The sequence below is a fragment of the Arvicola amphibius genome, chromosome 10 (genome assembly GCF_903992535.2).
Source record: "Arvicola amphibius chromosome 10, mArvAmp1.2, whole genome shotgun sequence".
Taxonomy (NCBI): Eukaryota; Metazoa; Chordata; class Mammalia; order Rodentia; family Cricetidae; genus Arvicola; species Arvicola amphibius.
This window is the reverse complement of record NC_052056.1, coordinates 46,708,933-46,830,828: the sequence shown is the minus strand read 5'-3', so window position 1 is coordinate 46,830,828 and position 121,896 is coordinate 46,708,933. Positions and strand designations below refer to the sequence as shown.

Genomic DNA, 121,896 nt, shown 5'->3' with positions numbered 1-121,896 from the left:
GTGGGCCCTGAACTAGGAGAGAAGGAAGCTGGCTGAGTGAGATCCCACTCTGCTCTTCGCTGTAGACGCCCTTTGACGACCTGCACAAAAAGGGAGGGACTGGGGAGCCAGTGATGTGGCATTTTGATAGTAGTGGTCAGATAGAGAGAGGAAACCAGGAAGCTGGAAAGTCTTAGAGTATTAAAGTTACCGCCCCCCTCCCCGGTCTGACTCTAGAAACCCCAGCATTTGGAGAGTCGGTTGGCTAGTAGGAGGCTCTTTAATTCATACTGTCACATAAAGGGCACATGAACACTGGCTTGTCTCTGTCTCCAGAAATAGACATTTTCTGGTCATGTTGAGAAGCTTAGGCCGCTTGCTGAACCTCTTTGCAGGTTGTTTCTAGGAGACGTCTTAGATGCTAGCATTGTGCTCGAGCACTGCACCATTTTCTTGCTTCTAGAAATGGATATTGAAACAGAAGTCAAACTTCGAATCTTTTAACAAGTCATGGCTACTTTGTCAGCTTGATACTACCTAGAATCATCCGAGAAGACAGTCTCAACAGGGGATTACCTACAGCCGAGTGTCTCATGGCCATGTCTATGTGGCACTGCCTCAATTAAGGTGAGAAGGATTCAGCCTAGTGTGGGCGGTTCCATTCTTTTGGCAGGGGGTCCTGAGCTCGTCAGGAGTAGAGAAACTGAGCTGAGCACTGGCAAGAGAGTGCAAATGCATTTATTCCTGCTCTTAAGTGTGGGTATGGTGTCAAGTACCTGCCTTTACTCTCCCTCAAAGATAGATTATAATATAAAATTATAAGATGAAATAAATTCCTTTCTTCCCTAAGTTGCTTTTTGTCAGTAATCTATCACAGTCAAAAGGAAACTAGAACCCAGGGGTTTGCTGGACAGAGGAGGGCTGGTGTGGGATCTGATGTAGGGCAGAGGAGCCAGGATGGGGACTCTTGCCATGGTTACTGATATTTCATCTCATAGGACCAGAACAGGGCAATCTGGATGTTGTGACAGAGGTTTGAGGGGCCATCTCGCCTTGTCAGGGAAAACCATATTCTGGCAACGACAGTGGTGGGAATGAACAAGAGAGCCGGCCCAACATAGCCAAACATCTGATACTTGGGAATGAAACATCTCTTGACAGCACAACTTGATGGTTCTCTACATGGTCTACTGGCTGGTGTTTCTGTCTTCTAATGAACCTCGACCTTCCCAATGCTGTTGCTCAAAGCAGAAAATAAAAGAGAGAAAGGTCACACTGTAACTTCCTGTCTCTACTTCTCAATCACTAGAATTGCAAGTGTGTGACATTTTTAATTGCTGGATAAGCACCATCCTTTAAACAAGTACAAGAAGAACACTAGATTACCTGACTTCCTCTCTGTTGCCTAAACACCAAGAAAGAGGCTGAGTCCCATAGGCTTGGCTGGCTAACCATGTAGCTCACCACTGTGCTCCAGAATTTACCTTCTAATTTTACCTTAACTGGCTTCCTTACCTTGTTTTTTGGTTTTTTAAATCAAAGTTTCCTTTTGCTCCTCTGGGCCTAGAGAGACTGGTCTGGGACATTCTGAGAAATTCAGTTTTGTTCAGGACAGAGGCGATTAGAATGTGCACTGTGTTCATCCAAACTATGATGCTCTAGGGCAGTGGTTCTCAACCTCCCTAATGCTGCGACCCTTTACAGTTCTTTATGCCATGGTGACCCCAACAACAAAATTATTCCATTGCTACTTCATAGTTGTAATTTGGTACTGTTATGAACTTTAATGTAAGTATCTCTATTTTTCATCGGTCTTAGGTGACCGCAGTAAAAGGGATCGGTCAACCCTCAAAAGGATCATGTGTGATCCACAGGTTGAGAACCAGGGCTCTAGGGGCAGCCGGCTTTTAGACTGGAGAATCCTAGTCGTTGCAGAGGTCCTTGTGGCAGCCTTGAGATCTGACCAAATTCAGCACATGACAAAGTGAAGGGGCTCAGATTAAATTCAAGGACATCCTTGCTGATGCTTGCATGCGAATATGATTCAAGACAAACATTCTGCCATCTCTTGAACTTGCTAGTCATTTGCATATTGTTTACATGAAAGTATATTAACAATGGCTATTATACATCGGGCAAAGAGAGACTTTTCATACCAAAATCTATAAAGTGACTGTAAGGTAAAGTCCTCCGGGATAAGAGAAATGCATGGGTTCTTTTCATAAGTTGCAGACTCTCTTTTATCTTACTAAAACATGAAAAACTGCTCTCACGTTACCTCTGCCTTGGCATTCTCCTCATCTTCAGAGCTCTCCTCCAGGGATTCAAGTGATTCTTCTACGAAGGAAGACGGGGTTACTTTGTCACCGGGGCGAGTCACACTTTTATGTAGGTCAACTATCAAACTAGATCACATTTAAACTGCAGACACCCCGGATCTGTTATCTGACATGCCAGTGGGATGACAGGTCACTTTTCAAAGCATGTGTGACAGGCTTTAATTGTAAAGATATGCAGCAAATGCATGAGACCGTTGAAGAGCTGGGGGGGGAAACAGCCTTTATTTGAAAAATCCCTTCTATATTATAAATTATTATATAATAAAACTTTAATATTAATATGTATTAGGCATGTCCATGAAAGCAGAAAGGTCCCATATGAGAGCAAAAAAGCAGCCACGCTTTCTTGGAGTTTTTAGTTAGCAGAAAGTGCAGGCAAACAAACACAGAAGCAAGGTTAGTGTTGGAAACACAATGGGCTCCAGAGCACAGGGTTTGGTGGATTTGAAAAGGAGAGAGAGAGAAAGAGAGAGAGAGAGAGAGAGAGAGAGAGAGAGAGAGAGAGGGAGCAGGTAAGGTGTGGTAAATCCATGAATGGAGAGATGTGGGGTAGGCTTGAGGGAAGTAGGAACAAGGAAGAAGGAGCACTCTGTGAAAATGCCCAAGAATTAGAGATCACTTTCTTTCAGGGGAACTGTTGGTTAACGAATGTGTTTAGGGTTTGGGGATTTTGGAGAAGTGGTGGCAGTTGCAGAGAAAGCAGATGATAACAGCCTCAGGACCATAATCCACAGTCATTTATCCTATGGTTGGTAGGAACCCATGAGACGGCAGGACTTTATGTCTACAGCGATGCAAAGATTTGGGGACTGGAGAGAAGGCTTAGCAGTTAAGAGCATGTACTGTTCTCCCAGAGAGCGGAGTTTGCTGCCCTGCACTCAGGCTAGGCCGTTCACAGTGGCCTACAGCTCCAGCTCCAGGGAGATCCTCCATCTCTGCCTGCCTTGGGCAACTACACACACATGCACATAATCAGACAGGCACACACACACACATATGCTTAATTAAAATACATTTAAAAGCTTTGAGAGTACATCATTATAACACAATAAAGACAAAATGCACTTAGAATTAACAACATAGTATTAGTAGTTTTACTTGATATATACCACAGGTCTTTTTCACATTGTAACATGGAAATGTATTATTCTAGTGAATATGTAATATTCAATCTTGCTGATTAAATTGTTAAATAGTAATTTATTATTTAACTAATTTATATTACACATAAAATATTTTATTATTTAAGTTATTATTTAATAGCAATTTATTATATAAATTATTCTCTCTCTCTCTCTGTCTGCCCTTCTTCTGGAGAGGCAGCTTCTGCCTCTCTCTCTCTTCTCCCCCCTTCTCTCCTTCTCTTTCTCCTCCATAACCCACCAAATAAACTCTATACACAAACTCTCTCTGCATGGTGTATCTATCTGTCTATCTCCTACCAAGGCCTCAAGCCACCCGCCAGGGGACCCACCAAGTTCTCCATGGTCCCCATGGAACCGGTTCCCCATCACCTCTTCAGGCTCTCTCCATGTTCCCTCACACCCACTGGTGGCCTGCTGAGGACACGTGGGGACCCTGGACTCAGACCACTTTCCAACATCCTGTGCCTGCTCCATCACTACAAATGGTAAGGCCCCCTTCTCCAAGTCAGCTTTCACTGACATTCATCTCTGGGTTATTCCCCATGGCTAAGGACTGAGATTTGGCTCACTGCTCAGACTTTAGTCCTCTCTCGGGCACTCGGAGTGGTCCTATCTGCCTCCCCATTTATATTTATAAATGACAACACTTTCTACCAATACTATCCAGTGACTCATGTCTCTGCTATTCAGAATGTAAATCATATTTTTGCTTTTATTGATATAACTAACCTTTTCTTTTGAGAGAAGGGTTAACCATTCTGTCAATCATTTTTCATATAATTTTGATAATTATTCAGGATTATACTTATAGATAAAACATAAATATTTCTGGTGTAACTCTGATATTGGGTATTAGACACTGAGATGGTTGATTTTGATTTCCACCAGAAGGTGACTTGATTGGATAGAGGACACCTTTGGCTGTTAATAAAGCTCACTCTGTGTTTGTGAAACATTTCCAGATTGATTAGGTCTGTGGGGTTGTAAGTGTTCAAGTCTAAGAGACAGGACCTCAGGGCTTCTTTCACCGGGAGTATTCAGGTGTAGAAGCTACGGGCTTCTCTAAACATTGTCTCAGAGTCCAAGCCCAGGATGTAACAAAGCAGAGATTTTCATACACCTTTGGTTTCTCTGTCTCACATATATGGTAACTTACATTTTTACCGGGTGCTTTAAACTGCTGGACAATGAGAGTAAAAGAAGTTGGAGTGCTGAGGGAAGGGGAAAAGGGGTTGCAGGAGAGACAAGAAGTTGCAGGTACTTAAGGATACTGACCAGTGCTAATGTCTACTTCCTGTTTCCTTCCCTTGCCTGGGGGTGTGGGGGTACCACAGTGGGTCTTAATGTGTGCAATATATTGTGCTAGATGTTTTGGGTTTCTCTTTGCTTCCAAGAAGCCATAAAGTAAAAGAAATGTCTACTTTGCCTCAGGCTTCTGAATCCATGATGTTATAGCCCTACCAACCACCCATAAAAACCTATGGCATCAGAGGAGGTAAAGACCAGAGTGACTCTCTGAGACCATGAACTGAAATGGAGTTTTCTCCTCCTGTAGGTTACTGATTGCAGGTTTTTGTCATAGTGATGGGTAACTTAGCATATTAAACATGGCAGATAAAAGAAGTAACTCCAGGCAGAATGCATACACCTATTCCAAAATGCAGGCATCACTATTTTTATGAGAAGTAAGTTCTTATAATTATGCCAAAGAAATATAACTCACCTTTAAAATCTGGTTTCATTGAAATTCTCCGAGGTGGTATATACTTTTTTACATTCCATCTGAATTTTCTTGCAGCAACTGAGGTTTGAATAATCATTACTTTGGTGAATTCTTCAATGCCTTGTATCTGAAAGTTGACGGAAGATGCGTTGTTTCTGAGTGCATGTTATGCAATTACTCTGGCAAGCTCGTTTTCTAGTTCCTCAACCTCCTGACTGCTGGGATGACCAACATTAGGCACCATGCCTTGTTCTGCATGCACACACTTCTTTGATGCATTCAGGCATATTATTTCAGACAGACTTTATGATAACAACCCTAACAGGATGCTGTCTTTAGTAGATGAAGAGTAAACCACACTAAATACACTGCTGTTTATTCAGCAGAGCACTTGAGACATAGTTTCTTTACTAAACATCAAAAATTGCCAGGTTTTGCCTTTTATATGATTAATGATACATGGTCACTATTGATAACATATCTTTAGGATGAAGTACTGCTCAAAGTCATTTTTAAGGATATTTGGATACAGAGTAAACCCAGTAAGTATTGTCGAAGATGATCATTCCACAATGTGTTTATTGTAGGCACCATTTGGTGTCTATTCTGTTTTTGAGACATTAGGAGCTGGTAGGGCCATTCAGCATTTCGACTGACAGCTGACAGACTCTACCTTACATCCTGCAGTCTTGAGTTCTGAGTTGTCAGACCCACAGTTTCTGCTCTAGTGATCCTGTGATCACCCAGCAAACTCCCCTCTGGCTGCATGGACCACAGCATGCACAAGTGCTGTCCAAGCTTTAGGTCCTCTTCAGGCATTTGGCATGAGCTCTACAACATCCCACTCCAGGAAAAATTGATGTGGGAGAGTCTTCTGTTTGTGTTGATTTTATTGGTTAATAAAAAAACCTGCCTTGACCCATTTAGCCCTTAGGTGGGTGGAGTAGACAGAACAGGAAGTGAGGCAGATGACTCAGACAGTTGCCATGCCTCTCTTCTCTGAGACAGATGCCATGGAGCCAGCCACCAGGTCAGACATGGTGAATCTTTCCTGGTAAGACACCACTCGTGGTGTTACACAGATTATTAGATATGGGTTAGTCAAGATGTGAGTAAGAGGCTGAAACTAATGGGCCAGGCAGTGTTTAAAAGAATACAATTTGTGTGTTGTTATTTCGGGGCATAAGCTAGAAGCTGGGCGGGATGAAAAGCAGGCCTGCCCTGTAGTGAGAGCAGGCTCCTCACTACAAAAAATAAGCCTTCGTCAGCTGGAGGAGACCATGTTCATCCGGCAGCTATTCTCACAGGCAGCAAGAGATGCAACCCTCCCCAGTGCCAAAGCCATGACTGGTCAAAAAAGACGTGATTGGTGTGTACGAAAAGGCTGTGATTGGTGGAAATGGAAGCTGTGCAAGCACAGGCCTGTGATTAGTATACTACCAGTGTCCCCTAACCCCTTCTATGTATATAATAAATACATAGAATACATATTTATATATATACAATATATGTATATAAACAAGCTTTCGCTCAGTCTTCCTCAACAGTGGAGCACCGGATCCAAACATGCTCTCCTACTTGTGGTCTTACTGCAGATACAGTCAGCAGAGATAGTGGAGAAAAGAATAGAGCAGGACCCCGGGAGCAGGGGCAGCAGCCAAGAGGCCACTGAAGAGTTGCAGAGAATATCCAAGGCAGAAACCATACGAAGTTAAGAAGGTGACTGACATTGAAAATGATGTGAAGAGCTAAAGGCAGAAACTGGAAGGACAGAAGACAGCAGGCTGTGGTTGCTAGGTGACTGGTTGCTAGGAGGCCAAGGATTATGGAGCTAAGAGTCCTGACATGCAGATCTCACCAGAGTAACCCTCCAGCTTTGAATGGTTGGAGCTATAAACCTGGGTCATGGCATAGACCTGCAAGTCTCTGGATCAAAGCTGTCAGTCCTAAGGGAGCTGCCACGTGAGGATCCAGGATTTCCAGCGGGGTGGAGGAAGTAGTCACAGGCTGTATTTTGACAAGAAGGAATTGACTCAGTAGGTGAAAGGAATTAGCTGTGTCAGGGTCACAGTGAACAGAGAGAAAACAGGAGTTAGGGAATCAACAAGAAAACATACAATCACAAAGTCGCTGGCCCCACAATGTTTGGCTAAGTTCACCAAGCTCAGAGTATTTTTGTGTCTATCAGCTTTCCATTTGAAAGAAACTCACTCAAAATAAAACAAGACTTCTCAAAATTAGTGATAATAATACCACGTGCATGGCCAGGACTCCTGTTAAGGAATTCCACATAACAGTGTGCTCTCTAGGGTGAAAAGTTCATCTGACCTGACCTTCGACAACGGCCTGAAGACAGCCTAGCAGATCTTCATAGGGGGTTTCAGCTCTTGTCAATCAAGGAAGCTGATAAAATCATTTGAATGAGTTCTTTTGTGGTTGTCTGCCCGGCTCCCCCACTCCTCACCACCCCTGCCACCACATCTGACAGTGGTTGCACCATTCCCTGGTGACTAAAATGCAGTATAAAACTGCCCAGAAGCTTGCTTTCTATCCCTCGGTCCCAAGTATCTCCTGGAAGTACACTTATGTACCTGTTCCATGCCAGCTGTGCACTGTGACTACACATATGTACCTGTTCCATCCCTGCTGTGCACTGACTACACATGTATACCTCTTCCATCCCAGCTGTGCACTGTGACTACACATGTGTACCTCTTCCATCCCAGCTGTACACTGTGGCTACACATATGTACCTATTCCATCCCTGTTGTGCACTGAGACTACACATGTGTACCTCTTCCATCCCAGCTGTCCACTGTGGCTACACATATGTACCTATTCCATCCCTGCTGTGCACTGTGACTACACATGTGTACCTCTTCCATCCCTGCTGTGCACTGTGACTACACATGTGTACCTCTTCCATCCCAGCTGTGCACTGTGACTACACATATGTACCTGCTGATTTTCATGGGACTGACATCTTGTGGGCAGTCACATTGGTCTTGCTCACTGTGCTATTCTAGCACTGTTCCTGTGTATCACAGCTGCCTGGAATGTATCTGAATGCATCCGTGGCTAACGGAACTGATTTCTGTGTCTCTCTTTCTAATTCACTTCCTGTAGTTCTCTTTCACATGTCCCCAATTCCTCCCAGATTGTGCCTCTTGTACCCTCTGTCCGCTGTGTACAGATGCACACCCACACTCGCACACACACAAAGCTTCTCTCTGACTTTGCATATGGCTCGGAATGTCCTTTTGAACTCCTAACTGTTTATATGGGAAGTGCTCGCTTTTATTTTCATTTTTTGAGCCAGAGGAAGCCATCTGCCACTCTGGTTAGTGGGGTTTGTCAAAACCTTCCAGAGTACTGCTGGTACAGTCCTTCTGAAACGTATGAATGAAACTAGTCTCACAGAAGTAAAATGTAACCGTGGCCGAAATTCTGCACCTTGGTGTGTTTCATTGGCTTTGACAGTGGATGGACAAGACTCGCCTCTAGAGCACTGAATGCAAATGCAGTCAATGGACACTGTGCCTGTGAGTGCACACGGGTGTGGATGCAGTTGTGGGATGGAGGGAAGGAGGAGATGGGAAGGTGGGAAGCCTGGCTGTCACTACAGTTTTCCTGATTTTAAGCCACTGTCGGGAGTGTACCTGGTGGCATGTCACAGGAATTAGGAAAGGCGCCTTGTAAATTTTTCGCAACTGACAGTCTTCTGCAGATCCGTGGATTAGGACAACGTGGGTTACAGTCTCATCGTAGATGTCGGTTTTTGTGGTCTTGGGGATGTCCCGGATGAAGACATTGCAGAGTTTCAACTGCATCTTATAGTTCCAGTCCTGAAGGAGAAGCACAGCTTCATGTCTGTTACTTGCTCACAGTTTCTGCCACCATCTCTGTGCCGCTTTGTTTGGGGATGGGGGTGGGTAGGAAGACTTCAGAAAGACCTTCTTACCTCAAAAGGTAAGTGTTCCCGGATCTTTTGGGCAGTAATGGAAAGCCCGATTTTTTGCCACATTTTATATTTTAGGTTGGGATGTTTTTTTTCAAAAGCTTCATACAAGTGGCTGATGGGAATGAAATATGTCTGCAGAAAGGAAGGTAAAAAGTGAACAATTTGTGCATGCCCATGGCTGAAGAAATACCTATATCTCTGTACAGTGGCATTCAAGCTAAGAATCAAGATGCTGAGGAGTCCAGAAATCTCACAAAATACATTCATTAGCTCATACTTGTAATCTTGCCATAGCCACAATTCTAGAAAGTCACATGAACCAACAAGGACTCTTTCGTTTGTTTTTGTAAACTGTATGTCTTTCTGGGTGTAGTCTGATGTTAGAACGTCATGAAATTGTATCAAGCTAAACACCAGTTACCACCTTACATATTTAATTTTATCCTTTTCTTTGGCAAATAATAGCTATGTATGCTAATGAGACACACATCAAGCTAATTAATGTATCTTCATTTTATCAGCTTACGATGTTTTTGTGTCAAGGCTATTCTTTTAACGGTTTTGACATATACATTGTTATTACTGTGTTTACCATGCAGTGCTAAATACTAAAATACACTCTTCTGGTAAACTGAAGTGCACCCTTGACCACCGCCTATCCTTCCCCATCCATACACTTGTGGTCACCACCCCTCTGTGCTCTCCAAGACAAGTCTGCTGCTTTACATTCTACCTGGAGGTTAAAAAAAAATGCAGTATTTTCTTTCTGTTCCCAGTTTGTAACATTTGCACATTTTCCTTCAGGATCATTCACGCTGCTACAAAAACGGAATGTCATCCACTAAAAAGCTTTATTAGTTTGACTAACATTTATTCCATGAATTAATTAATCAACACACAAACCATGGCACACCTGTGAAAATCAGGGGGCAACCTGCAGTGAAAATTGCTGAGATTCGTTGTAGAGATTCATTTACTATTTGGTCACTGAGAGTCACTGCAGGCTGGCTGTTATAATTTAGATAGTTAGTTGAAAGCCTTAGGTATGTTCTGAAACAGTGTAAGATGGAGGCGAGTTAACTTTGAAACTGTCTCCTCCGTGAATCCCATCAGTGCTCACTCTCAGCACTGACACAGTAGACCAAGAGAGGGCGGGGCTCATCTCAGCATCAATGGGGCAGGTCCTGAGAAGGCTACTTGATGTGTACTCTCTACTTCCATGGTCTATTATTTCTGCTTCTTCAGCTGGATGCTGCTGGTTCAAAACAGTTTCTGCTTTTTCACAACTGAACCTTAAATGTTCTTAGTCTGTGGTGGTATTTCTTCTATTGCTTTTTATTTTTTGAAACAAGGTCTTGCTTAGCCTAGAACTTGTTATGTAGAGCAGGCTAGCCTTGAATTTGGGATGATAATCTTGTCATTTTCTGGGATTACAGGTGTATGCCCCTGAACCTAGTGGCACTTCTTTACCACTAATATCTCTAAGTCATTCTCAACAATCTATGAAGTGTGTTTTTGCCTCAGCCTGTTGGAATTTTTCAGCTGAGGACACAGAGAGAGCCTCTAAGGGATTCTGCTAGTGGGACATCAGTTAGATGCTGGGCTACAACCAGCCATTTAGTTGACTACAACTGCACAGTTCATTAAAACCACTGTCTTGCTGCACTGTGACTGGAGAACAGTTGAGGGAGGAGAGACATGGGTGAGGGGAAGGGCTGTCCTAGGGGAACAGTGTCACATACACGGGGTGAGGGAAAGGGCTGTCCTAGAGAAATGTGTCACACACTCGGGAGAGGGGAAGGGCTGTCCTAGGGGAACAGTGTCACACACACGGGGTGAGGGAAAGGGCTGTCCTAGTTTCTCGTGTTTCTGTGATAAAACACTCTGTCAGAAACTATCTAGAGTAAGAATTTATTTGGATTCCTACTGCAAGCTAGAGTCCAGCATTCTGGGTAAGCCAGGCAGGAACTCAAGCAGTTGCTCACCTCACATCCATGGACAAGAGCGGAGAGAATGAATGCTTTTTTCTCTGTCTGCTCTCAGTCAGCTCTGTCTTCTCTTTTGATGTTTGTAGCCTGGAGAATAGGGCCTCTGACAATGGGCCAGGCCTTCTCCATTGACTAAAAATCCACACGGTCCCCTACAGACACACTCGTGTGTCATTCTGCACTAGATCATTTCTCATTAAGAATCCACCCAGGTGATTCTAGACTGGTCAAACTGACAGTTAAAATTAATGAGCTTTTTTCATTAAAAATATAACTTCTCTTCCCAGGACTTCCAGACCTATCTTCATCCCTGCTTGTTTATTGTGATGAAAGACATTGCCCCGTGTACTTTGTGAGGTTTTGTGCTTGGTTGTTGTGGTGTGCTATGTTATACAGTGGCTTCATAATAGTTTGCTAGTGTTTTTTTATCCAAATCCTAATTACCCAGAATGTTACATGTATGTATTTTACTATGTCATTACTTAAAGATGTTTTTAAAAATGGAACATATGTGATTATCCCACTAAAACAAACAAACCAAAAAAAAAAAAAAAACCCAAGTAAATAGATCTAAAGGGCTGTGAGAAACTAGGTAGTCATATAAAATCCATACCTGAATCACTGGCCTCTGAGTGATAATGGTAATTTGTGTATATGTGAATTCACAGATATGCGCTCACATTTAAATCTATTGTGACTGACAGCTAGACTTTCTGTAACTCTTTCAAATGCCAAACTTTATACAACTTCTTTGAAATACCCCATCAACACCATGCTTGTTCCCCCGTGCTCTACTTATACTTAAGCTAAAGTGCAAAGAAAAATATTGGTTTTTCTGCATCAATCCGGAGATAGCAGATCTTCCCATCCTCTCACTGTGCACTTGCAGACTCGTTTTCACTTATAAAATATCCATTTTGCAGGAAACACAGACTCTGGTTAAAATTCTGCTTCTTCTTTTTACCACATCCTTCCCCATCGTTGCTACTTTGTACCTAAAATGTATGGGCAATGCTCTCTCTATTAGTTAAACATCTTCCCTTTTCTAATGAGATTTTAAGGCTCCGGAAGCCACTTGAACCCTTTAAAAATTCTCTCTTTACCTAAAACACATCATAAAAAGCATCCAATATTTTGTTCATATTAAAATGTCCCAAGTTGTCTCCATTATATCTCTTTATATTTGGTTTATTTAAATGAGAGCAATTGCACATGGGTGTTACACCTCTTGTGTCCATTTTCACTAATATTCCCTTGCCTCCACCGAATTTCCACTTAATGCCACTAACTTGCTAGAAAAGTTAGGGTACTTGTCCTTCAAACCCTCCATGTTCTAGATAAATCAAACAATTTGCTCTTGGATTCACTGACTTGTCTCCGTGCATGCCCTGGAAAAACTATTCCTAGAATGGTTTGGCCTGTTGGTTTAAAGAACCTCTGGTTTTGCTTCTTCCCTGTCCTTTTCTAGTTGCAAGTCATTGCTCTTTCTGTGGCAGTGGAAGCCCTGGCAACCTGGCGATTTTGCCCTCCATCATGTCTGAGGTGGGAGGAGGGCTTTTCATCTACCTGATCAGCTTTCTTACTAACACATCCTAGTGCTGACTTTCCCCCTTCTTTATCCTATAATTTATGGCACATTCTCTTCTTTTCCTTGTCCTTTTAATGAAAATTATTTTATTGTGGTGAACTCATAAACTTCACACAGCTAGATTAAAGCCTTCATTCAAGTAGGAATTTGCCTGGTCCTAAACTCTATACATGTTAGCGAAGTTCTAGCCAATCTGTATGTGCTATTAATAGTTAACATTCTACCCAGTTTTACCATGAATCAGCTCATCTGACTCAGATTTCCCTGTTAAAATTTTCTTTTACTGTGGTAGGCTCACTTTTGAAGCCGCTTTGCTAGGGCATTATGTAAAGTGTGTATATATTATATTATATAATATATAAATTATGTAAATGTGTTTATATCTGTAAACAATGCATGCTCCTTTACCATTCCTATACTTAGAGTACATGTTGACACTGGCCCCTGTGTCCGAAAAGTACCCTAGATTTGATACCAGGCATGGAATGAGCTACAACAGCAAGCCAGAAGCACGGTGCTCCCACCTCCACGACGGTCTTGCAGGTGGCAGAATACTGCATCCGCTCTTTCGTCAGGCAGTTCAGCTCTCCTATTATTTCCCCGCTGAGTAAATACTCTGTGTAATGCTGAGGGTAAGTTTTAATGTCTGACTCCGAGGGTACCCACTCCATCTCCAGCTGTGGCTTTGACCTTCTAAGCTGTTAAGAAAACAGAGGAAAACATGTACGCTGGTTAATTTACAACACCCAAACTTGTCACTTCAGTTTCAACCATTACATTGTAACCACAGGGGTCTAGAAATGGTTCTCTCTTTTAAAGTCAAGTTATTAAATTAAGCACTGTGGTAGTTTGAACATTAATTGGTCCCCATAGTCTCACAGAGAGTGGCACTCTTAGGAGGTGTGGCTTGGGCCTTATTGAGAAAGTGTGTCACTGTGGGGCAGGCTTTGAGGTTTCCTGTGCTCAGGATGCCACAAATGACTCCATTCACTTCCTGTCCCTGCATGATGTGGAACTCTTAGTTATTCCTCCGGCACCATGTCTGCCTGCACGCTACCATGCTCCCCACTGTGATGAGAATGGACTGGACCTCTGAACTGTCAGCTGCCACCTCCGTTAAATGCTTTCCTTTGTAAGAGTGGCCGTGGTCCTGGTGTCTCTTCACAATGATAAAAACACCAAGACAAGCAGTGACTTTCCCAGAGAGTTTTCTGGAGCAAGGTGAGGATTTCTGACTTCCCTCTGCAGGCCAATTTGTATAAATCTTAAAGGGCTCACTCAATCTCCCATTCATATAAACAAAAGATGAGCCATGGCTGGTAAGTTTGCATCTCCAGAGGTGGCCCTTTGAGTAGTTTCCTCTTACATATTGAGACACGTGGCTTGAAAAGTGGCAGGTTGCTGGCCAGTGTGTCCGTCCTGGAAATTATCATTTGCGTGCTAACTGCTCCCTCAAGGAAGGATCCCAGTTATGGTATAAAAAAATCAATAATTCTTCATTTTGCAAAGTTATTTTTTTAATAAACAATTTAAATGTTCTCAATTACATTCATAAACATCTCTGCTTTACCTTGACCATGCCTGAAATAATTACATAGATTCCTTCTGGCTCATCACCTTCTTCAAATATGTTATTTCCACAATCAAATGTTACAACTTTTGCTTTTTCCTAAAAAAAAAAAAAGTGATTTGGGATGTTGGTTTATCCTTTGATAGAACTTTTATACATTTAGAGTAAATATGCATTAAGATATACGAAGCTGTGTTGGTTGCAAATTTGTAAGGGAAAAAAGGAATTATGAACGGTACACAGAGAAATGTAGAGGGCCATGAGTATTATAAATTTAGTATGAAATGCTCATTTCATGAAGAAAAATAATCTAGGAATAAGAATGAAGTGGGAGATTGAAAATGTTTCATCTAGGCGAAAAGTTGCAGGAAGACGGAACTAATGTCATGTTCACGTCTTGGTAACTCTAAAACGCTAAGCATGTAACTATCCAGTCTTAATACTGAAGAGGAAGAAGTATAACTGGTCTTCTTGTACTGAACAAGCACTGAAAAGAATACTATGCAAACAAGTCAGTCCTATTCATTTTTATTCATTCCACAAACACTCAATGAGTGTGTTCTATGCATTATGCGGAATCATGGAGTAGGCATTCAGAAGATGCATGAAGCCAGACATCGTGGTTCATGTTTGCAGTCCTGACATCTGGGAAGCTGACATCTGGTGAGACTTTGAAGCCAGCTTGGGTTACATAGCAATATTCTTTCTCAGAATCAAGGATCAAAGGGAAAGAAAGGAAAATTAAAATATGAACGAGCTAAATAGTGGGGGCAGAGATGTAAAATTACTTGTTTTGTAATGTACTAATAGTACAGCAGAAATACTAGAAACAATGGTAGCACATTTCCTTACTTCAAACTAAGACAGCATGATGGTTGGTATTCTGGTGAGAAATTAGCCTAAGGGCCTACTTCTCTGACTACTTTTGGCAGTCTACAGAAGTACAAGTAAAGAAAGCTTGAAAAGGTCTAGGACCAGCAGACATTTTCAGGAAGTCACACAGAATATGCATTTTAGCGGAATTAGAAAGCAGTGTAGCATAAATGGCACCAGCAGCAGTTCAGCATAAGCAGAATAAAGGGTGTGTGACGTGGGGGAGACAGAAGCTGATGTGGAGAGGCAGGTGGGAGGCAGCTTGTGCTAGGACTTGGGGTTGTATTCAAAGAGATGCTGATTGTATCCTGTAGATAGCCAGGGGGAAATGACCCAGTTTTAACTTGTGGGCATCACAGCTAAATCCTTCTTGTTTAAATGATTACTTGCCAAAAATTAAAGGTATTATTAGGAAGTGAAATTTTTTTTACCTGAATAAACTGTATGGTTTCAGCATCTTTACTCAGCCAGGGGATATAGTATGGGGATTCTTCAATGTTGAGAGGCTGGACGATGGACTGCATCTCAAGTACCTCAATCTTTTTGGCCATGATTAACTAGAAGCACAAAATAGGAAACAAGGTGAGCCAAACTCATGTATACAGAATGAAGGTGAGGAAGAGGAGGAGAAAGGGGGGAGAACAACAGTGTTTTGTTTTGTTTGTTTTTTACTGTATTGTTTGTCTGCTGTCTGCTCTGGAGGACACTGCAGACCCAAGACACAGGATGCAAGGGTCTCCCATCCTCGATTGTGGTACTTTGGATGAGAAGTGTCCCCTATAGAGCTACATATCTGCACACTTGGTTGTCCCTTACAGGCTCATGTCTTTGAGCACTTGATCCTCCACTGGGAACCTATTTGGGGAGGGTGTAAGATGTATGGCCCTGCTGGAAGAGGCGTGTCACTAGTGGTGGGCTTTGGGAGTGTCTAGTCTTCTCCTGCATAAATTCTCTCTCTCTCTCTCTCTCTCTCTCTCTCTCTCTCTCTCTCTGCTTTCCCATTGAGGTTGAGGAAGTGATCTCTCAGCTCCTTCTTCCTGCTACCATCCCTACACCTATAACCATGCTTCTCCTCTATGATGGACTTTCATCCCATGGTACTGTAAGTGCCAATAATATGTACTCAACACTGGGTTAATTTCTGTTTGCATCTGGTTTAGTCACTACACATTTGTATTTCTAAAGTTTACCTGTGATTGTAACATGATGTATACAAGCTCAGACTGAAGCAATTCAGGTGTCAGTCAATAGTAGAGTGCTATAGTCATAGAATATCTATCTATCTATCCATCTATCTATCTATCTATCTATCTATCTATCTATCTATCTATCTATCTATCTATCTATCTATCTATCTATCCATCCATCCATCCATCCATCCATCCATCCATCCATCCATCCATCCATCCATCCATCTATCTATCTATCTATCTATCTATCTATCTATCTATCTATCTATCTATCTATAGATATAGATACACACACAGAAACACACCATCTTTGTTTATTTGAAAATATGAAGTGCTAGATCTAGGAAAAAATCTTGAAGAAGAAAACTGAAAGATGTAATCAGATATAAAGATGTATTAAACATCGGTCCATACTCAAGATAATGTGGCTTGGTACAATGGCAAATACAGCAAGAAGAAAGAATCCAGAAACCTACACACACACACACACGCACACACACATGCACACACGTGCTCGCACACACGCAGTCATTAAACCCAAGACAGAGTCTCCGACGGTGTAATGGGGAGTGAAGTGGCCTTTTTCATAAGTGGCGCTGGATCGAGTAATTATCCATGAGGGAAAACATTCCATTTACTGTGTAGGATTGTGATGCAAAGCTGTCTAAATGCCACTACTTCTGCCCTCTCCCCGCCTCCTTCCCTATTTCCTATAGGATAAACTTCCCCGCTGATTAACTTCAGCTTTTATTTCAAGATGCTTAAACATTATTATTAATTTTTTTGGCTTTTTACAGTATTGTGCATAGTGGCATGGGTTCTAGATTCAGAATGCCAGGATTAGAAGGCAAGACTTCTGGGGCTGCAGTGATGGTGCAGCCGTTAAAAGTGCATCCTGCTGCTCCGGAGGACCTGTTTGGTTCGCAGCACCTAAGTGACTCACAGCCGCCTGTAATCCCAGCTCTAGGGGACCTAATGCCCTCTTTGACATGCTGTGACCGTCTGCACTTTGCACTCACACACACTCTGCATGTATGCAATTTTTTGAGTATTTTATATGCAAGTTCCATATTTAAATCATTTCCACCCTTCCTTCTCCTGCCTCCAACTTTTCCAACTCCCTCTCAAATTCATGATTTCTTCTTTAACTATTGTTAGATACACATATACCTACCTACCTACATAATACATGTACATATATATCATGTATCATCCTGTCGAGTCCATTTGGTGTTATCAATATATGTGTGTGTTTAGGGTTGACCTCACTTGGCATAGGATAATGAACCAGGTTCAAAGCTGAGTTTTTTATTCACCATTTTGATATAAGTGCTGATTTGTATTTAGTCTATAACATTTAAATTTAGTTTATAATTTTTGCATTTGTATGTGTTGACAAGAAAATATATCATTACTAGTTTTCATTTTCATAGTTCTGCTCTTATGACAGTGCTTGTGTAGTTCAACTTAACCTCTAATGCATCTCTACGCCAAGATCATCTTGAACTCCTGGTCCTCCTGCCTCTGCTTCCATTATAGGCGTACCCTAGCGCTACCAGCTATTTTTCTTTTCATATATGTATTTAACCTATTTATAGTACTAAGTATTGAAATCAAGGCTTTGTTATGGTAGGCAAGCACTCAACCACTGAACTACATCCCTAGTTGCTTAGTTTCTATTTTTGTAAGATTCATTTAGTTGTAATTATGTACATATGTGGAGTATACTGGTTCCAGTGAGGGCTCCCAGATGCAAGAAGAGAATGTGAGGCCTCCTGGAGCTGCAGATACAGGCTGATTTGAGTTCACGACGTGGAGAGTAGAAACTGAGCTTGGGTCCCTACAAGAACAATATGCGCTCTTAAAGAGTTCAGTCATCTCTTAAACCGTCGCTCCAGTTGCTAGCTCATTTTTTTCCTTTGTTTTTCTTCCTTCCCTTTTTTCCTTTTCTTTTTCCTTCCTTCATTCTTTGTTTCTTCCTCCCCCCTTTCCTCCTTCCTTTTTTTAAAATTTTTTTTTCTTTATGTAGTCATTGCAGCCCTGGAAATTCTTTTGGACACAAGGCTGGCCAGGAACTCACGGAGATCTGTCTACTTCTGCCTCCTGAGTTAATTTCTATTTCTTTTTTCTTTTTTATTGATCTTATTGAGCTATACATTTTTTCTCTACTTCCTTCCCTGCCTCTGCTCTCCCCTTCAACTCTCTCCCATGGTCCCCAAGCTCCAAATTTACTCAGGAGGTCTTGTAGATTAGGTCCAGGTATGTCTCTCTTAGCGTCCTCATTGTTGCCTAGGTTCTCTGGGATTGTGATTCATAGGCTGGTTTTCTTTGCTTTAAGTTTAAAAATCACTTATAAGTGAGTACATATGATAATTGTCTTTCTGGGTTGGATTACCTCACTCAATATGATGTTTTCTAGCTCTATCTTTTGCCTGCAAATTTCAAGATGTCATTATGTCTCTCTGCTGTGCAGACTCCATTGTGTAAATGTACTACATTTTCCTTATCCATTCTTCATATGAGGGGCATTACGGTTGTTTCCAGGTTCTAGCTATGAAAAACAATGCTTCTATGAACATAGCTGAGCACATGTCCTTGTGGTACCATTGAGCATCCCTTGGATATATACCCCAAAGTGGTATTGTTAGGTCTTCAGGAAGGTTGTTTCTCAGTTTTCTGAGAAATTGCCATACTGATATCCAAAGGGGCTGTACCAGTTTGTACTCCCACCAGCAATGCAAGAGCGTTCCATTTATCCCACATTCTCTCCAACGTAAGCTGTCCCTGGCCTGGATCTGTTCCAGGTCTCATGGAGTTCACCCCTTCAGGCCTGCTCTGGTTGCTGGCTCCAATTTCTATTTCTTAAAGAATACAGAGATAATATGTATTCTTTGTTATTAGAGATGTTTTACTATCTCTTAAAAATAGCCATTGACAAATATTCTTTTCATATCTGCACCTGTTTCAGTTCCTATTCAGGCTTTCTGTAGGAGTTTCTGCCCTTTCTCATCATTTATGGGAACACTGTGTGGAAATAGCTTTTTCTGAAAATACCCCTCACTTTCAGAAACTGAACTTTGGCTGCACTTTGCATCCAAGTTAATAATATGCCTTGAGACCATTTAAACAATGTACTCAATCTGTCCTGAGTACTCAGTTGGTAGAAGTTTAATCAGCCTTTAAGAAACAACGTAACCAGCTTTATTATGCCTTAGATTTTACATGTAATCAGTTTTATAATCTAAGCTAAACATAAGCTTTATCCTTAAATTAGGTATTCTTTCATGCCCCTGATCCAAAATAATGTATGCCATGATAACCATTTGCTGAAAGCAGTCAATAAGTTGAAAATAACCTTAAAGTAAACAAAGCACCCACTGTAAAGGTTGTAAGCAACCCTTGACTATAGCTTGATAACATCTGTTTGTGGCTTTTAAATGCTATTTTTGTCATTAGGGGTCATAAGGTAAATTTTTCTCTTGCAAACTCTGACAAAAAATGATTAAGGGATTCCTCATTCCTTTCTCATGTTGTGTTTTTTGTGTAGTTCAATACATATGTGTAGTTCAATACATACTAAGAACATGTTAATGGAGGACATGGAAAGAAGTGGAGAATTCAAAATTGGGGTCCCTCTAAGCTATTCAATGACTCTTGTTTTCTTGGGTGTGGCACTGACATATCCAGGGATTCCTTCTTTCATTACTTGGTAATTTGGGTTACAAATGTTGTCTTCTGCACTGTGCTGTCTGCTACCTCACTTTCAGTACATTTAGCTTTTATTGTTTCTTTGTGGATTTCACACTTGTATCCCAGTCCACTTATTTCCCCATCCCCTCAAATTAGCCCTCTGCCCATGGAACCTTCCCCACAAGACAAAACAAAATTAAAAAAAAAATCAAAACCCCCAAACCAAAACCAACCAAACAACAACACCAAAGAGAAGACTTTTATCATGGAAGCTAGAGTGTGGCCCATTGACTTACACTTATTTACCCTTTAGCCCATTCATCTTTACTTGTAAGTATTCAATGCCATGAGTCATTGGTCTTGTTTAAGGCCTTTTGCTTCTGCTGCACTATCAATAATGGTCCCTTATTGGGGTTCCTCTTTGCTATCCTGTTGTTGCCCTGTGTCATGGATTTCCTGCTGTTTTGAATCTGTAGGTTTGTCCCCTTCAGAAGTTCCAATGGTTCATAAATGAAGTGGGTTCATAAATGAGGTAGGGCTAACTCAGCCCTGGTTGTGGACCTGGCTGGTAGCTGGGTTAGTCACTGGGCCAGCTTTCCCTTATTGTCTTTACCCAGGTGAGTAGTACATTTCAGTGTACAATATTTTACATTTCATATGGTGTTATCTACTTAACTTTTTACTTAGAAGATATGGGCTTTACAATAAGTGGTTTAGCAAGATTTTTCCACATAAAGAATTAGAAATCAATATGTAGCACTATAGTGATTTGTAGGCAGAGGCTGTTTATTCATTTCAGGTTGCCCATACTATTAATTAAAACACTGCTTGGCCAATCACTTTGGTGTATTGCTAGCTAGCTCTTATATTTTAAATTAACCCATCTCTATTATTCTGTGCATTACCATGAGGTAGTGGCTTATCATTATGTTTCTGGCACATTCCCATGAGCATCTTTCTCCTTCAGCAGCTACATGGCATCTATGTGACTCTGCCTACTTTCTCTCTATATATATCTCTTTCAACCTGATTATATTCTGACCTGCTATAGGCTGAAGCAGCTTCTTTTATTAACCAATGGTAGTAAAACATATTCACATATGTACAGAGGGGAAGCCTAAATTAGTGACCTTATAGTTTAATAGTTATTTTAACATAGATTTTGAATCATTTGTTGAGTAATCTGTCATTTCTACCAAATTTTCCATATCAGTTTAACATTAGAACAGCGTTTACATTCAGGTTTGTCAGTTTGCTAGTGAACTCAAGTATGATTTATTCATTCATTTTTTCCCTTTTAGGGTAATTTCTCATTATTTTATTATTATAGCACATTTAAACATCTAGTATAATAGACAGATCCTCACTGTTCTCTTTCTTCAAGCTAAAATATATAAAGTGTATCTTCACTAAGTTAGATACTTTTAAGCACTATGTGGTAGTACTAACTATATCTATATTGTACAGCTATCACCATTCCCTTTCAGAACTCTTCATTTTGCGATGTTTTATGTAGATTGCAGTGTTTGTGACTAGGTCATTTAGCTATCTTCAATGCTCATCTATCCATGGCCAGTTTTTTTATTAAGACTGAGTATATTCAATTCTATACACAGGGAACATATTGCAGAATTGTTCATCTCTATCTGGAAGGTACTATACATATTGTTTCTATGAATACAAATGTAGAAATCTCTCTTAAAGAAACAGTTCCCTACCTTTGAGTGTATGTCCAGGAAAACTGTGAGTCAGACTGGCAATGTTAAGGTGCTGTGAGAGTTTGGAATTATTCCCAGAGAGGCCGTGCCCATCTGTAGTCTGAGCAGCAGCACACAGGGATTCCGTTTCCTCTACTTGCTTACCAACATGTGGTATTTCTGTTTTCCTGAGTTGGTGTGCTTATTCTGCTGAATGCAAAATGTGATTTCATTTCTACTTGTTTTATTATTTATTTTGAGTTTCATATCCCTGGAATATTAGACAAATTTCTATGTGCTTATTGGATCATTTGGATGTCTTTTCATATCTGTTTTAAATTTTTGTTGTTTGAACAATCATGTTTTATTAATTTTAAGAAAATTATCTACATATCAATATTTTAATTGTATAGATTGAAAATATACCCTCACTCCACAGGTTACATTTTTTTAGTATGTAATAATATGACACACATTTTAAAAATGTTATTTCTTTTCTTTTTCCTTTTTTTCTTTTTTTGGTCTATTTTTGCATATGTTCTTGGCATTAATTCCAAGAAATCAGCCTCGTTGGTAATGGAATTTTAGCTCTATGTTTTCTTCTTTCAGTTTTACAGTTTTAAGTTTTTATTTCTAGGCTGTGGATGCATTTTGAGTAATTTTCTCTGCATGGTTTTAGATAAAGGTCCAACTTCCTTATTTTCCATAAATAGCATGTTGCTTGATGGTGTTGTTTTAACCATTCTGCTCATCTTTTTCTTTTCTCTGAAGAGCTTAATCTAAAGTTAAGGTAATTTCTTTAATTTTTTCTTTAAGATTTTATATCTACACCCAACTTACTTACTCCCCACAAGATTTTTTTATGCCATTTTGACATCTTTTTCTATTTGCCTTTTATGAACACTTACAGTTTCCAGTAATTATTGTGTTATTTTTGCTCTGTTTAGTATGATTTTTATAGTAAAGCACTTAGGTTCTTTTTCCTTTGTGTACATTCTTTGGGAACTTTTTGTAACTATCATAAGGAGTACATTTAATCTTGGGAAGCTCCAACACTGTAGTCTGAGTTTGTACAAACTTCTCTTTCAGAGAGCCCAAAAGGTCTAAAGCTTTTAACATCTCCAGTCTCATTCTTTTGAGTTTTTTTGTGTCACAAAACTAAACGATTACTCTGAAAATATGCTATCTTACCTTATTAATTTCAGTATCTTCCATTTTATGTAGAATTCCTTTGGACCGGAAAGCCTTGACAATTTCTCTAGCCATATTGAGCATGACATTAATCTCCTCCTTGGTTTTCATAGTGACAGCAATTTCTGGATGATCATACTCTAAGTAGCCTGATGAACAATGCAATATTTTCAGGCAAAAATGAGAAAATAGCCTTAAGTGTTTTGTGAGGCTAAGAAGCTAACCTTTCTCCTCTAAGTCAGAAAAGTTCAACCTTCACCACAGGGGCATGGATCCCACTGTCAGGCCTGCTACCATCAATCCCTCAGATGCTGGAATTTTCTTGGATACACCCACACTTGTGCTAAGCCCATGGAGAAAGGATGGAAAGCCCTATCCCTGTAACCTATGAATGGTTACACTGGCCCGCTGTCCCTGGGCCCTGCAAGCATGCTTGGGGCCATGTGGCTCATGTTCAGATCCACTTTCTTGTCCACTTTAAAACAGGATTTTTGACTATAAACTACATATTCAGCTGTGGTATCTGATTAAGTCCTACAGCTTTTCCTGGGTTATTTTCCTCCTGTACTGTTGGTGAATCGAGAAGACACATCCGTCTGTACCATTCTACTTCTCTTCTCTGCATTCTGAGATACCCATGTAAACATCACCCACTCACATGGGACGTGTGGGCTTTCTCTTGGTCTTGCCTTCTTCTCTGCCCTGTGACTAGTTGCCCTACTGCTCTCTCAAGCTTCATGTTCAGGCTCTCTGTAGTCTTTGCTGCCTGCCACTTCCTGCCAACCCCTGTCTTCACATGTGAGCACTGTGTCTTCGCATGTCAGCATATGTCTTCGCATGTCAGCACTATGACTTCACATGTGAGCACTGTGTCTTCATATGTGAACACTGTGTTTTTACATGTGAGTACTATGCTTTCACATGTGAGCACTGTGTTTTCAAATGTAAGCACTGTGTCTTCACATGTGAACATTCTTTTCACGTTATTGTCTTTACATGTAAGCACCGTGTCTTCATATCTGAGCACTGTGTCTTCACATGTGAACACTCTTTTCACATGTCATTGCCTTCACATGTTAGTGTTATGTCTTCACATGTCAGCACTATGTCTTCACATGTGAGCACTGTGTTTTTACATGTGAGTACTATGCTTTCACATGTGAGTACTATGCTTTCACATATGAACATTCTTTTCACATGTCATTGTCTTCACATGCAGCACTATGTCTTCACATGTGAGCACTATGTTTTCACATGTTGGCACTATGTCTTCACAAGTAAGCACTCTATTTTAACATGTGAGCACTGTGTTTTCAGCATGTTTGTTCCACTCAGGATTTGTCCTCTACCAGAAGTACAGCCTGGCATGACTCAGAGATGATGCTCTTGCCACGTGGGCATTGAGCCTTCTGTGCTCCTCAGAGAAATCCTCAGGTCTCTGTTTTTATACAATACATAAATCCTTAATCTCTCTATGGCAATATTCTTTGAGCCACTCAGAAAGGTACAAGATATATCTGGTTTGGAAGAGACGAAGATTGATAAAGCCACAAATGATATAAAGAATCATGATGTGGTAATGTGGATTGTTTGACACACATTAAAAACCTTTATTGTGTCAGGAAGAGAGAAAGTGTAATGAGTAATACTATTCTAATATATTTATTATATGCTAATATATCTTTATAGTAATATTATACACACTAGAAAGCACAATCCTGTGGGTTAAGTTTGCCATTCTACTACTAAGAATTATGGTGTGGGGCATAGAGATGGCTCAGTGGTTATGAATACTTACTGCTCTTGAAGAAGACCAGTGATCAGTTCCCAGAACCCCCATGGGGGCTCACAACTGTCCAACTCTGGTTCCAGGGAATTCTACACCATTTTTCTGCCTCTTGTGGAAGTGCATGGATATGGTACACAGGCATGCATGTAGACAAAATGCTCATACACATATAATAAAAACAAACATTTATGAAAAAGAAGGAGGTTTCTTTGTAGATTTTTGGTTCTAAAACCCACTGTTTTTCTGACATTGCCATGGTAAGAGAGGGTTAGGTTGCACATTTAGAGGAAGTACCTACCGAGCTCTTTCATAGCATGCTCCATGTTCCTCACTTCCCGCTTTAACAGTATCTATAGAACAAAAAAGACGTTGTCTCTGTTGGAAAAATAAGCCATTACAAAAGAGCTTTACGCTTGTAACTGTTTTTAACCTAGTGGGATAACTTTATTAAAATGCACAATGGAGCATATGGAGCGATGTCTCAGCTGTTAAGAGGACCTGGGTTCAATTCTCAGAGCCCACAAAGCAGCTCACAACTGTCCCTAAGTCTGGTTCTTCTGACCTCCATGAGAACCCGGCACCCACATTGTGCACAGACATACACGTATGCAAAACACATACACATAAAAGAGAAATAAATATTTTTATGAATGATGAAGAATGTCTTAAGGGTCAGGACAGGATTGGGGCAATGTGCTTTCAAATTAGAGACACAAGGGTGGTTTTCAGTCTCATAGGCATAGGAAATTAGACCAAAGTGTATGAGAACTGAAGTCATAACAAACACTGGTTGATATTTTAGAAACCCAAGTTCTTCCTATCCTATTGTTTGCCCTCCTAACTCCCATTGCTAGGTATTAACCATGAGAGATGGTGAGCAAACTTAGGGAAATTGGCTAACATTGCAGGTAGCAGAGTGGAGAAATGCTGTTTATGTGTTCTACCATGAGATGGGTGTACAATATTTTTACTGTGCTTGTGGCATATAAAATTTGGCATTCGAGTGATACAAATTACATTGAAAGGCAAATATTGAATTCCACCTCGCTGTCAAACTTCTAGGTATGTACAGACATTAATATGCTTCAAACTAAGAATGAAAAGAAAAAGGAAAGGAATTTAGATCTAAGGGGGTCTTTGCCACCTACTTGTTGTGGCAGTGTTGGCATGATCAAACAAATCTCTCTTGGCCCCATTTCTTATCAGCAAGAGTGCGTGTGACTGGGCCCCTGTAGGAAACTCTTGTTTTCCTTACTCCTTCCTGTCTGCTGCACCATGGGCCTCCATTATTTCCCTTACTCTTTATTTGGGTCAAAACCAGAAAATGGAAAGAAACAAAGATCTTTGAAACACGATGAGGAAGCTCTGCTCAGCTCTGTGGCCACTCCTCCTCACAGTATTTTCTGAATGATCCTGGGAGGGAGTTGGGCACTGTACCTGGATACAAAGGCCCCTCCCAAGACCTTCCTTGTGTGCTAATATGGCACAGGCTGTCTAGTTAAAGAAGGTAAGTGCTGTAGTGACAGAAATGGACCAGCAGCTCAGGAGTCAGTGCCTACACCTGGTGTAAAGGACACCGACCGAGGCATGTGATGGCAGCAGGGCAGTGAAGGGAGTCAAGGTTTCTCCTCATGCTTGGCTTTTTCTCTCACCTGTTTCACTTGTTTGGAACTTGCAATGTGATCGATTATATTCAGTACATCCATTTCCCCTTGGACATAGCCTTTTAGGATAGAATACCGGAAGGATATCTGATGGCTCATCCTTTTGTCTATGATTTGCAGCAGCTTTGGTGTTACGAGCTAAAAAGAAGACTATTATTAAATACTAACCGCATATTTTTTTGTTTATGTTTAGCTTAGTTTGGCCATTGCTTTCTCTGACTCGTGCTAGTGGTGCAAGATACGAGCCCTTACCTTCTGCTCCAGCCGTCATACCCCCCGCCCCCATGACAGACTTTTGTCCCTGTGAAACCCAAATAAACAGTTTCTTCTGTAAGTCTCCTTGGCCGTGGTGTTTTATCTGTAGGAACGGAACTACTGTGCTCCTGCTTTGCACCCATCCTGCTCTATGATATAGGAATGTGTTCATTCCTTGCCATTTCCTCTGGCAGCTTGCCAGCTCCTCTTCTATTTAGTAGACGCTGTATACCTCACATTCGAAAAAAAATGAACTATAAACTTTGGTATACTGTAGACTTGCTGTCCTCAGATTACATTGTGTACGAGTATTACTCATTGTCTCACAGAAGACCACAAAAGTAGATACTAAAAATTGCCTACTTTAGACCTCAGAGGTCTAGGTCTCAGTAACAAAAGCTCTTTTTTAGGTATAATGTATAATCTATACTGTATAAAAAAGACATAAACGTTGTATGACTGTTTTCCTACCCATACATCCTCATATGGCGAATCATGGAATAACTTTCCAACCACTTATGGAGTCATATAAGAAACAAGTGACTGCCACCATACATGTGAAAGCAACATTGATTAGACATGTAATTTTTGATACCATAACATTAAATTTACACAATATGAAATGTGGACTGTTTTAGTTCTTGATCTCTGTGGATATATACTATTGGCTTTGTCGCTGTGGATTGTTTTTTTTTGTGATGATTGTTTTGATTATTTCCATTTTTCACTCCCAGTTAACTATACAAAGAAGTATTACTTAGACTGCACTAGGATTTACATAATGATGGATTTTAAAAAAAGCTTTCTCTATTAAATGGAAAAGCTGTGATAGATGTCTATAGCTCCCTGAGCAAAACGGATTTATAATATAATTTGAGTATTTGAAAATTTGACTTGTTATATGTAGCTAAAAGCTCAGACTTGACATCAGCCCACCAGCAAATGTTTTCACTGAAACTGGTGACCTGACTTTAGACTGACATTTTTTGACACCAAGCCCACAGAGGAAACCAAAGCCATGTCCTTGACTTGAGCTTTACCTTCAAGATGCGCGGTAAACGAAGGAGTCGAACTATGTTCATGAAGACCACAGTCTCACTTAAGTCAAAATCGTAATTAATGGAGTCTGTTTCTCTAAGTATTAAATCAATGATGCCAACTAAGGTAATTCCCAGCTCAAACAAGAACCAGGTGTGTGAAAAAAATTCCTTCCTCATTGCTGCCATCTGTTGAGAGATGAAGAAATTACATCATCATATTTTCTGCTTTTATTAAACAGGTTCCCCCCCCCCATCCACAACAAGAAGGTAAACATTATCAGTTGCTCTGCCTGTGACTCTGTATGTCAAAAATACCACCAACGCGGAAGAAAGCACAGGATGCTTCCTAATTGGAAGAAAGAAAACTGCTGAAACTGTTGATGTAGGCTCAATTGTACAGCACAGGTGTAGACGAAAGACACATTTATCAAATCCACTGGGGTTGCCATGAGACGGCAGTTGAGGGGCAAGACAAATGCACAAACATCCTCTATTGGTGTTCCTTAATTTCAAACAGCTCTAAATGCCAGAAGAATCCTAAGGTCTCTATTTTTTTTTTTTTTTTTGGTTTTTTGAGACAGGGTTTCTCTGTGGCTTTGGAGCCTGTCCTGGAACTAGTTCTTGTAGACCAGGCTGGTCTCGAACTCACAGAGATCCGCCTGCCTCTGCCTCCCGAGTGCTGGGATTAAAGGCGTGCGCCACCACCGCCCAGCTCTAAGGTCTCTATTTTATATTGTTTAGTTATATCAAATGTGTGACGCTGAGTGGTAAAAAAAATCATGCACATGTGCGCGCTTGCACACACACCCACAAACACACACATATAAACATATTTGTAATTCACATGAGATAGATTTTATTACATCAGTTCAAGAGCTAAAGATTCAGTGAAATGATGTCGTCTGTTCTATTTTGTTCTGTGATGATATAAAATAAAAGTCACTTTTAATATTTTTAAAATTTAACTGAATGTAAATATTTTATCAAAACTGCCTTGGTAATCGCACCAATGCTTTTATTTCAGTGCATTGGAAAGATAACAGAAGGCATCACGCATGGCACATGGTCAAATATGCACCTTTCAGAAGTACTTTCGTTTCTTATTTTTTCAAACCATGTGTTCTGGCCTTAGAGTATTCGAACACAAAATAGCCTCTGTGGGTTTTGTGTGCTTTTTATTTTGGTATTTTTGTGTTATTAATTTTTGTTTGATTTTTCATCTTTTTTTGAGGTGGTGAACATGAAATGGTTTGGATACGGCAGTGGGTAGGATCTGGGAGAAGTTCAGGGAAAGGAAATCGTAAGATAAAAATATACTGTGTGAAAAAACATCTTAAAAAACCATTACTAGTACAGTTTAAACTCAACTCTGTGTCATTTTGACCTGCTTCATTTTATTTTGGCAATTGCTGAGTCAGTGCTTAAAGCATCCATATTTTCTGATGTTGCTCTCAACATCACCTTTATAACTTAAATTTGTGAACTCTGAGAAGACACGGAGAAGCTCACAATACTCGCTGAGAAAACTCTAGCTGATGTGGACACATGTCTCCCATAACACACTCATAGGCACGAATTTTAGATTACCTTAAGTAGAGCCTCCAGAATGTAAAAGACAAGGAAATAGTAGTTAGCAAACTTTATTTCATGTTCATAGATGCTATTTAAGCGGGATATCCAACAGACTGTCATAGGAAATATGTTCATTAATACAACAAGGTATCCAATGTACTCAAATTCATCTGTAAAGACTATTTTATGGCATAAATGAAGAAAGAAGTATCTACAAAAAAATAAAAAGAAAAGACAATTTTATCTGAAAAAAAGAATTACATGAAATGTTTTTCTTTTATTGGATCAGTTCTGTTTAAGTTAAGGGAGCCAGAGTGCCCTGCTGAATTCTAGGTAGTAGCCTTACTAGCTAACTATTAGGATCTTGAACAAATCTGATGATTCGTAAGTGAAAAATTTTTTTTTTTTAAGTTTCAGTGGAGATTCCTGGTGTGAGACAATCAAGCTCTTCCTAGAAGTCACAAGTTTTTTAGCGACAATTCTCATGACAAGGGCGGGCTACCTTCCTATGAACTGTTGGCATGGAGTTCCTTCAGAACCCCCAAACAATAAAGGCAATTTCTACTGCTGTTGCTGGCCTTAAAGAACTAGTTAGTAAAATCCAATTGCTTGGCTAAATGGCTTGGTCACAGCACACAGAGAAATCAAGCTGAAATGGAGTGAGAAGTTTCCTCCCGGCTGGCTAAGCCCCCATGCTTTCAGAGGACGGCATGAAGATGGGAAAATTGTCATCGCCAGCTTTGCTCAGCTGAGAATACTGTGTAACAGTGCTGACTGTGCAGGCAAGGTGAGCTCACCGGAGAAACCGCGGTCAGTCTGTCCCAGGGATGAGCAATTGACTTCTGACTGGATTTGATGCTCATGCCACATGAGGGAATTCATATCTAGTATGGACAAAAAGTTTGTGACTGGGGAGACAGGAGACTCTAGTGGGGAAACTAATGCTCTCTGTGAGATAAACCGGCATGACAAACCCACCAAGCTACTAAAGAGCCATGTTTATGCCCATAGACTAGTGCTATTGTCAGCATTGACCAGAGAAGTTTCCTTTCGAATCTATACAGAGAATAAATGTCTGATAAATGCCCGGTCACAAAGGGGGCATCTGCATTACCCTTTGAGAGGCTCAGGACATCCTGAAAGAAAGGACAGGAAAAAATGCAGCAGTCAGAGACAACAGGGAAAGCCATGCAGAACACTGACTTCCAGGTCTAACATGGCTGCTTCATTTTTGAACTTTAAGCAGCTTTAATTGCAGAAGATCTGCAAAGGATTAGACTGTCAACATGATGTAGAGTCTAGAGTCTAGGGGCACCTCTTTCCTGTGGGCATATATGCAGTTAACAGCTGATGGGAGAATGAGAGGAACATTTGCTTTAGTGCTGTATCCACTAGTAAGTAGCAGACCACAGACCTTCTAGCTGTTAGGAAGTCCCACTGACTTTTGCCATAACCCTAGCAATCTTTTTCTTTACAGATGTCCCAAGAACCATGTTTTCTTGTCATGGGACTGGGCATTTATAGATAATAAATGCCAACTGTAGAAGGTTTGCAGACAGAACTGTTAGATATTAGCTAGGCCCATTGTTTTTGCACATGCCCCTTATCCAGTAATATCCTGGGATCTTTTTAAATACCTGCTTCATCCAGAAATACAAGACAATGGAATACATCCAAGTCTCACTGGATGAGATTAGCCCTCCTTTCACCCATTTTGGGGGACATAATATCTTTCTGCTCCCTATTCTTGCATAGGGCCCTAAAAGAACTAACTTTTCTTTCTCTGAGTGAGTTGAAGCCTTTCCTTCATTCCACCCCTCTGTCCTGATATCTATTAAGCCTTTTACTAGAACTATCAATCTCTTTCAAACCCCACTTCTTCAAAAACAAAAGTTAGGTGCAAATGGTCCTCTAAACAAGCTCCTACCCATGCACCGGCAAATAAATCCCTACTCGTGTTCAGGTAATCAGCTTTGCTGGCTAGCTTTATGTCAACTTGACACAAGATAGAGTCGTTTGAGGAGAGGAAACCTTAGCTGAGAGAATGCCTCCACCAGATTGGCCCGCAAGTACATTTTGTTGATTAATGACTGATGATAAATGTGAGAGGGCCCAGCCCATCATAGGTAGTGCCACCCCTTGGGCACATGGGGTTGTGATGTATGAAAAAGTAGATTGAGGAAGCTACGCATAGCAGTCAGTAAACAGCTTTTCCCCACAGCCTGGGCATCAGTTTCTACCTCCAGCCTCCAACCTTGAGTTCTTGGCCTGACCTTCCTAGACGATGAACTACAAGCTGAAACAGGAAATGAACCATCTTCTCCCCAAATTTCTTTTGGTCATGGTGTTTGATCACAGCAACAGAAACCATAACTAAGACAACATAACTGAAACTCATTTAAGGACACACATACACACAGACAGACAGACAGACAGACAGACATTCAAGTAGTAAAATGAATGACTAGTTTGGAAGAAGAGTTTGGGGTGAAAAAAGAAAGTAACAGGGTCGAATATGTATGTGTATGAAAATGTCACAATCAAACATTATTGTGTCTAATTAACATGATAATAAGAAAATATTAACTAGAGATTTAGCACAGTAGTAGAATGTTTGCCTAGCATACACAGCATGTTAAGAAAACAAAATACCCCAGTCTATAAAATACAAACAAAATGTTATTCTTATATCTTCTTTTAAATATTATTTGTATGTATGTAAAGAATTAGATTTTAATCTACTTCAAAATAGTTTGCAAAGTATTTAGGTTATAATTTGAAAAGAAACTAACTTTCAGAAGTTAGCATCACATCTCTTATTCTAGGATTGCTCACCTCGATGGAACCCCTTTATCTTTTTTAGTATTATATACCCAGTTGAGTAGTAATTTTCTAAGGAAGGAGAGGAGTTTTTTGCTTTCAGAATAATTCTTTAAGTTCTCAGGACTCATATACCTACAAATATACAGAGAAATCATTCAATGTGTTTTAAATACTTTGACATAAGTCCAATGCAACACTGTCAGAGCCTAGGAGGACTATTTTGTACAATAATGACTAAGCAAAACGTTTCATAGCATAGCTCCAAGCCCTGAATTGTAGATATACAACTATGTTGTCAGGTTGTGAGACCAAGTCATTGAAAGGAGTCCAGCTTATTGCGGATACATATACTAAGATCTAAAGGTCCGGGGAGAAACAGTCAACCTTCTTTAAAATATTTGTCACCTAGCTTTTTATTCTAGATGCCCTCATCTGTTATGGCAATGAAGAAATGATCTACCTACCATTCTTGTTCATGAAGATAAAATGAGCTATGTTAGGCAGGGATAACTGAGCAGTACATAAAACATCTCTCGCACCTCATACAGGCTTCTCTTCAGGCAAGTAGTCGGGTTTAAGTAATTACAAAATGGTAAATGTTAACTTGGAGAGGTCAGTCTCATAAGAGACACAAAGGCAGGTTGCCAGCATTTACCAGAAGCTGCTAAAATGGATTTCTTTTAACTTTTGTATTGAAATGGCTCCAATCTGTGAGCAGTGGCTTGGTTTTGCTTAGCAAGCCTTCTTGATTTGATAAAGAGCTTATCTTTATCAGGTACTTTCATTGTCTTTATTGAGAAGTTCACCCAGCTTTGTGTTCTAATGTGTCATGTTGCTTAATTGAATAATATTGGAACCCTGAGTGCCAAGACTGACTCTGTTTTTCCTCTTGATTAGTTTGTCTCACCCTGAAATTTATGTAATTCTTTTGCTCTAGATATGTTGATCTTGTTGAAAATGAAGTCATTCAATTTACCAGGATTTAATATTATAAAGCATCTATACAGAAATTCTTCAATGTCTATATAATCCGATTCATCCTTAAGTTATAGTTATTGAACTGATCTAGAATGGTTGTTACATACTACGGATAAACTGTGAAGAAATACTGATTTCTATCCTTAAGGGTCCAGTAGATCGATGTGTTGAAACATGCAAGTCACCACTTCTGTAACTGTTGTCATGGAGATAATAATAGGAAACTCTTCACAGACAAAGTGGACATATAAACCAAGTTATGGAGAATTAGGAAACCCTTTTTAACAGAATTATTATCTTACAGAAGATCTGGAAATTTACAGGTTCTTATGAACCCTAATATTATGTAATCCAGACCACTAATCAATCATCAATCACTAAGGCAAAAGTGAGATGTCCAGAGGACTGAGAGGGAATGGACACAAAGGAGTCAACAGTGGGACCAGGAAGGAGCACAGAGGGCCTGAAGGGACAATGTGGGAGGTGGTCGTGACATATGACAATTTTACCACACGTAGGACACATATTCAGTATCCACACATGCCAGGCCACATACCAGGTAGCTCAGGCACTTAGATTTCTGTTTCATGTGAACGTGTTCACCACTGACACCTAATTTGGAGAAATAGTGTTGCTCTGAATCCCAGCTCTGCGACTTGGTAGATAAATAACCTCAAGTAAGCTAGAAAACTTTTCTGTCCTCCACATCCTTCCAATGCATCATGAAGATAAGAGGAGCATGGCTTTTAGATACTTTAGTGAGGTAAAACTAGGAAATGCACAGAACATGTTCGAAAGTGTGTCTGGCACTCAACAAGAATAAACAATGTATTCAGAGTGTTATTTCACAGGGTGTTGCACAGGCCCTATGGATAGGTTCTGGTATCCTTTGCAAGTCTTCTGCATCTCCTATTCTTAGACTTGTTTTTCTTACCCCAAAAAACCCCAACCTGTGGAGCTACTGAATGACTCCAATAAAGAAATGGCAAAATCAGTTTCAACGTCGCCAAGGGAAAAAGCACACACTGAAAACAAGTGTGACCAATAGTTCTCTAGCAGTGGGAATATAGGGCTACCACTCTGATATTGTCTTTAGGGCCTGGCATGCTATTTGGCCTGTATTGCTACTAAATATGTGTTCCACATGTGTGAATACATTTTCACATGCTCCAACTATCTCCTCCAGTCTGTTTGTGCTCCTCCCTGTGCCCACTGTTGACCTCATCTTTGTGTCAATTCCCTCTCAGTTCTCTGGGCATGGCTTGCTTCTGCCTTAGTGCTTGATTAAAGATTAAAAACAAATCAAGTTGGTGTTTTGCTCTCTGATGCCTTGTTTTTGTCACATTGCCTCTCCCAGACAATGTAGTGACAATGACTTTTTTATTCATTAAAAAATTTCTGCTGTGCTCTGTATATCTGTCTTCTTTACAGAAGACATTGCATTATTTCAAAAAGACACATCTTCCAAGCTCCTTCAATTATATGGAGGTTATCCAAGCATTTGAAAGGTATGGGTTTAGAAAACAAATGGATTCTGTGTTATAAATGGAAATATTTAGATGCATGTTTAGGAACACAAGTTTTAAGCAGCATATACTTTATCTTCCTTCCTGGATATATAAAGTGTCATAATGATTTGCACAGACTGGCTGGAAATGAAAACTCTTATGCTCTTAGAGAAAAGTCTGTGCTTGAACTATAATGAGTATTTATTGAACATCTGTGTTCCTTAGAGATGTGTGTGCTGCATGTGATGGATAAATCATAATTCTCTTCTCATATATAGCTTTTCTCTTTACTGTATTGGGTAGCACATGTGAATGGTATATCACATTTAGGATGTATGGCCACCAAATGTGTCCCATTCATGTGGGATAATGAGCCAAGTGTACAGCTCTAAGCAGACTCTGGAAATGACCTTGGCATCATTTCAGATGAATTTGAATTTCTTTGACATTAAGGGGGAGATCCATATCTGGGAGGCATGTCTGAGCTTTGGGTAGACATGTCAACTGCACTGCATTTGAATTGTTCTCCTACTCCATAGATCTTTCATTCCCTTACTGAGGGCAACCAGAGCGTGCTCCCCCAACACACCAGCTTTCCTTAGACAGTGGATCTAAGGAAATCTGTACCAGATTTGACAGAGGACATGTGGGGTCTGTCTGTGCTTTGGGAAGGCACACCTAGAGAGATTAAGGAACACTTGGCCTCTGTTCAGAGAGCTAAAAGGACAAGCACTTTACTACAGTTTAGCTTTGCACATGGGAAACAAAAGAAGAAAAAGGGCTATTTCTTTCAGAAGATTCTTGCCAAAAACTCCAGCCTGGAGGACTCAAGGGTGGAAAATGGAAAGGAGGAGATTCAGTTTGAGGGTGGGGTGCAAAGCAGGGAGTGGTTTATGCATATGATACCAGATGGACAGAGGTCACAACACACAGGCATGAAAACTCCTGAAGACAGTGGCTGAGGGTCAAGCCCTCTCTTGGCAGTGTACTTACTCTCCCTTCTTCTCACCAAAGCTTCCAGCTGCACCTACCAACAACTGCACTGCATTCTGGGACAGGATCTCATTCCTGTACTGTCGTTGGTAGCTCTCCTGAAAGAAGTGTTGAGTCAAATTATTACATGCTTTGGGCACAATGACAACTTATTACTTCCTTAACAGAAAAAAAAAATGATGTGTGATAAAGAAGTCAAACTCCCCAAATGACCTAACATGCTTACAGAAAGAATCTTTCTACAGAATCCGGGTCAGTATGCCAACACAGCGTAGATCTGGACCTTTGGGTAGAATAACCCGCTTCTGCGGGAAACTCTGGAACTGCTAGTCCTTGCCCATGATTCCAAAAAGTAGAGTTCAATGAAAAATAACTCTGGGGTTGCTACAAGCTGTGTCCCATTGAGAAACTCCTGGTGGATATTAGAATATTAAGGGCATTTAGAAATACTGACAAATTAAAGTGATCTTGGTTCATCTTTTTTTTTTAAATCCCATGTTTCCAAATATTTCACAACATAACTCTGCTGGCTCCTATCTATTAGATGATATAGTCGCTCTTTCACTGTGTTTATTGATGATCTGCTGAGCTACGGTGACTGTGTGAGGCTGTGCCAGCCATACCGGATGAGTGGTACCTGACAGAAGTGAGCTGGTGATGGTTGAGAATCTCTGTATAGGACACATCCTGGATCTGTAGTTGGTGCTCTGTACACAACCAATGACTAGAGTACTACTGTTTTCCTCTTGGAGGGTACTAGAAGGATAAATCAACTAGCTGTAGGAATGAGGGATTTAAAATCTGCTCTTGGGGCTAGGGATCAGGTTCCATGGCTTATCACTTGCCCAGCATGCAAGGGGCCTGGGCTTCATCCTCAGTGCTATTAAAGAAATATGTTTCAATAAGGCAGCAATCTTTTCTTTAAACAGCATTAAAGAACATAAAAATATATATAACTAAAATATTATTATTAGCCTTAAAGTTAAAAATAGCAGTTTGTTGGGAAAAATTGAAGTTGGAAACAATATGGACAACATGAAATCTTAGAAATGTTAATAGCAAAGTGGTTAGAAACTAAAAAAAATCTAAATTTTAAAATAATCATTTTCACGAAACAGAAAAATAAAACAACCCCAGTTTATTCTACAAAGCAACTCTTCTTGAGTTAACTGGTCTATATATGTTTTATTTTGTGAAGAGTCTAGTCCATTCTATGTTTGACAGATGTAAGCCTGCTTTTTCAGGATAATGTTGGAGAGCCAGGTGTATCTGAATTTGAAGCATTCCTTCCAGGATTCTGAATGACTCGCTCGCTACACCATACTTTCTTTTCTAGTGTACCACAGTAGAAAAGATATTCTTTCATTTAATCAGAACTGGTTGAAATCTGAACAACAGTATCAAGTTTTGAAGATTATAGGAGGCCAACTGGAATACAGACTGCGGAGATGAAACTGACCACAAGACAATAAACACGCAAAGAGGGATAAGGTGAAGAATGACTACATCCATGGGAAGCAAACTGAGGAGACTGAATCTGCCTTGAAAAAAAAAAACCCAAGATATCTTGTTTAAGAAAACACAACATAGAAGTCCAATATCAAAAATCATAGGTGAAACAGCAGTAATCAAATATTTGAGGGGAGAAATGAAGAAGGTACAGGGGCAGTTGATTATAGAAATCCCATGTTGAGATAAACAGAAAGAACTGCAGAGGTCATGCAGTCATCTTAAGTCCCCTCTTTATCACACGGGGAGAATAAAGACTAAACATGTTAAGCTCCGAGTTACACACAAGGTAATTAAAGAAGACTTTTAGTGGAGTCATCTGCATTTGTTTTGGGGTTCTGAAATGCTGTGTTTTCTTGAAGTCAATAAAAAATACTTGAAGTGACTTAAAGTCATGGTCTTGTAAAATGCTGCACTCCAGTGAAATCAAAGTTGGCAAACATCTAAGTGGGTAAAGATGCTACAATTCATTTTATAAATATTAATTATAAATATATACCACTCTACTGCCTTTGTATAAACATTCACTAACTGGATACAGCTCTTGTATTTTAGGTCTGAAAAAGTCTTTAGAAATTAAATGGTCAAATGCTTATCTACGTCAGGAACATGAGCTACCAGGTCACGCTATTCTTGCTCCATAGCTGCACTGAGATGTGTGCCGCTGCTGCTGGCTATGAATGTGACCATCACAAACTAATAGACTTACTTAGAACATTAGGAGGGCTCTCTGTCTCTCTCTCTCTCTCTGTCTCTCTCTCTCTCTCTCTCTCTCTCTCTCTCTGTGTGTGTGTGTGTGTGTGTGTGTGTGCGTGCGAGAGAGAGAGAGAGAGAGAGAGAGAGAGAGAGAGAGAGAGAGAGAGAGAGAGAGAGAGAGAGAAAGAGAGATATTTGGTAACTCAATTACATGTTTCTTGAGTATGAGCTCTGTAGATGATAATGGCATTTTGCAATGTCAAAAGTTTGGGCACACCTAACTACTAAATCAATGGGAGGTAAATTGTATAGATGTTTTTGGTTGGAAATGTTGAAAATATCAGCGATAAATATAATAGCAATGTTTTGAAGAATGTGTATTTAAGAGGGTTATAGGTATAAAAAGTTGACTGTTTACAGAGTAAAGAAATTATTAGAAAGAATATAAAATTAAAGAGAAAATTATGAGAAAGAAATAAAATTGCTTTAGAACTAAACTAAATTAATATTTATGTTCTCAGTCATTGGTACAGGGCCTCACATGCTATTTTTCTTCTTTAAAAACAAAATTATAAGAAGAATGAGAAAAAGAAAAGAATATATACATATATATTTACTAAAAATTAGTCTATGGTAATGCTTTTAATTAGATATTGGTAGCTAAATATTAATAGTTTATAATAAAGTTATATATGCTTTTTTTGAGACAGTATCTCACTGTATAAACCAGCTGACCTGGAACCCACAGAGATTAGCTTGCCTCTGCCTCCACAGTGCTGGGAAAAAGGCATGTGTCACCATGCCCAGCTAAATATGCTTTTCAAAGTTAGCTTAACAGGCAGAAGGAACAAAAACACTGAGCATTTCCATATGAAAGAAGGAAAGAAGTCAGGGAAGGGTATGCAGGGAAGTAAAAGCAAAAACACCAAGAGAGATGCCAGAGATGAAGAGACTTAAGATGCCCAAATAGCCTGACTGCTTTTCTTATAAAATTCAGACATTGCTCAGAAAGGTTTAAGTGAATAAATATTGGGTACCAACTATGCATCTCATTTTATGTTGTTCAGTATTAGACATACGTTATTAGATGTATTAATAAATCACAGTTGTTGGGATTTTGCTACTTTACTAGATTTACGTGGGAGGAAAAATGAACTCTTATTAAAAAGTACAATTTATTCTATTTCCCTTCCTAGAGAAATCCTCCCTAGATAGCTATGGGTCGATGGGGATGGGAGAGAGGGCGGGGAATGGAATTAGGAGGATGAAATGGGGAGGCAGAGAAATGAGGGAGGGAAGGAGGGAGATACAGCTAAAGCCAAGGGTCATTTGAGGGGTTGTATGGAAACCTAATACAGTAGAAGTTTCTTAAAATACATACTTATGTGAAAGATATCTAAATAGAATCACCAAGTAACAGAGGAGACAGAGTCTCAACTAGAAATCATTTGCCTCCAAAGGAAATCCAAAGTGCTGGGAATGAGTTACATTTAATTGAGTTGTTGGCCAAAGAGGTTCCAAATAGCCCACCTGATTGCAAAGGCTATTGGTTGCTCTGCACAAAGTTGTGGTAAAATCTTATACCTAACAACACTTACATAACTCAGTGAACACAGAGGAGTGAGCCGGCTCCCACCTAGAGCCTTCCGTCTTTACTGACTAGTGTTCATGGTCATACAGGGTACTCTGCATGCCACTAGAGCACTAGAGAGCTAACCACCAACCCAGCTGAAAGCACTGTGATCTACCCATGGTGACCTGCCTGCAAGGGAGGCTGGGGCAACAGTGGTCCAAGGCTAATGGGAATAACCAATTATTTGTTGGTTTTAAGGCCCACACCATGAGACGGAGTCCATTTCTGACACTGTTTGGTTGGCCGAGAATCTGAGCCTAGATAGGCCAATAGCCTAGAGGAAAACCAAATACTATTGTTCTGCTAAAACAGTGTTTCTCAACCTTTCTAATGCTGAAACTCTTTAATGCAGTTTCTCATGTTGCGGTGAACCCCAACCATAAAACTATTTTCATTGCTACTTCATTTCTATAATCTTGCTACTGTTATGAGTTATAATGTAAATATATGTGTGGAGGCGGAATGCAGGCCCATTTCTACCTTGTCTGACAGTCAGAGAGTTTGGAGACTGATACGAATAATTTCACTTCCTAACTCAGGAGGTGGTTGCCTGGCTCTTTTGAAATTAAGATAGCTCCCTGCCATCCTGATGAGGTGGTCAGGATATGCAAATGTACTTCTGCTCCTTCTGCTGTAACTATGAGGTCACCCAGGGAAGGGCGTTCTTCAGCATAGGTGACCTAGAGGACCTGAGCTACCTAGATGACAGAATGCTAATGATTTTATGTCTCAGAGTGATAAAGCCATTCTCTGTCTGAGTTATCCTTTGTATCGTGTTAATAAAGTCTTTGTTACCTTCTCCCCTAGTTTACATTGGGTATAAAAGTTGTGGAAAAATAAACGCGGGCAAATTTCAGGATTTCAGTCACTGGAATGACCCCCTGATACTTTCTATGTTTTCTGTCTTATTATTTTTATGCGTCTTCATATTCTTTGCTTATATTTCTTCAATTCCCATGCCTCTACCCTGGTAAGAAGTATTTTTGTTGAGGCCAGTTCTTGACATATGTGATACTCAGTATATCTGATATTTAACCCCCGTTAAAGGATCATTCGACCCTCCACGGGGATTGGAGGTTGAGAATCACTATGCTAAAGGAATATACCCACAAAATAACTCCTGATGATGTTCTTTTATAGTCACAGATCAGTGTCTTGCTCAGGTCTCATCAGAGAAGCTTCTTCCTGCAGTAGATGGGAACAAATACAGCAACCCACAACTGATACAAAGTACAGAGAGTGAAAGTCCTTGGGACATTGAGTTATAAATGGAATATCTCCATTAAATCCCTTGTTTTAGGTTTCAGGGACCTGTGGAAGAAAAGAGGGTGCGACTGTAAGAGCCAATAGGGATGGAGGACACCAAGGAAACAAGGCCTTCTAGTCACAGCAGGGCTGATGCATGTGTGCACTCACAGAGACGGCGGCAGCATGCACAGGGCCTGTGAAAGCCCAGGCCAGATGGGGTCCCAGCAACGAGAAGTGAAATGGACACAAGCCCCCATCCCTAATCCAGAAGCTGTCTCCCACTGATAACCTCTCAAAAAGCGAAAGTTAGTTTTCTCCAACAGAGAAAGAGCCTCACTGGGTAAACAAAAGTAAAGGCTCACTCCACACCCGGAAGTGGATGGCCAGCACAAAATGGACTCAATGATGTTTTGAGTCCTGATGCTTTATATGTGTTACTTTTTGTTTTTACCTTACAAGCCTTTTGTTTGTATATTATGGTTTCCAATTTTGTGTTTATCTGGGATCTCTCTCTCTGTTTGTGTGTGTGTGTGTGTGTGTGTGTGTGTATGTCTGTATCTATATGTATTTCTTGTGTTTTTCTTTGGATCTTTTTTCTGTTTGTTTTGTCCTATTTCAGTTTGTTTTTACCTTAACTTATATCATTTATCATCATCATTATTATTATATGACTATTGGTTTTCTAATGAGCTAGAGAAAAGAGAGGTATAGGTGGGAAGGTGGGAGGATCTCGGGGGAGTTGGGGAGGGAAATTGTAATAAGAATACATTGTATGAAACATCTATTTTCAATAAAAAATTTAAAAGTAAAATTTAATAATACAATGCCAAAAAGATACCAGTGAATCAATCAGTATATGATCTTTTTTAATTCTGGGAAAATACTGTGTGTATGTGTGTACTCGCATGAGGTATGTGTGGCAATAGGGACGGGGCAGAAACAGATGGTGGTGGCAGCTGTGGGGTGGAAGACCGATTGCAGAAATTGTGTGGTAAGCACATTGCTTGGAGAAGCTGAGCCATGCGGCAAGGTGAGCAATGAAGACGATCAAGTGTGACTGCCTGAATGTGAGCAGTTCATGCCTCAAGGAGACACGCAGCAAGAATGTGGCAGCAGATGCTGAGGTTTGGGCTTTCAGGAGGCAGTCTCGGGACGCTGCTGACTTAAATGAGGAGTGGGTGGCAGCTCTTTGTGCAGCAGGGAAGGCTGAGCCAAGCACTTGGAGAAGTAGGCTGGAAATAGTCTGCTGTCCTGATTTTAAGACAGTATATAGCATGAGTGGCATATTCAGATAGATATGGACTGTACAGTTGTACTAGTGGCTGAGTTTTCCACAGCTTCTTCTGTGACACTAAAATGTTTCAATCTGGGAAGTTTCATGGAAGAAATAGAAAACTGACTTCTATTTCGTGGGCCCTGTAACAATAGATGGCGTGCAGTTTCCTGTATGCAATCACATTCTACTTCAGAGTTAGAGATGAACTCAAACGCCCTTTCTGATTCCCTAATCAAAGGGAACAGTCAGTCACCAGAGTTAAAACGAGTCAACAGGGCGGGCCTGATCACCCAGAGTTAGGCCAGCACCAGCGCTATCTCCCTCCTTTCTAAGTCCTCTACTTTGGAGCCATGGTTTGGTTGCTGTCTATCCTGTTCCAGTTTCCTTCTGACCTGCACTTCACTCTCATTTCTGCTGCTTGCCTTCAAGAAAGGGCACTTCCCTGTCTTTACTTCAGAAGCAACTCAGACGTAATTCCAAGGCAATACCCTGGCGACTGACTTTTCTCCATTTACCAGGGTCCATGATTCCCTGGATCACCAGCCTTCAAAGAGATGGAAGAGCTATCAAAACAACAACAGCAGCAACAACGACAACAAAAACCAAAATCCCTTCCCCCATGCTCACCTAACTGTGCAAGAGGCCATTCTTGCCCTTCAGGTGGTAACCCTTAATTTGCTAGTGTGAAGTCTGCAGGTGGGATTGAGCATGGATTGACAGCTATGGCATTCACCCAGTGTGGGACTGGTATTGCTATTTCCAAGTACTTGGGTTTGTGAGGAAGCCCAGTTTAAGAGAACATGTCTGCCTTGATTACTGACAAAGGATGAAAGCGCACAGCTTACAGATAACCTATTTCCCAAGCTGAATGAGCAAGCAGAGGCTTGGAATCCTGAATGGCTGCAATAGGTGAAAACCACAGATTGTTCCACATGTGAGAGGAACGAACGTGGATGCGGCGGAAGGGTGAGTCACAGTCCGTGGTCAGGATTCTGACCTGGACAGAAAGCTGAAACTAGGCTGGAAGCAACTGCCCAAGTGCTGTTCACTGCTGATTTGCAGAACTGCCCTAATTTTAGCTAAGATTTTGAGTGAAAGCACAGTAGCCTCTGTAAGTGTTACAACCCAGATGGGAAGGTATCTTGGCAGTCCAGAGCCAAGGAATGACCTTGGTGTAACCACAATGTCACACTGCGCAAACCTCACACAGGGGAGAGCAAACCTCACACAGGGGAGATTTATTAGGAGGGAAATACCCAGGAGGGTAGCTGCTTCTGCAAAAGTGAGGAGCAGCAGAGAACTGGACAGAACAAGAGATTTATATTAGGGGTTTTCTTGTGTGTCAGGGGGGCACTTTCTAGGGTACCTGGGATTGGAGGGTTTATGTGGTTTGACCCTGGAGCCATATCAGGAATAGGGACTTTTTCTTGTAGGGTGGGGCCTGGCCTCTGGCACAATTTGGGACTGGGAGTGGTGGTTACCACCTTTAGGAAACAGCTGTTAGGACCCTTAGGGAAGTTTCAGGGAGGTGCATGGCCAATGGAGCTCCTCAGGTGGGGACCTGGCCACTTACATGCTTTGAGGGTTTACAACATTTACGAAATTATACAGCATTTACAAAGGGAATGTCTGCCTACTTGAGTTGGCATGAATAGCCAACAGCCTCTATTTGCATTTACTAGAAGATATGGTAGAAATCTTTGGAAAATAACTGGACAGAAATCCTAGAGGACAGGGCTTTAGAGCCAGCTATTTCATACACAGCTGAAGGCTGCCATTTGCATCTCTGAAACTCTCAAATTAAACAACCTTTCCTTAATCTGTTTTGAATGTCTTTCCCTCCCTCCCTCCCTCCCTCCCTCCCGCCCTCCCTCCCTCCCTCCTTTCTTTCTTCTTCCATTTTCCTCCCTCCCTCATTGTCTCTTTCGCTCTTCTCTCTTGTTTCTCTCTGAATTCCCCCAGACACTGGTGGATGTTGTATAGCATTCATGGGTAGACATAATCAAAATATACTGAGCAAGGGAAAATCTGCCCAGTCCAGTTTTGGGTTCCCGGTATTTTTAAAGGAGTGCACAAGAGAACTAACTATCTGTGCTGAGAGGAGACGCCTGTTGGCCAGCTCCATGGCTTCAATGTTGAGGGTCTCATCTATTTCCTTGTTACAGTCTGGACACTTCACCTTCTGATGCTCTGTTGTTTCTTCTTGGTTCAACTAATAAAACAAATGGAAAAAAAACAAAAACAATACGTGAATATTAACGTATTGTTTAGCAGAAACATCTACAATCTTACATTAGATTTTTGGGGGGACATGACAGAAAATCTGATAGATATATAAAAATATCTTAATGCCTCACATTTGCTCAAGTGTCCTCAATATTGATTCAGTTCTAGGAGATAAAATAATGGACAGGTGGCTGGGAAGGAGTTGCACCTTTCCACTCTGTGGAATTCGAGAGCTTATAAAAGCTATCACATATACAGTCACACTTTGACTTAGTGCTCCTGTGTGGTTCTCTGACAGCCTCAGCATCACTTGGAAATACATATACCCTCGTTACCCACTGCATCAGAACTGGGGGAAATGGGTAACAATCCCTAGGTCTGCTGCTTTTAGAATTTGATGTCCACTGGTTTAAATGAATCGTTTAGGGCAGAAAAAAAATGTGATCATGAGTTTAAGAGATACGAATATAGAAAATTTGCCAAAGAAGTAAACTGAGGTTTGGAGAAAAATCATTTGCTCAAGCTGACGGATACAGGCCTCTAATTCCAACTACTAGGGCAGTGGCTCTCAACTTCCCTGGTGCCGTGACCCTTTAAGACAGTGCCTCATGACGTGGTGATCCCAAACTATAAAATTATTTTCGCTGCTATTTCATAACTGGAATTTTGCCACTGTTCTGAATCATAAGCTAGATATCTGTGTTTTCTAATGGTCTTAGGCAGCCCCGGTGAAAGGATTGTGTAACCCCAAAGGGGTCATGACCCACAGGTTGAGGACAATTTACTGGGGAGACTGAAGCAAGAAGATTGCAATTCAAGGCTTTTGTGGACTGCAGAATATGCTTACAAGGTTGTCCTTCACGACTTGGGTTGGATATGTAGCTTTGTTGTAGTGTGCTTTCCTAGTGCAAGGCTCTGAGTTCTGTCCCCTGCTTTTAAAACGAGCAATTTTGTTAAAAGCTAGAATATAAACCAGGTCTTCTGAGTGTGAGGCAAGGGCCACATATATAAAGCCCATGACTGTACCATAAAGAGGACAATACTAGTATTTGATTAACTGCTTCCGAAATGATTTAAATCAAGTGACAAGACCTGGCACTGTCTTATGTCCAGATGGGGAGTAGAGTGGAAATGCCCCACACCACAGCATGAGTCAGAATCTCTGTTGTGGGAGCAGAGAGCTCAGGAATGTTTCAGACAATTCTGATGCCAACAGGTCAGCAAAACGCTGTAATCAGATACTCAGTAAAACCGAGGAAAGCCTAGGAATCAGCTCAGTATTTGTCTAACCAGAAAATGAATGAAAACTGACATGGTAGAAGGCATGGGAAGAGAAGAGTGACATTGGGAAGACCCAGGAACACTGTACACTATTTCCTTCATGGCAGCTATGATTTAACAAAACAACATCAGGTTCTCTTGTAGCCCAGACTGATGCTCTGAGCCCTTTAAGATGAGTAAATCTGATCTTGGAGATCCTAAGGTATTTCCCAGATACAGAGAGTGCTATTTCACTCACAGATGAACTTTTTGGTGCTGACCTTGGCTTCTGCTGTCTTCAAAGAAACAACTAACTGTAAACCAGGCTGTAACCAGTGCTCGGCACACATAACAACCTAAATGAACTGTGAACAAATAAGTGATTGTAAGACCATTCTCTGTCCTGACCTTGTGAAAAGAGGACATTTTCTGAGCCTCACTTTCTTCTTTTTTACACTTATCTTTAAAAGGCAATGCCAAAATGCTGCACTCTCTTTCTATTTTACATGTATTCCTTCTGTAGTCAAATGGGTTGGGGCTTCTGCTTTGTCACACAATAACCATAAAAAGTCTTCGGATATTTTCCTTACTTTTATAAAAAATAAGGACTGACCAATATACTTCCCTACAAATGAAAATTATGAACATCCTGAGTTTGAATTAATACTTACAATTTGATCTACATTTAATGGCAATCATATTTACTCTAGTGGAATCGAGAGCTATTGTATGCTTACTGCATATGGATTTTGAAGTATAATTGCCTTCTCAACCATGTTCCAGTCGGCATTAGCAAGGTCTTTGTCAAATTTGAGTGCCATGGCTGTAGACTTGGTTAGCTCTTGGAAGTGTTGGAATGTATAATAAACTGATTTATGCTTTGTTGATGTTACATCACGAAGACCTTAGGGACAAAGAATAGATTTTACAGACAGTAGAAGGACGTAATTTTGATATAAATTATGAAATTTCCTTTTGTTCTTTACTTTTCCTCACTCATCACTTATGCATGTGCCGTGTGTGTTCATCTACTTGCGGGTACACTTGTCTTGTCTGCATGGTTGTATGTGAAGACCGCATGTTGTTATTGAGATGCCTTCTTCAATCACTTCCACACCTGCATTTTGTCACGAGAACCTAATGATTCTTACAATAGTGTCTAGCATTTAGAGCACTCTTCTCAAAAAGCTTGCTGAATAATTGGATGAGCGTACACTACTCTTTAACTACATAAGGTTAACATAAATAATCATATGAAATAACTTTATTAGCCTGAATAATTTATACATTTTATACAGTGATTCAATTAGAAAATTCTGACTTGTATTTAGATGGATATTTTCTTATTAGTGCTTCTTATAATATTTGAAATGTTTTTTTTTCTTTTCTCACCATGGTAAACAGTAGAGCTTACCTAGTTTTGTAACTGCCATTGGCAAAATAAATCTATTGATAACCAGGGTAATTAAGCATACTGATACTCCATGAAATAATATCTAGAATTGAAAAAATATATTAAATAAGTATTCAGGATTATTTATTACAATATATTCTGTATTATAAATTGAACTAGGTTGTTATATGCTAACAAACGATTGTAGTAAGTGAGAAAGTTTGATGTCGGGCATGAAAAAGTGATCTGGGGACTCACTATACTCTTGCACACATGCAGACTCACTGTACTCTTGCACACATGCAGACTCACTACACTCTTGTACACATGCATCTCCAGCCATCTTTTCAGAAAGCAATCAAATGAACAAAAGCAGAGTCAGGACTCTGGCTTCTCTCTTGAAGTCTGCAAGATTCTTTGTAATAATCTCATGTTAAGATGCAGTAAAGGGAGAAACACTACCAGGTCTGTTAGGACTCTGCTGGTGACCATGTCAGAGGAGCAGCAGGTGGCAAAGGAAGCTCAAGGTGTCAGCCCACCAGGAGGAAATGCTCTGATGGGTGAATTTCATTTAGGCAAGGGCATGGGACTACAGAACCCAGAATGTCTTTGCCTTCTGCTGTGATTTTGCATGTTTGTTACTGCAATATTCCTCTGGTATCTAACTGGTGTGAGTAGATGTGGGGAGATCTCCACTGCCTGTAATAGAGTGTGTTTATCTCTTGGAAACATCCCGTTCTACTGGGCATTTTTATCTGTGGATTGTCAAGAAGATGAATCTCCCCCAAGCTGTACTATCTAATTGATAATAATAAAGATGTCTTATAGAGAGTTTTGATGAATAAAAATAATAAATACAGCCGGGCGGTGGTGGCGCACGCCTTTAATCCCAGCACTCGGGAGGCAGAGGCAGGCGGATCTCTGTGAGTTCGAGACCAGCCTGGTCTATAAGAGCTAGTTCCAGGACAGGCTCTAAAGCTGCAGAGCTTTAGACCTAAACCCTGTCTCGAAAAAACCAAAAATAAATAAATAAATAAATAAATAAATAAATAAATAAATAAATACAAGGAAATGCCACACAACTAGGGTTTGTGAGTTTCACCTAAGGAGCTGCATAGATTGTAGCTCAACTTATTGACAATTAATAATAACAGTTGAATCCCTTAGCTCAGCTAGTTTAAAATTTTTGACCTTAATGTTAGGAGATATGTTCACGGAGTTCGGAATTCAGAAGTCAATACAGCTGAAACAAAGCTTTGAAATTAACAGTTAGACTAAGATGTTTTGTTTAAATAGCTTTGAGGTAAAAAACCCAAGAAGACAATCTGGAGTTTGCAAAAGGCACACAGTTGAATGTGGAACTCTTTAAGGTCAGGGAACAAGAATGAAAGAACCCTATTATCATCGGCTAATGTACTTTTCTTGCTAGGACTGGTTGAGAACCAAAGGTGATGATTAATTCCTTTTACCCATTTCTGCCATCAATCTCCTGGTATAAAAAAATTAATGAGTTTTATATTTTGAGTTTATTTAATGTACCCTAAAGATTTAAAGTAGAGCTGACTGATTCTTTTTCATATATAGAAGTTTAGATTTGTGGTTCCTTTAAGAATCCTTATAAGATTACCTTTCAAGATAAGTTATAAAGTAATTGGCCTTTTCTTTGTAACTGTAAAATGCAACCTGCCAGTAAAAGACATGACTGAGAAGAATGCCTTTCTGCCTACACACTTAGTCTACACCAAGTTGTTTGGGTGTGAGTGTATATAGGTTCTTGGGTTAATTTACTTTTCACCTGTAATATGCTTAATCATGTAAGAAAAATTAAAAACATGTTTTTACAGGTATTCATTACAATTCACTTAAAAATAGAATATAATCACGTTGTAACGCCTAATTGCCTAAAAAACTTTGTTGTAGTATATAAGTTGCAGAAAAAAAGTATATAGTAGAAAAAGGAACATGGAAAGAACATAGAAAGACAAGAGAATCAAGAAAAAAGTCTTCAATGGAGTGTGAGTGTCTTTTTCCCTAAACCCCCCCAGACAGAAAATCTTGGATTACACAGACTCTGTGGATTCCTTTCAAAGCCCTGCACTGCTGGAGACTGACCCCGGCAGCAGTAGACACTACTTACACAACTCTATCTGACCAAATCTTTGTTTCCTACATTATTAAACGTAATTCATGAGTGATATAAGGAAATAGAGCCAACACTCAGCGAGAATCCTCTTTGAATGAATGACTTCTAGAAGAAGTAAATAGAAACCGCGGAGTAGATGTCCTGCAACAGCTGCTGTTTAAAATGACTTAAAGATTTTAATTCATCTTCATCTGAAACCCCTTAGACCCGTGAAGAAGGTTGGGTGTCTCTAAACTGGAAGGGGATGAAAACTGTTGGATTTCCTGCCCTCATCTTGCACGTTCTATGCCAGAAGCCTCACTCAGTCCCCTGTCTCTTGGCTCTCCCTATAGGTTAGTCCACAACTTTCTCGGAATGAGCAAACCACAAAACAAGAACCCTTCCTTTCTCTAGGGACGCCACGTGGAATGTACTACAAAGTCACGTTCAATACTGAACAACACTCTCATCAAATACTCAAACAGGAAAATGCAGTTTTCTTTACTAGAGACTTTTCCCTCTCGGCGCCAACAGAGACGTCAGAGTAAGCGAGCAGGAGGGCCATGTTGATGTTCGGGGTCCCCTTCATTTCACTCCAGACCATGATGAACGCCCAGCGCCAGCTGAACCCGTGACCAAGTCGAGACAAGATGGGGCTCATTAGGAGAAAGACCAGGAGTCTGGAAGACAAAGCACGTTTTAGAGTTATCTTTGTGGTAGAAATGCCTTGCTGCTTAATCCTAGCATTCCCAATGAGCCATCTTTCATACACTATTATCAGGGCTCCAAAGGGAGCCATGTGTCACAGAGACACTCACAGAGAGAATAACGCGTTCTTGTTATTTCTCTGCACTGCTCAGGGGTAAGGTGACTTTTTTTTTTTTTTTTTTTTTTTTTTTATCATGCATGGGGTGTTGCTTTCGCACGTGGAAGACAAGCGTTAAACATTTTATAAGGCCGCAATAAGAAAGGTAAACAGAAGATGATGGGAAATGCGTTTTCCTTACAGATTTTCTTCTTGCTCAATTTGTCTGTATTGTCCAGTTCTTCCCTATTCCCCATGCCACTCCGTCATACTGATTTTATATGATAATATATGGACAAATATTTGGAATTAGTGGGTTGATATCAACAATTTAACATCTAATTTTCTTAGATGGAAGCAGAATGTTAGCTTTCTGAGGGATAAGTAGCTGTGAGATTGCAGTTGAGGCCAATTTTCTTAGTGTACAGCCCAATGTGATGTGGACTCTTCTTTCTCCTAAGACTGGGAAAAGGGACTGCAGAAATTATCAGGGGGAAAAGGAAGACATTTATAGGTAGGCTTTCATTCTTATTTCTTTTTTTCTTCAATAAATCTACATTTCAGCATGGAAGATTATATACACATTCATGAATATCAACTTTTGTTAAATCAAGCTTGGCATAAGAAGTCAATCTTAGATAAACATAAACTTCATTTTTCAGGTTAAAAGAAAGCTTAGCACAATGTTTTATTTTATTGATTTTATTATATTTCTCTCTGCTATCCTCCCTTTCTCTCCCCTCCCCTTCAATCCTCTCCCATGGTCCCCAACTCCCAATTAACTCAGGAGATCTTGTCTTTTTCTACTTCCCATGAAGATTAGATTCATGTATGTCTCTCTTAGGGTCCTCATTGCTGTCTAGGCTCTCTAGGATTGTGATTTGTAGGATTTTATTTTGCTTTATGTATAAAAGCCACTTATGAGTGAGTACATATGATATTTGTCTTTCTGGGTACTGGGTTACCTCACTCAGTATGAAGGTTTCTAGCTTCATTCATTTGCCTGCAAATTTCAATATGCCATTGTTTCTTTCTGCTGTGTAGTACTCCATTGTATAAATGTACCACATTTTCCTTATTCATTTTTTGGTTAAGGGGCATTTAGGTTGTTTCCAGGTTCTGGCTGTGACAAACAATGTTGCTATGAACATAGTTGAGCACATGTCCTAGTGGTATGATTGAGCTTCCTTTGGGTATATACCTAAAAGTGTTATTGCTGGATCTTGAGGTAGATTGCTTCTTAATTTTCTGAGAAATTGCCATACTGATATCCAAAGGGGCTTTACCAGCTTGCATTTCCACCAGTAATGCAGGAGTGTTCCCTTAAACCCACACATCTCCAGCATGAGTTGTCATCAGTGTTTTTGTTCTTGGCCATTCTTACAGGTGTAAAATGGAATCTCAGAGTTGTTTTGATTTGCATTTCTCTGATGACTAAGGATGGAGAACATTTTCTTAAGTGTCTTTCAGCCATTTTAGATTCCTCTGCTGAGAGTTCTCTGTTCAGGTCTGTACTCCAATTTTCATTGTATTATTTCTTTTGATGACAAATTTTGTGAGTTCTTTGTATATTTTGGAGATCAGTCCTCTGTCTAATATAAGGTTGGTGAAGATCTTTTCCCATTCTGTAGGCTGTCATTTTGTCTTGTTGACTGTGTCTTTTGCTTTACAGAAGCTTTTCAGTTTCAGGAGGTCCCATATATTAATTGTTTCTCTCAGTGTCTGTGCTATAGGGGTTATATTTAGAAAGTGGTCTCCTGTGTCAATGTGTTCAAGTGTACTTCCCACATTCTCATCTGTGAGGTTCAGTGTGGTTGGTATTTTTTTTTTTTTTGGTTGAGGCCTTTGATCCATTTGGACTTGAGTTTTGTGCATGGTGATAGACATGGGTCTATTTTCATTCTTCTATGTGATGATATCCAGTTATGCCAGCACCACTTGTTAAATATGCTTTCTCTTTTCCATTTTATATTTTTTGCTTCTTTGTCAAATATCGGGTGTTCATAGGTGTGTGGATTAATATCTGGGTCTTTGATTTGATTCCATTGGTCAACCTCTTTGTTCCTATGCCAATACCAAGTTGTTTTCATTACTGCAGCTTCAGCAATAGAGCTTGATGTCAAGGATGGTGATGCTCCCGGAAGTTCCTTTATTGTACGGGATTGTTTTGGCTACCCTGGGTTTTTTGTTTTTCCATATGAAATTATCGTTCTTTCAAGGACAATTATACATACATTCATGAACATCAATTTTTGTTAAATCAAGCTTGGCACTCAATTTTAGATAAATATGAACTTCATTTTTCAGCTTAAAGGAAAACTTAGCACAATGTTAAAGTCTAACATGATTGTTAGTTCTTAAAGCAGTTCTTACGTTAATTCTTTTTTCATTATTTTTTTCCATTTATTTTACATGCCAGCCAGAGTTTCCCCTCCCTCCTTTCTTCCTATTTCCTCCCCCACCTCCTTACTACACTGCCATGCATCCAGTCCTCCTCCATTCAGAAAGGGGCAAGCCTCCCCTGAGGGTCAGCTAAGCATAGCATATCAAGTTGAGGCAGGGCCAAACTCCTCCCCCTGCATCAAGCCTGGGCAAGGCATCCCAGCATGGGGAGTAGATTACAAAATACCAGCTAATGTCCCAGGGACAGGTCCTGATCCCATTGCTAAGAGTCCTACAAATAGCCAACCTACACAACTACCTGTCATGCAGGCTGATCCCATGCAGGCTCCCAAGCTGTTGGTCTAGAGTCCCTGAGCTCCCATGAGCTTGAGTCAGCTGTCTCTGTGAGTTTCCCCTTAGTGACCTGGACCCTCCTTGCTGGTACAGACCCTCCTCCCTCTCTTAACTGGACTCCCAGAGCTCAGCCCAGGGTTTGGCTGTGGATCTCTGCATCTGCTTCCATCAGTTACTGGATGAAGGCTCTCTGATGACAATTGCCATGATGACAAATGTCTTAGCCATTCTGACAGGTGTAAGGCGGTATCTCAGAGCCATTTTGATTTGTATTTCCCTGATAGATAAGGATGTTGAACGATTCTTTAAGTGTTTCTTAGCCATTTGAGATTCTTCTGTTAAGAATTCTGATTTCCTAAAGCGCTGATTCCAATTTAATTTAGAATTCGAAGAAATGAGAAGATAATGTGGTGCTCAGTCCTAAGATACAGTTTCTAGTGTTAGGTAGAAATCTTGAACAAAGATAGGAAATAGAGACTGAAACATGCGAAATATTAATGGTATTCACCTCTTAGCAATCATAGTAGATTATAAAGCTTTTTTTTTTAATCTCTAGAAAGTTTACAAAGTGTTGGCATTGCTCTAAAACTCATGGAAAATTTGTCAAAACTCCTGGGTATTACTGTGCCAACATTTACAGGAAAAGTTAGAGCCCACTAGTTCAATCTGAGTATGAAATTATTTTGTTATTTTAGAAAATAATCATCAGATAAATTACTATAAACAAAGTTCAGATGGTATTCTTACCTTAAAACAATCAGCGTGAAGTAGATATTTAATGAATAATATACATCAGAAAATGATATATACAAATACGTGTGTGCAGGGATTAGAAGTCCAACGAAAGTAAACACCATAAGAAAACTAACGAAGGACAGACAATTCCAGAATCTGCATTTTTGAGAAGAATAAAATATAGTTATAGCAATGACATGTTTATTATAAAGCTTACCTCTTACTTATATGAGACATGCAATTGTCAGTAAAATAAAGGTGAACATGGCATTTATCAGCACTCATGAAGGATTAACACTGAACTGTGAAGAAAGGCAAACCAATCTAGGTAAACAGGTAATTTTAAAGCAATTCAATTAATTTATTTGTGTCAATTAGTAACTTGCTTTTTTTCTGCTGAGTCTGAAAGAAATAGTGTACAATCATCTGCAACATAGCGTAACACAGGGACTAAACATCCAGAAACCACTGTCCACAGAACTAGAAACACTGAGAGGATCAGTGGGTTGACCAACGGGTTGCAGAGTTGTGAGAAATGGAGGACCAGAGAGAATTAGAAAAATTATGGGAAGTGGGGATGCTTTCTCTCTCAGAGCATAGAGTGGATCTTCTCTTGATAGACGAAATAAGCAATAGGATGAATCGCCATTATCTTAGAATTCTACCATCTTTAAGAATAGAGCCTGGTGAATGTTATCTTTTAAATAGATTTCTGGCATTGAATTGAGATTATGCAATTGTTATTTATATGTCTGTGGAAGTGAGTGGCTTTGGCAAGAGAGTAGCCATACTCATAGGAGGGGAGAAGGCTTGGAAACTGAAAAACCAGAAGATTTTATGTTCATGAACATCACTAGAAGTGATGATAGGAGGATGACAACCAGAGTCAGAGGGATATCCCAATGGAGTCTTCACTAAAAGAGATGTAGAATCAATGCAAACGCAAGATTAGATGATAAGTTTTGTCTAAGACTATGCAAAAAATGAATGTGACAGAGAAATTGGTGGGATAGTATATATCATGCCATGTAGCTCTAATAGCTGTTGTAATATCATAGCTTCCAGTGTAGAAAACAAAGTCAAAAAAGAATAGCTACTCACTCAAGGAGAAATGCTTCAACTCCTGGTTTAAAACTTGTAGAATTTAGAAAAAGTCCCATGGTGGCCACAGTAAATATCCCAGACAATCCAATGATCTCACCTATGTTTAAAATGAACAACAACAATAAAAGGATCAACTTCAGCTGCAGTGTGATCTCTACTGGGTGTGAAAATGTCAAATAGTGTGACTTTACACAGGTGTTATCCCACTAGATTTCACCTAGAAAACATTACAGGTTGTTTCTGCTGTCTGTATTTTAATCTGCCCCAGATATTCATCATATTGAGGAGTAAAACATGTGACACACATGTATGTAATAGTGTATAATACTTTGGCTTCATATCATCTGCAGTTAAAAAGGTCTCTTCATCCATCCCAGTGAGGCTAAGCATCCTCGGCAGATCTGCTGTTTCAGAGGAACTCTGGATGGGTGCATTGGAAATGACCTGGAAGATTCTATAAGGACCAACCTCCTTCATGCACCATCTGCTTGGAAGACACTAAAAAAAAAAACCCCTGTGTTTTGTAGTAGAACTCAGAAATTGGGGACAAAAAAGGCACAATATGAATTTCTTCCTGTTTAATCTTTTCTTTAATTGGTGCATTTAGTAGAGAAGAATCGAAAAGTATAGAAAAATGTTGATGGATTTTTGTAATGTAGGTAATATACTTGTAAAAACCCTCAATTATATGGTATAGCACAAAGGGAAAGCTAATAATCCCACTTCTAAGGCTGTAAATATAATTGTAAAGAATTTTTTAGAAGCCAGGTAAGTGCTGCAAACATGTAATCCCAGCACTTATAGACAGAAACAGAGGCAGATGTAAACAGAGGTTTCTCTGTCCCACCTGGTCCTGCAGTTGCTTCTAAATAATCACTCAGGCTTAACATTAATTACAGAACTTTTGGCATATAGTACAGGCTTATTACCAACTAGCTCTTACATTTGAAATAGTCTATTTCTATTAATCTAAGTGTTGTCATGTGGCTGTGGTTTTTACCAATCTACAGACATATTGTTTCTTGGGTAGCTGGCTGGCGTCTCTCTCCACACTGCCCTTCTTTTTCCCTTTATTCAGTTTGGCGTTCTTGCCTAGCTATATTCTGCCTTGTTATAGGCCAAAGAAACCTTTATTATCAACCAACGAGAGCAACATATATTCACAGTGTACAGAAGGTTTCTCCCACAGCAGGCAGAGGCAGGGGCAGGGACAGGGATGGGGCAGGGGCATCTCTGTGAGTTTAAAGCCAGGATGGTCTGTAAAGCTTGTTCCAGGACAGCTAGGTCTATATAGTGAGCCCCTGCTTCAAATCAAAACCCAAAGCAAAACAATAAGAGCAATTACCAAAATAAAAGAAGAAAATGAACTTTTGACTGGAATTTCTTTTAGGGAGAATATTATATTTGTCTGGAAAGAAATTCTTAGTTAAGCTTTTGACTATGCAATGAGGGCCAAGAAATAGCCACAAGCATCCATATATGCTTGCTGAATTTTTACATTGAAGACAAACAGCAAAAAAGACACTGGAAAGATGAGGATATGGGAAAACAGAGGGAGCCATCAGAACTGAAAAAAGCTCATGAGCCACTTAGTATAATTTTATTTTGAGTTTCCCAGAAGTGATTGAGCTTTGAGCAAAGACAGAGGCGGTAGCAAGGAAACAAATGCTGGACATTTCAACAAGGCTCGACATTTTTGAGTTTATAAAGAAGTTTTGTAGAGCTGGGGATTTTAAATAATCGAGTCAGAATCCTTTTCAGGATTAAAGAACTTAAAGGACTCCCATTTCGTAATCCATCCTGAGTACCCACCGTCATGCAGTAACAGCTCTGCAGTGGGATTGCACAGCAATGTGAGTCGATGATAGGCTCCCCACTGATCTAGTACACACTAAAATATATTCTTAAAGTTAAGAAGCATTCTGGACATACTACCTTTACTGAAGTTCCACACACATACACATTTGACTCAGTTCTGGTCCACTCTGTCTTGTGTTTCAAGGGCTGCATTTTAACATCTACAGACTAATTAAATGCTTTGATAGTTTTCTAATAGAAAATTTTCTTTACTTAAAGTAGCTACTTTTACATATTTATGTTTTTTCTTTGATGTAGTCTCCTGAGGCATCCTGGCTGGCATCAAGCTTACTACATAGCTGTGGGTGACATTGAACTCCTGATTCCCTTGCTTTCACCTTCCAAGTTCGAGAATGGCAGGTGTCCACCACGATTTCCAGATATACACTCATTTTTATAAATGCTTTTGTAAAATACAAGGTCCCAAGACTAAAAAAGTGCTATTAATTTGATTTGAATTATGGTTAAAATTTAATTTAATGAAATCAGTATTTTTTCCACAGCATTGAAGCTTCATGCCTATATCTTAAGTTCCATGTTTTAGAGTTTTGTCTCAGAAATGTAAACAGAAACATTTTAGAAGCAAGCACTTTAATTCAGCGTTTACAACTTTTTATTTAAGAATACTGGTGTTTCGCCTGTATGCATGTGCACCTCGTGCATGCAGTGCTTGAGGAGGCCAGAAGAGGGCGTCCGGGGTTACAGATAGCTGTGAACCACTCCATGGGTGCCATCTCTCCAGCACCAAATTTACCACATTTGAATCATGAAATTAAAAAAAAAACTAGGCATAATTACTTTGAGAAGATCAAGTTCAGGACAAATAATTAGAACTTTTTAGGTGACAGCCAAGGTAGGAAAATATTACTGATTCCTGCTTTGAACATGATCATGGACACATTAAGGTAGATCATGATGAAGGAAACTTTGTGTTATGTATATTTTTTTTCTGTCTCTTGCCTTAAAAAATTCTGTTCTAGCACTCTCCTAAATGTTCACTGAGATGTCTTAATTTGAAAGTTTAGAGGTGTGTGTGTGTGTGTGTGTGTGTGTGTGTGTACATGCACATGTGTGTGTGTAACTCCTACTTCTGGCTATGCTTACATTTCAGATGATATTAGGGGAGACAGCATTTGTTGGAATTCATTTTTATAAGAACTTAACTATATATTTACACTAATACACATGGAATGTACATCACCTGACTGATCATCCTTCAATGTTTTAGTTCATTAACTTGATCCTATTACTTTTTACCATCATAATTGGCTCAATACAACAGACTGATTAGTTGGGATTTCTTAAAATTGTGTTTTTTCCCCTTTGCTAACATGAGAGTTGTTATTTTCAAATTTCTAAATAGAAATGTTTCTTCATTGCAATGTATTCAAATTATATAGATCTTAGTAACTTTGTACTTTTCTGTATTGGTTCAGGCCCCCTAAATTTAAAAGTTGGTAGTTTATACATTTCTGTTAATGTAAAGTAATCAAAATTTTCAGATATGGAGGGCATAGTATCTCTATAGAGGGTCTACAGTCTGTTCTGGTACATAAAATTCTTTATATTATAATCTTATAACACAAGCATGTAAATTATTTTCTACTCATAACTTTTGTACAATCGGTTATGAAATTCTACAGGAAAGGTATAATAAACTATTCCAGCTGTGGCTTTGCCAGATTCCTCTGTGCTTTGTGTTTGTTTTCTGTATCTGGGTACACTGTTCTCTTTGCACAGGTATTCACATTTTTTACATTGAACCATCTATGTAATTTAAGGTGAAGCATGAACTCTCCCACTTACAAATGTAAAAGATGAGGTAGAAAACTGAAAAAATAAAAATGATGTGATTGACATCATCCCCAAAAATGGTAGACATCCATAGCTGGATCAGCTTCGTGCTCAGGATTCCAAATAGGAAGCTTTCGAAAAAATACGCCCAAGCTGTAGATGCGATGTTATGGGCTATGGGAAAAGAGAGAAGCGGAAAACTGTTAATAGAAGCCACCTGGCCTTCACCTTAAATGATGCTCTAATCAATTTTTCTTTTTGTCCTTATTAACATTAGCTCATTGCTGTAATGAACACTGAAGTACAGACACCCCTCAAGACACCGAGTTTACTGCATGTTAGTCCTGTTTGTGGTTTACCATTTCCCTATGACTGACTTAGTTTCTGCACAGGAGGAGTAGGCTTTTCTTCACACACTCACCAACATGTCTTGAGGCTTCCCCTTGTAATGAATTTTTTTCTATATACATAAATACAACCTGCTCAGTCTGGGTAAGACTATTTTTATGGAAAGAATGAGGAAATGATGTAATTAATTATAATCTCAAAAGTAAAATAAAAGAAACAATTTTAAAAATATTTCATTATTTTAAGTGGAATATTTTATTGTATGTTTTGGCTCCATACATGTCTGTATGGTGTCATGTACGCGATGGTGCCTGAAAGAGCCAAAAATGTTGGATCTCTTTGCACTAGAGTTATGAATGGTTGTGAGCCAGCATGTGGGTGCTGGAAGCAAAACTCAGGCCCTCTGGAAGGACAGTCAGTGCTCTTGACTACCAAGTGTTCTCTACAGCCCCAAGTCCTGTGCTTCTTTGTTTTTACAAATAGGTTGTCATTTCCATGGGTTTGAGGTGATATTGTGTGTTTTGTTTGTATTTTGATAATTATGACATCAATTGGCTGAGTGTTTTCACATGCCTATTGTACATTTGTATGTCTTCGTTTGAGAACTGTCTGTTCAGCTCTGTCTTAGTTACTCTTCTATTGCTGTGAAGAGACACCATGATCGAGGCAACTTATTAAAGAAAGCATTTAATTGAGTGTTGCTTACAGTTCCAGAGGGGAGCTTGGTGGCAGGTAGGCATGGTGCCGGAGCAGCAGCTAAGAGCTTATATCCTCCTCTGCAGGCAGCAGGCAGAAAGAGGGAGAATGATTCTGGTGTGGACTTTTGAAAGCTCAAAGCCTATTCCCAGTGACACACTTCCTACAGCAAGGCCATAACTCCTAATCCTTCTGAAATAATCCACTGACTAGGGACCAAGCATTCAAATATATGAGCATAGGGGGCCACGTTCATTCAAAATACCACAAACTTCTTTGTCCACTTAAATTTATTATTATAATCTTCATCTTGATCATCAGCAGCAACACCATTGTTATTATTGTCACTATTATTATTGCATGTATATGCATGTAAATATACACAGCATGCATATGGAGGTCAGAGGGCAACTCTGTGGTGTTACTTCTCTCCTTCAACATTTATGTAGCTTTTAGGGATTAAATTCAGGTCATGGGAAGGTAGAGAGAGCAGGAGGAGGGTAGGAAGAGGGAACTTGGATTGGCATGTAAAATAAAAAAAATTGTTTAAATAAAGAAAAATCAGGTCACTAAGTTTATGTGTCAAGCTCTTTTTTTCACTGAGCCCTCTTACCAGCCCTGAAATTGCAAATATATCTTTCCAAGGTATGGAAAAAAACCTTAATGTCCAGCAGTAAGTGGATGGACAAAGAACATTTGAATCACGGTGGTGGTAGCACACAAGTTAATCCTAGCTCTTACAAGGAAGAGGTAGGTGGATCTCCATGAGTTTGAGACTAGCCTGGTCTACAAAGTGAGTTCCAAGATAGCCAGGGCTATTCTCTGAACCCTGTTTCAAAACAAAACAAAAACAAAAACAACAACAACAACAAAAACCCAACCAAAAACCAAATGAAACTAAAACAAAAAATTAGAATTATTTGGTATATATCTACATGGGAATAATATTCAGCCTTTATAAAGAAATTCTGTCACCCACACCATCACATTTGGTGAATATGGATTCATCAAAAAGACAAGCTAAGTGAAAAAATCCAGACGCTGAAACACAGAAAGACAAATATCAAAATACTGCATAAACACACAAGCACGTACACACACACACACACACACACACACACACACACACACACACACTGATATACATACATGTATGCATGCAGGAGACATTACAGGTCACATTTGGTCACTTGGAGAGTTTCTTTGGTCAAATGGAGATTCAAGAACGATCAAGGACCAGGAAGTCCCAGACTCATGGAACAGTTATTCTAGAGCTGATGTAATAGGCTAGGTATGAGGAAAGAATATGCTTCTGAACCTGTTATGATTGGGTTCTCAAATGTCCCACATGGGCATATGTTTTGAACTTTGTTTCCCAGCTTTGTGGCACTGTTTTGGGAGCTGTAGGGCCTTCAGGACATGGGGGATCTTGCTGGCTGATCCAGTAAGCCACTAGAGATAAATCCTTGTTCCTTTCTTCATTGTCTGCAGAAAGCACCTGCCATTGCTTACTTTATCAGTCCCCCAGGTTTTCCCATTGTAACAGACTGTAACCATCTGCAACCACAAGCCAAAATCAACCATTCCTCACATATACTGTTTCTGTCAGGTGTTTAGGCAGAGCAATGCAGAAGGAAGGAATACAGAGTCTTTGCCCAATCAATCCCTTACATTTTGTTGGCCTATCAAACAGATTGACTAATTACTATTGGACAATCTGTTTGTTTTTCTCTATGAAAGCTATTCTTCATTATATATTTCTACACATAATTTTTGTGGGTTTTTTGCTATAAAAAACAAGCAAGATAGAGATTGGTTGGAATAAAGAAATATGAGGTTGCTTATACTCCACAAGAATGTGCCCTCCTGAGAAACTGCCATATTGATTTGCAGAGCACAAGTTTGCACTTCCACCAGCAATGGAAGAGTGCTCCCCTTACTCTGTGCCTTCTCCAACATAAGCTGTCATCAGTGTTGCTGATCTCAACCATTCTGACAGGTGCAGGATAGTATCTTAGAGTCGCTTTGATTTTCATTTTCCTGTTGACTAAGGGTGTTGAACAATTCTTTAAGTGTATTTCAGCCATTTTGAATTCTTCTGTTGAGAATTCTCACCACACGCCTTAGAATTTTTGCAGTGTTTGGTCATGATGTTTATGATTTGAGCTTTTTCTTTGATCAACAATGTTGCCATGGCTTCAGGATATGCCAGGGCAATGGTGGCATAAAGCTCATGGGAGTAACCAACCAACATCTGATTTGACTAAAGGTCCACTTTATGAGATGGAACCCATACCCAACAATGCCTGGATGACCAAATCTGAGGCTAGATATCCCAGGAACCTAGAATTTAAAAAGAGCAATAAAATAAAACAACTCCTAATGATATTCTGCCATCCTCATAGATCAGTGCATGTTCATTCACCATCAGAAATGCTTCCTCCTACACCAGATGTCCTAAGTCAGACATTATGCAGTGAGTGAGAAACCCTGAAACACCCAACTGTTCATGGGATGTCTCCATCAAATCCCTCCCCTCATGGCTGGGAAAACCCTGTAGAAGAGGAGGCAGAGTATAAGAGCCAGAGGGAATGGAGGAAACTAGGAAAACAAGACCCTCTGGATCAACATGATCAATGCATATATGAACTAATAGAGACAATATTCCAGGGTCTACATGGGTCTGCATCAGGTCCTCTGAAAATATATTATGGCTCCTAGTTTAGTGTTCTAATGGTATATTCCTGGTTGTGTGAACAAGTGTATGTCTGATTCTTGTGCCTTCTCTTGGGCTCTTTTCCTTCTTTTGGTTTCTTTTGTCTAATTCCAATGTGTTAGTTTGTTTTATCTTATATTTTATTACTATCCTTTAAAAGACTGTTATTTTCTAATGAGAGACAGAAAGGGAGTGGAGTCAGATGGGAAGGGATGTGGGGAGGAAGTGGGAAGAGTAGAAGGAGGGGAAACTGGGACTAGGATATTATGTGAGAAAAAAATCTATTTCAGTAAAGGGAAAAAATAAGTAAAATCTTTTAAAAAAAGAAAAAAGGATGGGCTCTACTGGTGAGCTTGGAAAGATCAGTTGGGATTTTCCTTCACTTCTAATATGGGGGATATTTCATCAAAATGTAATTAGGAATCATATAAACCCCTTTGTTCATATCCACATCTTCTAATTTTTTCCTTAAACAGTCTACCAGTTAGGGACTAAACATTCAAATATCTGAGCCTATTGGGGGGCTACTCTCTTTAAGCCACCACATTCTAAACTAGGACCATCCCACCGAGGGCCTCAGAACCCAGTGAGTGGCACAGTGTGTGCTAATGTCTTCAGAAGATTGCTTTCATTGCTTTCCCCAAATCTGTACAAAAGCCAATACAATAAAAGGAAACTACCTTCTTAAATATTTTTATGAAAATATTTTTAGTCATGGAAATCTTTAAGGAGGCCTGTGGAGTTCTTTCTCCCACTACCCACTGATTCAGAGACTACATATTGAGACCAATATTCTATAGATTTTGATCAGAAAGGAGCACTAAGAAGCTGTAGAGTGTTGGAATCATTAGATTTCTTGTCTTATGTGATATTGCACAGCTGTACCATTTACCATCCATTATAAAGCATATCTGTTATTTATTCTCCACATACATATGTATATGATACAGCGAGAGGACAGACACACTTGTGCTTCAGGGTGATGTGTAAAAGCTGTGTTGGAGAGCTAATGCACACACTGCAGTCGCTGCTCTCGAGCTCTACTCCAGCCTCTGGAGAGGAATGAGTAGCTCACTTTTCTTCTTTTGTAAAACTCTTAGGAGATTTTGCCAAGGCAGAGGTAGAATGAGCTGACTTCTCTTCCTGTAACTGGACTGGCACTCTTAGCTTATCTTCTAAGTTTTTGTTTGTTTGTTTTTTGGAGGGGGTAGAGGGTGGGGCACTACACTATAGAAAACAAAATAACAGCAGCAATAATAACAAAATCACATCACATCGTTGCTGAGACCAGCTCAAGGCTGCTCTTTCAAAGGGCCTCATGGGAGTTTCACCCCAACCCACAGTAGTCGCAACATGAAGAAAGAACATGCTACATAAAGGTCACATCAACAATCCAAGCCAATTTGATACTTTTTATAATCATAATTTATCATAAGATCAACATTCATTACCACATTCAGAAATATCAATTCCTATTTTAAGAAGATGGAAGCGTGTCCTTACCTAGAGTATGGTTCATGTGTTTTGACTGGAAGTTGATCCTCACAACAGTGCTATATATAATTAAAGATATAACTGAAGTCATTAGACTCTCTCCATTAATTAAATTTGTGAGGCTTCTAGAAAGACCTACATATGTCAAAGAAGAGAAAATCTCATCAATATTTAAGAATATAATTGTATTAACATGCAGAAGGATATTCTTTGTCATGGATTTGTGTCACCTAAACTATTGTCATATTGAAAAAAACAGTAAATTTAATTATTTACCAGCTGAAAGTCTTTATCATCATAATCAAATACTAACTTAACTACAGTTAATTATGTATATGTAAATCAGATAATTTAACTTGAGAGCTTATGCTTTCTTTCAACGCAGTGGTGACATTGTGAAATTTATCAATGTAAAGAATTCAATTACTTGACTTACATAGGTAAGCCAGTTATAAGCCAATTCCTTATGATTCATTTGTATTTAAGGTGAGACAAAGTGATGGCAGAAAGGTAAAGTAAAATCATAGACCAAGGACATATAATGCAGAATTGAAGTAAAATATTAAGATATTTGTCTAGATAAAATTAAAAACTGGCTGGCTTTTGCATGTATTCTTTTCAATGGCATTAGAATTCAAGTTCCATGGGCAAAGAGCATTCGGTTATGACCTATTCCATCCTAGTTTTCATCTATTTGTCATGAGGTTCTAAGTTTAAGTGTCTTACCAGTTATACATTCCCATTGCCATTAAACAGGACAGTATTGTTAAGATGCTAAGTCTGAGCATCTTTTGTGATTTGCGAGCCAGAGGTCATTTCCTAGAAGGAACATTCTTTTCAGGAAAATTCTTGTCCTAAGACTGCAGTCACAATCTACCCATGATCAGTTTGCTAATAGACAAAACGCCTGAGCAGCATGTTCCTCGAGCAACTTCATAACTTATATTAATGCTCCAGTTCCTTGCTCTCCTGGTAGCTATGACTGTTTCTCTAACCTAGTGTTTTCCAATGCTGTGACCCTTTAATACAGTTCCTCATGCTGTGGTGACCCCAACCATAAAATTATTTTCAATGCTACTTCATAACTGTCATTTTGCTACTGTCATGAATCATAATATAATTGTCTGTGTTTTCCAACAGCCTTAGGTGATCCCTGTGAAACAGTCATTTGACCCTCAAAGGGGTCGTAACCCACAGGTTGAGAACCAGTGTTCTACCACCACACAAGAAGATCCTGTCATATTGGTAGAAACAGAGACTTTTGCCTCCTTTCTTTTGCACACCAGTGACCCTCATGGCAGCATCCCTTCCCAGTGATGCTACAGAAAAATATATGGAGGAACGGTGGTCCCCAGATGCTCATCTGTTGGCTGACTGTAGGTTAGTGAGTAACATAGCCGAGATTAGCAAGCCTTGTTTATAGTTTCAAAACTCCCATGCCCATGAAAAATAATAAGCAGCAATTGCTTCAAGTCACCACATTTGGGGTGTTCATTAGCCAGTATACCTACTGTTATATAATTATTGAAGTTTATAAAATAGAGCTAGCTCAGCAAATAGTGGTTGTTTTTGAATGAACAACAAATTTGGACTTAAGGAAAGAAAAAGAACTCAAAACAATGTACATCCATCTGTTCATGTCCTCTACGGACATGGGTGCTCCGTCCTAAGGGGATTTTCTTGTGAATAATGTACAATTATATATGACTTATAGAAGTACAAAAACAAAAGAACACACTTACGGAGTTTTAAACTATTTGGTGGACAAAAACAGAGCACACTCAGTGAACTGCTTGTGCGCAAGCCAGAGTACCTGAGATGGATGCCCAGAACCCATGTGAAATGCCTGCCACAGTGGCATGCACCTGCAATCCCAGCACAAGAAAGGGTGAGGGAGGCAGTCAGTTCCCAGCTTCCTGACCAGTCAGCAAAGCATTATCAATGAGCATTGCGTTAATTAAATACCCTGTCTCAAACTGGTGAGCAACAATCAGGTGGATATTTCTGAGGTTCTTCTCAGGCCTCCATGGGCACATGCCCATATGTGTCTCAGTTGCACACACACGTACCCACATGCACAAAATCTTGTTTTATAAGACCAAGCAAAAATGCTACTAAGAGAAAAATACTATTACAATTACTTTTTGAAAGACACAAAGTTAGAAGAGCAACAAAATTCCAAAAGTAACTTGGCAAGATGCTCAGTATTTATGAAATTAGCCTTCCCGGGTACACCAATAAGATTATTGCAATTTTTAAAAGACAGGAAAAGTTCAGTGGAATACTAGATTATAAAATTTTGAGATTAAAATAAGTGCAGAATTGGCTCTTCAATGCCAAGAAAAACTAAGTCTTTTGACTAGAAAAGTTCTGGAATGACATCTCCAAAAGGTAGGAGCTTGGAGGGAGAGTGTAGAAAGAGGAGAACTGATGGCTCATGATGAATTCTGGCATTTTAATGTGGGTCTCCTTATGATGCTCAGGTTGGCCTTGAACTCATGTTCCCTCTGCTTCAGTTTCCTATATTCTGGAAATCCAGGTGTGTACCACCTACCTAAGAATATTCTTCTTTTAAAGGCTCACTTGATATGATATAGCACAATGACAGAACACTTGCCTAGCATTTTGAAAACCTGTTTCCATTCTCGGTACTACAAAATAAATACATAAAAATAAATGTACTTTCCCTTTACCATCTTAATTTCCTTGTCTTAAAGACTCAGCTTCATATATATATATATATATATATATATATATATATATATTTGATATGTCTCCTATATTCTATTTCTACTTGCTAATAGCAGTCCTGTTCCATTTATCTGGCCATAGAGTAGAAATGAAGTTGACAAGAGCATGTTGTGTTATTAGTGTGCATATGTGCATGGGGGTACACACAATTATAGCATATTCTATCTAAAATAAAATTTCTAGTACCCCAACATTTAAAAGGGAATAGAGAGAGAAATTGGGTTATTTTCCTGAAAAAAGGAAAAAAAACCCTACTCTGGATTATTTTGCTTTTCTGAATGCTGTAACTTCTGAATAATTTTTTATCTAAATATAGATTTGCCCATCCTAAAATAGTATTTGCCACAATAATACTATAACTAGTGATGCTATTGTTTTCCCCTCTTCTGGCTTTTGATTAATGGCGAAAGTGACACAAAGGCATTTTAAACACCATTGTTCTAACGACTGTCTTACGTCATCATCCTAATGACTGTCTTATGTCATCCTCCTAATGACTGTCTTACGTCATTCTCCTAATGACTGTCTTAAAGAGCTTGGGATATCGAGCAAAAGGTAATGGCCCAAACCCTTCTGTCAGTGCAAAGTAACTGCTCATATTACCCTAGTCCATGATGGGAGACTTCTCGTTTTATATGCAGCATGAGCTCGTCATTGGCCTTTCCGGCTGTCCTAAGAAATACTTGCAGAATATTTGCCAGTCCTCCACATCCTGCAGTCCCTCACACCACCACAGGTGGTGAAAATCCATCTCTAACAAAGAATCTTAACATGGAGATGAGTAAGCCGCAAAATATGCCCTCAGTGTATGAAAGGAAAAAGAAGAGAAAGGGATACCTACCAAGGTCTCTGATGGAGGCCGAGGTCAGCATAGGATCTGAACTTATAAGAACAGCTGAAAATAACAACCAGGGGATAGTCTTCAAATCCAATTTATTCAGAGATTGCAGATACCAAAGTATTAAGGTATAATTAATCACAAATCCAGGAATTGTAATTAAGAGTATCTGCAAAGACATTTGGTGGTAGAAAATCAGATTGCTTTTGCGTTCTGTTTTGAAAAGCAGAAGACCAGACAGAACTGGCTATTAGTTTGGCCCTTGGGAGCACTTTGCTGGAGCAACCCCCTTAACCCCCACTTCAATAGCTATACAGAGAGCAGCTGAGCAGAGATCCTTTGGGTCAACCCAAACCACTTTTACAATGTGTTCTCTGCTGCTACTGCTCCCCCATCCTCCTGGTCATTTGTCTGAACTCCAGGTGCCTAGCTTTGAGTTCAGTTGCATTGCTTCTGTTGGTGTTTACGCAGGCAGGACTGTTTACAAAACTATTCTGATAGTATGGAAGATGTGTGTGCATAGCTTGTAGTCAGGTGTGTTTTCTCTCAGAGTCTTCCCTTAATACAGCCCTCGCCTCCTAGTCCTAAGAAGGCACTGAGATTTGGGTTACAACTGCTCTGTAAGTCTCCCTGTGCCCCTTTCCTGTTCTTGAAGTTGTAATGTTAGGAGGTAGGGATTTAAAAACACACATTTCTCATCAAATTCTTTCTTTCTTAAGACAATACACTTCACAGTTGCACGCTTACAGATTCCCAAAGCTAAAATGATGATTGGTATAAAATTCTGTAAGTAAAATAGTCAGAATTGTTTCTTGTTCTCCACGATTTTTTCCTGAGCTACCAATAAGCTATAATATTACCAATATACATATATATGTATATATATTATAGATACAAAGCTGATTTTTACCACTTTGATATCTTATATCTTCCCCCTCTTCTTTATTTTCTATTTTGGAACAAAACATTTTTATAATTTGAAAATAATTAGCATGGTTCATGAATGGATAGTAATACAAGAACAGAATAATTACCTGCCATAGTAACTTCTGGAGCATATATATGTCCATGTCAAATGCGACATTAAAGATAATTACTGGCGTAAATATACCAAAAAACATTTCTGGATCTATCCACTGTATGGCATCTGCATAGATCTGGATCTAGTAATACAATATTGGTTATTCACATATATCCATTCTTCGTTAGCATACAACACATGCCAGAGGTCCTTCTCTCACAGTAGGGATGGTATGAGGGCTAAAGTCTTACTCTGTTGAGTGCTCAGAACTCTCATCTCAGTGGCAGAAGGAAACAGCTAACAGAGGAAAGCTGAGTCACATCCCTAAGCTCTTAACAAACAGCAGATAGAGGAACCATATTGACACAGGTAGTAAAGAATACATAGTTAAGGGAACCCTGATGGCTCTTTGGCCTGGAGAGGGAGGGAGTGGGGGGTATGGGTGGAAGGGAGGGGAGGGAAGGGAGAGAAGGAGGGGAGGATATGGAAATTTTTAATAAAAAAAAGAAAAAATAATAAAAAAAGAATACATAGTGGATTTGCAGGTACAAAAGAGAGAGAAAGTATTTCAAGTAAGTGATTTTTCATGAATAAGAATCAAAAAATGAATAAGTCACCCTATGAAGACCCAGAAGCTACAAATAGCCATCTATTGAATGAAGAAAAGAATAGCCAGAAGAAAGAGGAGAAAGTTCATGCGACTAGTGAAATAACTCACGGTGTCTCCCCTGATGCTAGTTGGCACCAGCAGGTTGGATCAGGAGCATTCATTCTGTTCTTGTTTCTCTTGTGGTGCAGCCTACCACATGCACAGATCTTACCTGGCCTGTGTGGCTTTCACCTATTAGAGTTTTGAGACAGGCACAGGGTGAATCCTCCCATTACTGCTGTGAAAATCTTTTATCTCTGGCCCAGTTCTGTGCTTTTTCTTGGAAGTTGAAACTATGGCAAGCCGACATATTAGCTTGCCTAATACTAATGTAGACAGGCACAGTTCATGACACAAGATAGCTTCCCTTGGAGGGATCTTTGGAAGTACTTAAGATTGTATTTATGCCAAAATTGTGATTAGGTTGTGAACAATAATTTGGTTTTTGTTCTTACCTGGATAGATAGTCTCTTTTAAAATTGCAGCCTATATCTGAGAAAGTCCATCATTTTCAACACAGGTCCCACACCCATTGGAGTGACTGATGAAAGTAGGCATTGGCTAAATACGGCTCTTGGGCTAAATCCGACTCACTGTTCATTTAATACATGCTGGGCCAGACCCAGCTCTGCCTTTTCCTTTGCGTGTTGAGAAGGCTTGCTTTTGAGTCACCATGACAGAGTTCAGTAGCAGGACCAGAGATCATACAGCCCGCCCAGTGTAAACCACTTTACATTATGGCTTCTTACAGAAAAAAAAGTTTTACCACAAATTCCTGGATCAAGGCACTATTTAATGTGTCAGGAATACAGTCTACATTCCTTATGGTAAGTGTTCTCTCCTGTCTAACATAATCCCAACAGTTCCTAATGTTGTCACTTACTGTCCAAATCTAGTTTGTCTTTGTCATTTCCATTTCAAGGAAAAGGCTACAATAAGCACCTTTAGAGACTAGCATACCTTATAGAAAAATCTATAAAACATTTCTTAAACTAAAGCAACATTATTGGATCACTATCAGAATCTATTTTACTACCAAAATTGTATTCTAGCAACTCCAAATCTCCCTAAATGCCTATCTTACTGGCGAAATTCTTGTTTAAGATTTGAATTTTGCTCTTTCTTCTGTAACTGTGCACATACCAATTTTAAATACCTCCATGCATTCAGACTATGGACTCTGTTCTTTCAGCTCTGCTATTTTTTCTACACTACAAACATTCTTTGGTTGTTTGGGTGGGAAAGAGATGATTCGTTAGCCTTCTTTAAATTTATGTAAATTCTAAGATATAGTGCTGCTATTCATTTATTATACATACCTGGGTAGACCCAAAACTCAGAATTTCAAAACAGCATCCAATTAAAAACAGTATCACAGGAAGAGGAATTGGAAAGTCTTTCAGGTGCATGTTCAAAAATGCTGCAAAAGTATACTTGTTACTGATAGGCAATGTGATATCAAATTTGTGGACTATTACGTGTTATATGACTTAATACCAAAAAAGTAGAATGGTATCTACTACTAATTTACTATTTGCACATGATCGAGACCCTCTCTCATGCTTAAAGGTATAATATCCATGTGATCATTAATTTATCAAATTTCTACTTTACAACTCTTATGACGGACTGCATTTCTTTAGAGGTTTAATTAAATATTCCTAGAAGCCACTAATTCTTGTGTTAGTACTGATAAATATTGTAATTTTTATAACCACTATGAACCATATTGGTATAGCATGCAATTCTGCAATAAAAGGTAATTAACTCTAACGAAACCACTGTCTGGCTTAGGAACAAAAAGAACCTAGCTAAAATTTACCCAATAGTAAAAATTCTAGTTACTTATTACTTGTAATGGAAAATGAAACTACTTGTTCTAATAATAAAAATTCTGGTTAGTCATTATTAGTTACAGAGTATATACCAGAAAGCCCAAAGTAAATAATAGATTTCCTAAGTTTGTTTGCCATATCTATGAAAAGGCAGCATCTGAAAGTCTAATAGGTAGAATCAGAACATTTTACTTTTTTCTTATTATTTAGTATAATCTCCAAAGAGGTTAATGGAAGTGAAGAAAAACAGTTTCCAGTTTCTATGGTCGTCATCGTTGTGGTCTTCTTCTTCTTCTTCTTCTTCTTCTTCTTCTTCTTCTTCTTCTTCTTCTTCTTCTTCTTCTTCTTCTTCTTCTTCTCCTTCTCCTTCTCCTTCTCCTTCTCCTTCTCCTTCTCCTTCTCCTTCTCCTTCTCCTTCTTCTTCTTCTTCCTCTTTCTCCTCCTCCTCCTCTTCCTCCTTCTCCTTCTCCTCTTCTTCCTCCTCCCCCTACCCCTCCTTCTTCTCCTCCTCCTTCTCCTTCCATTTCTTCCTCTTCCTCTTCCTCCTTTTTCTTCATAAAAGCTAGATTTGGGCTTTTATATTTATAAAAAAATTCTCAATCCTTCTATTTTCACCTTTCATCCTCCTGTCTATATCCTTCAATCATATTAGTTACTGTAAGCTAAGTTATAACCTAGTAGTAATTGTGCAGTGAATGCCTTAGACCTGACAGAGGCGAGATATACTGATGACAGTATGAAACATCTCTTCCCAAAAGCAGAGGATTGCTTCCTTCAATTGAAAATATTATAGGAAATGTATGAATGTAGGTATAAAAATTCTAATTTCCTATTACAGTTCCTTTCTTTAATTCTATATGATAGCATTTACAAGATGTATCCATAGGCTAGACTAAGGAGAGGGCCCTTTTAAGCTTACCTCCAATAGTACAGATCAAAGACAGTATCAGGATGATTTGAGGGAGGTCCTGAGGAGTGCTCAGAAACACGCTTTTGAGAAGATCCAGCCATGCACTACTTAGTTTGACACTTCTGGTTGTGGTTAAATTCTCTGCAGTTTCTTCCATCCTCTTGTTTAATTACAGTCTGTCTGCCTCCAATCCTATGTCTCTCTGCAAAACTCAGAGGGGACCAAAGGAAATACACATTTTCTTCTTGGTGTCCTCCTAATGTATTGCTAAAAAAGAAGAAAATCTCCCTTAATTATCTCAAGTCCTCATTCATGGTCTGTGAACATTAAGGAAGCCTCTCTCTTCTGTGAAGCTTCCAACTGAATTGAAATGGAAAAGCCAGACCAGGTGATGGGGACTTACCTGTGACGCCATGGATTCTCTCACAGCCCTGAGTGCTACCCGGCCACTGCCCACCTTGCACTGTGCACCTTCCTGGGACGTTTCTTCACCTAACCCTTCTCCCACCACTGAGACCTCAGCTAGTGCAAGTTACTCATATCTAGAAACACAACACAGAGATTCATCCTCGGCTTACCCAACTGTCTCCAGTGGTGAAGGAGTATTTTTATTTGCATCATAATTGCAACAAGACAGCAATAACAGACCATGCTGATAGAAACTAGAGCTTTTCTTTATCACAAGAGGAGCACCCACAGGTCAGGAGTCCAGAAAGACTTCAAAACAATGAACAATAAATGCCACATCCAGAGAACGTATCTCTTCCCAAGGTAAGACAGTTTTACATCAAAGGTCATTAACTTCCTTCAAGAAATCATAAAGATGTGGCAAGGACTCCTTGTGTCCCTGCTATTTCAAATACACACACACACACACACACACACACACACACACACACCACACACACACACACACACACACACACACACACATACACACACACACACGGTATACTTTTCTGGTTACAAATGGTATTTTGAAATAAATTAACGTATGCTTGTTGTTAACATTGAAATACAGGTGTAAGCAAACAGTAAAACAAATCACCCACACCTATTTCATCCAGGCTTTTCTGTGCTCTCTTTATACTGATGAGCTCATTTTTTTGTAAGGATGCTGCTTGATGCTTTCTCCCTGTTACTGTATCATCAGCATCAACTAGGATTGTGGGCAATGTTCAGTGAGTGGACCACATGAGCACAAACTCTGTGATCAGGCTCCCTGGACACAGAGGTCTTGCAAAGCTTCCCTTTGCAGTGTCAAAGCCTGCATTCTCCAATCCATTGATTCGTTTTCAGATCGCTTTAATTCCCAGTCAGTGTAACTTCTCTCTCTGCATTGATTATTTCCTGAAATCCCCTAGTGAGTTATAATGATACAGAGAAGTCTACTCAGAGATCGCCTAGATGTCCCAGGTGATTTAATATGTAGCTATTTAACAACCACTGCAACTGTCCCAGTCCATGGGCAATGACTATTCAGTTTTCAGGCTTATAGACAAGTTCTGACTTTGATAAGGTTTTGTGACAAAAATGCCTACAATCAGAAATAACATCTGTAGTCAAAAAATTTTGTTATCTGTAGAAGTTATTGTGACTACTCGCCCTGTGGAGCCATGGGACACCTAGGTAAAATGATAGGGCAAAGAACTCCCTATAAGATCTGGGCTTTGGATCACTCTGGAAAGGGTTTATGACTTTGGTTTTTAACCTTTCTAATGTTATGACCCCCTAATAGAGTTCCTCATGTTATAGTGACCCCAAACATAAAATTATTTTTGTTTCTACTTCATAACTATAATATTGCTACTGTTATTAATCATAATGTAAATATTCAATACTCAGATGTTTAGGCAATCACATAAAATTGTCATTTGATTCCCAAAGGGATCGTGACCTGCAGGTTGATAACTGCTGGTTTAGAAGATGAGGCTACCCTATAAAATGGGTGAATCAGGGACAGTTCTGTCATTAGGTCTCTCAATAAATCTTATCTGGAAGGAGACTGGACCTAAGTAAATGACACCATGTCACAGGACTTTCACAAGTATCTTATTTTTGTCTAACTTTGCTCATGTTTTATTTGTTTGTTTGTTTAAGACAGAGTCTCACTGTTTAGCACTAGTTGGTCTTGATCTCATAGAAGTCTCAGAAGCATTCCCAGCCTTATGCCATCAACACCTCCAAATAACAGGGATCATGGGAGGAAATTATCTCTACAAGTTAACAATGTAAATCCATTTTCACAAGTGCTCAAAGAAACTGTGAAGTATTTTTAAACTGATAAACTACTTATTAAGTTTTAGTGAAATAAAAGTTAAGATTATCACTCATCATTTAGATGGAAATTATGAGGATTATATTCCTACCTTATATTAGAGATAGATTTATATTATTAAATGAAATGGCCTCTCTATGTTTATGTTTATAGAAAGATTATTAATATTGACAAATATTCAGTGTTGATATTGACAAATAGATATTCTGATATTCTTTTGTTGGACCATGTAATTTGACAATAGTCAATTCTCATAACCTCTACTTTGTTTAGAGACCAAGGGCCAGTGGGAAAGGTCACCTTCTAGAAAGAGAAACAACAGGGGTCTCACCATCCAGAGCCCAGCAGTGTCCTGGAAAATATGAGGAGGGGAAGCCAGGAACTTCCTCTCTCTCCAGAACTGTCCAAAACCAACTGCAACCTCACTGACAGTTACTTGATCCAAGCCCCGCCCCTACTCCCCACCTACTGGCTGAAGTTTCATAACTACTGACCTGATTGGCTGATGTAAACCAGCATCCTTTTCCTGTTTATTAAAGGCATTTAAAACTATAAAGCTGTGTTATATAAAAAAGAAAACAACAACAAGGAACCGTGAAAATACACTGCTCGAAAATGTATTATTTATGTATATTTAACCTGTTGCAATGAGTTTCTGGCCAGGAACTTAACGAACAGTGTTTTCTCTGCGTTCAAGTAGATGGAAGTCTTTTGGATAGGGTGTAAGTATTTTGACTGCAGGATTTCTGGTTGGTGGGTTTGAAGCATGGGTTTAAGACGTTGGTTCTGGGCATCTTAAAATAATGTAATCTAGATAGACAGAGAAAGTAGCTTTTCAGTCCATAACCATGGCAACTCTTATAAAGGAAAGCATTTAATTGGGGTTGGCTTAAGGGTTAGAGGGTTAGTCTATTATCATCATGGCAGGAAGCATGGCAGTGTGCAGGCAGACAAGGTGCTGGAGGAGCTGAGAGTTCTATATATAGATCTGTAGGCAGCATGAAGATATAGAGACAGTTGGCCTGGCTTGAACATTTAAAACTCCAAAGCCCAACCTCAGTGACACACTTCCTCTTGCAAAGCCACACATACTTCATCAAGTCTCATCACCTAAGCCCTATCAAATAGTATCACTACCTAATGAAAAACTTTCAAACCTATAAGCCTATTGGGGCTGTCTTTTTGAAGCCAGCACACTGCGTAAAATTTTATCTGTATCTTTCTGTATCTATTGTTGGGGAGTATTATATTAAGGTGTGTTGCTTTTGTTTATGCTGCATTTGTTTAAACTCAGTGAAGCTGTGACTCTTTGCCTGGCTAAAATACATGATGGTCCTAAAAAAGAGCTAAATGGCCAATAGCAAGGCAGGAGCAAAGATAGGTGAGACTGGCAGACAGTATAAACAGAGAGTATAAATAGCAGGAGAAGTGAGGAGAAGAAGAAGCAAGAGAACAAAGAGAAGAAGATGTCAGGGGTCAGTCACCCTGTCACCCAGTCAGCCACGGAGTAAGAAGGAAAGTAAGACATGAAGTAAGAAAAGGAAAAACTTGAGAGGCAAAAGGTAGTTGGGATAATGAAAGTTAAGAAAGGCTGACTAGCAACAAGCTGAGCAAAGGCCAGGCATTTGTAATTAAGAATAAACTGTGTGTGTTTATTTGGGAGCTGGGTGATAGGCACCTCAAAAATACAACAAAAAAATAAAACATCAAGCAACAATACGTAACTGTATCTGTATTTATGTAGATATATATATATATGTATATATATATATACATACATATACATATAGACAGGTGTTGAGAGTAAGAGGAGATTAGGGGTGTGTATCGCCACACCTCAGAATAGGGTGATTGCAGTGGAAGAAAATTACAGTCTCCTTTTTACAAATGTTCTGCTAGGAAACAAGATATTCTGACTGTTAGTGAAGGTCTTCACCAGGAGAGTCAATGGGGTTTTCACTCCATTGCCTTCTCCACCTCTTAATGCTTCCTGTCTGCACGCAAGAATCAGGTAAGTCTTGATTTCCTTTTGTAGAAGTTAAGTGGAAGGTAATGTCAAAACTGCCAGGTTACAGACCATTTACTTTCATCCTAGTAAAAGGGGAAGAGGGATCTATGCTTGGTTCTGTGTATGAATCATGCACACATATAATCACAGAGCTGGCAAATCATTTCATGTGAGAATTGGAACAATGACTACAGAAAATTGGAGAAAGGGAGGATGGCCAACATGCATCTTCTGAGGTATGTGCAACGTGCTCAAACAAGACAGTCCCAATGCCTGATTTGTGCACCTATAAAGGTGGCAGACCAGCTAGCTGCAGAGGATCTCCTCACAAAGTCTGTTTGTTGCTGTTTTTGGAATTTTACCCATGTTCACAGTCAAACAACATACAGAACATTTCATTTTGAGGTTGAGCTGTTTTAAATCTTTTCTTGGTAATTTTTAAGGGCTTTTATTATGGGGCAAACATATATAAAATTTGCTTTGTGGATTTGTCTATCATTACAAACTGACCTAATTTAAACATTCAACAAATATTGTTTTACTATTTTCTGATCATTATGAATAATTGAACTAACAGTATCTAATGCATCAGTTTTCTTAACAAGGTAATAGCTAGTGTCCTTAAGAATTCAGATGAAGGGTCTAGAGAGGGGGCTCGGTAGATAGAAGCACACAGTACTCTATTGGAGGACCCAGGTTCTCTTCCAAGCACCTACTTTAGGAGTTCACAACTGCCTGTAAATCCAGTTCCAGGGGATCCAAAGACCTCCTCTGTCCTCTGTAAACACTAAAGGGCTCATAGCCTGTGCCACAAGCATAATTAAAGAACTAGAATAAATCTTTAAAAAATAATTGAGGAAACCAAAAACATGTTAAATTCAAAAGAGGGGGGCTGAGGTTTCATGATAAAGTTTCTGATTAGCATAAGTGGAGTCCTGGGTTTAATCTCTAGCCCTAAGTAAGAAAACTGCATAAATATATAAAATGCATAATGAGAAACTCTTCTCTCAGGAAGTAGCTCATATTATAAAGGAGAAGAGGACCTGGGAGCCAGCGATGATGAGGGGTAAAGCAGTACAGATACTGCTGTGGAATCAATGACTGAGAGCTTGGTTGTTACTTTTTTGTGTGGTTAGTTTGGGTTTTTATGTGTTGTGTTCAGTCCTTCCCTGAAGGCAAGGGCCAAACTATCTATAGAAACTAAAATGTTTACGGTGACTTTTAGCTGTCAGATGACCCCGTGTTCTCATTTTGTTCAACACTGTGAGTCGGGTAATGTTGAGCCTGTTATGAAGATGAAAATGCTGAGGTGAAAGCAATGCTAGAAGACCACAGTCCTGCAAATCCCCCCAGGTGAAAAAGCGTGAGCACAGAACTGACTGATGAACAGTGTTTCTCTAAGCAATAAACTTGCCTCATGCATTTGAGAGATTACTGATGTTGTGGGCACAGTTTAGATCCACCACGTTTATGTTGAAAAGTATTTAAAAAGAAAAGTTTCTCATAATTTGATCATGGAAATGGAATGGATGAGAGAAAAACATATGAAATCATACTCATATGGTGGATCAAGTTGTGGTTGTGTTTTTAGCCTTCATATTTAAATAAAGCACACATTTGGAAAAGTAGATAGTACTCCATAGCAGTGTTCAGACTCTTAACTTTTACGCTCCACATCTTCACATTATGGATTTATCATTTGTTGACTTAAAAAATATACAAGACCACTTAGCATCAATTCAATTGTTTCTGGTTTCTTTATATATTGGTAGAATTTCTTAACATTTTTAGAGGAAATGTATTTTTTAAATCTCATTGTTGAATGAATTCCTTTGTGTAGTACTATAATTTATTTATACAACTTAAAAAAAGAACATTTATTTCTTTTATGTATATGAGTGCTTATGCCAGAAGAAGGCATCAGACCCCACTATAAATCGTATTGAGACATGAGACACCATGTGGTTGTTGGGAAATAGAACTCAGGACCTTTTTAAAAGCAGCCAGTGTTCTTAACCATTGAGCCTTCTCTCTATCTAAACTTTTGCTTTGTTTTGTTTTTGTTTTTCAAGACAGGGTTTCTCTGTGTAGCCCCTGCTGTCCTGGAACTCACTTTGTAGACCAGGCTGGCCTCAAACTCAGGGATCCACCTGCCTCTGCCTCCCAAGTGCTGAGGTTGAGTGTGTGTTTCACCACACCCAGCCCAACTTTTGCTTTTTAACATACTATTTTGTTAATTGTTTGAGAATTTCATATAATGCATTTTGATCATATTTACCTGTAGCTTCCTATTTGAAATGAGGTCCGTGTGCTCACTGATAAGCATAAGAGAAACCATAATTGTTAAACATAATAATAATGCGTATTTTCTTCCTCGAGGGAAGAAACTAATACCTATTCACCCAGAAACTAGAGTAGATGTTTTCTAACAACCTGGTGATCTTTTGCTATTCTATGGATCCAGGTTTCACCTGAATCCCCCAAATCCTGAGCCTTGTATACCAGTCAATAGGACCTATCCTTATGAAAGGCATTCTCATGCAATAAAGTTTTCTGTTGTGCTTCTTACAAGCCCATCCCTCCCTAGGCTTAGACTCCTGAGTGCTGTTTCTCAGTAGCACCCATTCCTGTGAAAAACGTCACAGGTGCTTTGCTAAAGAGATATATTTTGCAAATGAGTTTTGATGTAGCCAGCTTTGTTGTGGTGATTGTTATGTGGTAACACTCCCAAAGTTTTACTGATTTTAAATATGTAAAAAAAAATATACTTTTCATCAGACTCTAGAAGTTTTGCTCCAGCACTAGTTAGCTAAATTCAAGCTGAATCCAGGTTTCAGTCTTACCTCACCCAAATCATTGCCCTGCCCGCTGTGACCCTTGCAGATGCCCCCACATTTACCTGCCACGCCTCCTCTTATGCCGCTCAGATCCACCCTCTTCTCCCCACTGCAACGTCATGGCCTTTTTAAAAATTAACTGACTGAGTTTAATTTGTTCTGCTCTTATATCCATGAGTATAGGTCTAGCCTCTGTAGTGTGGCATGAAATATATTCCTCATTTGCAATTCGATTTTGATCACGAAAATCTTGTTCACGATTTTTGGAGAATACATGGATTAGCTTCTATTAGGTGTATGTTAGGGGTAGACTTGCTGCTTGTAGGGTATGCTTATAGTCAGTGATAAGATAACCCCAAAGGTTGCCACTGAGTACCCAACAGAATTTACACTTCCTTCGGCATTGTGGGTGAGGTGTATTTTTTCTGCAAATTCTCAATAAAACTTGATATTGCTTGCCTTTCATTTTAGACAACTGGTGCATATGTAGTCCTCAGATTAGCCTGCATTTTCTTAATGATAAAATCAATCAATTTAAGTACATGAACTATCCATCCAGGTTTTGAATAATTCATAACCTAGGGTACGTATGTATATATGTATAATTATGATTCAACTTTAGTACATATATGTACGCAGTCATATATATAACTTTGCTTAGCATATATACATATATGTGTTAAGCAAAGTGTTTTATACATATATATTTATGTATATATATATTTATTTTCTTAATTTTTACCCTTAATTGTTATTTATTAGGTAACATGTGCTAGAATCCATTTTAGAAACTAGATACTCAATGTTGAAGAACCACTGTAGTTCTCATTCCCTCTCTCTCCCGCTCTCTCAATTGTGAGGATCAAATATAAGGCCTTGCTTGTGCCAGGCAAGCATCCTCCTACTGAAACTGTACATAGGTTATGGCTTCACACTTTTTCCTTTTCATTGAGACAGTTTCTGTTTGTATTATAGGTTGCTCTTGAATGCACGATCTCTTTTCCTCAGTCTGGAGTGTGTCATTTTCTATTGTGCAGAAGAGGCAAATAGAATGGTAATCATAAAGCCAAGTGCTATTAGAAACGCTGGGGTAGAATGGATGTTTATTTCCTTTAACACCGGACCTCGTTTTCAGTGTATTCACAGGAAATAAAGCACAAGAATAACGAAACAGCTATACTGGGAAGAAATGTGACCATCTTCTGCAATTTGACAAGTCTGGCAAATGTTCTGCAAGTCACCTGGCAGAAAATTGAAGGCTCTTTGCTGCAAAATATCGGCACTTACAGCCATAAATATGGAGAAAATATTCTTCCACCTTATGTAAACAGGCTTCACTGCAAGATGCTGGAACCTAATGCCTCCTTCATAATCATCCAAGAGGTGACGTTTGAAGATGAAGCCTGCTACAAGTGTCTGTTTAACACCTTTCCATATGGCAGCCATGGAGGACAAACCTGCCTTAACGTCCTAAGTATATAACCCTTTCTCTAGGGTCCCATAGTGGAGTTACAGTGTTTAAGGGCGTTGTCCAGAGAAAGGAAGTTAGACGGTGACAAATTGATATTGATGAGTCCAAGTGACTTAGACGGGAGAGAAAAAAGAAGGCCAATGAGACGGTGTGCGAGTTAAGATATTCCACCACCCCACATCAGTTCTTCCCAGTCTACTGCACTGGCTTCAGTGAAGTGGAGAAAACCCAGAAGAGCATCAGAGTTTTGTTACTAAGGCAAGGGGGAAGGTAAAAGAAAGAGACAGCAGAAAAGATCAAGGAGAGGGGAAGGCTAAGGGAATTAGGGTTCCCCAGTCCTCAAATAAGCAATTTGTCCCAGGACTAGTGAGAACTCAGGAGTTCTTTATTGTGCTGCTGTAAGCGTGAAATACTGGGGGTGTGTATAATATAATTTGTAATTGCATAGAAGTTGAGATAGCAGTCAGTACACAGAGCAAAAGGTATTTAAAGTTTTATATGTGAGGGGTGGTACCTAAGAGGAATATGTTTTCAGCATTTATGTGTCATATAAAAATTGGGGGGGGGGGGTAAGCCATTCCTTAACAGCATACCAAAATTGATTATATTAACTTCATTTCTTTCTCTTTGCCTCAGTTGTTCCTGAATTAATAACTGAACTCCATCCTGTGCCTGGCTCTGAAGATCTCCTTAACCTTCATTGTTCAGGGGTGGGAAAGCCTGCTCCTGGAATTTCCATTTACCCTTCAAAAGCACTAGTGCTCACGCAGAAAGAATACTTCACTGAGAACCCGAATAGCACAGTGACCACCACTAAAATATACAACATCTCTTTGAAAACTGTTAGGTCCTTGGGCCTCCAGCACCTGGTTGTGTTCATGACTCACCCCCTAGGAAATGAAGAGAAGATAGTTCCTCTGCCAGTAAAGCAAGAGGGTAAGTAGAAGTGACAGCAAATCAAAGGGAGGGGGGAGAGTTGGAACTGGGAAAACAGCTTACATAAAAAGCCAGGTATAGGTGTGTCCTTGTGATTCCCAAAGCTGGGGAAGTGAGGAAAGGCAAATCCCTGGGCTCACTGGCCAGTCAGCCTGGAGTAATCAGTGATCCTTGGGTCCCAGTGAAAGTCTCCTAGAAAAATGAAATAAAACTAACAAAATCACAAGCTAAACAGCTCCTCTGATTGATCCCCAGCTTCCAGTACATACATTCACACACACACATTCAAATGCACAAAGAAGCTCAGACATTTACACACATATACATATACAAGCATGTACTTACACATGTACAAGCATGCACACACATAGACACACAAGAGAGAATGAGAGAGTAGAGATATTTATCTTTTTAAAAATCCATACTGAAAAATATTCATGTTAATCAGCTGTTTTTGAAAAAGTAAACCAATGTAATGCACATATGATTAAGAAGTCAAGCAATGAAGCTGGGCATAGTAGCATGCACTTTTAATCCTAGCACTTAGGAGGTAGAAGCATGAGTATCTCTGTGAGTTCAGGGCCTGCCTGGTCTATATAATGAGTTCCGGGACAACCACAGCTATATAGTGAGAGAGACCCTGTCTCTGAAAAAAAATAAGCAGTGGGATTCTTTACAGCAAGTCTTCTCTTACTTAATTGCTTGCCACTCATTGTTTTGGTTTTCCTTTAGCTGAGGCTTACCTGTAACATGAGGGGGCCAGGCCTGTTTGTTTTGGTTTCTGTCCCGCCTGGTACCCCACAGCCGGCAAGCCCCAAAGAAATAACACAGAGATCTCTACAATTTATAAAGCTGATTAGCCTGTTAGCTCTAGCCTCTCACATCTTGATTAACCCATTTTTTCTGATCTATGTTAGCCATGTGGCTCAGTACCCTTTTTAGTGGTTGCAGACCACATCCTGCTGCTTCAGTGATCTGGGCAGCAGTGGGAGGAATCAACTTCCTCCTTCCCAGAATTCTCCTGTTCTCATTACATCATTTCTACTTTCTGTCTGGTTTTCCCACCTTTACCTCCTGCCTGGCCAATCAGCATTTATTTAAAACATGATTGACAGATTACAGACAATTCTCCCACAAAACTTTCCCCCTCTTAAAAAAAAAAAGGAAAATATCCATAGTCCATTTTTTGGGGAATGTGGGCGTAGTATTTTAGGCTACTTCCAGCTGGTTGGGGACGCTGATAATCTTATGGGGACCTAAAGAAAATTTAGAGTTATGATCAAGTCCTGATTGAAGTATCCTGTGAGTCTTGATCATCTCAGGCAGCAGTCTTGAACTTGTTCTGGATGAAGAACTCAGACATCTGGGCCATCCATTTTTGCTGGAGATTTCTGAAGTGGTCATCCTTGATCAAATTGGATTTTTCTTAACTCTGAATAAATCCACAGCCTCTCATTTTCTGTGGAAACAAAAGCAAAATCTCTTCTCCAAAGTAACATGCCTTTTGACTTCAATTTTGAAGCCAAGGTATTTTCAAAATACCTATCTTGGATTAATTTTGTAGCATTTATGAGCAAATATCTTTTAGCAGCTGTTGCTCCTTTCTCAGCATTTAAACAATTTAAAGAGAGCATAATAACATACAGTATCGAGATTTTTTGTGTATTTTCCATCTTTACGTGGCTTTATTTTAACCTCTTTTTTAAATTTTCACTTTTAACTTTTGGCTTTCGAGACAGGTTCTCTGTATATCTTTGTCCTGGAATTTTCTCTGTAAACCAGGCTATCTTTGAACTCACAGAGATCCGTCTGTCTCTGCCTCCCAAGCTACTGTCTGTCTGTCTGTCTTTTTCTTTCTTTCTTTCTTTCTTTCTTTCTTTCTTTCTTTCTTTCTTTCTTTCTTTCTTGACTTTAATCTTTAGGCTGTATTTATTTTTAACACACTGTAAACCATTTAGAGGTTTTATTACTCTTTGAATCTCTCTTTACTGTATATCTCTTTTTGTGACCACATGGGTCGTTAATTTGCTAAGGAATATGGAGAAGTTTCCTTGCCAGGAAGTAAGCTGCAATAGTGTGTTCATAAACAACAGTCAAAAGCTCCTGTGGCGTTTTCTTGCCAGGAAGCAAGCTGCAACAATGTACCCATAGCTCCATAGTCCGGACTGTCTGCTTGAAAGAGTCAGAGTTTTCCCTGGCAGGAAGGCCCAGAAAGCCAGCATTTTAAAAGAGCCCAGATTTTTTCCTGGTATGTCTGAAAACCCAAATGTTTTACTCTCATCTTTTTCTTTATTTATGCTTTTTCAGGCTTTATGTGGATGTAGTTATCCACATGGGCACCATTCTGTAACATGAGGGGGCCAGGCCTGCTTGTTTGGGTTTCTGTTCCGCCCAGTACCCCACAGCCGGCAAGGCCCAAAGAAATAACACAGAGATCTACAAGTTATAAAGCTGATTAACCCATTAGCTCTAGCCTCTCACTGGCTAACTCTCACATCTTGATTAACCCATTTTTTCTGATCTATGTTAGCCATGTGGCTCAGTACCTTTTTTAGTGGTTGCAGACCATATCCTGCTGCTTCGGTGATCTGGGCAGGAGTGGGAGGAATCAACTTCCTCCTTCCCAGAATTCTCCTGTTCTCATTACATCATTTCTACTTTTTGTCTGGTTTTCCCACCTTTACCTCCTGCCTGGCCAATCAGCGTTTATTTAAAACATGATTGACAGATTACAGACAATTCTCCCGCACCACTTACCCATTAGTCACTTTTAGTTGTGGTTTTCCTTTAGCTGAGGCTTACCCATTAGTAGTCACTTTTAATTTTGGTTTTCCTTTAGCTGAGGCTTACCCATTAGTCACTCTTAGTTTTGGTTTTCCTTTAGCAGAGGCTTACCCATTAGTCACTTTTAGTTTTTTCCACATACTATCTTTACTTTTTAAATCGAAATAGAATGTGTTCTATTGAAATGTATGATTTGAAGGTTGTTGGTGTTTTCTAAGTACTTTACAACCATCACTGATATGTAATTACAGAACACTTCCATGATTCCCTGAAGAAACCAAAGACCTTCAAGCAGTGGCAAAATTTCTAATGGCTGAAGTGTGTGGCCTCTTAATTGTCTGGTAGTCACCAGCTTGTTTTACATGCAGATGGATTTATCCATTGTGGTTACTTCAAATACAAGCAAAAACATTATATGTTGTTATTTGCCTGTAACTTCTTTCATGTACCAGAGTTTTCAAGGTTCATCTGCATGGTGACATGTATCATTACTTGAATTTTTACATGAGTAAAAGGTATTCCACAGTATAGATACACCACACTTCACTTATATAGGCTTCGGTTGATAGATATTTGGATTATTTACATTTGTGGCTACTGTGGATAATTCCTCTTGAGCATTTATGCATAAGTTTTTATGTTAGTATATATATCATTTCCCTGGGACTAAAACACCCAGAAGTGTCCTTTGTGGGTTTTATGGTAGATTAAATGTTCAATGTTTTCATGAACTGCCAGTGGTCAAACGGTTTCAAGTTTCCAAAAGCCATGTGAGTCTGATTGGCTTTTGTTTGCATCCTTGCCAATACTTGCTATTCTATAGACAGAAGGGATCTCTTATGTGATACTCCATATGCTTTAACCATCACTATCAAATGCTCATGTCTCCAACTCAAGAAAGTTAATAAACTAGTAAATGTCTCATACATACATATATATATATATATATATATTTTATAAGTAGGATTGCACATATAAACTCTCATAGTGAATGGCTTTATAATAGCTTCCTTCAAAGGGCATTTACTTTTGCTGTGTCTAAGTGTTTTTTTTATGTTGTTGTTTTCTTTCTTTCCTTCCTTCCTTCCTTCCTTCCTTCCTTCTTTCTTTCTTTCTTTCTTTCTTTCTTTCTTTCTTTCTTTCTTTCTTTCTTTCTTTTATTTTGAGAGAGAGCTTCTCTGTAACAGCTGTGGCTGTCCTGGATCCCACTTTGTAGACCAGGCTGGCCTCAACTCTCAGAGATCCGCCTGCCTCTGCCTCCCGAGTGCTGGGATTAAAGGCCAGCGACACCACTACCCTGCATGTCTAAGTGTTTGTGGTAGGCCTAATTTCCAGCATTGCCTTTAATCCCAGCACTCAGGGAGGCAGAGGCAGGTGGATCTCTGTGAGCCTGGTCTGCAGAGTGAGTTCCAGGACAGCCAGATATACACAGAGAAATAGGGTTGGGACTATGGTTCAGTGAGAGAGGGCTTGTTTTGCCATGGGCAAGGCTCTGAGTTTGATCTTTATCTGGGAAAAATATGGAGAGTGGCAGGAGTCATATGACTTCTTCAGGGGACAAAGCCTGAAAATAGGAGGAACAAACTCTCCTGTGGCATGGCCCTGGAGACCCTCACCCATTTCGGCAAAGACTGTGGACACAAAGCCTGTGGACGGTTCGCTGCATAATTCTGGGCATGACTCCAGGAACATATTGCTACCTGCTTTCCTGCTTTTGCAGTACATGCCATATTGCCAGCTGCCTCGAGTTTCACTTTTTCAGCGTTATAAAATGACTACTAAAAAATAAAAACTTTCTCTGATGACTCTCCTCTGAGTGAGCCACAGGGAGTGTCGTTAAAAAATACACTGGACCTGATAGAGCCCCTAAAATCTTTGCTGTTTGAGGTGTGGCCATGAATTCAGACTTCCTAAGAACAGAATGTTGCCTTTCCCAATCACCCTGTGACAGCCGGAAAGAGGCACAGAAGTTCATGAAGTTTAATATTACAAATCTCCACGATTTTAACCGCAAAAGCCTAGAAGAAATGCGAAATAAATAGATGATATCAAGAGTTAATGGGAACAGTCTAGGAACAGGGAATGATGTTGAATCGTTGACGCCCACGGGTCTCTCATAGCTGTGCCAACAACGTAAGAAGTTGAGAGAGAAGGACGCAAAAGAAAGGGATGAACACAGCCAGCCTTATAGACTAGGTTATCGTGACACACACCTTTAATCCCAGTAGCCACAATGACACGCACCTTTAATTCTGGTAGCTCCACTAGCTTGCCATAGAAACCAGTTTGCAGTGGTGCATGCCTTTAATCGCAGACTAAAGAGGGATATAAGACAAGGGGAGAAAGCTCTCAAAACACAGTCTCATTCTGAGATTCATGGAGGCAGGATCGTCACTTCAGACTGAGGTTGAGGTAAGAGTCAGTGGCTGACTGTTTTGCTTTTCGGATCTTCAGGTTGAACCCCAATTTCTGACCCTGAGTGTTTATTAATTGTGCTTCATTTAATCATGCTTCACTAGGCCCTATGAACTCTCTATGATTTGGGAAATCTTTAATATTTTAAAAGAATTGTCGAAAGTAATTTATTCAGGTTTTCTGAATAGTTGCAAAGGGAAACTTGGACCCAGACTAACTAGGTGACTAATAATCAAACCATTCTTTATTAATCACTTTCAAAAACCCCACTTTTATTATTTTACAACTTTTTTATTCCACATCAATCCTTTTATTATTTTACAGCTTTTCTTTTCACAGCCTTGTCTACCTGGTCTTTATAACTCCTTTCATCAGTTACTGAGCTTTGAACCTTCATTCCCAGCAGAACAAAAGTATCATTTTCCATCTTCTCAGAGCCTAGATCAAGTGGTGGAGAACCTGGGTTTCCAATGAACTGTTTCTGTCACTTCCTCCTGTAGAGTATAGAAATGTTGTTCATAGTCTATAAAGCTCGGCTCCATTTCCATAATCCTCTCATGTCCAGGTAAATACTAGGAGCACGCAATGGAAGCAGAGTTACTACTGTAAGTGACTTGTCCTCATAGCTCATTCTCATAGAATCTCAAATCATTCTCTCCTAAAAGTTTATGCATTAATTTCCTCTTATTCATTTCATATTTCACAGCCAAGAGAATATTTTGTTTCTACCAATATTACCGCTGGCTTCAATATGTCTAGTTTTAATGTGTCTCAAACCTCACAAGTCTTGTTGAATTAGTTTGTTTCTTGTTTGCAATAATTAGCAGCACTGCCATTACAGTGAGTGGCATTATCCCCATGGTTAATCCAAGATATAGTGATGAAAGTCACCCACTAGGGCTTTTCAATGGTTCTATCTGGTAACATTCTTGAGGAAATTGTTTTATTGATTATAATTAATAATTATTACTTTTATTATGGGAAATTTATAAGATAAGCCTAGCATAAAAATAGAATAACATTTGAACATATCAGGAGTAGCCTAATGAAATCTCCAGTCACAAAACTTTTACCAAGGAAAGGGTTATCCTAATATTCCAATAGTCAAGAATATTAATCCATCTTTCTTTCTGATTCTCAAATCCAAACTGTCTAAACTGGAAGAGAATTTGTACTTCCTTTCTAGTTCCTTCCCAAACTGTTTTACTTTGATTAATGGCAAAATACATTGCCTAGCACCTGAGAATTCTCGAACCAATCAATCAGCCTCCACTATTCTCTGATGTCAAGTAAAGTCTTCCGTCTAGCTTCAACAAGGGATGCAAGATAATAGTGGATCTTTCATGTTGTGGAGAAATAGTCTAATTATTTTTGTTTCATGACTCAGAGAGTTGGTGACCATCTTGCCACAAGCAAACAAATTATTTGAAATAACAAATACCTGTATGAAATAAAGCAGTCCGGAATTGCCACACAGCCTGTAGGTTCATCAACTCTATGCTATCTACAGCTTGCCAACTTTTCATTTGAGTTTGTAGACCAAAGCATGTTACGTGGCATACCTTGATTTGATTTCAAATTCATGGATGCATTATAGGCTGCAGAGAGCTAAGGAAACAGTCATTCATCCTAGTAAAACATTCCCCTGCTTAAGGCCTTTACAACACACTTGTCAGAGGGTGGAATGTGTTGGAGGAGTTCTCTTCTCCCTGCTTCTTCTGGGTAATATCCTAGAATCTGAAAGACACAGGTATGAAGACGCTGGGGCCTTTGTGTCTACTGAATTTCGGATTCCAACCTATGGGGACACAGTTGGGACAAAACTCAGTTTTAAATAGAAACATAGGACATAGAAAGCGGTTTGCTACCAGAATCTACAATAATGGAATCCAAATCATTCTGCAAGAGAGAATAAGGCTTAGAAGACTACATCGACCACCCAATTAGTACTATTTACACCGTAAGTGTTTGAGAGAAGTGGAACAGTACTCCACGAATCTTAAAATAAAAATCAAAGACTATAGTTTCTTTCTTTTATGTACATTGACAAGGCAAGCAGTTTACTGCAAACCCAGAGAATAGGAAGTTCTGTGAATTTCTCTTTCCTTCCGTGCTGTACATCAGTACAAGGTTATGAGTTTTCTAGGCTCTCGCTTGGTAACACAGGGGACAGTAAACCTCTGGCTGTCAGTCTTGTTATTGCTCCTGTACACTGACAGCTTTCATAGAATTCCTGAAATGAGAATGAAGTGAGAACCTGAAATGATATAATTTGGTAAGAAGATCTGTTCTGTGTTGTCCCAATATTATCTCCCTCTTGCTCCTCTCACACCAGCCTCACACCCCTTCTCCCCACTTCCCACTCTCCTAGGCTCACGACTTTTGATCTTTCCTTGGCCCACTTAGTTTAGTCAGGGCTGTCAATGGCAATATCCGCTGGAGACTATGGGGTCACTTAGGGATGGATACACAACTGAAAGCAAGATTTTCCACTTTTCCTGAATGTAACAGTAGGAAATAATTCAAGATTGCAGAGTGGAGAATTCTGAGCTTCTCCTCCACCCAGGCGTGGCAGTGGCTGGGCTAGAAGTGTTTTTCTTTCCAAGGACTTTTCCTTATTACCCATTTTAAGGAAGTTGTCTATTCTCAAGTGTATCTAGAAAATAGCTTGAAACTTCTCTTCCACTAATTGTCTTCGTCCTTCTGCTTCAGAGCGCATTCTTCTGTCATGTTACATGTTTGCTCAGTCCGTTTCCTCACAAGATTTTGTCACTGAAGGTCATGTGAATATTCTTGCTCTTTTCAGTTGGCGATTTTTAATTTAATGATATTTTTAAGGAGTCTTAAAAATACTAGAGATAAGTATTTGTGTTCTGTTTATTTTTTGAAACAGAAGATGGCCACCTCATTTTCCATATTAATTTTCTCAAGTCATACCTGGGATTATATAAATTAAAATATCATAAGCATAAATATAAGCATTTTCTATAAATCTATTGGCTGTGTTCATATGGTTATTTTTAATTCTTATTAAAATGCAACTGTTAATAAGAAGTAATTTATCAATTCAAGTGAAGGTTCTGCCTTGCTTAGTTTTATGTTAAATACTGGGGATGTGAATTCCCAATTCTGGTGAGTCTTCATGTGTTGTCTTTCTGCTTTGTTAGAATTGCCTTCAGAGAAGATGTCATATTTCAATGCAAAGTTCCTCATGTTTAATCTCTTTTACCTACCCCAAATGTAATATGTCACTGAAAAAGAACTGTAAAAACTCTATAAGAACCACATCAGTGCCAAAGTGTCTCTCTTAAAAACATGCACTTCCCTAATCATATTCAAAAGAAGGAACTACTCTATACGATTTTACCTTTCTTTCCATGGTAATTAGAAAACATCTTATAGAGTAAATTTGAATGTCAATTAGGCAAACTCAGAAAGCATTACAAGTTAGTTAAAGGCTCTAAGATGACAGTACAGTGTAACCAAAGAAATACCGTGCTCTGGTCTGTGTTTTTCAGGTACCGTGGATCATTTCAGGAGAGCTGCAATTGTATTCATCATTCCATGTGTCGTCATCAGTGCTCTCTTCTGTATTTACTTTAAAAAGAAAAGGTAAGCTGTAGGATAACCTGTGTGACAGAGACACTGGGTACAATAGTGCTAGTTGGAAATATTATTTTTAAAAATTTCAAGGGGTTCTGAAAAAATCCGTCATGCAGAGAGTAGTGAAAGAAAACTCATTTCCATATCCTTGACAATTTCTGAGACTGATTGGTTATAAAAGAAGGCCATGGACAAGCATTTATGTCTATGGTGAATTGAGTGTAATATTCTTTTTTACTTTTTTGGAAGGAAAAAAATGCTCATTATTATTTTATGTGTATGTGAGCTTTGCCAGTGTGTGTCTGTACTCTACAAGTGTGTGTCTGGTGCCTGTGGAGGCCAGAAGAGAGTTCTAAAGCTTGAGTTACAGGCAGTTATGAAACCAGTTGCTGGAAGCTGAACCCTTTACTGCTGAGTCAACTCTTTAGCCCCATGTTTAAGACTCTTTATTGAGAGCAGATTTTCACAGGAGACAGCAGAGGACTCAGGACAGTAAGTATGAGGGAGGGTCTGAGTGTCAAAACAAGGCTGAGATGGAAAGTCTGGGATATGTGCCCCTGAAGTAGAGGGTGAAGCTGAGATCTTATCCTATAGGTGAATATAATAAAATGCTCACCCATAGACAGCTCCCCTGGTGGTATATGATGGGGAGGAGATCAATGGAAATAGGAAAATCCTAGCCAGTGACAGCAGGAACTATAGTAACAATTGGTAGCATGTGATTTGTCTCGCTGTTACTATATATTCTTTAAATTAAAAAAAAAACGTGGTGGGGTTTTTATTCTGCTCCATCTTGATCCAGGGAAATATATAAACCAAAGAAGTGTGAGAATTTGATCTATAATCTAGAAGGCTCTCTCACTGGCATGTGGAAAAGATGCCTTACAGGTCAAGAATGATGGAGCATTTTGAAGAGACGGCTACAGTAGTCAGGAGACAGACGGAAGCTGTCTAGACTGAAGAGGTAGAAAAGAGGAGGAGGGGTTAAGGTTCTACTCAGGATCGGCAGGCTTCCTGAGGGACAGGAATGGAGAACGAGTGAGAGGAAAGAATTATCTTACTCAAAGTAAGTGTTTTAGCAGTAAAGAGAACTTTTACAAATATATACAAGAATAGAGAGAGAGCAAGCTTTGGAGGGAGGATTAAGAATTTTGTTTTAAACGTTGTCATTTTTAAATGCCTATTTTATACTTGAGGGAGTATGATAATTAAGTATCAACAGTATGAATCTAGGATTTGTGGAGCAGATTATAAGTTTAGAATATAGATGATATGATCTCCATGGAGATAATAGATCACAAACTATTGCTTCAAACTTTAATGTAACAACAATAGGCCAGTTCTAGTATTTTGGTGAACTGCTCAAGAGAATTTGTGTAGGAATCTACCAAATTTTACTTAATAGACTGCACTTATAATGTGCTGTCATGGGAAGGAGTGTTTGGTCAATATTTAATTGATTCCTATAACATTGTCATGGTATCTCTAGGTCAGAGAACACGCCTGTCTCATTATCAACACTGCGGCCGGGACCATCATCAACAGAACCTGAGGGCTTAATGAGCCACCACCATCAAACAGGCATAAATGGTAGTGTGCATATATTTTTCCTGTCACTGAATAGCATTTAAGTTTAAGACAAAGCATTCTAAATTAAAGCTTGCACTGGCTAGCAGCAATTGCCATTTTAAAAATAAGTGGAGAAAAATGTTTTTATAATGTCATCGCAGGCAGCAGTAAATTCAAGTGGGGGCTTTATTAATATTAATGTCTTTAAGTTTTGAAATTAAAATTAGATTTATTTTAACTGATACATAAAAATTAAAGGTATTTATGGAGTACCACATACATTTTGATAGCAGATTAAACGTATCTGCTTATTCAGATATTCATCAGTTTTTTTGTAGCTAAAACTTAAATGTTTTCTGCTAGGTTTTAAAGATATACAGCACATAATCATTATCTATAATTACCCTTCTGGACATTTGCACAAAGAAGTCTCACTGACATCGAATTATAGCTTAGTCCTGTTGATCAACCTCTCCTTATCCCTCCTACCCTCTACTAACCCAGACTCTAATGACCACCACTCTACTCTCAACTCGGACATGAGTTTTGTAGATTCCATACCTAGAGAAGACCATGTGGTACTTTTCTTTACATGTCTTGATTATTCGGCTTGACATGGATGAACCCCTAGTAACACCCACATTGCTGCACATGATAGAATTTCCTTTTTTATGAGCGAATGATATTCACACAGGGTGAGGGGTCACGATTCTCACTGCACTCATCAGTTCTAGGCAGGCAGTACCATCACCCCACATCTGTTGTGAATAGCGCTACACAGAACATGCAAGTCCAGACATCTCAACATTTTCTATTTATTGATTTCGTTTCCAATAATGGAACAGCTTGATCATGTAACAATTCTTTTTTTTTTTTAACTTTTTGAGAACCCTTCCTAGTGTGTTACATTTCATGTACAGCATGAAATGGTTCCATTCTCCACATCCACACATTTCTTGACTTTGGTACTTTTAATAGTAACTGTTCTTCTGGGGGAGCAGCCATCTTCTGGTGGTTTCTACTTGCATTTCTGGGATGATTAATGGTGTTAAGCATTTTCTTTCTCATATATCTATTAGCTGTTTTGTATACTTCCTTGAGGAATGTCTGTTTAGGTTTATTACCCATAAAATTGAGTAGCTTATTTTTCTTGAGTTCTTAAGTTCTTATAGGTCTTGAGACGCTAAACCCTTCTCAGATGTGGAGTTTGGAAATATTTTCTTCTTCTCTGATGTTGGTCTCTTATATGGAATTGATGACTGTTTTCCTTCTGGGTTATCCAACTTCCCTGACACAGCATTTTCTAACATCAACAACCATTCCCAGGGTCTAGGTGTGTGTCCTTATCACCTTAACTGAAAATCAGTTCTCTGTCGATGTGTGAGTTTATCGTAGTGTCTCTGTTCTGCTGTGCTGGTCTGTGAGTCCGTGTCTTGCAAATGCCATGCTGTTTTGATTAATTACTGCTTCATGGTAAATTTTGAAGTCAGGAGCTGCAGTGGCTTCTGACAAGGGATGAGGTTTTCCTTTCGAGACACATTTGGATTCTCTAGGTAGTTCTGAGTAGGATTGCACAAACTTTTTGCCTCACTTTCAGGAGTACAGTTATTTTAATGATTTGAATTCTCTAAATCTATGAATACAGGGTATCTTTTCAACATGCATATCTTCTTTGATTTCTTTATTTGGTAATTATTATTTTTCACTATAGAGAGCTTTTGGAAGGCTGATAGCCATTTTTAGTGTAATTTCTTCTTCATTATCTTGTGACATGTTTATTAAAGTCTTTCCTTTTTAGGAAAGCACACATTTTTCTCTATGTATGATTTTTGAAATTTCTACTAGTCTAATCCTTGATTCTTTTTATTTGTTCATTATCATAAAAGATACCTTATTTTTTAAGTGAAACCTTGGTGACTATTAGTAGCTAGGAAGATTTGTTGCTATTGTAAATTAATTTGTGTTTTGAATTCTTGCTAAATTTTCTAGAAGCAAAGTCTGGCTGATTCTGGTAATTTTCCATGCACATAGTCATCCCTCACACATCCTCTCTTGGCTAGTTTATGTCAACTTGGCACAAGCTAGAGTCATCTGAAAGGAGGGAACCTTAATTGAGACAATGCCTCCAGAAGATATAACTCTTAGACATTTTCTTAGTTAGTGATTGATGGGAGAGAGCTTAGTCATTTGTGGATAGGGCCACCCCTGGGTAGGTGGTCCTGTGTTCTATAAGAAAGCAGACTGAACAAGCCATGAAGAGCAGGCCAGTAATCTGCGCCCATCCATAGCTTCTGTACCAGCTTCCTCCCTATTTGATTTCTTGTTCTGACTTTCTTCAATGATGAACTATGATGTGGAAGTATAAGTATCACTAAGTCCTTCTGTCCCCAGCTTTCTCTTGGTCGTGGTATTTCATCAGAGCAATAATAACCATAGTAACCATTACTTAAGACAAATGCACGGATTTTCTTTTCCAACTTTATCTCTCGCTTTAATACTAAATATCAGGAAAAGAAGCTCCTTTTTTCTCATTTCTGTATTTAACATATTGTTTAATGTACCACTTAATAAATGCTGGCTATTAAGAATATTAGTGTGGGTAAGAAATATCTTATTATCTGATTACTTTTTAATTTTTTTATCATGAAAAGGAGATTGATGGTTGGAGAAGAAAACATTGTAAGTAAAGTGCTCATCTGGCACACATGAAGACTTGAGTTCTATCTCTAGAACCCACATAAAAATGCCAGGTATTAGTGCATGCTCCTAGTCCCAGTGTGTGCTGGAAAAGCAGAGACAGGGGTTCCAACACGTATTGAAGATCAGCTGAGCCACCTAGCCTTGTGCACTGAACCACTACTAGATTCTTGACTCTCTTTGGTAGACAGCCATCACCAGGCTAGCCGAACCACAACCTGTATGCTACTCTACGAAAACCCCTTTCTTTATCTATGTATATACTCATTCTATCTGTTCTGATCCTCTAGAGAACACTGACTAAAGCAAGCTGCATCTACTTCTATTTTAATATGCATATTTCATTTTATCATGTTTCTTGTCCAGCTTTCATTAAACTACATATTTTTTGCTAGCTTGAGGCTCATACTTATAAACATATGCTATAAGCATTTATTCTAATCTCTTTAGTTATTTGCTAAAGACAATATACATGCTCATTTTAATGCAAGTTGAAAAGTGCTTTCAAATATATAGCTTAGCATAATTCTCTCTGCCTTTCATAATCATATTGTCTTATCTCCATTCTTTTTCATGTAGGCTTTTCTGAATTATTTAATATTTTTATAGATGCAGAATTTATATAGTAATAAATTTGGTAGGTATTTCAGCTTTTCATATATTTTACAGCATGCCTATTTGTAACATGAAGCAGAAGCCAGGCCTGCTTGTTTGTGGTTTCTGTCCCGCCTAGTACTCCACGGCCAGCAAGCCCCAAAGAAATAACACAGAGATCTCTATAAGTTATAAAGCTGATTGGCCCATTAGCTCTGGCCTCTCACTGGCTCTCACTTCTTGATTAACCCATTTTTCTGATCTATGTTAGCCATGTGGCTCAGTATCTTTTTTCAATGAGGCAGATCACATCCTGCTGCTTCAGTGGTCTGGGCAGGAGTGGGAGGAATCAACTTCCTCCTTCCCAGAATTCTCCTGTTCTCATTACATCATTTCCACGTCCTGTCTGGTTTTCCTGCCTATACTTTCTGCCTGGCCAATCAGCGTTTTATTTAAAACATGATTGACAGGTTACAGACAATTCTCCTGCACCACCTATGGATTCACTTTTCCATTTATTTTGGAAACTTTTGAAAATGTTTTTAGTTAGTCTTGATACAACAAAATTTCTAAGTATTGTGTACTTATCTTTTTCATTCTCTTACTATATAACTAAGTTCTTAAATATAGTTCTAACATCTTACTAGGTTAAAAGAAAAATAATGCCTAGTAAAATATTGTTTACCTGTTAATGAACTAGCAAGAACAAAGAAAAGTTTATCATAAAATGATAGGAAGTTGTGTTCTATAGGAAAATAAAAGGTAACCAAGTAGAATGGTACACACACGCACACACACACACAGAGACACACACATTCATAAGCTTATGAAATGCCATCTATTAAAAAAAAGAAGATTGGTATTACCAAAATAAGAATAACCTCTAAGTTAGGCATTGTGGCTCTGTAATTTCAGTGCGTGGAAGGCTAAGTCAGAGGAACAGGCTGGTCTACAAAATAAGATCTTGTCTTAATCAACCTATCCATTAACCCATCAATCAACAATTTCAATTTGGAAGACAAAAAAGTCACTATGAGTATTATATGTAAGCAGTTACAACTTAGTTACACTCTGGGCCTGCAGGAGACAGTGAGAAGGAACAAGTTGCAGCTACATGCAACACCAGACTTTCACACCTGCCCTGGAGTGAAGGATGCAGACACAAATGGAGGGATAGAGAATGAAGTACTTACATCAACCCATAAACAAGGAAGCCTAGGTCATGGTGTCAGGTATAGGCTCACTGTGGCCCATAGTGCTGTGTAGTGGGATGTGAGGAATGGGCGGAAGTGTGAAGCAGGCTCTGTAGAGCTAGTCTTGTTAACTTAAAAAAAATCTATGTTCTGTGTAGGCACCTGTTCAAATTCTTCATGCTCTATGGATTCTGTTTTCAACAACTGGGCCTCGATGTGAATTTGTGAAGAACAACCTATAATCTTGGCAGCAGCCTGGATTGTTTAGAGATTCCTATGGGATTCCCCTTGGCCAGCAACTCAATTAGAAGCAACCCAATGAAGGACAGGAAACTTCACTGGGTGACAAGGGATGAGCAACTGCGGCTCTGTCTACCCTGTTATTTGGCGATTTCATTTAGATCACCTTCACATATGTATATATTTTAGGAAGTTTACACTGCATTAGGTTTCCATAGGTTTACCCTCCAATGCCCCTTAATTTTATGTCTCTCCTTGTATTCTCTTCCATAACCTCCTCTCTCCTCCCCTTCCCCAATTTATTCTTCCATTCCAGTCTCCACTCCCTCTGATTCACCAACCCATTTCTAGTCTATTTTTATTTCTTAACAAGATCTATTCATTCCTCAGTCCTTTACTCTATACCTACTTCCTGTGGTATTTTTGATATCTAGTTTCTAATATAATTTGAATATTAGTCCTCTATCTGATGTGTAGTTGAAAAATAACTGCCACCATTTCCCATTCTGTAGGCTGCCGCTGTATATGAATGAAGGTGTCATTTGCTATGAAGAAACTTGGCCGCTCTATATAAATGAAGGTGTCATTTGCTGATATGACATGAAGCTTAAAGTTTCATGAGGTCTCTTTGTAGTGTAATTCCATTTGTATTTTAATAAATAAAGCTCTCCTGAAGATCAGAGAATAAAACAGCCCCACTGTTCAGCCTTACAGATCAGACAGTGGTAACATACAGAGGCCGCGTTAGTTTGCTATAGAAATTGGCAGTGCATGCCTTTAATCCCAGTGGTGCATGCCTTTAATCCCAACTCTAGAGAGGATTATAAGACTGGAGGAGACAGCTCTCAGACTCAGTATCATTTTGAGATTCCTGGAGGCAGGATTACCATTTTTTGGACTGAGGTTGAGCCTGTGGCTGGCTGTTTTGCTTTTCTGACCTTCAGGTTGAACCCCAATATCTGACTTTGAGTTTTTATTAATCATGCTACATTTCCTTTATTAACTGTTGATTTCACAGTCTATGTTTATGGCATTCTGTTCAGAAAGTCTTTTTCTGTGCCATTGAATTCAAGGTCATTCCCCATTATAGATCCTCAACCTCTGAGTTCCAACATTTTTGGTACCATAAATTATTCTGCACTCTACTAAAAGAGAAACTTATACACCAAGTTAGCCACAATCCCTTTACCTACAAAGGTGTATTTCCTTGCAAGATGTGCTAGGGCCATTGTGGCACAAAGCTTTTGGGAGTAACCAACCAGAAACTGATTTGACTCCACAAGATGAAACCCATATGAGATACTTGAATGACCAAGAACCTGAGTCTAGATATCCCAGAGACCTATGGTAAAACTAAATAAGAGTGTTTTATAAAAGGAAGGTGATACAGTGATAAGATGACTCCTGATGGTATTCTGATATTCTCATAGATCAGTATCTTGCTCTGCTCAGTCATCATCAGAAGAGCTTCCTCCAACAAGGTGGGAACAAATATAGAGACTCATAAATAAACATTTGTTTTTGGAGAATGGGAATCCTTCAAACACTCAGCCCTAAATGGAATGTCTCCATCAAATCCCTCCCCTCGGAGCTCAGATGACCCTGCGAAAGAGAAGTCAGAGAGAGTGGAAGAGCCAGAAGGGATAGAGGATGCCAAGAACACAGTCTTCTATATTAACATGAACAAAGCTCCTATGAACTCACAGAGACTGAGGTGGCATGGACAGGGCCTGCATGGGTCTGCACCAGGTCCTCTGCATATATATTATAGTTTCCAGTTTGGTGTTTTCATGGGATTCTTGTGTGTGAGAATTTGTTAGTCTCTAATATATACATATATATACATATATATATACATATATATATATATATAATATCTTCTCTTGGCCTCTTTTCCTCCTGGTGATTTGTCTTGTCCAACTTTGATGTGATTGGATTTGTTTCATTTCTTTATGTTTTGAAAAAAGTGAGTGAATGAATGGATGAATAAAAACCTAGCCACTAGGGTAAAGGTTAACAACTCAACTGTCATTTATAGCTGCGGGGAGAGGGAAAGCAGTTTTCCCCAATAGTGACATACCAACCACTCCAGTGCAGGCTTCACGATCAAGAGTAGCTGACTAACCTCTATGGATTCCACAGCTTTCTTTTGTCTTGTTGGTTTTTTTTAACTGTATGCTTCAATTTGGCTATAGTTTTTTTTTTTATCATTTCCTTTTTCCTTTTTGGATGCTGTCTTGTTTTCTAGAATTTGTTGTTGTATTGGGGTTGTATTTGTTTTTTGAGAAAAAAACTTAAAGTTAGGCAGGTAGAGAGAGAATCTGAATGGACTTGAGAGAGGGAAAGGAGGGGATCAAATTAGATGTAAAAAGTGATGTAAATAATAAAAATAGAATAAAAAGGAAAAATATTACAAAGCAGAGAAACTAATTTAGGTGCTGGCCAAATAAACCTTTCAAATTGTGTACTTGTGACCTATAACCCTTATAAAAGATACTTTTAACTAAAAAAGCCTGTAAAATAAGACACTGAGGTAGAAATTTTCATCACAGATAAGTTGAATCCAGTTTACTTCAGTAGTTTGAAAATAGTGATTTGTGGGAGCTAGAGTTAGGACCAGCAGATAAGAGTAGTTTCTAGCCGGGCGGTGGTGGCGCACGCCTTTAATCCCAGCACTCGGGAGGCAGAGGCAGGCGGATCTCTGTGAGTTCGAGACCAGCCTGGTCTACAAGAGCTAGTTCCAGGACAGGCTCCAAAGCTACAGAGAAACCCTGTCTCAAAAAACCAAAAAAAAAAAAAAAAAGAAAAAAAAAAAAAAAGAGTAGTTTCTATCCTTTCAGAGGACCCAGGCCTGATTTCCAGAACCTACACGGATTCACTACCATTATATTTAACTCCCAAGACTCTGAATGCCCTTTTCTGGCCTCTACAGAGAACAAGAATTTACATAGTACATAGACATACATACAGGCAAAGTAATATGCCTGCAGGCATCATACCATTGGACTCCTCAGAATGTCACTGAGGTAGAAGACCCTTGAATTTTGGTGTCAGGGTCCGGTGCTAGCCCAGACCATAAACTATTTCTTTTGACCAGACCCCAACATAAACTCTCTCTGACCAGTGTGGAGGTGCGGGAATAAAGACACAACTCACATGGCTTAATTGGGAGGGAGATTCTCAGTGGTCCCTCATGAAGTCTTGAGTTCACATCTTGAAGAATTCCTCTCATTTATTCTCCAAACAGCCTTTATTCCAAAACATAAACTAAGCAGGAAAACACCAGCATTCTGTCTCCTAGGTAACCAGGTGAATGGCGTTTTGTCACGTCCACATCTATCTGTCTGCTGTGTATGCTAGCTGTCACGTAGGCTTGAATCAGCATCTCTATCAGGCATCCTCCAAATTACAAAGAAAGGAGCAACAACATCCTGACCTTTTGTTAGGGCAGTGACAGACTGTGTGCAAGGCTACTTGACCCCCTCAGGTGGGGCCTATGGCTTCAGAGCCTGGCTGCCACACCGTATAGAAATATGGGCCTACATTTTGGTTGGATTTATTTCCCATTCTCTTTATATATGTTACCAATGAGTTCAAACTGATTGCTACCTCCTACACACTAGGTCAAATCAGCATAGTGTCATCCATATAGTACAGCAATGTGATACATTGTGGAAGAGATATACGATCCAGAGCCTTTCTGACTATGTTATGAGATAGCTGGAGAATAGATCTTTGAGGTAAAATTGTAAAGATATACTGCTGGCTTTGCCAACTAAAAGTGGTCTGTATGGGAATATGTCCCCAAAAGGCATTTGCTAGATCAATATCTGCGGATCATGTGTCTTAGTCAGTGTTTCTGTTGCGGTGATGAAAGATGAAGACTAAAAGCAGCTTGGGAAGGAAAAAGTGTTTTTGACTTATACTTTTATGTGGCTTTTATCATCGTAGAAAGTCAACAAAGGAACTCAAACAGGGGAGGAAATTAGAGGCTGGAGCTAATGCAGAGGCCTTGGAGGGATGCTGCTAACTAGCTTGCTCATCATGGCTTATTCATCCTCCTTTCTTATAGAATCTAGAGCCACAAGCCCAGGAATGGTACTATCTACAAGGGGCTGTGCCCCTCGCCATCAATCAATAATTAAAAAAATACCCTTCAGGTTTTCCTGCAGCCTGAAATACGGAGGCATTTTCTTAACTGGGCCTCTCTTCTGATTTTAGCTTCCGGTACACCAATTATTGGGGTGTTTGTTAAGCTGCTCAAGCAAGGACACATTTTCTTGTACAGCAGCTGCCATCTGAGTCGCTGCCTAATTGAGCTCCTGATAGTCAGCTGTTATTCTCCACAATCCAACTGTTTTCTCCACTTGGACGAGGGAGGAGTTAGTTAAAGGAAGATGCCATGGGAACTACCACCCATGGATCCTTCAAGTTCTTAATGGAGGCAACAATGTTTTTGTTTCCTCTAGGGATGTGAAACTATTTTTGATTCACTGTTTTCCTTGGCAGAGGGCAACTCTACCTTTGAAGCATAATATCCCTCACTCCACAGGGCACGGAACCAATATGATTTTTGCCAAAATCTAAGCATATCTATCCCAATTACACATTTTGGAACTGGGGAGATAACCACAGGATAAGTTTGGGGACACACTGGGCCTACTGTGAGTTGGACTTCAGCCAAACTTTCATTAATTACCTGACCTGCATAAGTCCCTATTTAACTGGAGAGTCACAATGTTTCTTGGGATCACCAAGAAAACTTTTAGGTATTTTATCAAGATCCTTCCTCAAGAGAATCTGGATGTTTCTTCATTCAAGGGGTTCGGAGTCTGCAAACTGCCTTAAGTCTGGAAATTGATTGATGGGCCAATGAATTGCCATGATCCAATGAAGCCTTTTTTTATCATTTATTTGAGATATTTTTCCCACTTATATAGATCAAACAAAATTTAGTAGGCTTTTTATCACTCATATATACATTATATGCCCGGAAACACCATGATTGACTAATCAGTACTAAAGGTCCATATGAGTCATGCCACCATCAAATCCACTTGCTTGTGCTGTCTCTTACAATTTGCTTTGATAATTCAGTGCTGCCACATGGCTCCTGCTACCATGGGACAAAATTAAACCCGCTGCATTTAATTCATTTACCAGATAGCAGCATCTCCACTCCGAAGGTCTGGCAAAGAAGAAGGATGTCAGCAAAGCACTTCCAATGCGCTGGTGCCCCTCCCACAATTTTGCATCTTATCGGGTTGGTGATGGGTGTGTCTTCTGAGACTCCCATTGTGGAGGATTGGGTTTTGCACACTGTGCCCACTCCAGCTTTCCAATATACCTGAGCCTAAAATCTCTTCATCAGCACTAAGCCGAGGGGTATCAGGTATCTCCAATTCCTTTCCAGTAGGCCATCTTTTGACAAATGCTTCAATCAAGCATTCAAACAAACTTTTGCCAGCATTTTTAAATTAAACTTTTGCCACCAGTTCTTTTAAATTGACCAAAATTCCACATTAAACCTAGAATATCCATTCAGAGGATCCACATCAATAAAACCAGGCTGATCCAGTTTTATGTTCTTTTTGCCATTTATCCCACACCCTTAAAATCCACACCCGCCCCCGCCCCTCTCCCCTGCATATTCCCTAGACTTCTTCTTGAATGAATTAGCAAAGTCGTTAAGCTTTCTCCCCTCTAAGAGTCTGCTTTGTCTTAAGCCTGGTTACAGTTCTAGAGGCAACCACTGGCCAATGCATCAGGATGTAGTTCTCAGCTGCTCCTCCAGCCCCAAGCTCACCATCGTGCTCTGTAACCCCCTGTTCCTTTCCATGATGATAATGGACCGAAGCTCTGAAACCGTAAACAGGGAGAAAAAGACGACAGATGTTAGAAGATAAATGCTGGCCACAACTATGGCTGCAAAGTAAGGGACTTCCTTAGTTGGGGATCTCCCTACACACTGAAACTTGCAAGGCCCCCAAGTAAAGGAAAAGGCTCCTGCTGCAAAGACAGGCTGAAGCCCTGCAGCTGCGGTTCTAAGTTTTCCCCTCCCCCATCCCATGCACTTTGTGAGACTCTCTTAAAACTTCACATGGTGCACGGAACATCTTCAGGGAGGGTTGTCACAGCTGGGACCCACCCAGAAGCCACAAGCTCAACTGCCAAGCCTTAGCACATACTGGGTGGAGAGCCATCCATTGTCAAACTTGTTCTTCAAGTGCCACCTGGTGGTGATAAGATGTAAGAGGCCGCGTCTCGGTGAAGAAGGCTTAAGTAGGCAGAGTACCTACCCCTCCTGGACTTCTAGTTGCATATAGAAATTATCATTGCTTCCGACAGAAGGGAAGCAGAGGTTCGGATATGGTATTGGATATCACACACTCTGGAAAACAGAAGGGGAGACAGGATTTGAGGAAGCTTTCTTTTTTTATTCTTCTTCAAAAGCTTCTGTCAATTGATTAGCGCTCCTGTCCCTGGATGACTCTATAGGAGGTTTATTGTAGCAAGTCTGCAATCACACTGCCTACTGAATGCTGGCTCCATTCCTTAGAAATCACCAAAACACAGGAGCATATACATGTATGTTTTGTTTTTAATTTCTCAATTTTTTATTTTATACATATGGGTGTTTTGCCAGCATGTATGTCTGTGTCACAAGAGTGCCTGTTACCCAAGGATGCCCTAGAGACCATTTTCCCCTTAGAATTGGTGTTACAGAAGGCTGTGATCATCCTTTTGTGTGCTGGGAATCAAACCAAGGTATTCTGGGTATCATCCACTGCTCTTAATTCCCGATAAATATCTCTAGACCCAGTTTTCTTTTTCTTCTTTCTTTTTTTTTCTTTTTTCATTCTTTTTTTTGGCTATAGGGCTTCTCATAGACAAGTGGTCCCAGAAACTGCCACCCATCTAACTCCCAGGTCATCTGACTCCCAGTAAGATTGCTACAGGTACTTTAGAGTCTCTATTACAGAAGCACATTTGTATTCTATGCTGTGGGATTCTGTAGTGCCCAGCGCTAATAGTTTCTTTGTTCTGAGTTAACCTGACATCTAGGAAGCTTGAGAGGAAAGCATGACTGGTCCTGGTACTTGGGAGCCCTCCTCCTGTTGCACAGAGATGATGAAGATGGACAGTAGATTTGCCCCTGCTACACAGAGAAGACAGCAAAGAGAAAAGACAAGCAATGTCAATCTCAGTGACAAGACTGAGCACCTGACCAGAAGGGAGAGACTAAATTTTAAAATGATTGGCAGCAAGATTTCCTTCCCCACACCATCTGGATAAAGAGTATATGGAAGACATCTTTAGGATGCAAATCCATTGCCTTCTCTGATCGCTGGTTCTCTGAGTAAAACAGGATTAATTGCCCAGGTGTTGACTATGTTTGAAATAGTTCAGACCTGGGTTACAGCTGAAGATCTTGAAAACAAATTGCTTGTGCTTCTCTGATAGCTCATAGTTGGAATCTACACTGGGTACCTTGAGATAGAAAGACCTGCCGTGAATGAGGGTGGAACCATTCCATGGTCTAGGCCCTAAACTCAACAAAATTGGGAAGTGAGATAAGCACCACCATTTACCTCTGATTGCTTCCCGTTTGTAAATGCCCTCTGATCAGAGTCCTGTGTTTCTGCTGCCATGCCTTCTTTTCCATTATGAATTGTACCCTAGAACTGTAAGTTCAAACAACACCTTCTTTCCTTAACTTGCTTTTATTATGTACTATGTCACAGCAATGAGAAAAGTAATTTATACAGCCTCCAAATTAAAAAGAAAAAAATTCCACAATTTTCTCTCATACTTTATTCTAAAAGTAAGGACTTTCCAAAGCACTGATGTTGGCACATTCCTACCCACTCTTGACCACATACTCTCTTGTGCTACATAGCTTTGAAGGGACTAATATTACATAACTGTCTTTACAGAAACAGATCAGTTAGAACAGTGTTAGCCCAAGGCTGGGAGAAAACAGGAGGTATTTATGACTAAAGATGGCATGCTTCTTCATTGAAATTTGAGTAACTATACAGTGCCTACAACAATTAACAAACTTTGATATTAGGGTTGATGTTCTAGCTAAGTTTAATGTCAACTTGATACTTCTGTGGAGAGTCATCCAAAGAAAGAGCCTCAGCTGAGAAATTGACTATATCACGTTGGCTATTGGGCCTGTCTCTGTGGTGTTATCTTGATTGTTAATTGATGCAAAGGGCCCAGCACATGGTTGGCAACACCATCCTCTGGGATTGTGTGTCAAGAATGTATAAGAGAGGTAGCTAATCATGTATCAAAGTGGTGCTTTTAATAGGAAAAGACTCACATAAGCCAGTTATATAAACACTTGGTCCCCTCTTGATGGAATCGATTGATGAATATTATGGAATCTTTTGGAGGTGTGGCCTTGTTGGAAGGCATGGGTAACTGGGGAGCAGACTTTGAGAGTTCATAGTCTTGTCCACTTCCAGGTACCTTGTACTATTGTTTTTAGATGAGATCTTTGACTGCTTGTGTTATGCATCCTGGCCAATTAGGGACTCTCTGCCTTTTCCTTTCTGTCTGGGAATGCCTGGTTTTGAGTCACTCAGCAGACTTCAAAAACTAAAGATAATATGGCCTGCATAATGTGAATGACTTATTTTATACTGCCTCTGACAAAAGACCTTCACCACAAATTCCACTGAATAGAGTCCTATATAATGTGTCAGGAATGCAGTCTACATTCCTCATGGTAAGTATCTCTCATGGCAACATGAACCCAACTGTTTTAAATGTCACCATTTCCTTCTCTACATTTAGTTTGGCTTTGTCATTTCCAGGTCTAGTGTGTCTAATAGAAAACCCATACAGTAGGAAGCAAGCTCCAAGGGAGAGGAAGTGGACCCACTTCTGGGACATTGGTGGACCAGGATTGAGCCAGCAACCTGGGCCAGAGCAGACCTGAGATGGCGAACTCCACAGGAACAGATATAGGGGAGGAACTGCTGAGTGAGTGGGCCAGAGACAGAGACCACTGAGGGTATAAATGTGAATCTGGCACCTTCAAGGGAGTAGACCTAAGCCAGGACCCCTGTGGGTCTGGGCTTGAGTCTAGGACTTCTGAGGAACTAGGTCTGAGCCAGGTACCCTAGGGGTCTGGACATGAATCTGGGACCTCCATGGGAATGGGCAGGAACCAGAGATCTCTCTGAATCCAGGCATGAATTTGGGACCTTAGAGGAAGTAGGCTTGAGTCAGGACCTCTGTGGGTCCAGGCGTTGGTCTGGTACATCAAAGGGAATAGGCAGGAGCCAGAAACCTCTCTGAGTCCCAGCATGAATCTGGGATCTCTGAGGGAGTAAGCCTGAACCAGATCCTCTGCGGGTCTGAGAACACCCAAGCCTGGGAACTCCGAGGGAGTAGACAGCATCCAGAGACATTAACACGACCAACTACAAGTCAGGGACGTCTGCAGGAGTGGATCCAGACCAGGATTTACAGAAACAGGTCAAAGCCAACAACCTAGGATAGAACAGGCCTGAGATAGCAAACTCCAAGGGAGTGTAGCAAAGCCCGGGAGTGCTGAGTGACCTTTGGGAACATGGAGTAACCAGAGGGGTAACTAGAACCGTGGCACTAATTGCAAAACAAGGAACAACCATCTGAGCCTTGGATTCACTGTCAACTAGAAGATTAATCAACACACTCACCAATAGCCCCAAACATACCTATTAGAGGAAAAGATGAATAGAAAAGGTAAGAATACATGCAACACCACAAAGAGCAACACGACATCACTAAAACCTAAAGACCCCACAACAGCAAGACTCCAGCAACCAAATAGAGATGAAGCAGAAGAAAATGACTTAAAATATAACTTCAGGAGAATGTCTGAAATTCTTAAAGAGGAAATGAGAAATTCCCTCAAAGAAATGGAGAAATCAACAAACAAATATTTGGAAGACATCAGCAAATTCCTTAAAGAAAAACAAGAAAAAGAAATCAAACATGTGAAAGAAACTATTCAAGACTTGAAAACTGAAATAGAGACAATAAAGAAAACACAAGAACTAGGGAATTATAAAAAGAGAAATCATGAGAAAACTATCAAGAACCACAAACACAGGCATGAAGAGCAGAATACAAGACTTGGAACAGAGAAACTCAAGTGCTGAAGATTCAATAGAGGAAATAGACTCATCAGTAAAAGAAAACATTAAATCTCACAAAAACTTAACTCAAAATATCTAGGAAATACGGGACACCATGAAAAGGCCACGCCTAAGAATAATAGGTGTGGAAGAAGAAGTTCAACTTAAAATCACAGAAAACATATTTAACAAAACCATAGACGAAAACTTTCCCAACCTAAAGAAAGGCATGCCCATGAAGATACAAGAAGCTTATAGAACACCAAATAGACTGGATCCAAAAAAGTCCCCTTGCCACATAATAATCAAAACACTAAACATAAAGAGTAAAGCAATAATATTAAGAGCTGTGAAGGAAAAAGGCCAAGTAACATATAAAAGCAGACCTATCAGAATTACACCTGACTTTACATTGGAGACAATGAAAGCCAGAAGGTTATGGTCAAGTGTTATGTAGACATTAACAGACCATGGATGCCAGCCCAGACTACTATACCCAGCAAAACTTTCAATCACCATAGAAGGACAAAACAAGATATGTCATTGCTAAACCAGATTTAACCAGTACCTACATACAAACCTAGCCCTATACAAAACACTAGAAGGAAAACTCCAACCCAAGGAAGTTAACTACATCTCCAAAACACAGACAATTGATGGTCTCATACTAGCAAATCCCAAAGAAAGGAAAAATGCACAAGTTAACATCACCAACAATGAAAACAAAATTAACAGGAGATAGCAATCACTGGTCATTAATATCCCTTAATGTAAATGGACTCAGCTCACCTATAAAAAGGCACAGGCTAACAGATTGGATATAAAAACAGAATCCATTCTTCTGCAAGAAACACACCTCAACCTCAAAGACAGACATCGTCTCAGAGAAAAGGGTTGGGAAAAATATATTACAATCAAATGAACCTAAGAAACAAGCGGGTGTAGCTATCCTAATATCTAACAATATTGACTTCAAACTAAAATCAATCGAAAGATACAAAAAAGGACATTTCATATTAGTGACAAGAAAAATCCATCAAGAGGAAATCTCATACAAGGGCATCTCATATGTAAAAGAAACACTTCTAAAGCTTAAATCATACATTAAATGCCACACACTAATAGTTGGAGACTTCAACATTCCCTTCTTACCACAGAACAGATCAGTCAGACAAAAAATGAACAAATAAGGGAACTAACAGATGTTATGACTCGAATGGACTTAACACACATCTATACAATATTCCATCCAAACAAAAAAGAATATATCTTCAGCACCTCATGGAACCTTCTCGAAAACTGACCACATACTCAGTAATAAAACAAACCTCAAAAAATTTTTTAAAAATTGGAATAACCCCACATATCTTATCAGATCACCATGGTTTAGAAGTCAACAGCAATACTAATTCCAGAAAACCCGCAAACACATGGAAATTAAACAATGCTCACCTGAATCATAAATGGGTCAAGGAAGAAATAAAGAGAGAAATTAAAGACTTCCTAAAATTCAATGAAAATGACCACACAACATACCCAAATTTATGGGACACAACATACCCAAATTTATGGGACACAATGAAAGCAGTATTTTTTTTTTTTTTTTTTTGGTTTTTTGAGACAGGGTTTCCCTGTAGTTTCTAGAGCCTGTCCTGGAGCTAGCTCTTGTAGACCAGGCTGGCCTCGAACTCAGAGATCCGCCTGCCTCTGCCCCCCCGAGTGCTGGGATTAAAGGCGTGCGCCACCACCGCCCGGCCGAAAGCAGTATTAAGAGGAAAGTTAATAGCACTAAATATCTACATAAAGAAGCTAGAAAAATCCCACACTAGTGAATTAACAGAACATTTGAAAACTTTAGAACAAAAAGAAGCAAACTCACCCAAGAGAACTAGACAGCAGGAAATAATCAAAGTGAGAGCTGAAATCAACAAAATAGAAACAAACAATACAAAGAATCAATGACATCGAGCCGATAATTCGTAAAAATCCTAGAGAAGCTATATAAGAAGGTGAACCCAAAGAAAAACATATAGTTATCCTCCTGGATACTGGAAGTAGACAAGATTGCCGGACAAAAAATGGGAACATAGGGGTGGGGTGGGATGGGGGGAGGGGGGATGGGGCGAGAAAAGTGTGAAGTGGAGGATGGGAAGAGCTTGGGGGAATAGGATGGTTGGGATATAGGAAGGGTGGTTATGGGAACAAGGAATTATATATCTTACTTAAGGGAGCCATTCTAGGGTTGGCAGAGGCTTGACTCTAGAGGGGTTCCCAGGTGTCCAGGAAGACGCCCCCAGCTAGGTCCTTGGGCAGCTGAGGAGAGGGTGCCAGAAATGTCAAAAGAAAAAAAAAAAAAGAATCAATGAGTCAAAGAGTTGGCTCTTTGAGAAAATCAACAAAATAGAAAAATCTTTATCCAAACTAACCAGTCTCACTCATGAATATTGATGCAAAAATACTCAATAAAATACTGGCAAATCGAATCCAAGAACACATCAGAACCATCATCTAACATGACCAAGTCGGCTTCAACGTACAAAAGTCTGTCAACATAATCCACCATATAAACAAACTAAAAAAATAAAAACCATATGATCATCTCATTAGATGCTGAAAAAGCTTTTGACAAAATGCAACATCACTTCATGATAAAGGTCTTGGAGAGAGCAGGGATACAAGGAACATACCTAAATATAATAAAGGCAATATACAGCAAGCCAATAGCCAACATCAAACTAAACAGAGAGAAATTCCCAGAGATCTCACTGAAATCAGGAACAAGACAAGGTTGTCCATTCTCTCCATATCTATTCAATATACTTCTTGAGGTATTAGCTAGAGCAATAAGACATCAAAGGGCAAGCAAGGGATACAAATCAGAAAAGAAGAAGTCAAACTCTCACTCTTTGCTGATGATATGATAGTTTACATAAGCAACCCCAAAAATTCTACCAAGGAACTTCTACAACTTATAAACGCTTTCAATAATGTAGCAGGATAGAAGATTAACTCAAAAATATCAGTAACCCTCCTGTACACAGTGATAAATGGGCTAAGAAAGGAATCAGAGAAACATCACCCTTCATAATAGCCACAAATAGCATAAGATATCTCAGAGAAACTCTAACCAAACAAGTGAAAGACTTGTATAATAAGAATTTTAAATTTTTAAAGAAGGAAATTAAAGAAGACACCAGAAAGTGGAAAGATTTCCCATGCTCTTAAGTAGGTAGAATTAACATAGTAAAAATGGCAATCTTCCCAAAAGCAATCTACAGATTCAATGCTATGACTATCAAAATCCCAGCAAAGTTCTTTACAGACTTTAAAAGAATGGTACTGAACTTCGTATGGAAAAGCAAAAACCCAGGATAGCCCAAACAATCCTTTACAATTAAGGAACTTCTGAAGGCATCACAATCCCTGACTTCAAACTCTACTACAGAGCTATAGTACTGAAAACAGCCTGGTATAGGCATAAGAACAGACAGGAGGACCAATGGAACTGAATCGAGGACAGGGATATTAATCCACACGCCTTCAAACACCTGATTTTTGTCAAAGAAGCAAAAAATATAAAATGGAAAATAGAAAGTGTGTTTGACAAGTGGTGCTGGCATAACTGGATATCAACATGTAGAAGAATGAAAATAGACCCATATCTATTGCAATGCACAAAACTCAGGTCCAAATGGATCAAAGATCTCAACATAAAGGCAGCCACACTGAACCTTATAGAAGAGAAAGGGGAAGTACACTTGAACACACTGGCACAGGAGACCACTTTGTAAATATAACCCCAGCAGCACAGACACTGAGAAAAACAATTAATAAATGGGACCCCTTGAAACTTAAAAGCTTCTGTAAAACAAAGGACATGGTCAACAAGACAAAATGACAGCCTACAGAATGGGAAAAGATCTTCACCAACCCTACATCAGACAGAGGTCTGATCTCCAAAATATACAAAGAACTCAAGAAATTGGTCATCAAAAGAAGAAATAATCCAATTTAAAAATGGAGTACAGACCTATACAGAGAAATCTCAGCAGAGGAATCTAAAATGGCTGAAAGACACTTAAGGAAATGTTCAACATCCTTAGTCATCAGAGAAATGCCAATCAAAACAACTCTGAGATTTCATCTTATACCTGTAAGAATGGTCAAGATCAAAAACACTGATGACAATTTATGCTGGAGAGGTTGTGGGGTAAAGGTTGTGTGAGAGGTTATGCTGGTGGGAATAAAAGCTGGTATAGCCCCTTTGGATGTCAGTGTGGCGATTTCTCAGAAAATTAAGAAACAACTTTCCTCAAGACCCAGTAACAACACTTTTGGGTATATATCCAAAGGATGCTCAATCATGCCACAAAGACATGTGCTCAACTATGTTCATAGCAGCATTGTTTGTCATAGCCAGAACATAGAAACAACCTAAATGCCCTTCGACGAAAGAATGGATAAGGAAAATATAGTACATTTACACAATGGAGTATCACACAGCAGAAAGAAATAACAATATCTTGAATTTTGCAGGAAAATGGATAGAGCTAGGAAACATCGTTTTGAGTGAGGTAACCCAGATACAGAAAGACAATTATCACATGTACTCACTCATAAGTGGTTTTAAAACATAAAGCAAAGAAAATCAGCCCACAAATCACAATCCCAGAGAACCTAGACAACAATGAGGACCCTAAAGAGACATACATAGTTCTAATCTACATGGGAAGCAGAAAAAGTCAAGATCTCCTGAGTAAATTGGGAACATGGGGACCTTGGGAGAGGGTTGAAAGGGAGGGGAAAGGTAGGAAGGGGAACAGAGAAAAATATAGAGCTCAACAAAAATTAAAAAAAAAAAACATTACAAAGGAAAATCATACAGCATTTTTAACTGAGGCAACACTATTGGGTCATTATCAGAATTATCTTGCTACCAGAATCTTAAGCTAAGACCTATTTCTCTGAGTGTCCATCTATTTGACCAAGTTCTTGTCTAATGTTTTGAATCCTGCTTTCTCCTCAGTAGCTGTATTCATACCCACTTCTAACTACCTGTGCGTAAAGATTGTGGGATTTATTCCTTCTGCTGTATTACTTTTCTTTAACACCCACTCCTTGTCTGAATGCGAAGGAGATAAGTCCTTTTTCGACATTTCCTTTGCCTTTTGCATGCATGCAATTCTTAAATATAGTACTGATATTTATTTATTTATTATAATATACATATTATACATATCATTATTTATAATACAAACTTGAGATGCAAAATTCAGCATTTAGAAACAGCATCCAGTTAAAAATAGTATCAGACAAAGAGGAATTAGGAAATTTTCAGATTCATGTTCAAAAATGCTATAAAATGTATACTTCTTACTGATAGGCAATGTAGTATCATGTATGTTTTAAGATATCTTAATGCCAGTGAAATGTAATGGTATCTACCGCTAATTTACTATTCATCCATGACTGAGACACTTTCAACCGTGCTTATAGCATACAGAATCCATGAGGTCATTAATTCAACAGATTTCTGCTTTATCTATGATGGATTCAATTTCTTTAGAGACTGTGGGAGTCTGAACAAAATACCCCATAGTCTCTTACACCTGAATGTGTAGTCATCAGATATTGGCACTCCTTTAGAGGGATTTGGAAGTCTGGCATTGTTGGAGTAGATGCGGTCTTGTTGGAGGAATTTTGTCACTGGGGGTGGAGTCTGGCCTTTCAAAAGCCCAACCTAGTCCCAGTGTTCCTCTCATTCTGCTGCCTGTCAATCTGTAGGACTCTCGGGTTCTTCTCTAACACTATGTCTGCCTGCATGCCACCATGCTCACTACTGTATTCCTGCCTTGATGACAATGGACTAAACCTTTGCAATGGTAAGCAAGGCCAAATTAATGCTTTCTTTTATGAGCATTTCCGTGGTCATGGTGTCTCTTCACAGCAGTAGGACACTGACTAAGACAAAGGTTGGTCTCGAACTCACAGAGATCCGCCTGCCTCTGCCTCCCGAGTGCTGGGATTAAAGGCGTGCGCCACCGGAGAACCAGCCTGGTCTACAAGAGCTAGTTCCAGGACAGGCTCCAAAGCCACAGAGAAACCCTGTCTCGAAAAACCAAAAAAAAAAAAATAAAAAAATAAAAAAATAAGACAAAGGTTGGTACCAGAGAGGTTGGTATTGCCGTGACAGGTCTGACTATGCTGCTATTGGTGAAATGTAGATTTTAGGACATTGGATTAGGAAAGTAGTTAAAGTTACTCAGCCGAATTTAACAATGAACAACATCCACATCCAGAGTCTTATCTCTCCCACTGTAAGACAGTTGTGCCTTAGAGGTTTTAAGATTCAGAATCTGTATGTATGTATGGATGGATGGATGTGCATACACACATATGTACATACATGCACACACTGTGTTAATGTGTGTGTGAAATACTTTTCCTCGGTATAATACATTTTTGAGACTGAAATTAAACTAACATATGCTTATTGTTAACATTGAAATATATGCGTAAACAAACAATAAAACCAATAACCCACATGAATCTCCTACAGTGGCTTTTCTATGCTCTCTTTACAAGAGATGAACTTATTCTCTTGTAAGGATGCTGAATGTTGCTTTCTTCCTGTTACTGTATCATCAGAATGAACTAGACCTGTGGTCAACGTTCAGTGAGTGGATCACATGAGTACAAACTCCGTGATCAGGCTCCCTGGACACAGGTCTGGCAAGCTTCCCTTTGCAGTGTCAAAGCCTGCTTTCTCCAATCCATTGATTCGTTTTCAAATCCTTTTAATTTTCTAGCCAGTGTAACTCCTCTCTCTGCATTGATTATTTCCTGAAATCCCCTAGTGAGTTATAATGATACAGAGACGTCTACTCAGAGATCGCCTAGATGTCCCAGGTGATTTAATATGTAGCTATTTAACAACCACTGCAACTGTCCCAGTCCATGGGCAATGACTATTCAGTTTTCAGGCTTAAAGACAAGTTCTGACTTTGATAAGGTTTTGTGACAAAAATGCCTACAATCAGAAATAACATCTGTAGTCAAAAAATTTTGTTATCTGTAGAAGTTATTGTGACTACTCGCCCTGTGGAGCCATGGGACACCTAGGTAAAATGATAGGGCAAAGAACCGCCTATAAGATCTGGGCTTTGGATTACTCTGGATAGGGTTTATGACTTTGGTTCTTAACCTTTCTAATGTTATGATCCCCTAATAGAGTTCCTCATGTTATAGTGACCCCAAACATAAAATTATTTTTGTTTCTACTTCATAACTATAATATTGCTACTGTTATTAATCATAGTGTAAATATTCAATACTCAGATGTTTAGGCAATCAAATGAAAGGGTCATTTGATCCCCAAACGGATCATGACCTGCAGGTTGATAACTGCTGGTCTAGAAGATGAGGCTACTCTATAAACTGGGTGAATCAGGGACAGTTCTGTCATTAGGTCTCTTAATAAATCTTATCTAGAAAGAGACTGGACCTAAGTAAATGACACCATGTCACAGGACTTTCACAAGTATCTTATTTTTGTCTAACTTTGCTCATGTTTTGTTTGTTTGTTTGAGACAGGGTCTCACTGTTTAGCACTAGTTGGTCTTGATCTCATAGTAGTCCCAGAAGCATTCCCAGCCTTATGCCATCAACACCTCCAAATAACAGGGATCATGGGAGGAAATTATCTCTACAAGTTAACAATGTAAATCCATTTTCACAAGTGCTCAAAGAAACTGTGAAGTATTTTAAAACTGATAAACTACTTACTAAGTTTCAGTGAAATAAAAGTTAAGATTACCACTCATCATTTAGATGGAAATTATGAGGATTATATTCCTACCTTATATTAGAGATAGATTTATATTATTAAATGAAATAGCCTCTCTGTGTTTATGTTTATAGAAAGATTATTAATATTGACAAATATTCAGTGTTGATACGGACAAATACATATTCTGATATTCTTTTGATTGGACAATGTATTTTGACCATATTCACTCCTTATAACCTCTACTTTGTCTCTCTTGTTATCCTTTTGGCTTCTTATCCTCTTCTCAGTACTACAGACTCTTGCTTTCATGATATATATATATATATATATATATATATATATATATATATAAATGATGCATGCACATGGTTTGCATATGTATAAAAATGTAGGATCCACAAATGAACGAAACCTTAACATTTGCTTTCTAAGACTGGCTTATTTTGATTATATGTTGATGGCTAGTTGCATCCATATTTGAGCAAAGTTATTCTTACTTTATTAGGTTTTAATGTCATTCTTTGTTAATAAATAACATTCTCTTTTACATATATTCCACATTTTTCTTATTTTTTCATCTGTCCATGGGTACTCAGGCAGGCACTCATGGCCAACTGCATTTTGTAAGGATGCTATAGTAAACATAGCTGTGCAAGTATCTTGACTTATAATCCTTTCTGTGGTGATGTGCACTGTGGTTGTACTAGTTTGCAGTACACAAAAAATGTCTAAGGATACCCCTTTCCCTCATAATTGCCAGCCTAACTGAGATGAGATGGAATCTCAATGAAGTATTGATTTTCTCTTCTCTGATGGCTAAAGATGTTAAGCAGTTTTTTTTCCATGATAGTTTATGGGTATTTGTACTTCATCTTTTGAGACTTTTTATCCATTCTTTTGAAGTTTAAACAATATGTTTTGATTATCGTCACCACATCCCTAACTCCTACCAGGTCCAGCCCTCTCCCTTACACACTCTTTATGTTCTGTTTTTTTCTTTACTTGTTCTTTCTGTTGTTTGGTTGTTTGCTTGCTTGGTTGATTTGGGGCCTGAAAAATTTGGTTTGTTTTGTTTGTTTGTTGTTTTTGTTGTTTATGTGGTTGCTTTGTCTGTTTTTTTAGTATGGGGGATAATAGTGTACATAGATGTGTTTATGAAATGCAGGCTGACTACTGATCCCAATACAGAGAAGCCAAGGCCAATTGCATTCTTCAGAGAATAGCAACATCTCCTGGTCCAATGTCTGGGTTCTGGTTCCCCATCTGTAGTTTATTGGGGTTGATAATGTTTGTTTCTATTTAGATGACATAAAAATGAAGGGAGAAAGGTGGGACCATGGGAAGAGAAAGGACTTCCTCATTTTGGAGTCTGCTTGGAGCCTCTCCCTATCTCATAATAATTTACAACGTTTGACATGGTTACTAACATAAAGATATGATTCCTCTCATATATAGGTATTTTATGTTAAAGTAGCAGTGAGCTTGGGTTAAGACCTGAACATATATGATTTTGAATACAGCATCATCTATTTTTCAGATAACTTTTAAAAATATTTCATACTAGGATATGTCTGAACACAAACTTCCCACAGCAGCAAAGATGCTGGATGTTGCCCTGTTGGCAATGGACTGGAACATGTGACTAAGCGGGTAAGGAACTTCTCCCTTTGATTCTGCCTCAACAGATCCAAATTGCCTGACAACTGTGGAGCACACCCGTCCCAGCCATATGAACAAATATTTCCATGACTGCAAATGTAGAGAGATATTGTGAATAAACAAACAAAAGCCAATCTGTCCTTGAAGTAAATTCTTAAGAATAAACCTATTTCCCATCTCATGATGAGGCATGGCATAATCAACAGCCCATCTGCCCATCAAGATAAGGATCCACTTCACTCCTGCCCCTCAGCTCCTCATTTTACCTAGGAACCCTGGAAAGGAGCTCATGGTTCTTTGATGACATGTGCTTTTGACCAAGTCTCCTTCTGTAGGTTTACTTTGTGTCACTTTAATAAATCTACACCTTTCTTTTTTTTTAAATAAATTATTGATCTTCTGTGTCTTGTTCAGTTCTCTGCCCCAAGTATAACGAACCTGGAAATTGCATCATAGAAGAACACCAACATTTCCTTTAGTAACAGTTTATGGAATTTCTGGAGAACAGGATAGCAAGGAAATTGAAATTTTTTTACAATGAATGGAATTTAAAATAATTTTGAATAAAAATATGATTTTTTCCAATTATAAAATTATAATTTTTTACAATGAATGGAATTTAAAATAATTTTGAATAAAAATTTTGAATTTCATGTGTGAACACCATTCGTGCATAATTTCTCTTCCCTTTCCTCGCTCCAGTTTCGCCTCTGTCCTTCCTCCCTCCCTTCCTCATACATTCTACCATGGTGTCATTCTGAGTCTCTGGGAAATTCTTTTTTTTTCTATTCTTTTTGTTGCTATTGTTGTTTTACTAAAATTCTTTATGTAGCATTTTCTAGGCTGGCCTCCCACTCACAGAGATTTGACAACTTCTTTCTCTGAGTTCTGAGCTTAAAGATGTGCAGCAACAAGGCTTGATTTAAAAAAAAAAAAGGAGGAAGGAGTCATCCTTGTTAGGGTCCCTATTCCTGTGACAAATATTGTGAACCAAAGCAGCTTGGGGAGGAAAGGCTTATTTTGTTCACAGTTCCTTTTACAGTTTATCCTTAAAAGCAGCAAGGGCAGGAACTCATGCAAAAGCTGAAGCAGAGGCCATGGAGGGGAGCTGCTTACTGGGTTGCTTCCCAGGACTTGCTCATGCTTCCCCTCCCTTTTTTAAAATTGATCTTTATTGAGTTCTACATTTTTCTCTGTTCCCCTCCCTGCCTCTTCCCTCTCCCATTCAACCCTCCTCCAAGGTCCCCATGGTCCCAATCTTATTTCTATTACCCATGTAGATTAGGTCAATGTATGTCTCTCTTAGGTCCTCATTGTAGCCTTTCTTATAGACTGCAGGACCATCAGCCCAGCAATGCATCCAGCCACTGCCTTCCTCCCTTAGCTTTTATAAATGTTAATGATTAACGCCTTTGGATGGGGAGCTTTGGATTAGGGCAAGTGGATGCCAGTCTGACTTGGAAGTCCAGCTGGAAAGTAAGCTATGACAGATTGTCAAGACTTTCATCATTAGATAGAATGGACTTTTCACTGCATTGCCTTCTCCATCTTTTCATGTTTCCCATCTTTGTACAAGAATCAGGTAACTCTATTGTTTTGTTTCTACAGATCTTTACCTAGAAGTCAATGTTAAATACACACCGGATAACAGAACATTTACTTTTATGCAAAGAGGTAATGAGAAATGTACGATAACTTTTGTGTGTTAATCACACACCTATATAATCGCACAGCTAGCAAATCATTTAACATGAGCATATTTGAAACAATGACTACAAAATGGGATAAAGGTGGGAATAAAAGCAAACATACTATTTCTGAGGTATGTACAACTTGCTCAAACTATAGTTTCCTATGTGTCTGTTTTATGTAATAAAAATTGAAGGCCAGCCGGATGGAAAGGATCTCTTCAAAAATCTATCATTTTCTTTTAATTATGCCTTTATTCACAGTCAAATAGCACACACACCTTTTAATGTTGAGACTGACTTCTTTTGAGGCTCTTCTTGGTCATAAAGACTTTTTGATTATGTGGGCAAGCCTATACAAAATTTGCTTCATGTATTTGTCTATCATTACAAGCTAGTCTAATTTAAGAATCATGAAATAGCTCTGGCTATGAAGGAAAAGAGAACCTGGGAGCAAATGATGATGAGGGGCAAAGCAGTATAGGGGCTGTGGTGGAATCAGTGATGGGAAGCTTGGTTGTTATTTTTGTGTGTGCGTTTTGCTACTTTAGGTTTTCACATGTAGTGTTCAGTCCTTCCCAGAAGGCAGGGATTAACCTACCTATGGAAACGAAAATGTTTGCAGTGACTTTTAACTGTTAGATGGCGATTTTTTTTTCAACACTGTGAGTCGGGTAATGTCAAGTCTATTTCTGAGATGGAAATGCTGAGGTGCAGGAAAGGGAAATATTGCTAGAAGACCACAGTCCTGGGAACCATCCAGGTGAAGCATTGGCTCAGAACTGACTGTTTCTCTAAACTGTAAGCTTGGCTCATGTGTTGAATGGTTCCTGATGCACTGTGTACTTCAGATTTACCACGTTTATTTTGAAAAAATAATTAATGCAAAGTTGCCTATAATTTGATCATAAAGATAAAATGAATGACAAACTTATGACACCCTACAAGTAAGATGGATCAAGGTATGCGGCTGGGTTTTTAACCTTTGTATTTAAATAAAGCAGACACTGGGGAAAATGGGTAGCATTCCACAGCAGTTTTCAGAACATTTTCTTTTCTCTCTGTATCCTAGTTCCTCAAACTATGTGTTTATTTTATCTGTTGTCGACTTAAAAACATAAAGGACCACTTAATATCTATCCATTTGCTTTTGGTTTCTTTAATTTATTGATAGATTTAATCACATTTTTAGAGGAAATGTAGTTAATTAAATCTCTTCATTTCACGAATTCCTTTGTGTAAGACTATAGTTTATTCATATAGTCTCTTCTTTTTAATAAAATATTATTTGAGAACTTCATATAACATATTTTGATCATATTTACCCACCTATTCTTACTCTTTCCAGATCCATCTTTACCTCACCATGCCAAATTCATGTCCTTTTAAAAAAAAATAATAATCTGAATGCAAATTATCCTGTCCCTTTGCCCAGGAATGTGGGTCTATCCCTTCATTATATCCCTTGCAGTGTTTCATTATATGAGCACGGGGAGGAGGGGTGTCAAGATCATGATGGGGAAACCCATAGAGACAGATGACCAGAACGTGCAGGAACTCATGGGCTCTAGATCAACAGCTGGGGATCCTGCATGGGACCCCCGAACCAGGCCCTTTGCACTTGGGTGACAGTTTTACAGCCATGTCTATTTTTGGACCACCTAGCAGTAGGTACAGGATATATCCCTAGTTTATAAGCTGGCTTTTTGAAGCCTTTTCCATAGTGGGATACCTTGCTCAAAGCCTTGATGGAGAGGCCGGTGGGGGTGGGTGCTTGGTCTTGTCTCATCTAAATGTGCAAGGCTTTGCAGGCTCCCCATGGGAAGCCTTATGTTTTCTGAGGAGGGGATAAGGGAAGTTTGGGGGAGGTGGGGAAGTAAGAGGAGAAAAAGAAGGGGAAATTGTGGTTGGTAAGTAAAATGAGTAAAAAAAATAAAATTAAATATAAAAAAGAAATATATTCTTGATTTGGATTTTGATCATGAAAAATAACGTTCCTATAAATATCTTTGTTAATGTTTTTGAAGAACATATGCATGCATTACTATTAGGCATATGCTAGGAATAGACTTACAGCTTGTAGAGAATGTTTATGTTCAGAGATAAGACAATCCCACTAAGTATACAAAAACACATCTGGTGTATATGTGGTCCTCAGCTTATCTTCTATTTCCTTGAACACCTTATGCACACAACTATTCATCTAGGTGTAGAATAATACTTTTGGCTTCATATGTTCATATACACATTATGATTAAATACAAATTTTGTCATATATATGTATATATATGCTTTATCTTATGTTAGTTAATTCATAATTCTTGATTTTTACCCCTAATAAGTGTTTATTAGGAAATATGTACCAAAAATCATATTAGAAACTAGATACTCAATGTTGAAGAATATGCTGGAGTTCACTGCACCATCCTAGTTCTGAGGATCCATTGCAGGGCTTGAATGTGCCATGCAATCATTACACCACCAGTAGTGTACATAGAATCCAGCTATATTTCTTTTTATTAAGATACAATCTCACTATGTACCATAGGCTGGTCTTATGTTCCTTCCTCATTTAGGAGTGTGTTATTTTCCATTGTGTAGAAGAGGCAAATAAAATGGTAATCATGAGGAAGAGAGACAGATGGTATTTGAATATGCCACTGTAACAAGGAAATAAATATCTTGTAACACTGGCTCTCATTTTCAGAGTCTTCTCAGAGGATGAAGCCTAAGGATTAGGTGACAGCTGTTTCCTAGGAAGAAACAGTTTTAGAAGTCTTGGTTTGACTGACTGGGGGAAAACAGAATCCTCTTCATGTATATTATAGGGATTTAAAATGTTAAAACTGTGTTTATTTAAAATATAATAATAAAATACTGGAAAAGTAAACCCCAGAAACTGTATTGTTTTTGTACATCTAAGCTCTGGGACAGTGAGCTTCTGGCCATGAACCCCTGGACAATGTTTTCTCTGTTCTCAAGAGAAAGAACTCCAGTTAATGGCTTAGACTGTGATGTAAAAGAATACAACCAAGACAGGCAAGGAGAGCAGCTTCTCATTCTCTCTGGGACAAATGGGAAGACGGTTTCAGAAACAGTGGTAGAGTGTGTATTTTTTCAACTACACAAATTTACTGACATTCTTTAGTGACGTTATTGGGGAATCAAGTTTTGTGTTTTTGTATCTTGTTTTGTATTAGTCAGTGTTCTCTAGAGGAGCACTGTAGGAGGAATACCTATATATTCTAATTTGTGGCTAGCTGAGATTCAAAGCAACTGCCACAGTATCCTAAGGAAATATTTGGGGAGAAATTTTTGAAATGCTTTCATAATCGAGGCCGTATTTTGTCATGTGGGAGACCACTCTATATTCCAACTCACATAAAGTCTTTATGGTGATATTTAGGGGCCTATGAGAAGGAACAAACAGAGACGATAAAGCGGGGATCTTCAAGAGCAAATGCAGAGGAACAACCATTACACAATCCTCAAGGCTGTAGCAAGAAACACACCCAGCCCTACGCAGCCTTACACAGCCCTACGCAGCCTTACACAGCCCTACCCAGCCTTACACAGCCTTACACAGCCCTACACAGCCCTATGCAGCCTTACACAGCCCTACGCAGTCTTACGCAGCCTTACGCAGCCTTACACAGCCTTACGCAGCCTTACACAGCCTTACACAGCCCTACACAGCCCTACACAGCATTACACAGCCCTACACAGCCTTACACAGCCTTACACAGCCCTACACAGCCCTACACAGCTTTACACAGCCTTACACCCCTACACAGCCTTACACAGCCCTACACAGCCCTACACAGCCTTACACAGCCCTACACAGCCCTACACAGCCTTACACAGCCCTACACAGCCCTACACAGCCTTACACAGCCCTACACAGCCCTACACAGCCTTACACAGCCTTACACAGCCCTACACAGCCCTACACAACCCTACAAAGCCCTGTAGTTGTTTTGTTTTATTTTTTATTTTGTTACTCTTTGCTCTTTGGGTGACCTGACACCCCACTGCCAAATAAATACACAGAGGCTTTTTTTTTCCTATCAATGCCCTGTCTTCGCTTGGCTTGTTTCTAGCCAGCTTTTCTTTTCTTTTCTTTTTTGATAGAATTCTTTTTTTAATTAAAAATTTCCATCTCCTCCCTTTCTCCTCGCCCTTCACTACCCTCCCCTCCGCCATACACCCCTCCCTTCCTCTCCAGGCCAAGGAGCCATCAGGGTTCCCTACACTATATTGAGTCCAAGGTCCTCCAAACTCCCCCCAGGTCCAGGAAGGTTAGCAACCAAACTGACAAGGCTCACACAGAGCCCGTCCTTGTCGTAGAGTCCAAGCCCATCGCCATTGTCCTTGGCTTCTCAGTCAGCCTCCACCGTCATCCACATTCAGAGAGTCCGGTTTGGTCGCATGTTCCATCAGTCCCATTCCAACTGGAGCTGGTGATCTCCCGTTAGTTCTGCCCCACCGTCTCAGTGGGTGAACGCACCCTTCATGGTCCTGACTTTCTTTCTCATGTTCTCCCTCCTTCTGCTCCTCATCAGGACCTTGGGAGCTCAGTCCGGTGCTCCAATGTGGGGCTCTGTCTCTATCTTCCGCCATCGCCAGGTGAAGGTTCTATGGTGATATGCAAGATAATCATCAGTATGGCTATAGGATCTGGCCTTTTCCGGCTCCCTCTCCTCAGCTGCCCAAGGAACTAGCTGGGGGCATCTCCCTGGATACCTGGGAACCCCTGTGGAGTCAAGTCTCTTGACAACCCTAAGATGG

At 39.4% G+C, this 121,896-nt stretch overlaps 1 protein-coding gene across 1 annotated transcript; it reads right to left on the bottom strand.

The window, feature by feature from the left end:
- Positions 1 to 240: 240 nt before the first annotated feature.
- Slc9c1 (solute carrier family 9 member C1) lies at positions 241 to 71,365 on the bottom strand. The gene is made up of 27 exons (XM_038346359.1): positions 71,218 to 71,365; positions 69,783 to 69,883; positions 67,828 to 67,956; positions 66,797 to 66,962; positions 63,214 to 63,339; positions 57,963 to 58,124; positions 54,297 to 54,396; positions 53,208 to 53,351; positions 49,425 to 49,599; positions 46,819 to 46,900; positions 46,142 to 46,308; positions 44,005 to 44,130; positions 35,557 to 35,654; positions 32,090 to 32,209; positions 29,270 to 29,465; positions 27,683 to 27,868; positions 26,376 to 26,525; positions 25,022 to 25,073; positions 22,935 to 23,083; positions 15,598 to 15,723; positions 14,294 to 14,392; positions 13,248 to 13,421; positions 9,148 to 9,279; positions 8,846 to 9,031; positions 5,187 to 5,313; positions 2,258 to 2,316; positions 241 to 438 (listed from the first exon to the last, which is right to left on the bottom strand). The coding sequence occupies exons 1-27, from the start codon at positions 71,363 to 71,365 to the stop codon at positions 394 to 396; spliced, it is 3,525 nt and encodes a 1,174-aa protein (XP_038202287.1). The 3' UTR covers positions 241 to 393.
- Between the last annotated feature and the right edge of the window lie 50,531 nt (positions 71,366 to 121,896).

Bases quoted from the DNA above. Each gene is read 5' to 3' on its own strand.
- Slc9c1 (XM_038346359.1), bottom strand. From the start codon at position 71,365: ATGGAAGAAACTGCAGAGAATTTAACCACAACCAGAAGTGTCAAACTA. The intron at 54,397-57,962 runs GTAAGTGGGAGA...TTTTAAACATAG, and splicing joins CTACCTCATCTTTTACATTT to GTGAGATCATTGGATTGTCT. The intron at 46,309-46,818 runs GTAAGCTCTACT...TTTGTCCCTAAG, and splicing joins AATGGCAGTTACAAAACTAG to GTCTTCGTGATGTAACATCA.